We start from the raw sequence: 139,736 nt of genomic DNA, 5'->3' as shown, positions 1-139,736 counted from the left end.
AATCAAGTGACCATAGGTGTGTGGGTTCATTTCTCTCTCCAAGACTTTTAACACGAGTGGGGTTTTGGATTTTGTGATTGTCATGTGATTATTTCTTTCAGTTTCCTTATGTGGTGGATTGCGTTGCTAGATTTCATATATTGAACCACCCCTGAATCCCTGGAATGAAGCTTACTTGATCATAGTAGATGATGTTTTACATGTGTTCGGTTTGCAAGCGTTTTATTGAATATTTTTACATCAATATTCTTAGAGGAAATTGGTCTGAAATTCTCTTTGTTGAGTCTTTGTGTGGTTTAGGTATCAGGGTGACTGTGGCCTCATAGAATGAGTTTGGCAATGTGCCTTCTGGTTCTATTATGTGGAATAGTTTGAGGAATACTGGTATTAGCTCTTCTTTGAAAGTCTGGTAGAATTCTGCACTAAACCCATCTGGCCCTGGGCTTTCCTGGGCTTTTTTGGGTGGTGGGGGACTTTTAATGATTGCTTATATTTTCTTAGGGGTTTGGGGTCTATTTAAATAGTTTACCTGATAGTGATTTAACTTTGGTAAATGGTATCTGCCTATAAAATCATGCTCTTTGTTTAGCTTTTCCAATTTTGTGGAGTACAGGCTTTTGAAGTAAGACCCAAAGATTTTTTAATTTCCTTAGTGTCAGTTGTTATGTCTCCCTTTTCATTTCTGATTTTGTTAATTTGGATACTATTTCTCTGCCTTTTATTTAGTTTGGCTAAGGATTTGTCTAGCTTGTTGATTTAAAACACACACACACACACACACACACACACACAGACAAAAACCAGCTTTTGGCTTCATTGATTCTTTTTATCATTCTCTTTGTTTCTAATTTGTTGATTTCAGCCCAGAGTTTGATTATTTCCTGCTGTCTACTCCTCTTGGCTGTGTTTGCTTCTTTTTGTTCTAGACCTTTTGGATGTGCTGTTAAGTTGCTAATGTGAGGTCTCTCCAATTTCTTTATAAGTGCTGTGAATCTTCCCCTTAGCACTATTTTCATTGTGTCCCACAAGTCAGAATACTCAACAAAAAAGTTGTTCTATGAATTCTAAGATACATGATTTTTCCTTTTGTGAAATTACTTCTGAGTTTTCAGAAATTAAAGATATTTGTTCTTTTAAACACAAAAATTCACTGAATGTCTCAATGAGTCTCAATGAGTGATCGAAATTGTATAAAATGAACTTCTGTTGACCTTATTAAAACAATAGAACATATGAGATCTAGATCTTGGCTTCTGAACACAATTATGACCCAAAAGCAATTATAACTTTTTGGAAAACTAATTGATACAAAAAAATGAAAGAATTAACTCAGTATCTTATCAAGCTAGAATGCAAGAATATGCTAAGAATGACAGGAATATTTCACAGACATTCATTTGATGAATTTTCCTTGCAAATACAAATTTGGGGCATCAATTCTTTTTAATTTTTTAGTTTAATTTATTAATTTTTTAATTAATTTTTTGTTACTTATTCACTTTACATCTCACTCACTGCCCCCTCCCAGTCATGCCGTGCCACAATCCTTCCCCCATCCCTTCTCCCTTTCTCCTCTGGGCAGTTGGGGGCTCCCTGGGTTCCCCACCACCACCTTGGCACTAAATCTCTGTGGTTAGGCTCTTCCTCTACCACTAAAGTCAAACAAGATAGCCCAGCTAGAAGAACATATCCCACGTACAGGCAACAACAGCTTTTGGGATAGACCTGGCTCCAGTTGTTCAGGACCCACATGAAGAACAAGTTGCACACACGCTACATGTGACCAGAGAAGCCTAGGTCCAGCCAGTATATGTCCTTTGGTTGGTGGTTCAGACTCTGAGAGCCCCAAGGCTCCAGGTTAGTTGACTCTGTTGGTCTTCTTATGGGGTTCCTATCCGTTTAGAGATTCACAATCCTTCCTTCTATTCTGTAAGAATCCCCAAGCTCCACTTTATGGCTGTGAGTGTCTGTATCTGTCTGAGTCAGCTGCTGGATGGAGCCTCTCAGAGGACAACTTGTTCCTGTCTGCAGGCATAAAAGAGTATCATTAATAGTGACTGGTGCTTGCCCATGGGATGGGTCTCTAGTTGGGCCAGTTATTGGTTGGCCATTTCCTCAGCCTCTGATCCCTCCTCCATGCCTGCATTACTTGTAGACAGGATAATGTTTGAGTTGAAAATTTTGTGGGTGGGTTGGTGTGTCTATCACTCCACTGAGGTTCCTGTCTGGATAAAGAAGATGGCCTTTCAGGTTCCATATCCCCAATATAGTGAGTCACAACTGAGGCCACCTCCATTGATACCTAGATGTCTCCCTTGTCCCAGGTCATATCTCGTCCTGGATATACCACCTACCTCCTTACCCCTGTCAGTTGCAGATTTCCATTCATTTTTATGGCCATCTAGTCATCACCCCTGTCTTTCCTGAATCCCACATTCCCTTCCTCATTCTGCCTCTCTTTCAGTTCCCTCCCTCCAACTGCCTCTTATGACTATTTTATTCCCCCCTCTAATTGAGATTCAAGCTTCCTTGCTTGGGCCTTCCTTCTTTCTTTAGCTTCTTTGCGTCTGTGGAGTATAACATGGTACCTATATTTTATAGCTAATATCCACTTAGAAGTTAGTACATACAATGCATGCCCTTTTGGAACTAGGTAACCTCACTCAGGATGATATTCTCAAGTTCCACCCATTTGCCTGCAAAATCCATGATATCTTGGTTTTTAATACCTGAATAGTATCCCACTGTGTAAATGTATCACATTTTCTTTATCCATTCTTCAGTTGAGGGACATCTAGGTTGTTTCTAGTTTCTGGCTATTACAAATAAAGCTGCTATGAACAGAGTTGAGCAAGTGTCTTTATTAGATGTTGGAGCATCTTTTGGTATATGCCCAGAAGTTGAATAGCTGAGTCTTTTTTTTTTCTTTTCTTTTTTATTAACTTGAATATTTCTTGTTTACATTTCGAGTGTTATTCCCTTTCCGGTTTCCGGGCAAACATCCACTGCCCTCCTCTCCTTCCTTATGGATGTTCCCCAACCCACCCTACACCCATTGCCGCCCTCCCCGTGACAGTCTAGTTCACTGGGGGTTCAGTCTTAGCAGGACCCAGGGCTTCCCCCTTCCACTGGTGATCTTACTAGGATATTCACTGCTACCTATGAGATCAGAGTCCAGGGTCAGTCCATGTATAGTCTTTAGGTAGTGACTTAGTCCCTGGAAGCTCTGGTTGCTTGGCATTGTTGTTCATAAGGGGTCTCGAGCTCCTTCAAGCTCTTCTAGTTCTTTCTCTGATTCCTTCAGTATAGCTGAGTCTTAAGGTAGAACTATTCCCAGTTTTCTGAGAAAACACCAAGTTGACTTCCAGCAATTGCACTTCCATCAGTGTTTCCCCGTGCTCTACATCCTTGACAGCATGTGCTATGTATCTTAGCCATCCCGATGGCTGCAAGAAGAAGCCTCAGAGTCGTTTGGATTTGCATTTCCCTGATGACTAAGGACTTTGAACATTTTGTGTTTCTCAGTCATTCAAGGTTTCTCTGTTGAGAATTCTCTGTTTAATTTTGTGCCCTGCTTTTCAATTGGGTTATTTGGATTGTTGGTGTCTAACTTCTTGAGCTCTTTGTAAATTATGGTATTAGCTCTATGTCAGATGCAGTTGGTGAAGATCCTTTCCCAATCTGTGAGCTGCTGATTTGTCCTATTGATAGTATCCTTTGCCTTACAGAAGCTTTGCAGTTTCATGAAGTCCCATTTATCAATTGTTGATCTTAGAGCCTGAGCCATAGGTGTTGTTTAGGAAATTGTCTCCCATACCAATGCATTCAAGAGTATTTCCCACTTTCTTTTCTGTGAGATTTAGTGTATCTGGTTTTATGTTGAGGTCCTTATCTACTTGGACTTGAGTTTTGTGTAAGGTTATAAGTATGAATCTATTTTTATTCTTTTACATTTATACATCATTTATCCAGTACCATTTGCTGAAGATGCTTTCATTTTTCCATTGTATGGTTTTGTTTTCTTATCAAAAATCAAGTATCCATAGGTGTGTGGGCTTATTTCTGGGTTTTTGATTTGATTCCATTGATCACCATGTCTATTTCTGTACCAGTACCATGCAGTTTTTTTCACTATTGCTCTGTAGTACAGCTTGAGGTCAGGGATAGTGATTCCTCCTGAAATTCTTTTATTGTTCAGAATTGTTTTGGCTATCCTCAGTTTTTGTTTTTCCATGTGATTCCTTTGTTGAGAATTCTGTTTAGCTCTATACACCATTTTTTTTTCATGGCCATAAGTCACATGGTTTATTAAAGACTTCATGTAATTTACAATATTACTTCCTCATGGCCCCCATAGGTTCACAGGGAATGGCTCTATTAGGTGGTATGGACTCATTAGAGGAAGTGTGTCACTGGGAGGTATTGAGCTTTGGGATTTCAGAAGCTTAAGCCAAGTCCAGTGTCACTCTCTCTTCCTGTTGCCTGTCAGTCCAGATGTAGTACTCTCAGTTGCCTTTCCAGCACCATGTGTCCCTACATGACACCATGCTTAATGGCCCCAATTCAATGCTTTTCTTTTTTATATTGCCATAGTCATGGCATCTCTTCCCACCAATAAAACCCTAATCATGACACTTAGGTTTAACACATGATCCTTATTTTTTTTTTTTTATTAACTTGAGTATTTCTTATATACATTTCGAGTGTTATTCCCTTTCCCAGTTTCCGGGCAAACATCCCCCTTCCCCCTCCCCTTCCTTATGGGTGTTCCCCTCCCCATCCTCCCCCCCTTGCCGCCCTCCCCACAACAGTCTAGTTCACGGGGTTCAGTCTTAGCAGGACCCAGGGCTTCCCTTCCACTGGTGCTCTTACTAGGATATTCATTGCTACCTATGAGGTCAGAGTCCAGGGTCAGTCCATGTATAGTCTTTAGGTAGTGGCTTGTCCCTGGAAGCTCTGGTTTAGCTTGCATTGTTGTTCATATGGGGTCTCAAGCCCTTCAAGCTCTTCAGTTCTTTCTCTGATTCCTTCAACAGGGGTCCTATTCTCAGTTCAGTGGTTTGCTGCTGGCATTCGCCTCTGTATTTGCTGTATTCTGGCTGTGTCTCTCAGGAGCGATCTACATCCGGCTCCTGTCGGCCTGCACTTCTTTGCTTCATCCATCTTGTCTAATTGGGTGGCTGTATATGTATGGGCCACATGTGGGGCAGGCTCTGAATGGGTGTTCCTTCAGTCTCTGTTTTAATCTTTGCCTCTCTATTCCCTGCCAAGGGTATTCTTGTTCCCCTTTTAAAGAAGGGTGAAGCATTCACATTTTGATCATCCGTCTTGAGTTTCATTTGTTCTATGCATCTAGGGTAATTCAAGCATTTGGGCTAATAGCCACTTATCAATGTGTGTACACCATTTTTTTAATTGTGTTTTTTGTTCATTTGGTTGGTTGGTTGGTTGGTTGGTTAGTTGGGGTTTTTTTGTTTGTTTTGTTTTGTTTTTGCTTGTTTGGTTTGTTTTGCCTTTGGAGTCTAACTTCTTGAGTTGTTTGTGTATTTTTGATACTAGCCCTCTATCTGATGTGGGGTTAGTGAAGATCTTTTCTCAATCTAGAGTTTGCCATTTTTCCTATTGACAGTGTCCTTTGCCTTACAGAAGCTTTTCAGTTTCATGAGGTCCTATCTATCAGTTCTTGATCTTAGATCCTTGGAGTTCTGTTTAAGAAGTCTCCCCTCTCCCCTGCTGCCCATGCTACTTTCTCTTCTATTAGATTCAATATATCTTGTTTTATTTGAGGTCTTTGATCCACCTGGACTTGAGCTTTGTGCAAGGTGACAAATATGAATCTATTTTCATTTCTTTTACATACCAACTGCTAGTTAGACCAGCACCATTTATTGAAGATGCTTTCTTTTTCCACTGTGTATTTTTGGCTTCTTTGTCAAAAATCAAGAGTCCATACGTGTGTAGGTTTATTTCTGGGTCTTCAATTCTATTCCATTGATCAACCTGTCTCTGTACCAATACCATGCAGTTTTTATCATCACTGCTCAGTATTACAGCTTGAGGTCAGGAATGGTGATTCCCCTAGATGATCTTTTATTATTGAGTTTTATTTTGGCTATCTTGGGATTTTTGTTTGTCTATACGAAGTTGGGAATTGTTCTTCCCATGTCTGTGAAGAATTGTGTTGAAATTTTGATGGGGATCACATTAATCTGTAGATTGCTCTTGGTAGGATGGCCATTTTTACTACGTTAATCCTACCAATCTATGATCATGGGAGATCATGGGAGATTTTCTGAGGTCTCCTTCAATTTCTTTCCTCAGAGACTTGAAGTTCTTGTCATATAGATATTTCACTTGTTTGGTTAGAGTTAAGCCAAGATATTTATATTATTTGTGATACTGTGAAGGGTGTTGTTTCCCTTGAAATCTTCTCCTAAAGATCAGTGATCACATTTCTCCTATCAGAGGGCATTGAGTCAGTAAGAATTTTATGACAATTGACAATGAGACACAGTTTATACAGAAAATTAAAAATCAACTAAAATACTCTTGGATTTGGTTATAAACTACAATAAAATTTAAAGATACATGACTAGCAGATCTTAGGTTATTAATATGAGCTCTGTCATGCTTTTTTGTAGGCACTTGGTGATTTGAGTTCTTCTCTAAGAACTGCCTTCTTTACGGTTCATAGATTTTTTTTTTTTTTTTTGGTATCTGTGTTTTCATTTTCATTCAATTCTAAAAAGTTTTTGGGTTTGTTTGTTTTTTATTCCTGCCTTGACCCAATTTTCATTCAGTAGTGAGTAGCTCAGCTTCCATGAGTTTGTGTTTCTGTTGCTGACATCCAGCTTTAATCCATGGGCATCAGATAGGAATTTCCTGTATTTATTGAGACTTATTTTGTTTTGAAATATATGGTCAACTTTGGAGAAAGTTCTATAGATTACTGAGAAGAGAATGAATTCTTTATTTTCAGGTGGAATGTTCTGTAGATGGTAGGTACATTTGATTATTGTATTATTTAACTCCAGAGTTTATTTCATTTTTGTTTGAATGACTTGTCTATTTGTGATAGTAGGGTATCAAAGTCACTCATTATCACTGTTTAGGCTTGATGTATCATTTTGGATATTATCCTTCTTTTATGAAATTGGGCAACAATGTGTTTGATGCATAAATGTTTAGAATGTTTGATAAATTTTTAGAATGAGTATGTAGTGTCTTTGTCTAGTTCTTCTGATTAGTTTTGGCTTGAAGTCTACTTTTTCAGATACTAAAATTATTTTTGGATCTGTTTGCTTAGGATTACAAACACACATGTAGCTGTGTCTACTGCATGTTGTCCAAATTCAAATCTCTATACTTGCTCAACAACCACTTTATCCATTGATCCATCTCACCAGCAATTTCTATTCTAAGTCACTTACTAGATATGTAATTCTACAATATTTTCTGTTAGTGAGTGGTTGTTTTATGTTTTGACAGTGTCCTATGAAAACACATACAAAAGTGTTCATTTATAAAGTTAAAGTTCTACTTATATTTTAGTTTGTTACTTGAGTATCTGGTATCTAAGACATAATTTTTTTTTTTTGCCCAAATCAAGGTCATAATAATTTATGTCTACATTTTCTTTTTAGAAATGTAGTTTTCGGTTTTTTTTATAAAGATTTTATTTATTTATGTATTATGGGTACTTTGTCTGCATGCACATCAGAAGAGGGCATCAGACAGATGTGAGCTGCCATGTGGGGCCTGGGAACTGAACTCAGAAACTTTGGAAGAGCAGTGAGTACTTTTAACCACTGGGCCATCTCTCCAGCACACATAGTTTTAGTTTTTTTACATTATTTGTATTTAACACATTTTGGAATTTTTGTCTGATAGAAGGAAGAAGTCCAACACCATACATACATTTGTAGGTAGACATTCTGTGCCAGTATCATTTGTTTATTAAAAAAATAAAATAGGTGCTCTAATATGCTCAGGTTCAGAGATGAGGAAGCCACAACATTGGTCCCAACACCCGGAATAACTGGGATCTCCAGGATCCAGGGACACAGGAACCCCCACCCAGCCAGGGGAATGGGCCCCTTCCAGTCTGAACCAGTGCCCTGAGCAGACACTTTGCGCTGCCTCTCCACCCAGTCCTATAACAGCCAGAGAAAGCCCAACTCCCAAGTACTCTAACATACTCAGGATCAGAGGTGACACAACATCTGCCCCAACACCTGGAGTAATTGGGTCCCCAGGATCCAGGAATGCAGGAACCACCACCAGTCAGGGGCACAGGTCCCTTCCAGTCTGAACCAGTGCCCTGAGCAGACTTTGAATGCTGGCTCCCCACCCACTCCCACAACACACAGAGAAAACCCGAATCCCAGGTGCTTTAACATGCCCAGGATCAGAGGTGCTCTGAAACACCCAGGATCACAGGATCACAGAGGAAGTTCAACTCCCAAGAGATTGGACACAACTAGGATCTCAGGATCACAGAATCCCAGAATCATGGGATCTCAGAGACATCTGGACTCTGAGGAGTTTTGACACAACCAGAATCACAGGAGGGCAGGCTGCAGTCAGAGACAACAAGGGCAGGTAACACTAGAAGAAAACCAGATGGCAAGGCAAGAACATAAGTAAAAGAAACCAAGGCTACTTGGCATCATCGCTCTACAGCAAGTCATGGATACCCAATCACACTGGAAAAGCAAGGTTTGGATTTAAAAATCATATCTCATGATGATGATAGAGGATTTTAGTAAGGACATAAATGACTCCCTCAAATAAATACAAGAGAGCACAGGTAAACAGGTAGAAGCCCTTAAAGAGGAAACACAAAAATCCCTTAAAGAATTACAGGAAAATACACTGAATAGGTGAAGGGATTGAACAAAACCATCCAGGATCTAAAAAGGAAATAAAAAAAAAGTAAAGAAATCAAAAAGGGAGAAAACCTTGGAGATAACAAAAAATAACCTAGGAAAGAGAACATGAATCACAGATTCAAGCATCATCAACAGAAAAAAGGAGATAAAAAAAAGAATCTCAGGGGCAGAAGATACCATAGAAAACATTGAAACAACTGTCAACGAAAATGCAAAATGCATTTTCTAACCCAAAACATCCAGGAAATCCAGGACACAATGAGAAGACCAAACCTAAGGATAAAAGGTATAGAAGAGAGTGAAGATTCCCAACTTAAAGGACCAGTAAATATCTTCAACAAAATTATAGAAGGAAATTTCCCTAACCTAAAGAAAGAGATGCCCATGAACATACAAGAAGCCTACAGAACTCCAAATAAACTGGACCAGAAAAGAAACTCCTTCCATCACATAAAAATCAAAACACCAAATGCACAAAACAAAGAATATTAAAAGCAGTAAGGGAAAAAGGTCAAGTAACATATAAAGGTATATCTATCAGAATTACACCAGACTTCTCACCAGAGACTATGAAAGTCAGAAGATCCTGGGCAGATGTCATTCAGACCCTAAGAGAACACAAATGCCAGCCCAGGTTACTGTATCCTGCAAAACTCTCAATTAACATAGATGAAAAACCAAGATATCCCATGACAAAACCAAATTTACACAATATCTTTGCACAAATCCAGCCCTACAAAGGATAATAGATGGAAAACTCCAACACAAGGATGGAAACTACACCCCAGAAATATCAAGAAAGTAATCTTGCAACAAACCCAAAAGAAGATAGTCACACAAACATAATTCCACCTCTAACAACAAAAAAAATAACAGAAAGCAACAATCACTCTTCCTTAATATCTCTTAACATCAATAGATTCAACCCCCTCTCCCAAAAGGCATAGACTAAAAGATATAAACAGGACCCAGCATTTTGCTGCACACAGAAAACGCACCTCAGTAACAAAGACAAACTACCTCAGAGTAAAAAGCTGAAAAAAAAAATTCCAAGCAAATGGTCCCAAGAAACAAGCTGGATTGTCCATTTTAATATCGAGTAAAATCAAATTTCAACCAAAAGTTAACAAAAAAGAAAAGGAAGGACACTTCATATTCATCAAAGGAAAAATCTACCAAGATGAACTTTCGATTCTGAACATCTATGCTCCAAATGCAAGGGCACCCACATTCCTAAAAGAAACTTTACTAAAGCTCAAAGCACACATAGCACCTCACACAATAATAGTGGGAGACTTCAACACTCCACTTTGAGCAATGGACAGATCATGGAAACAGAAACAGAGAAACTAACAGAAGTTATGAACCAAATGGATTTAATAGATATCTATAAAACCTTTCATCCTAAAACAAAAGAGTATACCTTCCTCTCAGCATCTCATGGTAACCTTTCCCAAAATTGACCATATAATTGGTCACAAAATAGGCCTCAACAGATACAAGAAGATTGAAATAATCCCATGCATCCTATCAGATCATGACAGACTATGGCTGATCTTCAATAATAACAACAACAAAACCAAACAAACAAGCAAGCAAAAAAACTGACAGAACGCCCACATACACATGGAAGGTCAACAACCCTCTACTCAACGATAACTTGGTCAAAGAAGAGATAAAGAAATGAAAGGCATTTTAAAATATAATGAAAATGAAGGCACAACATACCAAAATATATGGGACACAATGAAAGAACTCCTAAAAGGAAAACTCATCACTCTGCCCGCCTCCAAAAAGAAACTAGAGAGAGCATACATCAGCAGCTTGACAGCACACCTGCAGTTTTTCATCTTGCATTTTCCTCTAGTTTTTTTTTTTTTAAAATCAGGGTAATTATTCTGGCCACATAAAAGGAGTTAGGAAGTACTCACTCTTATTTGTTTGGGAGGAAGTAGTTTTTAAGGTATTTGGTCAAATTTACCATTCAGGCATAATATTTTCTTTGTGAGTAGTTACGTTCCTAACTCAATTTATTTGCTGTAAGCATAACCAAAATTTTCTACATCTTGAGATTTGATTTTTGTGTCTTTCTGTAGTTATTCATAGCATTTCTTTACTTTTAATTTTCATTCCTATTTTAGCAATTAAGTTTTTTGTTTTATTTTGTTTTTGTCAGTCCAACTACAGGCTTGTCGATTACATTGACTTTTCAAAAGACAAATTTCAATTTCCATTTCTCATCTTTAATACCCCTGGGTTTTATCTTCTTGCACTCAGAACTTTACTTCTTCCTTTCTATTTCTTTTGGACTTATGTTGTTTTGTTTTTACTTTCCCCCTGGTATTTACATAAGAGAAAGACTGGAGCATCAACTGAGACTTGTACTTGATTTCTTCTTCGGTCCACCAACTATTTAACATGTGACATATTTAATTTCCACATTATCTTTTTCTAACCTCCCAAATTTGATTTGATTATTCAGCCACATTTTCCATTCACCAATTATAGAACATCTCTACAATTTTATCCTCTTAAATTAACTGCAGCTTGTTTTATAGACTGTGAATTCTGGACAGTTAGTCCCTACACCAAAACAAAAACATATAGTGTTTTCTGACACTATATGTCTCAGTTTTCTCTGAGAAACGCTCTAAATGTTTTTCATGATTTTTTTCTTCCCTTGTATTTTCTTACTCCAAAGGAATATTTCACTTCAAAACTCTATTTCTAAAATTACTGAAGAAAAATAATTCAATATCAAATTAGGAAAATTAATGTAGAAAAAAAAGTAACCCTAAATCAATCCAACATACAAGGATCAAAATAAGTAAGCAGGCAGAAGTTTCAGGTGTAAATAAATATCCTGGATTTTATACTTTAAACTACATTTGGAAACTAATTTTAAATCTTGAACTCTCAGTATTTTGTCAGATGCAACATTATCCACATTCTCTCCTTCACTTAAAACTACAGACCAGCTATAATTGTTGTAAGAATGTATAAATTAATCTTTTCCTTAAAAAAAAACACTTAGTTTTTAGTTAAATAAACCATTCAATAAATGGTACCTATATAAGAAATTCCTACACTTTTCCGCTCAATTTTTTTTGATGAACTTAAAAACACTCACAAAAAACTAATCTTTGTAAGAATGTTTTAAAGGAACTAGTGATGAAACAGATACACTTGTATACCTTGCCTTCTTCATTTTCTTCTACCAATTCTCTGAGGTCGGGCTCATGCTTTTTAAGGAACAGATATTTTAGGTTTGTGGACCTTATGATCTCTGTCATAATCCCACACAGCTCTGCATGGAAGCAGCAATAGACTAACTGTAAGCAAACTGACCCTGCTGCATTCCAGTGATACTTTATCTATAACGATAGGGAGCAGGCTGGACTTGTCCTGTGGGCCACAGTCACACCACAGTTGTAAGATGGAATCAATGTATAGACAATGAAACGAGTAAGATTCAAATTAGGGGAAAATTAAATTTCACTAATGAAGTAATCCGGAAGTGAAATGATTCTTTGCAATGAACATTTTCATAGAGTTTACTAGGTCATTAGGACTCTCTAGCATTCTACTTCATTTTTTTCTTTAAAATGAGATTTGAGGGAAAACTCATTTTATGTTAAATTTACATTAAAAAAATAATCCACCATCTTGTACACAAACAGTAGGTACTATTCAAAGATTGAGTTTCATAATAATATAGTTTTAATTATATAAAAATAAGCACCATAATATTTGGGATAAAAAATAAGACCTCAAGGCATATCAAGAACTCTAACTCCATTTAATGGCAACACAAACCCAAAGAAAACAAATGATTTTATTCCAATGGGGAGATTCTTTCTAATCAATCATTTCACAATTTTTCAGCCAACAATGACTACCTTTTTAGATGACATCACAAATCCATTTGTGTACCATTATATATTTAATAAAGGAAATATAATGCCTATAATTATCAAGACGTTAAACCTTTACCTTCCTCTCGATCATCTGATCTGTGCACTTGGGCAAGTTCACCATTTGTAATCCAGATATGTAACTGACACTCTAGTCCATTGGTCCATGTGTCTGCTTCAAGGCTAGCATATTATTTTTATCACTTCTTAGTATAATAAGAAAACAAGTATTGTGATATTTTTGGCCTTACTTATTTTGTTCAAGATTGCTTTGGCTATTTGAGGTGCTTTTGTTTCATGTTCGAACTAGTTCTGTGAAGAATTATATTCCCTTTGGTGATATGATCATTTTTTTTTATGTACTTAATTCTGTCAATCTATGAACATTGTTTTCTAGAGTCTTCAGTGTTATAGTTTTCATTGTAGAGGACTTTATATCCTTTCATTAGGTTTATTCTTAGATTCCTTTGTTCTTGGGTTTTGTTACTATTTTCCTGATTTCTTGCTCAGCATGCTCACTTTGGTATATAAGGAAAGCTATGCCGATCTGTGTACCAGGATACATTGCTGAAGATATTTATTAGCTGTAAGTCTTCAGGCTCTTCCAAGTAAAATCAAACTCAGAACAGAAAATAGGAATTGAACAAACAGCTCAGAGCAGGGATCTCAAAAGCAGCAGTTCCAGCGATGCCATTGGTTCTCTAGCCAGGAATCTCAGAAAGGAACAAAGGGTTCTTATCTCCTAAGTGAACACCCCAACCTGGAGGCTGTCCATAAGGAACTAAAACTCTAGTCTAGGCACTAAGTGCTTCTGGTGGGCAGCTTCAGGACTGGACATCTGAATTTTCTTGGTAAAAATAGGTTATATCAATCTCCCAATTTCAGCCCATTTCCTAATCAATGGAAAGCATTACTTCTAGCGAAAAGAACGGGAGCTCTGGCCTGAGTAGAGACTAACAGTCTAGTTAGGGCAGTCAATCATCTGCCCCAGGAAGGCAGCTTCACCTTAAACCACATTAAAAAGATAGAAGGAATAGTTACCCCTTTACTGAGATGTCCCTGTTCCTCCCAGGAAGTCCACCCTTAGTGCAGTTGCTTAGAGCCCTAGTCACATCTTCTTAAGTCTGGCCAACTTTCTGAATCAGATAAGTACCATTTTCCCATATTTTCCCCTAAGCATAAGTTTACTGACTCTTTGAACTTGACACTTTTTTTCTGAAATACTCCCTACCTCCTTTTGCATGTGACTACTTTTTGGCCTGGTTTGCCTAATCCCCATGTCTAACTCAAAAAGATAACACAACTTTGCCTTCTCTATTTTCCTCCTCTTGGAAGCACCCAATATTTACTTTGCCCATCCTGAGATCTTCCTCTTAAAACTCCATTAAAATTGTCCTGGACATTGAACTACCCGAGGATCCAGCTATACCTCTCTTGGGCATATACCAAAAAGATGCCCCAACATATAACAAAGTCACGTGCTCCATTATGTTCATCGCAGCCTTATTTATAATAGCCAGAAGCTGGAAAGAACCCAGATGCCCTTCAACAGAGGAATGGATACAGAAAATGTGGTACATCTACACAATGGAATATTACTCAGCTATGAAAAACAATGACTTTATGAAATTCGTAGGCAAATGGTTGGAACTGGAAAATATCATCCTGAGTGAGGTAACCCAATCATAGAAAATCACACATGGTATGCACTCATTGATAAGTGGCTATTAGCCCAAAGGCTTGAATTACCCTAGATGCATAGAACACATGAAACTCAAGACGGATGATCAAAATGTGAATGCTTCACTCCTTCTTTAAAAGGGGAACAAGAATACCCTTGGCAGGGAATAGAGAGGCAAAGATTAAAACAGGGACAGAAGAAACACCCATTCAGAGCCTGCCCCACATCGCTTCTCGGCCTTTTAGCTAAGATCAAGTGCAGAGCCTGCCCCACATGTGGCCCATACATATACAGCCACCCGATTAGACAAGATGGATGAAGCAAAGAAGTGCAGGCCGACAGGAGCCGGATGTAGATCTCTCCTGAGAGACATAGCCAGAATACAGCAAATACAGAGGTGAATGCCAGCAGCAAACCACTGAACTGAGAACAGGACCCCCATTGAAGGAATCAGAGAAAGAACTGGAAGAGCTTGAAGGAGCTCGAGATCCCATATGAACAACAATGCCAAGCAACCAGAGCTTCCAGGGACTAAGCCACTACCTAAAGACTATACATGGACTGACTCTGGACTCTGACCTCATAGGTAGCAATGAATATCCTAGTAAGATCACCAGTGGAAGGGGAAGCCCTTGGTCCTGCTAAGACTGAACCCCCAGTGAACGTGATTGTTGGGGGGGAGGTGGCAATGGGGGGAGGATGGGGAGGAACACCCATAAAGAAGGGGGGGGCAGGGGTTAGGGGGATGTTTGCCCAGAAACCGGGAAAGGGAATAACACTCGAAATGTAAATAAGAAACACTCAAGTTAATAAAAAAAAATTAATAAAAAAAATTGTCCTGGAACTTTTTATCTGAATTTGTTCTTAATTCTTTTATTAACAAGATTAAAATTCCTGAGAGGGCACTCAATTGTCAAAGGATTTCTTATTCACCTGAATTGTCCCCGAGGTATCTGCTAACCTAGGCCTAATTCTGGAAATTCCTAACATCTGCACAATCTTATCTGGGCTTAGAATGTTTTCAGCTTCTGAGACTTATGCTGAATAAGCTCACCTATTTTAGCTCTTTCTGAACTCTGGCTGGTTGGTTCAACTCAGCTGTTCTGTTCAAAACTCTTCATGCTGATTCAAACTGGCTTTCAGCTTCTGACTGAATTGTTCTGCTTGGCCTCATACTAATTTTGGCAGCATGTCCTAACCTGGCCCCTTCTCATTCTCTGGCTCATTCTGTCTTCACCTATGTCTAGCTTGTTTGTTCTCTCTGCAACCTGTCTCTATAACTGTCTTGGCAAAACTGCTTCTCTCCTCCTGTCTGCACTATTCCCTCTTAAGTAGTCTCTCTCTTCTGTTATTGTGAGAGTTGGGCATATGCTATTCTGTCAAATCTTCCTGATTCATCATTTTGTCTCTCAATTAGACATCACGTTCAAGCATGGGTATTTCCTTCTACACACTAACTTTACCCTCATTGTTTAGGATCGAGTGTATTTAGAGCATGTCTCCTATCTTAGCCAGAGTAGCCACGTTGCTGGATTAAAATTCCTCTACACTTAATTTCCCCAGAAATATCATCTACAAATAGAAATAATTTGATTTCTTCCAGTCTGGCTTGCTTCCCTTTATTTCCCCCTGCCTATGGCTGTGGCCAAAAATTCAAGTATTATATTTAGGTGGGGAAACACATTGTGCCATCTCTGATTTTTTTTTTTTTTTTTTTTTTTTTTTGGAGCTGGGGACTGAACCCCAACCCCGCCATCTCTGATTTTAGAGATGTTTTCTAAACATTCATTTCCTATTTTGTAAAATATTGGCTATACGACTTTTACATATACAGCCTTTATCATAGTAAGGTATTGGTCCTTGTATTCCTAGTTTCTTTGCGGCTTTTATCATATGGATTTCTGTCAAAGGTTTTTCATCTAGTGATGTGATTTATATACTTAATCTATTGTATGCTATATTCTATTTATTGATTTTCCTTTAACATGACACCTTTACTGAGGTGAAACCAACATTATTTTGGTATATGATCTTAATTCTGCTGTTGAATTTGATTTGTAGTATTAAGATTCTTTGCCTCAGGGTCGAAGGCAGATACAAAAGGACAAGGAGAGAAGTAGGACTGGGTACATGATGTGAAACTCACAAAGAATCAATATAAAGTTAAAATCTTTTGTGTAGGTATTAAGGAAATTGCCTATAGTTTTTGTTGTATTCATTACATATTGAATGCCAGATTTGTAGGATCAATAAAGAAATATGCTTTTCAATTTTTATGGAATAATTTTGAGTGTTGGCACAATTCAATTGTGAATCCATCTAGTCCTGAACCATTCTTTGTTGAGTAACTCTATTATTCTTCAATGTCACTGATTGTTGAACATTTTAACCCTACAGTTCAATTTTGGCAGGCCCTATGTACCTAAATGTATATTTATTTTCTCTAGATCTCCCCAATTCAAGTTTTCAAAATCAATGGTTCTCTGCTGGGCTTACCTTCCCTAGCTATAAATCCCCTGTGGTAGGCAGGCGGCTATGGAATCCTAGTAACCCACCACAGCAGTCTCATTTAACAGCAAACCATAAACACAGAGAAGGCAAGTCTGAGGCTAAACAATCCTTCAAGGCCTCTGCAGTAACCAACAGGTAGCCACAGAAGGCAGGACCACCACACCTTCCCAAAACTTAAAATCTGGCCCTCGGCACAGCTGCCTCTTACAACCTTTTCCCATGAAGACACTGTGGCAGGGTATCCTTAGGGTCCCTGAGATGCCGTTTCACATATCTCTAAGATTGCTCCATCTTTCAAATAGATTCCCTCTCAAGGTAAAGGTACCTGGCTATAAAGCAACCTGAGATGTACAGAAAAAGGAAATAGATTTCGTCTCTAGAGCTAGCCTAGCAGTGTAGGAGTCGCTGTCACACTGTATTTAAGACTTCTGAAGACTAGGGGCATCTCCTATAGGCTGCCAGTCTGTCATCAACAGGGCTGCCTGACTTACCTTCTAGTTGTACTTACATGGTCCCCTCCCAGGCAAGAAAGCCAGGGTTAGAGTCGTGAGCTGTTTCTTTTCTTCATCACATTCCAAATCTTCCATTCTTTTCATCTGTCTTTACTATTAGTTATCTCCTTTCCTCAGAATATCCTAGTTTCTCCTTTCTTATCAACTCTTATTAATAGTTATCTAGAAAAAACATTTCATCAACCATCTTACCCCCCAATCCCTAAACATACCATTTTAAAGGTAAAGAAACTGTTAAATAATTCCATAAACATCATTTGAAAGACTGGCTATTTCCATCCTTTCTCATCAATTCAAAGCCAGTATGACAAGACTACTAAAGGCATTTTAACGGCTCAAGCTGGTAAGCTTTTACCTGTGACTAATCAACATAATGCTTTAATCCTATCTTCTATACTGCAAGTATGTTTTCCTGTACCTAAGCATCACTGTCCACAATGATGTACATTCGCCGTGATCAACACAACTGCCTGCTGTCTCCACTTGCTCATGGAAAGTCACTTTTACCAGAAAATTGTATTATAAAACAATTTTCTTCCGAGATGTGGCAGCAGCGGCAGTTCATGATGTTTTGGAACTTAAGTACCCCAGACATTTAAGCCAGCAATTTTTATTAATTAGACATAGCTGAGAATAGTGGGGCTTCTTTCCTTCCTCAAGTGTAACAGTCAACGTGTTAGCAGTTAGATTACTTTCCTACAGAACTAGTAAAAACTAAAGCACTACATCAAAATGCCAGGTCATGCAACTTTTATTTACCATTTAATATCTTTGGGGAGTAAGTGAGGTTTTTTTTCTTTCAAATAAGTCTATTTCATGCTTAGGTAGCTAAGTACATATTGCAGAGGATCTATGAAGTTGCATATAAAATACAAAAATCTGTTACATATACATCCATTTAATGACAGATTGCACAGTTTCGTAAGTGCCAATGTCAAAATAACTCCCTGAACTTAACAAGCAGCATGAATATACTGTGACAGCAGCAGGTAGAAATGTTCCACAAGGGCAGGCAGTGCTCAGACAGCACAACTGCTGATAGGGCACCAACCAGTGAGGTCACATCTTTATTCTTTTCTTACTGTAAATACATGAGTTTAAAAAAAAAAAAAAAAGGAAGGGCAAAGCAATGGGGATTTGGTAAGTGGACTGTGTTATAGACAGATCCCCAAGAAAGTGTAAGCAGGACATGAACATTCAATGAAACAGCTACTCTTGACCACCAAACCATAGACCATTTTCATATTCAACCCAACTGCTACAATCCAGACATTTTTCACGTCTCAATAAAGATAGAGTTACTGAACTAATGGCAGGAATAAGGAACAAGTCTTCCAAACTAGTTATTTGTGTGACAAACAGAAATGAATATATAGAGAAAAATCAAGTCATTCAAGATAGCTTTGGCAAATAAAGACTGATGATATATGCATGTACAGGTACTTTACCACGTGTTCACCAGTACCAACATTCTACAATTACAGAGTCCTGATTAACCTTCTAAAATAAACATATATGTATACCAAGCATAAAGTATATTTGAAACACAGCATTACTAGCTGTGAAGATGATTTGCTGGCGAGCATGAAGGCATTAAGTATATAATTAGAAATGTGCTCAGGAAAGTAAAAGACATGTAAAGCAATAGCACTAAGGTTCAGGTGTCTTAGCACCATCTCAGCACCAAGGGAAATCCCCAATGTTAAATAACAAAAAAATTTAAAAAGCAGAAAATTGGATGAGGTTTCAACATTTGCTACAGACCAAGTACATTATTCTTGCCCTTACCCTCTCATCTTCAACAACATACCTGACCTGCATTGCATTCTTGCCAAGGCAGCGTCCTGGACACTACAAATGAAAGTCAGGTAGGTCCTTAATGCATTCAATGCTGATCCAAAAAGAAAACATCATATCCTGAGAGGCCACATCTTTCAAAAGAACATTTGAAACCATTTGTTTTTCTCTAGAGCAAAAGCCATTCTTAAATGCAATTCTACGACAGATTCTTTAGAACTCACAAGGTTCTACAAACTCACTACTGTAGTCTAGTATCAGCAAAGATGATACCAAATGAGCCATGAGCATTTCAGTAGAGAGCTTCAGTCAGAAACAGTTTCAAATACAGTAGAAGTTTAGGTGTTATCAGTGGCAGTATTGTTCAAACTTACATAGCAACCTAGTTTGTGAATCAGGAAATGAATTGAGTGAGTCTGAAGAACATTTACAACAGTGAGACACAAAGAGATTAAAGTGTATCAAACTTAGCAACTAAGTATTTCTTCATGAAATAGTTCAGTTAAAGGCTTTACATTCACATATACATACACCAACACTCACACACACACAGACACACACACATTCTGAATCAGATGTTAAGTTATTTTTATTGTGAGTCACAGTTAAAAATATTTGAAATACACTGGTCTGCAGACTACCAAACTAAACATGGAGTTTCGACCAAAAATACTGACCATGAAGATTCCAGGTGTTGATGTCATCAAAGAGATAGTACTGAATATATAAATCAATCTTGTGCTCCAAAAAGACAAGCTAGAGGTTTTAGCTTACCATAAACTTAACAACCCTGCACCCTTCAGCAGGTACAGGAGCAGCAGAAAGCAGAGGGAAGACCCTGGCAACAGCAGTTTACTTGAAGTGGTACCATGCTAATTTGAGAGAGGGCATTTAATTTCAGACAGTTAACTAAAAGGCTTCCCATCCTTCCTTCCAAGTCACACTGTATGCATGACAGTAGAAAGCGTTAAGTTACTGTTTCCAGGTTTTTAAGTGGTCTAAACCAAGGCAATCTCTAATTTTTACTGCTATTTTAGATTTTGGAAAAATACATGATCACAAATACAGACAGACTTGCTCTAATCTTACTCCAATCTACTTTTATTTTCCGGTAACATGACAGCAATCAGAATTTTATGAAGTTCGAATATTCTCAACCTATAAACAGGCTGAATAAACCATTCCCTGAAAAGTAACCACCTATGCACAGGAAATGCATAGCATGTGAGTTTCAGAGTCCAGTGATAAGAGTCAGTTTAGCTCTAGAATGAGAACTGTTGTATGACACTCTAAAATGTACCTCACTTTGGGAATTTCTAGGATAGGGGCAGGATAAACACTGGTTTGGTAAGAGGCTGAGAAAAATATCCAAGGCAGGATGTTAAACTTTGGGTCTGTGGCCTTGGCTCCTGGCCTCAAAGGCTTTGCCATCCCAATCCTATATCTTAGGGAGCGCAAGAAGTAAGGTTACATATCGAGTGACTTACAGGATCCCTTTCTACAGCGAGTTCAGCATGGATGTAGTGCTAAGATCTTAATCCTGCTTGCCCTGTATTTCATTTATAATAGTTTCAGTTCTTTCGGCAACAATGGTTGCCAGACATATTTACAACTACCTTTCAAAAACCCAAGTTAATAGTTCACTTAGCCCACATACTTTAAAGACAAGTAAAATAAAGCTAATAAGGAGCAAAATTTAAGGCTTTTTTTTTTTTTTTTTATTTCAGCCACGGAATGATGCATGCTACAGAGTAACCTTTACTTTCCCCCACTTGTTTTTTAAAAAATCACCACTATTTTCAATCCCGAAAGAACATGGCACTTGTTTGTTTTTCCCCTCCTCATTCATTCCAGACTTTCAAGTGTTTTCTTCAATACTGAGGCTTTCTCCTGCAGCTCTGGCCTGTTGTCTGTCTCCATAGTAGCTAAAGACTCAATCAAAAGTCTTCTGCATTCTGCTGTCAAACTTTCCCACTGTTTACCTTCTGAAGGGAAGGAAAACAAAGAAAATCATTATAGAATAAGAATAAAAATTTTCTATATCCTATTCCCCAAACAACCACACAGCAACTCTATAATTAAGAGCACAGTATATAACAATCACAGGTTGGTCAGGTGTCTCAAACCCAATTTCTGACAACAGCCTGAAAGCAGGTTGGGGAGTTCCACCCTTTCCCTAGTATGAGTGAGACTGAGACATTGGGGAGATAAACTACCAAAGCACAGAGGGAAGAATGACGTATCAAGGCACAGGAGCAAGATAGTCACTTCAACCATAACAGAATGCTATTTAGTAAGACTCATAAAAAGAAGCACCTTAAAAGGTTTTATAATTGTATAGTTAATACTTTATTACTCCTTTCTTACACAAAAGCCCTAAAGAACCAAATAAATACTACAAAGTTTTAAAAACAAGGAAGCACAGCAAATCTTAACTCCATTGATAATGCTGTTATTTTCTAGTGATGTGACTTCAAGCAAGTACTATAACTGTTAGCAGGGTTTCATGTAGTTCAAGTTGGCCTTGAACTCCTGATCTTCTACCTCTACCTCTCAAGGCCGGGATTACAGGCCTGTACCAACATGTCCAGCTTCAAGAAAGTTACCTGGAAAACTGAGAATTCAACCATATGGCCAAGTGCCTATGCCTTTTTATTTTAACAAGAAAAAAATAGATCATATGATATCTCTGAGACTAAAGGGCCCATTTTGTAGAAACCTATGACAGGTTCTGGCCGAAAGAGGAAAAAGTACAAACACCAATTCACAAGGGTGGGAAGTAAACTGTTTCATCATCTTCACTATTAGCTCATGGACCAGAATAGGAAAAAGAGAAGGCAGTGAGGGCAGAAGGGGCCCTCCCTGAAACCAGTAACAGATATTTAATACTGGGAGGGAAAAAAGCCATTTTTCTTCTACCATTGACACAACATAAAATTTATAAGGTTTCATAAAGAAGAAAAAGGAGAAAGAAAAGAAACAGGACTAAAAGTAAGCTGTTGTCAAATATGGTAACTCAAGTGGGTCTTTGATAAAATAACCTGGCCGTCTTCTTGCTGTGTCCTATTATTTACATGCAAACAAGTCTACTCTATCACTGCCAACCACTTCTTGTAATTAACCAAGAGTATGACAGAGCTCATGAAAGAAACAAAACTTTATTACTTTATGATAATATAGCTTAATAATTCATTAGAAATATATAAACGAAAAGAACAAGATTGAAATTAAAATTTAATGATTTTAGTTCTCTATAGTCTACTTGTATGTACAGATACATTAATACGCACTTTATACCATATATGCAAAACAGAAAAAATTTTATGAAGTGTTTCACAGGATGTACCTTGGATTTATGGTGCTCTAATCAAAGTTATGAAGAACTCACCTTCAAGTTTTTTAAGCAGTAATTCTATCACAGATAAAGCTTCTGTTCTCACAGATGAGTAGGTTTTATTTTCTAAGAAGAAAAATATGCAATTCAAGAGTATGTTGTAAAAAGAGAACTTCCAAAATTAAATTAATGTTACTGAAAGATAAAAAGTTAAAACTCTTATGGATTCATTCTTGAAGTAAAGGTCTATTCAATAACTATTATCAAATACTTAAATTATGCTGTATGTCCACACACACTGTTTTGAGGCGCTATAGATAGCCAGCCATTAATCCTAAGTGGTAATATTTAAAAGACCCATCTTAGATGTGAGATATTTAAAAGTATTATCCCAAATGCACAATCATCAGCACGTCACACCTAAGACAAATCTTGGATCTTCATGATCCTCCTCATTTCACTGAAGAATATCATCTAGGGATACCTTCAAACCTAAAAAGACAATTTTGTTAGCTTTCTATTCTATATCTAGAAATGCAAGCTATTTCCAAAAATTACCAATAAAACCAATTTTGTGTTGGTTCACACTGTTTTACAAAAGGCATCGAATTTTTTTGATCAACTGTCAAACAAAAACTAATATGCATCCTAGTCCACAGCAGGGAAGATGTATTATAAAAACCAATAGTGACCCATCAAAAGGACAGGGCATTCAGCTTTAAAAGACTTCCATTAACCATACCTGGGACACCTAAACAATTAACTAATTAATAAAAATAATCAGGGGCTGGAGAGAAGGTTCAGCATATAATCCTCTTGCAGAGGCCAAGAGTTCAAGTCTCAGCACTCACATTGGCAGCTCACAACTGCATGTAACTTCAGTTCTAGGAGGGCCTAACACCTCTGGCCTCTGTGGACATTAGTACTTATTTGTACATACACATAATTAAAAATAAATCCTAAAAAATAATTAATTACAAAGCATTAAGAGGTTAGGGGGTATGAATTAATACCAGTTAATGATGCATAAATAAAGAAAAAGAGAATAATCTTGTTCAAAATAAAATGCCAGCTACTAAATGGTTAATATTAAATTGGCTCATAGAAGAATCACAAATGTATGTAAAAATCTAAAGCAAACACCTTGGAGAGAAGTACATTTACATGGCCTTATTTTGTATTTTTATGGACTGTTTAACAGTTACAATTTCGAAGAGATTATTTGAATAATCTTAAAGTATGTTGTAGGGGTGGTTCTGATGCTAAGGTCCTGTTCCCCAATTGGTTCTTAATCTGTCAGTAAAGAAGCCATGGGCCAATTGCTGGATGGAAAGAATAGGCAGAACTTCCAGTTCAGGCAAAGAGACAGATGCGAGGAGAGAGGGGAAAAAGGGAACCAGCCATGTTATACCTCAGACTGTATGGCCACAGGCTGATCCTACAAGTGGGCAGTTGGGGATGTTTAGGTGGGATTAGATATAACTGAGCAGCTAAAGTTTGGGCAGGTGGAGAGGAGCTCAGAGTATTGATAAGGGCATGCTTTTCCAGGTGGGAGATAAGTAGCACCCAGCAATTGTGTCAAAGGCAAGTCGAAACTGAACAACTGTGTGTGTCTGTGTTTTTTATCCATGGGTTCAAAGGACTCTGGTAGTGCAGCCTGTTCCTGGAGGTAAGGCAGGTAGCAATAGCATGTTTTCAAGCACTACCTATTAGACATTAAAAAAAAAAAGTAAGAACAATACTATAGAGAAAAACCATGGTACCTTGAATTAGGTAAACAAAATTATCTTTGAAAATCAGAGCTGTGGACATGGCATGCCCCTTGATGTAAGAAAAATTGTTATCATTAGCATCAGAATTCATAAGCCAGATCCAAGCCTGAGGAAATGTCAGACAAAGAGCAAATGTATTATTTTTTTCCAAAAAGGAGAGAGGGAAAGACTTTATCCTGCAAAATCATGAGTGTAATATAAGAGAACAAGAAGCTGAAGAAGTGTACCTGATGAAGAGACTAAAAGATATAATATTTTATATGTGATCCTTGACTGTAATGTTTTAATGGGGAGTAATAAGGAATATGAGATCCTACAAAAAATTATTAAAGAAATTAAAGTATGAATGAGGGGAAAAACAATAAAACATTGCATCCATGCAAAACTGTATAAATCTGATACCATAATGATGTTATAAAAAGGAATATACACTGAAGAATTTAGTAATAAAGGGACAAGTTGTAAGTAATACACTTTTAAACATAAAAGGAAAAACATAAAGTATATATACGTACTAACTAACCTATTTTAACAACTATTTTATAAACTAGGAACTAGTGTTTAAAACTGACATAAAGTAAAGGTACAATCTAAAAGTCTACTGTAATTCTAGATAACATACCCTTGCTGGGGGACATGTGGCACATAAACAGAACAGTCAGTAGTTGTTCCAGAAGTCTAGATCCTGAGACTCAGCTCCTTAGTTTTAAAATCAGGGTTACTTAAGCCAAGTATTGGGGACACAAGCTATAATCCTAGTTACCTTGGTGACTGGGGCCATAAAGTGAATCTCAGCCCAGGTAACACAAAGAGACCTAACTCAGAATAAAAAAGGGGTGAGGATGCAGCTCACTGGTAGAGTGGCCTGCATGAGGGACTGTGCCTGATCATAAACACCAAAAACAAAATAAACAACAGCCACAACAACAACAAATCACTCAAGTTCTTGTTACTTACTCACCTAAAGAATACGTAATTGATTGACAAGTTTCAAGAAGAATCTCAGCCAGAGCTTCAGGATCTGCATGCTCTTCTTCCAGAAGCATTAACCTGTAAGTGTAAAAGTGATGTATAATGCGACTCTTAACCATTTAAAACCTGCCTAACATAACTTCTATCTGTACATGCCATCTTACCATGTTATCTTAGACACTCGTAATATCTAAACTGATTATAAGAATGTGTATATTTACACACTGGAGTCTTACTCAGCTGTTTAAAAAAATGACATCATGAAATTTGAAGGCAAATGGATGAAATTAGGAAATCATTCTGAATAAGGTAGCCTATATCCAAAAAGATAAATTTTATATATACTCACTTATAAGTGGATATTAACCATTAAGTAAATGATAACCAAGCTACAATCCATAGACTCAGAGAGGTTAGGTAAAGAGAAGAAGTCTGAGGAGATGCATGGATCTCCCTGGGAGGGGAAAATTGGATTTACAGGCAGATTGGGAGAGAATAAGGATGGGAGCAGGCAGGGAAAGGCAAGGTGTGGGGGAGATAGAGGGAAAATATGGGGAGAAATGGCTGAAAACGGTAGGCATTCATACAGTGATGTAGAAACCTAGCACAGTGGAAACCTGGAATTTATGAAGGTGATAGTAATGAGGACTCCTAGTAATGGGATAGAGTCTCAGCTGATCATCTCTTGTTGCCAGGCAAGGATCCCAGTAGCAGGACTGGGTTGTATTCAATTGAGCTGTTGGTCAAGGGGATCCCATGGAAATCCCCAAACTACCCAAGTTGCTGTTAAGAAAAAGGGTGGCTCTCTGCAAACTAAAATCGGGGCCCCAATGCAGAGGACAACATCCACACAACTCATTAAACATGGTGAAGATGAGCTGGTGCCTACATGTAGCCTTCACCCTTACGTTCTTGTCTCTTTGGTGTGGGAAGGTACACAGCAATCTACCAAAATAGAAATGTCAACAACCTAGCCATAAAACGTTTGATCTAAAATCTGTCCTCCCTGCAAAATATGCTAGGGCAATGGTGGCACAGAAATTGTGGGAGAATCCATCCAATGTCTGATTTGACTTATGTATCACTCCATAAGAAGGAACCCATATCCAACACTGCTTGGGTAACCAAGAACAAAGAGACTAGATAGCCCAGAGACCTAGCATAAAACCAAACACTACTGGTCTAAGAAGAAAATAAAAAGTATCAAAGTATCAATAGTATGACTCCTAATGATATTCTGTTATACTCATGGATCAGTGCCTTATCTAGTCATCAACAGAGAGGCTTCCACCAGAAGCAGATGGGAACAGATGCAGAGACCCACAGCCAGACAATGTGGGGAAAGAGTCTAAATGGGAGGTCTCCATCAAATCCCTCCCCTTAGAGCTCAGGAAATTCCTAGGAAACAGAGGTAGAAAAACTGTTAAGAGCAAGAAGGGAGGAGGACACCAACTTCAAGTAAGAGCCACATGAGCTCACGGAGACTGGAACACTAAGCACAGGGCTTTATGGCTCTACAGCTTGTCCACTGCGTATAGTTTACAGTTACTAGCTTAAAATTCTATGGGATTCCTGACTAGGACAGCGAGTGGCTCTCTGACTCTTGTGATGGCTCTTGGGACTCTTTTCTTCCCACTGGGTTGCTGTGATAGTTTTTGTTTCATCTTATTGTATTTTATTTTGTCATGTTTGGTTGTTATCTCTTAGAAGCCTAAAGAGAGCTTTATGGGAGACATAAACGGAGTGGATAAGAGGAGAGGGAAAGTGGGGAGAAACGGGGAGGAGTAGAAGGAGAATAAACTATAATTAGGATATACTGTATGAGAAAAGAATCTTTTCTGTTTTGAAAGAAGAATGTGTAAAGGTTAAGGAATCCATTCAATAGGGAGATAAAATAAAAACCTGAATCATGAAGCACATTACCCCTGAAAAAAGGCGTTCATTGACTGGAGGACACCTAGTTGCACTTTCCATGTGCTGAGTCTTAGCCGCTCACACATCAGTTTGCACATCTCCTGACGATAACAACCTGGGCAGATGACCAAGTGGGAAAGAGGAAGAAATATGTAAGATAACAAAGGATGGAGAAAAAAACAGAAAGTAGCATTAGACAAAGACTAAAGTGGAGTAAGGTGAGGGCAATTTAACTAAAGACATGGAATTTTCCCCAAGCCATTAACATTAACACACACACACACACACACACACACACACACACACACACACACACACACACACACGTATTCTAATGATTTGATCTTAAGGCATTAGAGACAATAAGGCAAATAGAGACAATAGCTTAGCTATACTCCCCTTCCCTTGTAAATTCCCTTAATAAAACCAAAAGGTCTGGAACCCTTAAGTACCCTTAAATACTCTTCCAACTGTGGGTTTATCAATGGTCAGTTGTCTTTTATCGTAAGCTAGTCTGATCACAATTGTCACCATCATTATACAATTAATATACTGATAGGAGAATAAACTCAACAAAAATAAAAAATAGAAGTTGATTTTAAATGCTTTGAACAGGGCTTTCCAAACTTCGGTCACTTCAACATGTCAGGCCACATTCATAGCTACCTGCTGGCACAAGGCCAAAGGGCAGGTCATAAATTGGATATCTACTATAAAATTTAATAAGGTTAAAATATAAAACATGAGAGGAAGAGGTAAAAATTCTACCCCTATCAGCTTGTAATGTGTTTCTCTATAAATTAGAGAAAAAAAGACAAAGACCAGGAATTACCGCTGACACTATGAAATGTGAGAGGCTCGTATGCAACACTGACATTCTTAGAGAGCATCCTTGGCTCTACTCAGTGTCTGGTTAACTAACGTACATCTTCCATGTCTTGTGTTAAAACTCTTTGCGTGGGATGCTACCTTTCCTATGTAATTCCCTTTTCAACTTTCTCTGGCTATTAAGCAACAGTCATTCATGCTAATGGTATCAAGCAATCCAACTTCTACTATAATCCATAATACTACTAACAAACTGATAGTTTCTTTAGGAAATTCTTCATATGTTAAACAAAGAATGATAGGCTCAAAGAAAATGTTATGCCTGAGTTTACAAATAATTAACACAAAGACTGTCAATGGGACAGAGTATAGTTCCCAGAACAAGACAAACTTAAATAGCACCTGTTTAAATGTAATGGCCTTGTCAATACGTTGTAACTACAACTTGAACTAATAATCATGACTTACTATTCAATTTTCTGTAAATATATGTTTAATTCTGAAAATCTCTGTCATGAGTTTCTCAATAAAACAGCTATCACTTGCTTACTGAAGACATGACGGCAAGGCAGGCGATTTTGAAAGGAAGGAACTCTTAATATTTATTGTGAGTTTATCAGAGAATAGCTACGAATTCAAAGTTAACAAAACTTTTACAGTCAAATTATCTACACAAAGTACTTTGTGGTTGTTATGCATCCAACTGTACAACCAACATTAGTGTGCTGTACTAGAAGATACACTTATTTAAAAGACTCATATGGAAGGAAACTAATCCAATCCCCTTACAAGAGATCAGGACACAGCAACACAGAGGGAGGCCATGTGAAGACAGGAAAGGCAAGCACTCAGAAGCTAAAGAGAGAAATCTCAGAAGACACCAACCCCACCAACAACTTGATCTTAGACTTCTACTCACCAGAATTGGGAGGTGGAGGGAAATTCTTGTTATTTAAAGCCATCCAGTTCTTGATATTTTTGTTTTAAAGATTTATTTTATTTTTATCTTATTTCTTTTGTGTATGAGTGTTTTGCCTGCATGTGTATCTGTGCATCACATGGGTGCCCTTGGATGACATATGTGGGTACTGGGAAATCAAACTTATCAGGTTCTCTGGAGAGAAGCCAATGAGTATGCCATCTCTCTTTCTTATTCTATCCCTAGTAATACAGTGATCCAGGTTCTTATTTGCTAATGAAAGAGTAAAAATTCTCACTGTTAATATTCAGACTACATAAGGGATATTACTATGCCACACAGAAAAAAAAACTATGTTCTACTAAGTGACTCCTGGTTACAGCACTTGTATAAATGTGTGTTCCAGTGCTTACGTTGGGTGTCTGGGTTCCTAGGCCATGCTTTCCCCAGGCTCTCGAAGGCGCCCAGCAGAGACTCCAGCTGCAGCTCTCTTTCCTTCTCATTTTCGTCTTCAGCTTTGGTTGTACGAACTCCCATGCTTTCAAGTGAGTTCTAAGATATATCAGAGGAGAGGAAAGAAGAGGGGAGTGGGGAGAGGGGAGTGGGGGAGAGGGGAGTGGGGGAGAGGGGAGTGGGGAGGAAAGGAGAGGAAGAAAGGAGGAGGGAGAAGAGGGGGAGGAGAAGAGAGGGAAGGAAATTCTAATGTTTCCTTCTTTAAAGTTACAGTTATACTATTAAAGCTACAGTTATACTATTAAAACAGAGTGTAGAACAGGAGATATTGACCAAGAACTAAATGCTGAGCTCTCTACCGGGAGTTCTCCATTTGCATTAAAATTATACATATCGAATAAATTTGAGAAATACTTTTAAACAATTTGTATATGAAAATACTATATATGTAGTATGTTGAGTATAACCTAAAAAGACCTGCATTTGGATCAGGAGAATTAAAGATGGAAAGAACTTGGCAATGTTTCAAACACACAAACTTGATAAACTGGTAAAAAGACCAGAAGTAATTCAATCAATTTATAGGCAATATAATCCACTTAAAATATGCCTCCAAGACCCACACATTATCAGAGAAATAACCAAGGCAGCCTTATTACTGAAAGAAAACAAATATATGAAATAGGGGCAACATAAGACATAAGAATATTTAAAATATTTCATGCTTTAAAAATAAATAGGCATGATGGCACATGTCTTAATCCCAGCATTTGGGATGCAGAGGCAGATGGATCTCTGTGCGTTTGAGGCCAGCCTGGTATACATAACCACATGGTGGGTTCCAGGACAGCCAGCACTACAGTAAAATAAATGAGTCTGTCTCAGAAAACCAAAACAAGTAAAGAAACCAATGACATCCTTCTTTCCTTATGATGCCCAATTTATTAAAAAAAAAAAATTTTTTTGAAACATTGGTTTCCAAATTAAGCAGGTCATCTTTTTCTAACCAAAAATTTCCCCAGGACAATGCAGAGGTAAACTATACAACACACAGTATTCCTTGTGTTTATACTGAATAACTACTTGGCATGTGCACACGCTAGCGAGGGAAAGGTAGAAGCTGCTCACTATATAGGTACTCTCATCCTCCTCCAACAGGCAGAGACTAGATGTTCACATGGAAAATTACCTTTCCCAACCTCAGCTGCTGCCAATGGGGGCTATGTGATGAAGTGCTGGCTGGTGGAACATGAATCAACATGATGTTTCCATTTACAAAACTTTTCTTGAGAGAAATTATGAGCTCACTATGACCGTACTTCATCTATTCTGTCATCTCCTGGGACCCAGATAAACCACAGAGCGTGAGAGTAATGTGTAAGAAGGGGATCCCTCAAGAATTTATGGGGCTTCCATCTAGCAAGTGAGAAACAAACTTCCATCTTGTTTGAAGCCTTAATACTTTGGGATTTTTCTGCTATTTTGCAGCTAACCTTGTCCCACCTAACAAAAACATACAGCCAGGATGGATGAAAAGCTGAGAGATGACATGGGCAGCCATTACCTTCTTGATGAGGGGCATGACAATGTCCGAAAACTCCTGGAACCTGTCTTCTTTGGTGGCTTTCAGAACATCAGCTGCACAGCTGATTGCAACAATCTTATATTTCAGATTCTCTTTGCAACACTCCTTCAGGACAGCCTGAAGAATTTCATTTGTGGTGGGTTGATTGGGCACAGACTTTTCCAACTCTGTACTATATATAGGATTCAATCAAAAACATCAGCGTAGTTAGGAAAGCTACAACTTTAAGTTTCATTTTAGGAAATGATAAGTTCATTAAAAGAAGATTTACCTGGAAGCCGTCACTACACAGGCAATGGCTTTCAATAGTTCTTCCTGATACGTTAAAGATGAAAGAAAACTATTAAACCCACACGTTACATTCTCAGAACAACAAAAGTAACATTTATCTCACCTTTAATGCACTGTGCACATGAATCTCTAATTCATAAAGGCCCAAGAACTAGTAATCAAGATTACAGGCTATTCAGTACTATGTCCACAATACTATGGTGGCCAATAGTGGCCTTTATGAAACAGAGTACATAAACTGCCCCATAGAATGTATGCCCCATAGAATGCTCACTATACACACTTCTCTATAGCCCTTGAGAGTTCCCAACTCTCAAAGATGTCAGGATCCAAAGCAGTTCAGTGCACTCAGTTTCACATACGACCAGTTCTGACTCTACTGAAGGTCAGTGGGCACAAAATGGTAACCGTTTAAGAGGTAACTTGGAAAGCTCAATATGTAAAAATAGATCAATCTCCAGTATTACTATGCTTTATTCAAGATCAAGAACATATGGGGCATACTTTGAAATAAAATTCCATAGATAATTAGGCAGTCTTCCTCTAGCTAGAAAATTTAGCTGCAAAAATAATCCAAAGTCACAGAAAATCAGATTCCTATTCTACAGGAAGATCCAGTCCCAATTCTTTAGCATGAATTCCTTTACCTTTCCTGCCCATGTTCTTCCAGCCAGGCCTTGTACCAATGCACTCAGTATCATCCCCAGATAAGGAGGTACAAGAGAGCTTGTTTGTTTTGCAATTGATGCCATAGCAATTGCACCCTGGGCTTTCATTTTCCAAGACTGTGATTGTAAAGCCTTCTGGGTAATAGTAATCAATTCCTGTAGGTACAATCGAATACCTCCAAAGGAACCTACATTTAAAAAGAAAAAGAAAGAGAAGTTGTAACACTTAAGTGACAAGAAAATTTTTAAAAGATAATTTTTAACTGTGAGTAAGTCAGTGTCATTCATTTAAAGCAGTGACTGTCAGCTGATAAAGCATACCACCTGCTAACTGGAGAGACAGTGGGTAGTATGGCTTCTTTAACAGTAGGAATTCATGAGCTTGGACACACTGCCAGGAATGTTACTCTAAAAGGTCATCATCACAATGTGTATCGAGGTTAAAACACAACTCTACAGTAACACCCTAAGGCAACACAAGATCACATTACACTCCGCTAACCTACACAAAGCTCTCCCTTGCTTTATACTGTTTATATTCTCTCTCACACAAAAAGTAGCAAGTCAAAGAGAAGAACTCTGAGTGGCACTTTGCAAACTTAGAAATAAATCAGGATGTGCTCAAAATGTGATATATGTTGCTGAACTTCTTGGGAGAGTTATGATCAGACAATGTGAGTCAAAAATTCCAGCTGTATTCATAGGAAACACGTTTATTTTGCAACCTCATTTACTAACCAGGTACATTTTCCTGCCACACTTCAGTCCACATATTACACTCTTCTTTTTCAGATTTCTCCTCATCAGCAATTTCATGCATGCCTAAAAATGCTAAGGGCAGAACTTCTTTAGCATGGTTCTTCAATACATCAGGGCTGTATCTTCCAATTGCATGAATTGTCAAAGCACAAGAGGTCTTATAGATAGGTTCTAAAGAAAAGAAACCAAAATTTTGCTATTTAACTATTTTTCAGGGTAAGTGAGCTAGATAAAGCAATTTAAATGTTTCCACCAAAACAGTATACAGCTTATTTGGCTAATATCTAGATTTAGAATGACTAACAAAAGTACCTTCCTTCTCCATGTACCAGGCAGTGAGCTTCTGTAGCAGTTTTTCAGTGCTGCTATCCCGTGAAGTCTGAAAACAAACACTTCTCATCACTTCTCTATAGAATTACCAGACTTGTGCTTAACTGAATGAAAGTCAACTCACCCGAACTAAATGGCCCATGGCAAATGCACAGGATTTCTGAATTACACTGTTCCGATCTGTCAGACCACTAAGCAAAGCACTCATAAGTTTACCTACAGAAATAATAAAAACAGTCAATTATGTGGTTGGCTAAATATTGTTAATCAGGTTTACTACATAGAAGTTTAGGTCTTTTAAATATTATGTGTACTACCTACTTTCTTAATCTCATTTGATTCAAAACTAAAAATTAACTTCTGTCCAGAATATCGTAAAAAAGGTACAAAAATGAGAGGTAGATATAGAATCTCACCTAGAAGCCTATCTAGACGAGGAAGAAAAAAAAGCACTCATGTAAAATTAGCTTTGAACGATTAAAACGTTCTGCAGAATGAAAGATACTTTTATATCCTTATGCTACTGACAAACTTAACTGTGAGACAATAAAAGTTTGCTTACAGAATGGTTGGGTCAGAGGTTAAGTGGATGCAAAGCACACAAACATGACCCAGTAATTTTCCTTTTAAAACTTTGAAATAGCCACGCAGTGGTAGTGCATGCCTTTTAATGCCAACATTCAGAAGGCAAAAGCAGACAGGTCTCTGAGATCAAAGCCAGCCTGGTCTACAGAGAGTTTGCAGGACAGTCAGAGCTACACAGAAAAACCATGTCTCAAAAAAAAAAAAACAACAAAAGCAAAATGAAACAAAGAAAAAACCCTCTGAAATAAACACAGTCATGAAGCAGTACCCCCTACATATGAAAAACTCACCTGAGTAAGGTGTCAGGTCCTGGGGACACTGTGTAGTTAAAGACACGATGACACTGGCACAGCCTCCCTTTAAGGTCACCAAAACAAAGGTCTAAGTTTGTTGTCTCTATGCACTATCAAACTACTTCCTTTAGGCACCAATAATTTAAAGGTAAAACATACACAGTCTAATAGCCCTCTGAGATTCAATATAGAAAAAGGAAAACATTTTAAAATCATTACACACATTATTATTTTAGGAGTAAGAACTTGGGGTTGGGGATTTAGCTCAGTGGTAGAGCACTTGCCTAGCAAGCCCAAGGCCCTGGGTTCGGTCCCCAGCTCCGAAAAAAAGAAAAGAAAAAAAAAAAGAGTAAGAACTTAAAGTGTGAATAAGAAGACAAGTATAACTTTGGAAATAACACGTGTTATTACAAACAACTGCATTAACAACTCCATGACCAGAAATCCCTAAGAAAACAGTTTTTATATGTACAAAGAGAAAAAAAGGTACTGTATTTAATAGCTCTTTAAATTCTGAAAAATCAGATGCTGCCTATTTGACTGAAATAAATGATGCACCGTTATAAACAGAGCATCGTGTACCCTCTAGAGAAGATAAAGCAGAAGACATGCATGCGGAAAACACACAGGAGGGAAACACTCAGAGACATGAACAGCCGTTTTCTCTGCAAGGTAAAAAGTGCTGGCATTTTTAACTTTCTCCTGATTTATATGTTAATTGGAACTCAAGTATTAATTTTTCAGATGAAGAAATGAGTTATCTATTTCATCTAAAAGGAGGCAAGGCTGAATCCCGTGACACGCACAATCCCAGCACTATGATGCAAGAAGGCAGTGTGGGGACACCATGAGATTTAGTCTAAAACAACAAAAAAAATTTAACAATAGGAAAAGTTAAACAGATAAAGGGAGTATCTGACCTTTTTAAGATTCTCAAACAAACAAACAAAAGGTATTTTTCTACCCAAACATCTATTAAACCTTTCATGAAAACTTCTAATTACTATCTAAAATGATTACTCCTCTAACAGATAAGTGAGCTTCTCCATTAACTGGTAATAACAGAAAATTCAAGAGCACTTACATGGTAACCATAAAAGACTATACTAAAAACAAGACAGAGTCTGAAACATGTAAGCACGACAGTATACAACATGATACTTGTAATCACTGCACTAGGAAAAATAGGCAGAAGTATCAAAGTTCAAAGCCATCCTCACTGCATAGTAAGCGTGAGACTACACTAAACTATAAGAGGCCTTATCTTAAATAAATACATACTTTCGAATCAGTTACACATTTTAAGTTACTCATGTAACCAGAGAAACAAAATACTTAATGTGGATTATGTTTTACAGAAACATTAATTTTTAAACACGATGGTCATTTTTTTGTTGTTTAAAACAATTATCACAAACACATATTTGCTCTTATAAAAATATACTTCTGTGACCTGGGAAGATGGCTCAGTAGGTGAAGAACCTACTATGAGGACCATGAGGACCTAAGATCACATTAGCATCAACATAAAAACCTGGGTTCACCTTGGCAGGGAAGAGAGAGGCAAAGATTAAAACAGAGACTGAAGGAACATCCATTCAGAGCCTGCCCCACATGTGGCCCATATATATACAGCCACCCAATTAGACAAGATGGATGAAGCAAAGAAGTGCAGAAGTGTAGATCGCTCCTGAGAGACACAGCCAGAATACAGCAAATACAGAGGCGAATGTCAGCAGCAAACCTCTGAACTGAGAATAGGACCCCCGTTGAAGGAATCAGAGAAAGAACTGGAAGAGCTTGAAGGGGCTCGAGACCCTATATGTACAACAATGCCAAGCCACCAGAGCTTCCAGGGACTAAGCCACTACCTAAAGACTATACATGGACTGACCCTGGACTCTGACCTCATTGGTAGCAATGAATATCCTAGTAAGAGCACCAGTGGAAGGGGAAGCCCTGGGTCCTGCTAAGAATGAACCCCAGTGAACTAAACTGTGGGGGAGGGCAGCAATGGGGGGAGGTGGGGAGGAACACCCATAAGGAAGGGGGGGAGGAAGGGATGTTTGCCCGAAACCGGGAAAGGGAATAACACTTTAAATGTATATAAAAATATTCAAGTTAATAAAAAATAAATAAATAAATAAATAAATTAAAAAAAAAAAAAAACCTGGGTTCATATCTGTAATGTTAAGAACTGTGAGGGCAGGGAGAGCTAGATCCACTGAGCTCACTGGCAGCCAGCCTAGGCAGTCAGTGAGCACCTGGTTCAGCGATAGACTCACTCTCAAAAGATAATGTGGAAAGCAATAGTGAAAGATACCCAAAAAGATAAAAATAAAGATACATTTGGCCTCCACGTGCATGTGCAAAACACACACATACCGCCAACACACACACACACACGCACACACACACGCACCCACACACACACACACACACACACACACACACACACACACATGCACACACAAATCTTACCTTTGTCCCAAGACCTACACCACTTCTGATCAGCTCACATAATCTAGGAACTAGCTCACCTAGCACCGAAACATCGAGATACTGCAGGCACTTTGAAAAGAGAGTAAATATAAAAGTAAGCCTAAGCAGATAATTAAGTCAGTACCATATCTTTACTTAAAAACTATGTCTGTCAAAATATGCACCTACTAGTTTTAATACTAAGTTGAAAAATCACTGGTTTGATTTTGCTCTGGAAAAATTAAACTACTACAGTACTACAAACAGAAAATTCACTAACTAATGGTTTGACATTAAATTAGAAACAACTATTAAATTGAAAAACAAAATAATGAAAAGCATGAATTTACTAAAAGGAAATAAATGATTACCTCTCTTCAATCCCTCTCTATCAATCTATATCAAATGTAAAATGCCTAGATTACAACTGACCTTCCATACTGGGGCTAGCCTACTAGACCCCAAATAAGTCAGATTCTTAGATGATTTATCATAGCTTGTTATATTTTTTAAAATACAAGCACACACTTCATTACTTATAAATATTTCCAAATAAATGATGTTTGCTAAATATTCCTCTCATTTGCTCCAATAATAAAACTAAACATAAGGTTCTTAGAATATTGGCGGCAGTCCCCAGTAGACACTAAAACCTGACTTTTGTCCCATTTATGATCTGCTTAGCAATCAATTTCTGGTAGCTTGCAAGCTCTTAATAATCACTACAGGAAATGCCCAGAAGGTGACTCTGCCAAGGCTCTCAGAGCCTCCCAGTGCCACGAACTCTTCACTCCACGTTTCTAACATTATCGCTCAGTTCCTGTCCACCTTCTATGCTGTCTATTTCATTAAAATGCCTCTCATCTTACACCTTTCTTTTCCAAAGAAATTTCTCCAACAGAGGTAGGCAAGAGAGCAATGACAACGACAATGATAATAATAAAAATAATTAATGATGATAAAAAAATAACACATCACTGAACCTGACTAAAATAAGTAGACCAAAAATAGATACAAGTTATAGATAGATCTCCTAATATGCAGTTTTCCATGTAACACGAAATTTGACAAATTTTGCTATTCAGACAATTTACTTTTATTAGTAGTTAAGAAAAATGTCTATAAATAAGCAAAATTTTTGTATGCTGGTCAAATCCTTAAGAATTTTGAAAGAAACAATTGCAGTCATAGTATTTTATCAATAAATCCCCTTAGGTTTGTGTCATGGTACACAGCATTAGGTCTTTGGAGAACCATATTTTCAGTTGTGTTTGGAACTCACCATGTTGATTGTCTCCATCATGGGGGAGGATTTGGCAGCACTGAGCCGAGCACTGTCCATTGCATCCTGAAGAGCAGAAACTCAAGATACTCAGGATATTCAACTAATTAGGAATTAACCATACAAACACTAAAGGGTCTTATTTCTAAAGGTCTTTAAGTAAACAATCAATATGGAAACCAGATGACAGACTAATTCTAATTTCTTCTGAGCTCACTTAACTGTAAAATTAGCATATCCCAATTCAGACAACAGTTAAAAATAAACGAAATCTGAGGGCTGGTAGTGCACCTCACTAGTAGCTTAACACGAACAAGGTGCCAGGATCAATCCCTTCTACTACCAGAAATTAAGTAATGATGTATTTATTAACAAAGATACCATGGCTCTAAGCAAGTCATTCAACCTTCATAAGTCTCAGGTTCTCTAGTCACTTAAAAAGATAATACACTGAATTACAACATAATGTTTAAAACACTGTCTAAAAAGAACCCACCAAAATAGTGTATATATTTGTATAATCCATTTAATTCTTTAATTTTATTATGTGGATTCATATTTACAATGCTATATTGATCAAAACTACACTAATGGAAAGGTTATTACTATCCAGAGAGTTAGGCATGTAAAAGTGATTTGCTGAGGTTTGCAAAAAGATATAGAATTTATGTTCCCTAATTTTTAATACTAGTAAATATTTTATAGGAGGTGGCAAATCTACTGAAACAGGAAAGAGTGCTCAATAAAGAATAAACAACGGGGTTGGGGATTTAGCTCAGTGGTAGAGCGCTTGCCTAGCAAGCGCAAGGCCCTGGGTTCGGTCCCCAGCTCCGTAAAAAAGAAAAGAAAAAAAAGAAGAAGAAACAACAAACATTATTAAGAGTAATCTATAAGAGAAGATTATGCAAATTAATAATCAAATAGTGAAATGAGAGAAAACACTGACACTACATGTTATATATATTATATATATAAAATATATATAAAATCATCCCAATAAACAAAACATAAATATAAAAAATAACTAGGTACAGAATAGAAACAAAATTCAGAGAAATATATAAATGGCTAACAAGAGTCATAAAGTATAAAGGTAAGGCATGTGCAAATAACTGTATGCTCACAAATGCCAGTTACAGAAAGGTATAAAATGTCTAATGTGAGTGCGAAGAATCGAACTCCAGGCCTCTATAAGAGTAGCTAATTGCTATGATATCTCTTTAGATCCAAGAGTTAGGAATTTAGCTCAGTAGATATGGTGTTCCAAACAAAAGGTCTCGGTTTGGGCAGGTGGGAGGGGATGAGCAGGCTAGAACTAAGAGAGTATAAAAAGATAATGGACAGCATATATAAAAGAGACATTCAAAATAAAACTGATGTTATTCAATTATATTCAATTCAATGCAATTATATTCAATTACTCACTATTATCAAAGATAGAGAAAAAAGGGGTTTATAGCCTTTACTTTTGTAAAACCTCCGTACAAAATGTAATCACCTGACTTTAGTATGAATGAATTAAAAAGAATGAAATAAAACATACATAGACTTTACACCCCAGTAAATTAAAAATGCAATTACAGAATAATCAAACTATTCTAACAAAATAGAAACAGAAGGACAACTACCTAATTCATTCTATGAGGCCATAGTTACTTTGATACCTAATCCACACAAAGACCTAATAAAGAAAGAGAACTTCAGACCAATTTCACTTATGAACAGCGATGCAAAAATACTCAATAAAATTCTCATAAACTAAATCCAAAAATACATCAAAAACACCATTCCACCACAATCAAGTAGGTTTCATCCCAGGGATGCAGGGATGGTTCAATATATGAAAATCCATCAGTGTAATCTACTATATAAATAAAAGAAAAAAAAAACCACATGATCATCTCATTAGGTGATCAAAAAGCTTTTGACAAAATCCAAACCCCTTCATGAGAAACGAGGAATTCAAGGCACATACCAAAACATAATAAAAGAAATGTACAGCAAACCAACAGCCAACAGCAAATTAAATGGAGAAAAACTTGAAGCAATCCTACTAAAATCACGGGTAAGTCAAGGCTGCCCACTTTCTCCCTGTGTATTTAATGTAGTACTCGAAGTTCTAGCCAGAACAATTAGACAACAAATGGAGAGCAAGAGGATACAAATTGGAAAGGAAGTCAAAATATCACTCTTTGCAGATGATATGATAGTATATATAAGCTACCCCCAAAATTCTACCAGAGAACTTCTACAACTGATAAACAACTTCAGTAAAGTGGCTGGATATAAATTAACTGAAAGAAATCAGTGGCCTTCTTTTATACATATGATAATCAGGCTGAGAAAGCAATTAGGAAAACAACACCCTTCACAATAGCCACAAATAATACAAAGCATCTGGTGTGACTCTAACCAAGCAAGTGAAAGATCTGTATGACAAGAACCTCAAGTCCCTGAAGAACAAAAATTATTGAAGAAGACCTCAGAAGATGGAGAGACCTCCCATGAACATTGGTCAGTAGGGTTAACATAATGAAAATGGTCATTTTACCAAAAGAAATCTACAGATTCAATGCAATTCCTATCAAAATTGCAACACAATTCTTCACAGACGTGGAAAGAGCAATTCTCAACTTCAGATGGAAAAAAACAAAAACCCAGAATTGTCAAAACAATTCTCGACAATAAAAAAACTTCTGGGGGAATCATCATCCCTGACCTCAAGCTGTACTACAGAAAAATAGTGATAAAAACAGACAGGTTGATCAATGGAATAGAATCAAAGATCCAGAAATAAACCCACATACCTATAAACACTTGATCTTTGACAGAGAAGCCAAAACCATACAATGGAAGAAAGAAAGCTTCTCTGACAAATGGTGCTGGTCTTCATGTAGAAGAATGCAATTTGATCCATGTTTATTACTCTGCACACAGCTCAAGTCCAAGTGGATCAAGGACCTCAACACAAAACCAAATACACTGAATCTAACAGAAGAGAGAGTGGGAAAGAGCCTTGAACACATTGGTACGGGAAAACTGCTTGAACGGAATACTAATGGCTCAGGTTCGAAGATCAACAATTGATAAACGGAACCTTGAAACTGAAAAGCTTCTGTAAGGAAAAGACTAATAGGACAAAATGGCAATCGACAGATTTTGAAAAGATCCTCAAGTCTGATTTTGCTTTTAAATTGGATTATCTGGGGCTTTTTTGACTTATAAGTATGAAAGAATTTTTAAAATCCCCCAGGAAACTGTTCATAGAGGAGACTATAGGGGATTGCTTCCTACCCTTCCAGGTTGATTTAATTTTTCCTCAATAAATGACTCTGATAGTTATTTTTCAAAGGTTGTATCAAAGACAAAGCAGAGCAACTTTAGATCAAAGTCTACAAATAAATTTTTACTTAGACATTTTGTAAATGGTTAGATATATATCCAGCCATAAAAAGTATAAAAATAATTTTTAGACTGTTAAAATTTTGTTAAGTTGTTGATTTTTATCTGATTAACAAATATATATGCTGAACAGGACCTTCCCCCTTTAAAAAAATCTAAAAAACAAAGAAAATCCACTGCATAGAGTATTTATTTATGGGCACTGAACAAATCTTAACAGTGATCATACCTTAGCAATACTTACAAATACACCTCCTGCTATCAACCTACCTTTTCTTGTTCCGTAGCCCGGAGACTCAAATAATTGAGAACTTGAGGCTCCAGCACACTTAAGGACTCTAGGAGTGCTGGTATGAGTTTGGGTGCGTGTGGTTTCAACATGGCTCCTGCACTTTTGCTTATCTTCACAAGAGTGTTAATGCTAGACACACAGAAAACATTGTCTGAATCCCTTCACAAATAAGAAGGCCTACAACCTAATCATGAGGATGATCTGCACTTGCATTCAGGTATACACTCATGGTTCAAAGCCTAATCCTGGCAACTGAAAAGTGGGGTTTCTGATTATGACTGGACCCAGGTTCTCTCATCTCTTGGCACTTAAAAAAATTACAGATTTATTTTGCAATGTTTTATTTGAGACAGGGTTTCTCTAAATAGCCTGTCCTGAAACTCGCTCTGTAGACTGGCTTCGAAGTCATAGAGATCTGGTTGCCTCTGCCTCGCAAGCACTGCGAATAAAGGCATGCACTACCACCATCTGGCAATTATGGATATTTTTAAGCAAGCACACATAACACATAGAGGAGTGAAAAAAAATGAGTTTGTTGGAATCCAAACTCAGAGTTCAAAGTCTATCCATTACCATTCTCAAACTAGCTTTCTCTCTCTCTCTCTCTCTCTCTCTCTCTCTCTCTCTCTCTCTCTCTCTCTCTTTCTCTTCCTCTCTCCCCCCCTCCCCCCCTTTTTTCTTCTTTTCTTTTTCCTCTTTTTTTTTTTTTTTTTCCTCTTTTTCTTTTTCTTTTTTTTTTTTTTTTTTTCAGACAAGGTTTCACTCTATTCAACATTGGCTAACCTGGAACCTGCTATCTAGACCAGGCTGGTTTTGAACTCACAGATATCTAAAAGCCTCTATGCACAAGTAGTGGAATTAAAGGCATGTGCCATCATACCCAGCTTGATTCTTGAAACTTTACCAGTCCAGATCTTTCTCTTGTTTTCTCATTTAACCTCACTTATTCCATTCAAATTGTGTTATTTAACATATCCCCTACACATATGTGTAGACTAAAACAAGTAAAGGTTCAATTATTTTAAAAATATGATGTATGAGGCCAGAGAATCACTAGTTTGAGACCAGGCTAGGCTACTATATGTATATATCTAATATAAGTGGACTCTGCCTCTGAAACCAGACAAGGCTCTTTCTTAAGCAAGACTGAATATATCCTATCCCACTACATCAGGATGCACATCTTCTTGAGACATTTTACCCTATTAGAGTCATGACTGGGCTCAAGTTTGGAAAGCCTGAACCATCACTAAGTTCCACATTTGCCTTTTAGCTGGTAGACTTAGAAGCCATTAACCATCACCATATAGACTAGTTTACCAAGGAGAGTAAGTTATGCTCAACAAGCAAGCCCCTCAAGACCTGTGGCATAACAGGAAGATATGTGCTTGCTAAGGAAAAGGGCCAATGCCAATAGAATATATGCAACTCAGAATAGTAGTCAAAATCAAGGTCCCCGGGAGGTACGGCTATAACAATACTCTGGCCCACATCTTTTCACAAAGGCTTAAGTTACCTCAATGGATTCTCTCCATCCATTTTCAAATTTTTAGTGATCTAACATTCAAGAAAACACATATTCTAAGACTGGCTAGAAGCTAAGTTAATTCCAGTACATTCACTTCAACCAAACCACACCTGAGGGCTCGGACTTCCGTCACAGGACTCATCATTCCTTTGTCCAGAAGGCAGGGCAGGAGGACAGCAATGGTTCTCTGGCCAGCTGCTCCTTTGGCAGGGTCACACATTTTCACACAAACCTCACATACAAAGAGCAGGGACATTAGTGAAGCTGGCCTCACAACTATTAAAGCATTTCTCTGACAAAGTGTTTTTTATGTCACTATTGAGAATAAAAACTGAGTCTACTTTCTATGCCACTGTGGGGGCTGTAGGGAAATAGAGGAATGACCAGTACTGAGTCCTAGAGGACTGCTCTATCTAAACAGAAAATCTGATAATATAGTCTATTCTTTAAGTTTTGACTTTCTAATTTGTATAGTGAGAAACAAAGGAGCTAAAAATATGATGAAAAATGTTTGAGAGAGCACTTTTTTAAAGTGCTTGTGTGTAACCATTTTCACCACTGCAGGTTGCAGGACAACATTGTGGTAAAGAACACAAGCCTAGACATGAAAGGCATCAGGATTTAAAATGTACTCTTTACTACTCAGTAATGTGATAGAGGATAAAGCTTAGGCAATTAGAGTGTAAATTACAAAATTAAGTCCAAGGGGCAGACTATTTAGTTTCAAAAAGCTTGTCACCCTCTTAATTTGGGAAAGGCTTCATTTAAGTGAGCCATGTGTTCTTCAGGGTCAAAGCAAACACACATCTCTCATGGAGTCCTGCAGATGTTCACCATTTAAAGAGCCAAAAGTAAAAGGCTTTCAAGGTACACTACATATATACACTAAACATAGTATATTGAGACCCCACTCTCTTATTCGCTATTAAAAGTAGTAAACTACACAAGAAGCCAATTACAAGGAAACACTACTTCATATGACAAAAAAAAAAAAAAAAAAAGCACTGTCCAGTCTATGGTGAACCGAACCCCACCCTCCTGTACCCCACCGTGAGATGAGTATTCTCACCTTGCTCAGAGTTTTCAGAGCTAGCTCTGCTGCCTTCCGTACAGACTCCTACAAAATGGAAAAAGCCTGCCATTATCCGTACTAGACAGCACTCATTCTCATCCATTCTCTAATTAGATCTGAATATGAAATAGCAAAGCATAATCTTCAATAACGGGTTTAGATATATGTTGTTCTGTTAGACTCTTAGCCCATTAAAGAACATATATATTTGATCTATTTTTGACCATGTAAAAAATATAGCTATTGGTCAAAAAATTTCCTGATGAATAAAGCAACAAGACAGACAAGCTTAGTCGTCTAACTAATTTTAAGCTATTGTCAAAATAGCTTCAAACTTAGTCCAGCTTTCGATCCTTTAGTATAGATCCAACTTTAGTTGCTTATCTTGAAAAGATAACAAGCTAGCGGCTGGGTCCCAGGAAAGGCACTACTACAGTCTTAGTAATAGGGGAAGAAAGTCTAGATCACTGAGAGCAAGCCTTTGAAGGGGATTACCAGGCCTCAGATTCTTCCTCCTTCTCTTTGTTCTTTATCTCAAGTAAATGTTTTCTTCTACCCAGAATCTGACCTTGACAGACTGCCTTGGTCATAGGACCGCGACAACAGCATCCATCTATGATAAAATAACAATCTCCAAAATAGCTAAGATATTTCCCTTTCAAAATAATCACCTAAACACTTTTACAGTGATCCCGGGAAGCAAGTGAGGTACCCTAGGAAACTGAGATACTTTGGCATTAATCACAGTATTTAGAAATGCCTAAACTTTGAAACTTTAGTCATTATGAATTACTTCATAATGGGGATTTGCTCCTAATCCAACATCATCGTGAAATTTCTATTGAAAAAGGCAGGCTGTAGCCATCACTTTAAGTCAGTTCAGTTTAGACCCAAATAAAGATAATCCAAACTTTTAACTTGACATATACATGAAAGCTGAAATTTAGAAATAAAACAGTGTCCCAAAATTATCTAGATAGGGAATTTTGAAATACATTTTAAAAAGCTATAGTATATTTTAATGATTCCACTTTAAAAATATGTATGAATATAATTAAACGTAGATTTATTTCTCTAATACCTTAATATCATCTTGTACTCTAAAAAGTGTTTCCCACATTTCTGGAAGTTTGTCAATGACGTCATCTAAAGGTCTTCCTCTCAATAAATCATTCAGAGCTAAACAGCTGAAAATAAAAACTTGATTTCAAATATATGATCAAGCAAGTCCAATATTTTACTATCAAACAGTCATACTGAACAATAACAGACTCCTACCTATACTTCTAGTCCTAACCTCTCACCCTAAGACAATCATGATTATTCTAGTATTACCTCAAATATATCAAATCTATCCGTTTAAATGATACACCAATACATCACTCTTAACTCACCTATGTGCTCTTAATGTCTGGGATATCACCAAGTACATAACAAGCATTTAATGTGTACAAACTGCATATAGAAATACATTCTAAAATATAAAGCCATGAAATTATACAACTTGATGTCTATCAATTTAACAAATGATTCACAAATTTTTAATTTCATACTTATATAAACTACTACTACTCAAGCAAATTGAGTAGAGTTTAATAGTTAAAGAACTCAACTAAAAATATGATGGTTTTAACTTAATTTTTGTTGCATCATATTAAAAAAAAATCCTTAGAAAGTTGAAGGGGAATTTTCCAGCTCTATCTGGCTAATCAAAGTTTCCGAGTGATACCTGGATTCTCGAACTCGCCACATGTTGCTGGTAAGGTTTTTAATCAAATCTTGAAGAATTTCCTTCAAATACTTATCCACCTAATAAAAGCAAAAGGATAAAATGAAAATTGTAAAATCTAACAATCCAATTATTTGCCTTCCAACAACATTGATCTTTTTTTTTTTTTAATTAAAAGTGACCCTAGATCTCTCAGTCTGAAAATCTCTCACTATTTTCCAATAACTTAAAAATGTAAAGAAAGATGATTCTTTTCCATGGTGCATGAGAATGAAGTCTAATTATTTGGGCTTTATACAACACAAAGCCCACTGTGACTCATCTTGTCACAAAAGTTTCTTATTAGTCTCAGTTCTGTTCCTTGGCACACATATAATACCTCTCATTTCTCTTCTACATGCAATCTTTGTCCACAGAGATTCGGAGTGACCACACTCAGAGAATGCTGGCCTACTGGCTCTCCCCTGCTCCTGCAGCACCCTCTTGAGGTAAACCCTATCCAACAACGCATTACTGCACTGCTCTACCACACAGGACTTCAGTGGCAAGATGGTATCTCACTGGTCTGCACTTGGTACAAAAATAAGTATTAGATAATGGCTCAGAAGGAAAGTGAGTTTGATCTAAGCTTTTGTGATAACAATTTAATGATAACAGTAGGCTGCAAGCTAAAAGTAATTGTGCACCCCTGTAACCTACGATATTCGAGAGGATGAGGCAAACACAAAGGTTCAGACCTAGCCAGAAACAGATCGAGATCTTGTATGAAAATAGGTGTTTTTAAGGGGAGTATTGTCAGTGGAAGAGCACTTGCCCAGCACATTTAAGAGCTTGGGCACAAACTCCAATACTGGGGGGAAACATGAACTGAAAAAATTCATTTAAGAATTTTAACCAAAATCCAATTTGTAATTTTAAAACACACTTTTACTGCTATGTGGATAATTAAACACAGGACAGAGAAGAAAAGGATGATGATGATCTACTCATCAGGAAGAAATCAGGGACTGGAGCAGATTCAAGGAACACTTGATAGAAGCAGAATCAACAGGAACTACTGCTAAATTTGATGTGGGATTCTGGGCATTATAAGACACAGACAAAAGGGGGTGACATCAAGCTGTCTGGCTTGGACAAATACATGAGCAGTGAGAACAAAGGAAAGGTGTCTTTTGTCTTTTCAGCTTTTGACTGGATCTGTTATATTTATAGTACATGTAAAGAACAGTCAAGTGAAGACATGAAGCAGGAAATTCGATTTGCAAACATGGATGGAGTACATGTCCTATCTAAGCCAGTACAGAACTGAGTAATACCATTACAGTAAATGGACTGTTTATATGCCCAGGGGCTAGTAAAAAGAAAGCTAAGAGGACAACAGTATTTAGAGGCTGTTCTCAAGAAACCTTCACATCTGAAAGGAGGATTGAATGTAATCAACAGCCAGATTATAGAACCAAGGGAATATGATACACACACACACACACACACACACACACACACACACACACACACACACACACACACACACGATATATATAATAATATATTTCCTTGGTTCTGTCGATTTCTTTTGTATGTCTCCCCCAACTAAAATAACTCTTTAAGCATAGGTTGAGACTCATTCTCCATGGCATCAGTGGTCCTTGTGAACATACAATACTCCATTTGTGTGAACATACTATGTTCTTTTAACTATCTGTCCAACCAGTGAACAGCATCACTGAAAGTAAAAAGCAAACAAGCAGTGAAAAGCAAAGAAATATAAAAGGGCCAGCAGGTGTTTGGTTTAAATCCTATGTGGTACCACAAGCAAGCTACCGTGTTTTCCTCGGCAAACAGGTTCACAGATACTTGCCATTGATTTGTCAGTGACCAATGCATTCCAAATGCTTGTCATAGCCTGTCGAATTCCCAGGTTGGGATCAAACTGGTAACGATAAAGTCGAGGAACTAGTTGAGGCAGAAAAGGAGCCAACTGTTCTCCAGCTCTGGTAGCAATTACGTTAAAACCAAAAGCAGCACCCTAAAAATAATAAAGGTTAATTTATACATGACTGCCATAATCAAATGTTTACATATTAAATACAAAAAGGCCTCAAATATTCTTTCCCAAATTTATCCCTAAATAGAACATTACTTAGTATTCCAGCTTTACCAAATAATGGCTAATGTGGTAATCTGGCTCTCAGACACAGATTTTCAAAATTAACTATACACAAACTCGCTCTACATGGCTAATGTAACAAGTTTGGTTTTGAAGTAAAAAACTAAAAACTCAGTAAGAGCTGGGGTATAAAGTTCAGTAGTAGAGCACTTGTCATATATACAATGACAGCTTGAGTTTGTTCTCCAGCAAAAAGTGAAGAAAGAAATGAAATAAAGTAACAACTTACTTTCCTGGAGTTCCACATTGCATGATGATTTGCCAGATTCATAAACTTATAAACTAGATCTGGCTGACTGAGATCACTCGCCAGAGAGCAAAGCTCCTTGTAAGTAGAGAGGCCCTGACTTAGAAACAAACAAAAAGAAATACACAATAAAATGTTTTTGTAGTTACTTTGGCCTGATGTAAATTTCAGCATCAATATTGCAGGGGCTCTTTTAAACTGTATTTCCCTCCGTTGCTAATACCACAATCCCTGAGGAGACTGAAAACTAGGTTGAGGAAAATATAAAAAGTCATACACCTCAGTTATCAAAAATTCCTGAATCTTCCTGCTGGTAAATACCTACTTATTGCAAATTAACTGGGAAATACCTCCCATAGGCTCAAGTGTTTGAATATTTGGCTCCCAGCTCAGGCTGCTCTTTTGGAAGGTAGCAGGATCTGTAAGAGGTGGATCTTTGTTGTATGGAGGAAGGAGGTTACTAAGAGGTGAGCTTTGAGATGGTACAGTCCAGTTCCAATTCCTGTCCAATCTCAATTTCTGTTTTGCTAAGGGATGAGGAGGCAGAGTCCTGCAACCACGCATTCCTTCCCTTCTATGATGGCCCTTACAGCCTCCGACTGTAAACCGGATTAATACTTGACAGTCACGAGCACGATACCTAAAATGTGCCTGCATGTTCCCCGGAAGTGAAGCTCTTGGTAGCTCTGGAGACACCTTGAAAGTTCATCATGTTGTATGCAATCTCTCATAACCATGAGTGATTAGAAAATATCACTATGTTAAATATCCTCTAGGTATATCATTTTATGAAAAATTAGCACTTTTTTAAAATTCATAAAGAAGTGGTTTGTACATCTGTAGTTGTACCAGAGGATTCAACTGAGCCAACTAGTTCAAGAACAACAAAGATAAGATAATGAGACCTCACCCACCCAAAAAATTGAGAGGAGGAAGAAGAAAACAAAGAGAAAAGCTCAGAAAAGATTTAGAAAAACAAGCAAATAAAAAGAACTTTGAATGTGAAAACAGTAAGATAAAGAATAGCATAGGACAGAGAAACCACCTGCAATGTTCTCATGTTCCAAATGTCACAGAAAGACAGCAATTATCTGACAATTCTTAGAGGAAACAAATGATAATATAACCACACTAAAATAATAATAATGAAAGAGGGACAACACCAAAGTTAATTTGAAATATTAAACTAGCAGACTAATCAAACACAAAAAGTATCTCCAGAAAAAAAAAAATTGAGATGAATTTAATGTAGTTCTACACTGTAGGATATCTACTCAGGACTCAGTTTCCTAGAAGCAGACAGTTCTAGACCTAGTATCAGTCTCTGAGAACTAACTTTAGTCTTTGAGCAGTCTGTCACAAATGATTACTCACTGAACAGGCATAAAGGCCTAAGAAGGAAGCTGAAAGACCAGGCTCTGTGGCTCAAAGCAGACAGCCATGAAGGTTCACGTGATCCTAGCTTGAAGATCCTCAAGAATCTAGTAAGGTTATGGCTTCAGGTCAACGTTCCCTCTGTCACCAGCAGTCTCCTGGCTCGCTGCTCCCAAAGACAATCCTAATGGTATTCTCCAATAAACTTGCAGCATATAAATCTCTATCTCAAAGCCTAGTAAAACCCAATCTAAGACAGTAGGGGTTTTTTCCAGGTCATTTTTATTTAATCCATCAGCAAACAACATTCCTATACTCCCTTAGTTGATCAATGTGTTTAGATTTAGCACACTTACCCATCAGGTGTTTTGCCAAGGCCACCCCCTTGAAATACCACTGTCTCTCCAGAAACTTCATGTTTCACTCTAAAACAAATCAGTAAGAATTTAAATTAGCTTCAAATTTTCCATACCAACAACAATGGGATACAATCCATTCACAAACTGATAAAACCTGTGTCTAGTATATAAAATATATAAAATTATTCTTTCATACCAGACTGCAAATTTTCTAAAATCAAATATAAACAAAAAATTTCACAAATTAATTACAGCCAATGTATCACACATAAAAACTACCCTTTCCTCAAGGAAGTCACAGAAAGCAGCAAGCAATTACAAAACCAATCTCCCTCCATGTAATCATCCACATCAGACTATGAATGACATTCAAGTTTCTTCATATCACATCTTAACTTTTTTTTACCGAAAGTATTAAAATGCTTTTCTAATCCAATGCTGTGTCATAAGACCATTCAATTTTGACATTTTCTGAAAGTTAACAGTATTCACCAGGATAATTAAATCGTTTGCAATCATTTATATGCAATGGCTTAGTAAGCAGAAGGTGGAATTCTTCTTCTTCCATATCATATTCTCAATGTCCAAAGCATTCATAGCTGAAATTTGAGGTGCACTGTACCTTTTGCCAGTCCTAAGTGTGTCTACAAGTGTAGACACCAACTCCTGTTGATCTTGCTCACTGCCCAGGTCATAAACCAACCCGAGCCCCTTTGAGGCGACATCTTGGCTGAGTTCTACAAAAAAGGTAGACAAAATTATACTATTCTAAAAGAAATTTGTCTACTGGCTACTTACTTTCTTTCAAGTATTCTCTTCACTCTAAAATTCTACAAAAGTAAAGATATAAAAAGTAGAAGTACTCTTATTTTCCTAAATCAAGTTAGTGGAAAAGGCATCATCAATAAATAAAGATGAGAATCATGACCAAAAACTAATAAAATGCCAATGAACTAGTGTCACTATAAAAGTCACAGTATCAGAATATCTACATATACTGTTTATATTAGAGATAATATACTCTCCTAGGATTTTAAGACATCCATATCCAATTTTAGAAAAATAGAGGCAATACTAGTCCATGTGTTTTAAATAAGATTTTTAAAATTATTATTTAAATTTCTAACATATAACATATTCTCCTGGCTTTAATCAAAAAGAAAAAGTAATCCAAAGTAGAATAACTTTAACACTAATGTTAAGGCCTCAGCTGCATTTAAAAAATGTAAAACTGTAGATGTTCTAACATGCGTAAAAGAATGAATGTCTATTTCCTGTACTTCAGAACTTTAGTGGGAAGATAGTACTGTGGTAGTTAATGTTGGCTTTCACCTTAATACAATTATCTTTATAATAAAAAATTATTTTTTAATTTTATTGCAGTTCTGTGGTAGAGACAGAGCCTTACTATATATAACTTGGGATGGTCTAGAACTCATGACCCTCCTGCCTTTTAGCTCCACATGCTGGAATTAAAGGCATTTGGCTAGTTTTGTTTTAGTCACATGGCTCAAGTTTTTGTGTTATAATTCATTCACTCACACTTTTAAAATTAAATATAAGTAAAATAAAGGTGACAAATCAAATATTTACCAACAACTTACCATCGTTTTCTGATAGAACTGAAACAAATGCACTCTGGATTTCTTTAAGATGGGACTGGAAGAAAAGAACAGGCATTAGAGCACTGAAATCCTACCTCTCCAAGAAAATAAGACTCTCACTGCTATTGTGCATTGAGGCCAGAGAGTCTAAGGATCATGGCAGTCATGACCCTTTCTATGCAGTCAACTTTCCAGGCATCCATATTGTCTTAGGTTGTACCACACACAGGTTGTCTAAGCACTCAGTCTAACCACTGTCCCAATATGAGTCTTTCATTCTTAGCCCTTCTGACTTGACATCTTTGCATTTAGATCATTTTCTTGCCAGTATTAATCAGATCACCATCCTTTAGTGCTTCACATGGTAATTATTTCAAAACTTCTGCTACTTTTCAATGATTCCAACTCTGATCTACTTTCTTCCTGCTTTTAATTCTTAAGTACGTCGGGATCCTTACAGAGTTCATCACGTATCCAATGAATTTTATGAAACTCACCTTCACTTCTACGTGAGTACTTAGCTTTCTCACAAGAGAAAGGAGCCAGATGCAGGCTGCTTGCCTCACATGTGGGTTGGGGCTGATAATATGTTTATTTAAAATAACATCTAAAACCCATGGGACAACATCATTCACTTTGGCACCTGAGGAATAAGCAAAGAAAGATTACAATTAAAATAACCAAATATAATTTTCTTTAAAAAAAAACATATTTAAATCAACAACCACACAATAATCCAATGTTAAAATCCAAATGACCCAGAATGTCCAGAAGCTAACATAAGCTAAATAATCTTCTTATATTACTCAAATTTTATTGGATAAAAACATTATCCTAGTCTCTTCAATCTCGGCAATTTTTCTTTATTAAATATTTCTAAATTTCCAGCTAAAAACTGAACAATATCATTGGGTTTCATTTTCTCCTCAAGTTGTGACACATTTGTCTCTCCCCATTATTGTTTTACTGTCTATGTATCCAAACAAAAGCCTCGGCCAGCTAGTTTGGCTTCTACCAGTCACAGTCATCCTGCCTAATACCACTGGTACCTACTACTACTATTACCTACTACTACTGGAAAAACTGTTTCCCCGTTTCCTTTACAGTCTCTCTATGACAGACACCAAACAAGAGATGAAGAAGACACTGCACTGTTAGATGTTAACTTCAGACTAAGTGCAGTAACTGTTTTCAATATGGATACAATCCACAATAGTACTGTTGCCATGAAAATATTCTTATTCAATTTTCCCAACTAAGAAGATAAAATACATATGCTTTCTGACTTTTCTTTTAGCTTTAAAGAGTAAAACCAAAAATCCTGGTCCAATAATAAAATGTATTTCAATTCTAAATTTAAATCAACTAAAATAATTATTTGAGTCTATGTTTCGGATTGTTTGTTTGTTTGTTTTGCTCTGTTGTTTCTCCTTTAATTGTTAACATTAGGCTTATTCACATTTCTGTGTACATGTACACATATGTGCACATACATGAGAGCACATGCCACAGCACACACGTGGAGGTCAGAGGTCAGCTTCGCCAAAGTTGTTTCTACACCATGTGGGTTCAGGGATAGAACTCAGGCCATGGCTTGGCAGCACTTGCTGAGTGCTTTGGTTTTCTTTTTTTCTTTTGTTGTTGGTTTTTGCTTTGTTTTGCTTTGTTTATGAGATAAAGTCTCACTGTGTTGCCCAGACTGGCTCTGATCTCATTATATATCCCATATGTCCTCTGCTTTAGCTTCCCAAGTGCTGGGATTACAAGCATACATCATTTTAGTTTGAGATCTTAGTATCTGTTAACATATGCTCAAAATTTTCTTTCAAATGATGCAGTAACTAAATTGTAGTATACTTCCAGGACTGGCAGAGGGCAGAGAAGTCTCCTTATGTAGTAAAGAATTAGATAAAAGAGTCTAAGAAAGTTCTAATTTTCATGTTCAATCTTTCCTTTTTTTCTCCCAAACAGAATCTCATTACATAGCTCTGGCTGGAACTTGTTACATGGACTAGGCGGGCCTTGAATTCACAGAGATCCTCCTGCCTCTGCCTCCTGAATGCTAGGATTAAAGGCGTACACCACCATGCCCAGCTATGCTCAATCTTCTTTAATCCTTCTTGACAGACCAAATTAGTAAGGCATGTATCAATATTTGGGGAAAACATTACTTTTGCAACTAACAGAGAAGAAACCACTCAGCAACTATAAATCAATTAGGTAAGTATTTGATACCAGCAGGAGGTATATATTCTTCTTCAGTCACCAGCCAGGCATCTCGGGCAGCCACAGAACTAGTTCCTATTGCAGCACTGGTAATGGCTTCACCAATAGTGAACTGAAGTTCAATCTGCTTGGCCTACAAGGAAGGAAAGTGAAACCCATTAAAATAAGAGAAATATCCATTTCGATAAAAGAGCTGCTTGATACCCTACTTCTCAGCTTTATTTTCATTCTTTTGCCACACTGAAACTAACTCAGTGACTCAGGCTAGTCCGTAGGCTCATATATTTGAATGTTTGGTTCCCAGTTGGTAGAACTGTTTGTGAAGGATTAAGAGGCATGGCCCTGTTGGAGGAAGTGTGTCACTGGGAGTAGGTTTTGGAGCTAGGCCATTCCAAGTCAGCTCTCTCTAACTTGGGACTTGTGGATCTGGACACGAGCTCTCAACCTACTACTCCAGTGCCATGCCTACCTGCCTGCCTGCTGCCATGAGAGTCATGAACTCACACTCTGAACTGTAAGCCACAAATAAACTTTCTTCTGCAAGTTACATTAGCTGTAGTGTTTTGTCACAGCAGTTGAAAAGTAACTAAGACATCAGGCATCTGATGATGATAATGATATTAGTATAACTCACTCTGAAAACATTACATGAGAATTGGGAAGCAGTTCAGCAGGGAAGTGTATGCTTAGTATGGGCAAGGCCCTGGATTTACTCTCCAACAGAGGAGAAACAAAAGACTCTAAGCCTGAACTTCAATACCAGTTCTCTTACTCAGTAATCTCAATCCTTACATCTTTTATCTTCAACTAACATTTATCCCCTTTCTCATCCTTCAGGGCTCAGCAGTAACTTCCCCTCCAAGCAGATTACACCAGACATCTTGGACACAATCGCACACTCCTTTTAGTGTTCTCCTGATTCTATGCAAATACATTCCCATTCACACTTCTACCAAGATTTATGAGAATCTACCTTTGCAACCACACTGTTAGATACTTGTGTAACGATAAGCAAAGCAGACCCTGCCTTCCGGGTACAGTCGGGTGTGATGATGCCATAATGAAAAGGTTTCCAAAAGAATCTAACAGTTTAAATGTCAGAAAAATTATTTCAAGGAGCATAACAATAATCTGAAATGGAAGTACAAGGTTTACAGAGGGTCAGAGCAAACAGGTGGGCATACAAAGTATGTATGAGGAAATCTGAAGGATCACCTTAATGTGGTAGAGAAAAGATTAGGTCATGCTAAGACACATTACAATTCACTACCTAGAGTTCTGTCCCCACATTAGGCATCAGCAACTCAAGAACAACTAGAGAACCAGTCCCCACTCCCCAAAGATTGCTAAGTGGTTTCTTCTACTTATACTACATCATGGTTCACTCAAAAACAATTAGGTCTTTCCCAGACATGCAATTTACAGAGCTATGTATGTCTAACACAGTAAAAAACCTAAAGCTAAAACTCAAAATTAAATATTTGATAAAGAAACAAATGTTTAAATTTTTTAAAAAAATCTCAAGAGTATGGGCTGGAGAGATGGTTCAGTGCTTAAGAGTACTGATTACTCTTCCTGAGAACCCAGGTTCAGTCACCAGCACCCACACTAACTAATGACCATCTGTAATTACAGTTTCAAGGGATCCAATTCCCATTTTTGGCCTCTATGAGCACTGCATGCGAGTGCTAACACAGACACATAGACACTAAATTAATAACCTCCTAATAAAACAAAATTCTAAAATCTCATAGTAAACAAAACAACTAAAATCACATTTTATTTGAATAACTAAAAATATAAATACCTCCACAGAATCCATCAGACCTTGTAAAAGGAGTTTCTGGTGGGGAAAATCCCCATCTCCAACGGGAAAGTAGCCCAATGTTTGGATTGCTCGTTCTTTCATCTGGAAGAGCACAGATTCTTGTTTTAAATTTAAACAAACAGAAACTTTACTTCAAAAAACAGTGCTCCCAAGATGGCAGCCTGTCTCAGGTACTGATGCCTACGTTGTCACAAAAGCACCCAGTTTTACAAGATTATATTAAAGACATTAAAAACAGAAAATTAAGCCCATTAAGGACCCATATCTTCAAAAATTAAAACTAAGAAGAAAGCCCTAGGCTTATCATGTAAACTGCCAAGATCGCAAATGTGGTTGACAAGCCCAGAGAACCCAGGAACCAATTGTCTCTACTACCTAGCATCCTTTAGGCAATTATATCAACTCTCTGAAAGTCGTGCTCTGCTATCTCACAGAAAAGACAACTATGTCTATTTCATGGTATCTTTTTAAAGTCTTAATTTTAATACATGAGAAACTTATAGCATATTCCATGGGCACATTGCAGTATTATTTATCAGTTGCTAATGATGACTGGTTAATGATAGTTAAAAAGAAAGCGACACATGTGACTGTTTTGGTTTTAAGTGACAGCTAAACCAAGAAAAAGATTACAATATTTTTTTAACTTATAGTAAACTGATATTTTCTACTCATTAAATCATTTTCTTTCAACATCAGGTACTTAATTATAAAGAATGTCTTAATGTCAAGAAAACAATTATCTCAACTTAAAAAAACTGCAACTGTACCCCGTAAAAACAACAATGCCAACCAACCAGAGCTTCCAGGGACTAAACCACTACCCAAAGACTATACATGGACTGACCCAGGGCTCCAACTGCATAGGTAGCAGAGGATAGCCTTGTTGGGGCAGCAGGGGAATGGGAAACCCTTGGTCCTGCCAAGGTTGGACCCCCAGTGAAGGGGAGGGAATATGGGGAGGGACAGTAAGGGGAATGTATCGGGGGGAATACCCGTATGGGGTAGAGGGAGGGGAGGGGATGGAGGCTTACAGACAGGAAACTGGGAAGGGAAATAACATTTGAAATGTAAGTAAAGAAATATATCTAATAAAAAATTAAAAACAAAAACAAAAAAAAAAACCCCTACAACTGTTCTTTTCCTCAGATTATTCATTCTGCTTCAAACAAAACTGGCTGTAGGAAAAATAAGATTTAGAACTGCCCTAAAATTATACAAATCATGAAACTAGTATTTTATTAACCAGCTTTTGTATAAAAAAAAATGGTTATTCGATGAATTTTTAACTTTACTGTAAGTCTAACTGTTAAAGGAGTTAAATTAGAATAACTAGGTCAAAAGATAACACAAAATAGTTTATACACATCTCCCTGATTCAAAAGCAAATGCTAAGTTTATCAAAGTTTCTTATTTATCATTTTTAACACATTAATAAAACCTTACTCTAGCTGCAGTGTGCATGGATGAATATAGGAAGATGACTATAATCATAATAACTCGGTCTTGTTAGATTATACAGCTATGAATAGAAACAGAATTATACAAGGGGAAGAAATGAAAAGGCTTGCCTTATTTGTTTCTTTACTGGAAGGAATTCTATTGAGTAAGCTTTCTACCAGGTGCAGCTTAGTAAATCCAGATCCTTCGCTGGGGATCGGGAGAGGACCATTTCTGCCAATTTCACCCAGGGCTGTACAGGCAGCAATTGCCAACAGAGGTGATGTACTATCTAAAAATGAACCTGTAAGCATATTTAGACACAAGAGAATAACATACTAATTATTCTTATGACTTAAACCAATTGGCTATGTACTAATTATTTAAGGTAGCAACAGAAAATCAAGGTCTATAACGTTTTCTGGTTGACCATTTGTTGACATTTATGCAACAGTAAGATACCATGGCAATAAGGCTTAGAGTCCTTGAATGTTAGTTTTTTCCCCATAAGTGGCACCGGAATATAAAAACGTTTAAACACACACACACACACACACACACACACACACACACACACACACACACACACTTTCATTTTTACTAAAAACAGAAATTATTTTATGGAAGAGCTTGTGCCTTTACAAGTGCTATAAGAAGAAACAAAAATACCATATTAAAATTTTAAAATAATTGAAAACCTGAAGCAGCCAAGCAAACCAGTTCACACACTGACCTATTGTTTCTGTAGCACTCCGAATGACCTCCTCTTGTTCAGGCAAGAGGTCATCATCTGTCTCCAGGTCATGCTGCTCTGCCATTCTCACTCTCTTCTTAGCCAAGTATCTTCCCACCGTGAATCCCAAGGCAAGCAAGGATCCATGTTGTACCTCAGGGCTCTGAATTTAACAATGTAACAGCACTGTTTCTTTTTCACACATGAAGAAATACACTGAAATAACTTGTTAGGATAATGTCCCTGATAAACCTATGACTAAAAAAGAAAATGATTACTCTGGCCTTTACTGGAAGCCAATGAATCAAAATTAGGCAATGGCAATTTTTAACAAGAGTTTCTAACAGAATTCTGAGAAATTAAGCTGGATCTTTACTGACATCTAGAATTAGGTACCTTAATCTCATAAAACCTCCAGCTGTGGGACATTTAAAATAAGCCTTTATGGTCCTTATACTTTCTTAGTTGTATTTTATGTGTATGAGTGTTTGCCTGAATGTATGCTTTTGTTCCATGCTCATGCAATGCCTCCAGAAACCAGAAGATGTCTACTCCCTGGAACTGGAGTTACATATGGTTTTTAGTCACCATGAGGGTGTTGGAAATTGAACCCAGGTTCTCTCAAAGAGCAGCCAGTGTCCTTACCCATTGAGCACCACTTCAATCCATGACACTTTCTTGTTTATATCACTATATAGCTAATTACTGTAATGTTCAAGGATAATTTCTCTTCTCTATACTGCCAACAAAATACAGTCCTTTTTCTAATTGCTAAAATCTTCAAATACAAGTAAGCACTATACTAATAAAGTTTGCTTTCTTGTAGGTACTGTGATTAAGTGGTAGCAGAGATGTGGCAGGAGAGCTAATAATTCTGGACACCAGGCAGTTCTAGGGATTCCCAATTACTTACCTACTACAATGTGCACAGTACCTTAAAAACAGTACTTTTCAGAAACAATTAAAAATCTGTTAAATGAAATGACTAAATCATCACAATCTCAATTATTACTTATGAAGGCAAAGAATTTGTAAGTTTACTTTACAAATGGAAACCTAAAAACTAGTACTATCAAATATTTTGTAAAACCCTATCGTCTACTGAAGAAGAATGGGGCCGAGATGTGGTGGAACATGCTAAGGTAGAAAGATTGCAAGTCTAGGGGCAGTTGGGGCTACACAGTGAGACCCAGGCTCAAAAAGATCTAACAAAATCAGGTAAATTCAACCTTATAAGTAAATTTCCTAATCTAGGAAGATGGTCCTGTGAGATTCACCTATTTCAGAACTGAAAGAAAGGGTATTAAAAAAAAAATGTCAAACTTTCAAATTTTTTCACTATCTTACAGGCTCAAAGCAGAAACTGATGCTTTCTAGCAAAGCAATTCCTAAGCTCTTGCCATAACAGTACTTAGCTCAAGTGTGATAAATCTGTTGGAAAAAAAAAATAAAAAAAAAAAAAAAAAAACAAAAAACTAAAAAACTTTGCCTTTATGATTAATAACAGTGCCTAAATTTCAGATGCAAGTTCCTGTGCTTTGTTAAAATACAAAGTTATTTAAATAACAAAGAAGATAAACTGATAACATACATGATTGTCTTTTGTGGCCTTTATCAGTTGTTCTACCATTGACTTTAACTCCTTTCCAGACACTGTTGACACAACCACAGAATAGAACAAAGCCGCCAATTCACGCATTTCTTCTTTACTGCTACTCATCAAGCTCTGAGCAAGAGAAAAAGAAATAGATAACCATCACAACCATCGTCCTGCTGACAGCTAACATGTACAAAAGTAAATGATAGATTTTAACACTCAATCTATTGGTATCCATGAAAAAATAATGCAAAAGCTATTTTTTAAAACAAAAAATACTCTGAAAGGCTTCAATGGACAGTTATAATACAAAGGTCACACACACGGTCAGTTAAATTAAATGTTTACGAAAAGCAAAAACAAAATCAAAAGTAATAAATATGGGAAAGAGGCTGGTGCTGGGATGGTAATATGGGTGAAAGGAAGATAAAGGAGAATGAGGGAGAGAACCATCAGAAAGAATTATGTATGCATATGAAATTATGAAAGAACAAGCTTAATATATTTGAACTGGATCTAACCTGAAATCCTTCTTCCTGCAATCTAGCTTCCACAGTACCAGAAAGCACTATGAAAGCTACAAAGGGAGGGAAACAATTAGCAGTCCTACTCAGCTGAGACACCTATTAATCACAATGACTGGCACGATAGATACGGCATCTATCCATAAAGGTGCAGGAGTAGCACTCCCCACACACCCATGCTAACCACTCAAAACCTATTCAACAGGAGGAAAATTATTCCTGGTACCAGAAAGTTAGCCAACTGCCCAGGACTAGTGAGGTCACAGATTAGCCAACTGCCCAGGACTAGTGAGGTCACAGACTTTAGAAGAGAATATACTATCACTACTGACACCAGGAAAATTTCTAACCACACTCTAAATCTTGTCCCTATCACTGTAAGTACAGCTATCATGTCTCATCAAAAAGGCTTCTCTCTAGAACAATGGAGACTGTTATAGAAAACCATAACTGAACATAGTGCAAATAAAATACCAATAGATTGTGGGGGAAAGCTCAGCATGAATGGATACATCTGCAGCATAGTTCCTGCCTCTTTAACTCACATAATAGCAAAAACAGTTGATGGGTAGAGATGTTGTAAGAGCCAGAATACCAAGACTGCCTCCCTTCAAAGTGACTGACTTAACAAGATGCAAACAGTGACAACATCAATAGACACGCTAACACACCAAGAGGGAAATAGTACCAGGTCCTACCCCTAGACAAAAAACTACAGGCAAGCAATGATTGCTGAGGGAGAATTAGCCACTCCCAGAGATGAGCTCCCTGACTGGTTATCTAATACAAAGTGGTCAGCCCTAAAATGACATACACATAAAAAACAAATATTAAATTGTATGAGTATATGTATGTATGTGTGCATATGTATACACATACACACACATATATACATGCACATATATATATGAAATAATAATAAAAGAAAAACAGGCTATCAATTTGAAAGGTTGGGAGGAACATGGGAAGGGCTACAAGGAGAAAATAGAAGGAGGAATGATAATTACATTTTAATTAAAAATAAATTAAATGAAAAAATTTTATGAGTTGAAATTATATATAAAAATCGTAGTTGCATTTTCATAAAGAGATACAAAACTTTGAAACAGATAAAATAAATACATTTGATTTCAAATAGAGATCAGCAAATCTTTTTGTGTGGAGGAGCAAACAGGCTAGATGGGCTACCTAGTCACTGCTGAGACTACCGCATTATGTCACTGCAGTTCACAGAAGCAGGCGCAGATAACACACAGCTAGGTTCCAAAAAAATGAGAACTACAGTTTGTATGTCATGAAATAATGTCCTTTGTTCTTTTTTTCAACTATTTAAAAATATAAAGGGACTATAATTGTAGATCAGGGAGAAAACACCTATCTACCATGTGTAAAGTCCTGTTTCCAAAATCCAGCATAAAATTTTTTTAATAAAGTGAAAAGCATTAATATCCTGTAGACCATAAAATGCAAGAGTCAAACTGTATTTTTTGTTCACGAGTCACAAAATAACAGGCACTGGAATCAAACTCATAGTCTAGTCTCTCTTCAGATCATAGAAAACTTTTACCTTCTACTAAGAAATCAATACTCACAAGATTAGTTTAAATTAAAAAAATTCACAAAGAATAAAAAGCCTTTTAAAAAAACAAGAAGCACTTTTAGGAGATGAAATTTTTTCTTGAGAAATACAAAAGTATTCTCTCTTGACAAACTATATCCCTTTTTTCACATTTAAAGATAAAATCCATAGACTTTACTATAACTCAAGCTACAGTTTCCAGAAAGAACTATATTACAAAGCACAACAGAGGTATATAACTGTATGGGCTATATTTTCACTAAAATGTCTAATCTAAGACTCAAATGTAACTTACATTCTTACTTGCTACACCTGATAACATTTGCAGTGCTACCCTGAACAAATAGCACTCCCACCTAGATGCCACATGACACAGTGCTGCCTGCATGAAGACTGGGCACTGTACACATCACAGACATCATGTCCTCTACCATCTGGGAAATATAAAAGTATACTTCTCACTACTACATCTCTTCCATGAAATACAATAAAACTCTTAGCTATAAAAAACAAGTGTGACATTTCCTTGTATGAAAAACAGAATTATATAGTAGTTAGTCATGAAAACATGAGTATCCTAAGTGGTCAGCAGCAGTGATCCAGAATTAACCATGCAATGGATAATGGTGAGGCTAAAATAAATGGGAGTTCTCTCCACAGCTATAAGATGAACTACAGGCTCTACTACCCATTAGATAGGTACAAACTGTGCAACAGTGCACTATCTTTTCTATAAAAGAAAGAAAATCATTTTAAATGCATTGTTTTATGTACATATGCATAAGTAAAACAGAAGGTTTCCCCATAAAACGATTAATGTACTTTGCATGTTTGTCAGAAACAAGAAAAGGGTAGAACATTGAAAAGATTTAAGGAGGCAGTATATAATTACAGAAAAGAGGTGTTTTACTGACAAATAAATTTATAAGTGTTTTCAAAATATGTATACCTATTATTATAAAATGTTATTTTTTGAAGAAGAAAAATAACTTTTTTAAATTGATGATTCTTAAATTCGTCTCCCAGCATCATTGAGATGGGTCATGAGCAATGTTAGCCTACATACTTTTCAGTAAGGATTTGCTTGTGGGAAACTTTTAAATGTCCTGAAGGTAGTGAAAGGCATAAGACTAGTAGGAAGACCAAAATGTTTCGATTAGTTTGAAATATCTGAATTCATAGAGAAAAACATAAGGAGATACCTTGATCCATTCTGTTTTGTCTACAAATTTGGTAGCCAATTTTTCTGGATACACCGACACAGCTTCCAATAGACAGTACATGACTGGTAAACCTAAGTAAGAATTTAGAACCATTTGAACTTTCATGAAAAGAGAATGCACTTTCTATACAGAAACCCCTAAATTTCTCTCAAATATAATGCTACTGCTGAAACACAAATTCTGGCCTAAAAATCGAAAAATTACACTCTACATATTAAAGACAAAATCTGTATCTACATCAACATTTTCTTTCTGAAATGAAAAATATATCAAGGATCAAGCAGGTAGGTTTAGGAAGTAAACAAAGGTCAGTGTTTAGTTACAGAAGTCAAGAAGGTTGGAATAGTTCTGCTGTAAATTGTTACCAAATTTTCTTTGATAATTTCATCTATTTATATAGTATATTCTGATTAGTGTAACCCTCAACCCTCCATTATTTCTCTCATCCCTATCATCACACACATACACATATATAACTATCTCCTCCCTACAAGTATCTCTCCCAAATTACTGTCTTTTTATTTTATTTTGAGGCCCACAGAGTTTAACCAGGGTCACCTGTGAGACCATGAGTTTGAAACCTATCCATTAAGGCAGATGGGCAAATACTGAAGAGAAAGTAAAATTAACTTTTTGCTTACTTGCTTTAGTATTTTTCTTAGTATGATTAGTTTCCTACCTCCAACACCTGCTAATAGCTGTTGAAGCAGGCCAATGTAGATCTGAACAGGGTTGGTTTCTCCACTCTTGTTAGAAGATGAAGCTGTGGCCTGGCTGCTTGACATTAGAGTCCGTATGTATCGTCCAATGGCTGGAGCATGATCTTGCATATCGGCCAAACTCTGAGAGGTGGGCACCACCCCTGCACTATGAGCCAGGCACATGCGCAGGTACAGAACTATCTAAAACAAGAAGGATGAGAAATACCAGCTTCTTTTTTAAAATTTATTTGATTTGATTTGATTCGCATTGGTGTGAGGGTGTCAGATCCCTTGGAAATGGAGTTACAGACAGTTGCCATGTGGGTCCTGGGAATTAAATAAGCTGCATGTAGGTCCTGGGAATTAAACCCAGCTCTTCTGCAGCCCCAAAGTACCAGCTTCTTAAAAAATCAGTATTGGGGCATAATCGTCAAAGTGATAATTTTCAGTTTTTACATCCCCACCCTTATTCACAAAACTTTACAAAATCTTAATGGAAGCCAGGAAGCAAGATTCAATGATAACTAAATTATTATAATTTAACAAAAGGTATTACAAGATTTCACAAATCCAGATATGTTTTTTAATGAAAGTAAAAAGCTTGACTTTTTTTTCTTCTTCATGCTAAGATTGAAGTCATATTCTTTCAGATGCTAAGTATACAGTCTACCAAGGAATTCCGCCCCACCCATCTTCTTACTTTAAACAAGAATATTTGCTATTTAATAGTTTAAATAATTTAAAACATAAAATTCACCTTAATGGATGTGGTAACTTAATCCTCCCAAAATATGTGATAAATCCTATTTTGCTCTCTAACTTGGAAAACTCTAGCAACTTCAATAGTACGTTGGCTTTAGGAGTTAAATCCGACTTACTACAAAGTAACCAAATGTTCTGTCATAAAAACAAGTAAAACTCTTCCTGGGGCTGGGAACCTAGGACTGACTCAGCAGTAGAGTACTTTCCTGGCATGTCTAAGGCCTCACATTTGATTCCCAGTATAGGGGCTGGGTATGGGTAGAGAACCTCGAGTTAATTATAAACTAAAACAAAACTAGTTACCAAATGCTGGGTCTTGTTTTTCAAAATAAACACCCTACCAGTACAATGCAACCATAGTACAAGTTTACCTATAAAGCAACAAGGTCAGACACAACAGCTCAGGTACGGTGTTAGCTTTCACAGTCATCACAGAAAGATGCTCAAGCCCTACCTCTCCAAATGCTGCTGGATTAAATGGAAGGACAGTTGTTCCGGTCATGTATTTGACTGGAGTTTTCATTCGATGGGAAGCCTAATAAAAATAATCCCAAAACAAATTAAATTTTTGAAAATTAACTGTTCTTATTCAGCTGAAAATAACTTTACAGCTAACTCTATCTCTGATCATTTGCATTTATCTTTGATTTTTGTTTTGTTTCATATATGCATTTGTATGTTTGTATGTGTGTGCATATGTACATATATATGTATGTATAGGTGTTTGGCTGAATGTGTGTGTGCACCGAGGCCAGGAAGGGCATCATATCCATGTCCTCTGCAATTGGGAGTTATAGAAGAATGTGAGCCACCATGCAGATGCTGGGAATCAAACGCAAGTCTTCCGGAAGAGCTGCTTACGCTCCAAACCCCTGAGCCATCTCTCGGTACCTTTCATTTGCCTTTTTAAAGAGTTTTTCTTTTTTAGAAAAATTAATTATTCTTGTTTTATTTATATACATGTTTTCTCTGAACATATCTAAGTGTACCATATGCATGCACAGCTCTTGGAGGCAAGAGGGTGTTAGATCCCCTGGAGCTGGAGTTAGAAATAACTGTGAGGCGTCATGTGGACACAGGAACCCAAACTCAGATCCTGTGCAAGGTAGCAAATGCTCTTCACTGTTCCTGGCTGCTCAGCCTTCTCTCCACTCCTGAAGACTTATTTATCATTTTAAGTTATCTGGATGTGGGTATGCACATGTGAGTGCGGGTGCCCACAGAGGACAGATGCACTGGATCCTCTGGAGCAATAGCCACAGGCAGGAGTACACAGGTCCTGGAAATCAAATTCACGTCTACTACAAAAGCCACACGTGCACTTAGCTAACCCTCCAGTGTGAACAAAACACTTTCCCAGGGCGTGTCCTGTCCCTCTCACAAAAATGTAATTACGCTCTAATGAAATCAAAGTGACACCAGGTTAAAAAGTCAGCACTGAAGACCACTGCTCCGATTCAGCTGCAGAAACACTGTACAAAGTGAAGATTTACAACAAAATATGGAATAAAAATCATGGAAAATCTCAACTGCTCTCTAAAGCACCCTTAAATTTATAACACCTGGTATCCATAAGAACAACAAGAAAATTTAATTTTTTTAAAGATTTGTTTTTACCTTTGTCTTACCGAAGGAAAATTTTTTTCAACATACTCAAAATGTTAACAAGCATTAAAGGAATTACAAGTCATTCATATTTTGAAGAAACAAATTAACTGCATGTAAAAATTATACTTGTCTCCTTACCTTGCGGTTTCCTCTTACTGTAAATACTGTAATTCCTAGGAACTTTACTATTTAATTATTGCAACTGTACTTCTAAAATGCTGATTTTGATTTTCAATATTTATTATATGTTTCAAACTAATTGCCTATAGTTAAAATCCCTACCTTTTCTTGAATGTAATACACCATTTCTGGAAAAGACGGCATCTGCTTAGAAGCACTCTCCTTTTTGTTTCTACCAGGAAGACACCGTAATACACGCTGTGCTTCACCATGAACTTCTTCTCGCCTTTGAGATGGACAAATAAGAGTAAAACATAAATTTTACCAGCTGGAAGGTCATCACTTGAAAAATGGAAACAAATTTTATTTGATAGCTAGGGTTCTAACAAAATGTCTTGGGTATATTTTTGGCTATATTGCTTAAATATAAAAAAAATTATATCCTTTTCATAATTTAATGTAATCTACAGAGTCACTTGGCATGCACTGCTAACAAGACAAATTAATTACAACTCATTATGTAAAACAAGCTCTATTTGCATGCTTTACTTTTATTAAAACTAAGTCACAAACAACTATAACGTTCATTAGAAATAGTAGAGCATCCTGTATTCTGTATTCCCACCTCAATTCTCACACATCTCGGTAGTTAGCCTACAAATCTACAAAACCTGGTAAATGAATGGCATTAGTAATACAATATAAAATCTATTTCAAGACACCAAGAAAATGACCTCACAGCTTTGCTTCTATACCACAGAAGTTTTTTGAATATTCCTTAACTACCTCTGGGCTGGTCCTGAATTCCTGACAGCACCTAATTAACAGCAGACAGGAAGGAATGACCAGGCTGAGTCTCACACTGTCGGGAGCTCTCACTTGAACAGAACAATTTTTATTAAACTAAAAAGGAAAAATACTGAGTCATGTTTTATTTTGTTTTGTGTGTGGTATAAATAAACACCAGCTAAAGTCTGTCTAAGTTCCTGATTGAAATTTTGTTCTAATCTTACATTAGCTCAAAAACCCTAAGCAATCTGGCATGTAGTCAGAAAGCTTAAGGTAGAAAAGGGGGTTAAAAAAAAAAAAAAGTCAACAAAATCAAGATTAACAATCCAAGCCAGTGGTGCCAAACTGAAATGCAAATAAAAAAGGAAAAAAAATCAAGATCAGAAATCAGAAGTAGAGGATCTGTAAAATATCAAACAAAAAAGATCATATATGTGTGTGTGTGTGTGTGTGTGTGTGTGTGTGTGTGTGTGTGTACAAAATCATATATATATGTATACAAATTTTGGTATAAAATTTATACCAAAAGTGGATATTAAAGGCATAAAACTGAACTAGTTAAAATTTTTAAACAGTTATCAAGTAACTTCTTGTTATTTTTTAAAAATACCACAGAGTATATATAGAATGGATATGCAAGTGATAAAAGGAAGCTTAATTTTATTTAGTGCTTCATCATAAATGTGGCTTTAAAATGATGATCTAATTTAAAAAGAATAAGAACATATTATGGCAGATATTAGAGTACTTCACACATCTTAAGATGTGTTGGTGATATGGCTCAGCGGTAAAGAGCACTGGCTGCACTTCCAAAGTTCCTGAGTTCAATTCCCAGCAAACCCAACATAAATATATAGCTACATGACTGCAAGTTACTTGAAGGGGTATACTTTGAATTCCTTAATAAATTACTTCTAAATTCATAAGCCAACACAACAACCAACATAAATTTTAGTAATTTTAAATATACTCAAAGGTAACCCAAATTCAAATTGACAGCTTGTTAAACTTACGGGTCTCCGGCAGCCAGTAGGAGCAAGTATCTGGAAGGTATATGATCTGAGGGAAACACCGTGCTGGCAAATTTCACTGCAACTTGCCGAACTTGAACTTCAGGCTATTGAACACACACACACAAAGACATCCACCCACAAACACCCCAAAAAAAGAATTCAATTATCAGCATCTCCATCCAGCCATAAGTCAAGCTAATTGTATGCCACTCAAATTTAACATATCAATAAATATATGTCTAAACAAATAAAAATCATTTGTTCAAGAACTCTCTTTTGAGGGGATAGGAAATGCTGGATATTAACCCCAGATCTCACAATTATTATATACAAGCTCTACTACTTAGCCCTTTTGAAGACCTTGAATCATGCTGCTTAGAAGTATTTAACATTTTGTAATGAGCGCTTTTATGACTTACAAAAATCCTGCAAATAGACCAAAGGTCTACAAAGATCCTAGCTACAAAGAATCTCTACACACACATCTCCAGTGCAAACGTGGAGGCGGGTCATTGTGAGGTTTTTCATTACTAGCCTCATCTCCCCAGCTGTAGACTCTTAATCAAGAGAAAGTGAAATTCGGATGTTTTACAAGGAACAGAATCTGACCTTATTTACTATAATTTTGCAACAAAAAATATTTCTACCTTTCTCAGATTTGTTCTGGTTAACAATTGATTTCAAAGCTGAAACTCAATTATGCAAATATATTCACATAACTTAGATTAAAAATGTATGAAACTGGCCAGTTTAATTTACTGATGCTAAAGGCTTACTTCTATGTACCTTCCCTCAACATATTCCTCCAGCCACAAAGCTAAGTGAAGTATGTGGAAAAAAAAAATCAAGAAATATATGCCTTATTCTTCTGAAATTCATACTATCTACATTCCCTGGGCTACAAAAAGAAGAATGATGTTAAAGACTAGTTTAAATTAAACAATTTAACCTACAGTTTTGGTTACTTTAAAAGCAGTCTATGAAAAAAAGAAGCTTATTTTTGTCTTGGTTACACTGCTACTTAATTTTATTTAAGTGAGCAGAAGCATTATCTGCAAGCATTATAGCAAGCATCACTCCTACTCATAAGATTTTCTGGAAAATGTTTAAGTGTTCTAATGAGCGTCCAGATATGTCTAAGACTTTGCTATGATATAAGACCATGAAGCACACAAACAACACACCAAGAGCTCATCAGAACAATACATATACATATATACATATATATATATATACACACACACACACACAGAGCAAGCTTCTAAACACATATAATTTGCTCTTCATATTTCAGTAGACATCAGATGCTTTTCTGACCCTCTTAAGAATTCCATCGCATGCTTAAATCTATCATGGTAGTCTAATTTAAAAAAATATTCACGGGGCTAGACAGATGGCTCAGTGGTTAAGAGCACTGACTGCTCTTCCAGAGGTCCTGAGTTCAAATCCCAGCAACCACATGGTGGCTCGCAACCATCTCTAATGGGATCTGATGCCCTCTTCTGGTGTGTCTGAAGACAGCTACAGTGTACTTGTATAGAATAAATAAATCTTTAAAAAAAAAAATTCATGTTAATCTCATCCATATATTCTATTAATTACCTTTCTCAATTTCCTCTATCTCTTAAAATAAAAGAAAAAGAACTAATTAAGGCAAACATTCGATAATGTTTTATTATTTATTACAGGTTATATATACATATAACATATATATGTTACATATAACACACATATACATATAACCTATAATATATACCTGTTACGAATACACATAGCCTGTAATAATCTATATTTTATATACTACACATACTATAGACATTCCAAAATACCTACAAATATTCCCTTCAACCCAAAACCTCATTTCCATTATGAAGAATTAAAACCAATCATAAGTCATAAATACAACCAATATACCTCTTAATAATCAAAATTTTACAGAGAAAAACAATCAAATTTCCTTCTAAACACTATACAATATGGCAATAAGCTCAGTAGAAGTGTATTTGCATAGTATTTGTAATTGAGCAAGAACCTGGGTTGAATCCTCAGAATTATAAAACAATTTAAAAAGTAGTACTGTCAAATGCAGCAACACGAATGAACTAGAAAACAGGTTAACTAGGCAGAGAAAAACAAATGCCTCGCTATCTCACTCCATACCTCTAAGAGTCCTGTCAGTCTTCCTAAGACAACTTTCTAAGAAAGTCGCTCTCATGGAAACTGAGAATAGCCAGTTTACAGATAAAGAAGAGGACGGAGGGGGGGGTGGGGGATTTAGCTCAGTGGTAGAGTGCTGCCCTGGGTTTAATCCTCAGCCCGGGGGAAGGACAGGGAAAGATCAGGAAAGGTAGGTAACAAGGAAGTTAGATACAAAAAAGTAAGTTCTGGTGCCCCAGTATATAAAAGGATGACTAGAGATACTAAAGTATATTGCATATTTAAAAAGAAAACCAGAAAGAGGATTTTTCATTTATCCTGTTTGGAATAGTATGTAATTCTACACACTTACTGAAAATGATATGGACAATTTACACAAAAAAGTTAATCTAAAATACACACACACACACACACACACACACACACACACACACCTGGCCATTGTCATTCATATAGGTGGGCCTACCTTTATTAAATATGAAGCTACAAGTGCCTCCATTAAAGTTCTCTGTGCTCCTTCTAAGGTACTATAAGCTCCAACCATCATAGACAATGCTTCCTGAATAGCGAGTCGAGTCTCAGGTTCTTCCTGTAAAGGCAGTAAAAACGGTGGTTCTCTCCTGCTGACTTTCAGGAAAGTATCCATGAAGAAGTATATACTTAACAATGTTTCCCTACCTTACACAGGGCTTCAAAAAGCTGTTGTACAAGAGCTATATCCTTAGTGAATAAATGAGGCATTCGACTGTAAGAGAATGTATGAATATCATTATCATAAATTTCCATGGAATGAAAGGAGAGAAAAAGAAGCTATATATAGAAACATTCCTCAACTCACACTTTCACAACACTGAATGTCGGTGTCATTAGCTTACTTTCTCCAGGACCAAATATTTTTTAAAGTGATTATTTAACTTTTCAATTATATAATCCTCCACTAACATATATGTTTTCCAGATATTCCTTCTATAATATTCCATATACTCAGGTAATCTTCTTGATTTTAATGTGACGAGATAAAAAATTACAAGTTAAATGAAAATCTGTCATAGTAGGAGGTTTTCCTACTTTTTGCTGATAGACATAAAGACAAAGTCTGTGACAATCCCATGCTGTAAAATGACCTTGGGTGACTTTCTTCTGAATCCTATTTTCCCTTTATATCAAAGAAGAGCCATACACAGCCAGTGTGTGGAGGCACAGTAGCATATGGAGCCACTGGAAACATTTCATCTGTTTCCCCCCAGTGTGAGTGAAGAAAGATGACACCAGAAGGAACTGAAGTGAGGAGATCGTATGGAGCAGATGGAAATAGACACATCTTTGAAAACAGGACATTCATGTTCATAATACAAGTGCTATCAGAGGGCATTAAAAGATTTAGTGATAAGAAGCAACAAGAACACTTAAGGTTAACTGAATGTCTATTGTAATCCATTATGCAAGCATAATAGTAACCTATTTTGACGCAATTACGTTTAAAACTTAATTAGAAAACTAAATTTAAGATTATATTATATTTTTCAAACTTAAATGACTCATATCTTTTCTAAAAAGACATTAGTTTATTGCTATAAAATACATTTCCTGTTGGAATCATAGCAAATTATTCTCCATCCATTAATACCAGATAAATTTTTCTCATTTTCCAACAGATTATCTCTCACAGAAAAAAGCAAAAATGAAAGAAAAAACATTACTCACCTAGAGAGTTTTCCAACAGCTGAATACGCCATTGACAATAGTTTAGGGTCCTTGAAATTATAAAAAAGCAACAAAAAAAATGCAATAAACGGCAAGCCCTTTTGCCACAATCACATGTATTATTTTACTTCTCAGTCAGTGTCCTACATAAAAATACCATCCAAACCACAAAAAAATCCTAACCCAGAACACAAGAAAATACAAACAAAATCTTGCATCCAAATACACTGGTCACACATGAAAGACTTCTCTTATCTGGCACTATTTTCATCGTATTTTCAATACCATGTATTCTGCCAACACCAAATTAATTTCCAATACACTTGACTTATTGGGAAATTTATCCCTTATCTTCCCTCCCCCAACAAAACTGTAATACACATAAGTACAATTTTCTAAACACCTACAATAAAATAAATGGCTTCTTTTCATTTCTTATACCATAGCAAATTAATGAGATCTGAGTCATTTGAAAGTAAGTAGCGTCCACCTAAGATATAGACAGAGCTTTACAGCGTCGCAAAAACTGAGAATCAGCATTACTCAGAACACAGTAAAACTGCTATAAGATAAACACTGTCCATTTGACCTAGAATTCAGCGTCCAATGGCTGAACACCAACTTATTGACTTATTGACATCTCTTGGGAAAGTTTGTAAATGCTACTGGGAAGTAAGATTCGGTTCTGTGTTTTGTCTGGACTGGGTCAGGAATGTCCAACTTGCTAACATGATTGTCACCTAATCTGCAACTGAGTTACAAAAGGAGGGAAGAGGAAAGACGGACAGAGCGAGGGAGGGAGGTATAGAGGAAGGGAGGGAAGGAGGGATGGAGGGAACACACACACACATACACACACACACACACACACGTATGTTTTACGTCAGTTTATAATTTTGGGTTACCCTACATGCATACCTATCATAAACCACAAGGTTGAACCCACCCGAAACTTATTTTGCAATATGGTTTCTCTCTAAAAGTTTCAAAGCATTTTTATTTCTACCAGCCACTCTAAAGCACCTGATTATACCATAATCTATGCCATAAAACAATGTTAAAATGTATTAGACCCTGAAGGGAAAAAATGGCCAAGTGTCCCGGGATGGTACACGCCTTTAATCCCAGCACTGGGAAGCTGAGGCAGGCAGAACTCTTGAGTTCAAGGACAGCCAGATCTACAAGCAAGTTCCAGGACAGTCAGGGTTCAAAAAGCAACGCAAAAAAATTTACTTTAACTTCTAATGCTTTTAAAAAAAAAAAAAGGTACGCATTATCCAATGGAAGAAAAAAGCTTGATCCCAAATTGTATAAACAAATCAACAGTTCCATCTGTAATATCTAAATAACGTGTCCTGCCTATGCTAAACAACTTTGCTAACACATTTCATTTTCAGAATACTATAAACAAGAGTCCAAACAACTTGAGTAGCTCATCAAAGAACAGACCTAGGATGCAAATACAACTCTAGCTTTAGATACTGATCTCAAGTACTGCAAAGATGGACTCATGTTTAACTAAGCCTGAGAAATTCAATGTTACCTGGACTTAATTCTTTATCTATTTAGCATATTCAAGATATATAAGAGAGAATGGAAGAAACATAGCAAAGAAAATCACATATTGAAACTCTACACTCCAAGAAATCCTACCACTTATTTAAAGAACCAAAAGTGTACTGAATATATATATATTTTGATAAAATTATAAATTAGTAAAATATGAGCCCCTTAATAATTAACACTATTTAAGTCAACTGTAAATAGTTCTATATAGAAATAAAGCATAAAATTAATTTAACTTCAATTTTATATAGGACATACATGTATCATAAAATATATTCGCTTCCATTCATGGCTTAAAGTGATGATCCTTTAAGTGATCCTTAAAGATATTATCAGTTTTAACAACTATTTTTTTTTTAAACTTTATAATCTTGTTTCATTTCTTTTTGTTTAGATTTATTTATTTTATCTATATGTGTACACTGCCGCTGTCTTCAGACACACCAGAAGACAGCATCAGATCCCATTACAGATGGTTGTGAGCCACCATGTGGTTGCTGGAATTTGAACTCAGGACCTCTGGAAGAGCAGCCAGTGCTCTTAACCACTGAGCCATCTCTCCAGCCCCACAACTATTCTTTAAAAGGCAAAAAAATGGCAATAGTATATAAAATTGTCACTTCAAATAAAAATGTTAAGAAACAAAGGTCAATGCCAAACTAACTATATCAATGGATGGGCCTAGAAGATTTATTACATTAAATACTTTATGAAATGCTAAAATTTAAGACAAGTCACTTACCTCTTTATATTCATTTATTAGCTTAGTGAGACCATTCAAAAGCATAGGACCAAGTGGTTTAATCTTGATTTCTGGGCAACTTGAAAAAAAAAAAAATCAAGATATCCTTTCAGAAGATCATTTAAAATATTAGCAATAAAAGAAACTAAACTTTATTTAAGAACTGAATCTTTCTAGAGATTTGATACATAACTCAACAGTAAACGCTTGTACTGCTGGCTTCCACAGAACCCAAGTGTTATTCTCAGCACTGCCATTGGGCAATTTACAAACTATTCACAAGCTGCCACTCCAGCTCCAGGAGATTCAACAATTTCTTCTGGACTCTGCAGGAACCATCACATACATGCACATGCCCACACAGACATATCCAGTACAACTAATTTTAAAGTGATAAAAATAAATCTAAAAAAAAAAAGAAAGAAAGAAAGGAGGGGTTGGGGATTTAGCTCAGTGGTAGAGCTCTTGCCTAGCAAGTGCAAGGCCCTGAGTTCGATCCTCAGCTCTAGAGGGAGGTGGGGAGGAAGCCCTCTAATATAAACAAAAATTGCTTGTTAGGAAAGATGGAAGAAAAATATCTGAAACTTGATTACTCTAAAAAAAAGTGAATAGTTAATTAGTTTCTAAAATAAAATAAAACTTACGTTATGCAAATGTGATGTACAAACTGCAGGGACAATGTTCTTAACTTTGAGTTTGTATTTGTGCCAAAAAGTCCATCATATACCACCTATGTAAAATGAACAAAGTCAAAGACACCCATTAACAAATAACAATCTGGCATTTTCAAATGGCAGTCAAGATTCAACAAGATTCAAACCTCTGCACTACACCACACTCCTCAAAACTAGTATAGTTTCTATACTGAACAACACTAGCTGACCAATTTTAAAAGGTAAAATATTATTTATATATCCAAAAATGATAATATAAGTTAAGAATTTACCAAGTGTTTTTCAGTTTCAAAATACAAACTCAGCTGGGATTACTTGTAGAATGGACCTTCATTTACTACCACTAAAAGAAAATCAAGCCATGGCAGAGAGAGAAAAATCCCCTGTGCTAACAGACAGAAAAGCACATAATTGGAGTCAGTTTTTATTCTCTTATGTGGGTTCCAAGGATCAAACTCAGGTTTCTTGGGTGTGATAGCAAGCTCCTTTACCTGATAAACCATGTCACTGGTCCTATCTTTTACTTTGTTGTTTTTAACAAATTTTATGGTCCTGAGTTCATATCCCAGCAACCACATGGTGGTTCACAACCATCTGTAATGAGATCCAATGCCCTCTTCTGGTGTGTCTGAAGACAGCTACAGTGTACTCATATATAATAAATAAATCTTTAAGAAAAAAAAAGGAAAGCAGCATGGCTGGAATCGGGCAGAAGAGGAACTGACTTTTCCCTTTCCCAGGGTCAGCGTCATTCGGGTTATAGAGTCCGAGCAGCAACCAGCCTTTTGTCTGCCCCCCTTTCATTCAATTGACTGGAACGGTCAGGTGATGCTGGAGTTTTCTCTAGAACCACAGTGAAATCAAAGATGTAGAAGCATTTGACTGTGTTCCAGGAAGGAAACACACGTATGTCGTGTTTCAGAGAAGGGGATGGTAAAGACAGAGTTTGTGGATATATTCATGTCACCTGGATCCCTTGGACTTTATGATGTAGTCTTCTTTATATGGTTATATACAGAGCTTCTGTTCATGTATACTTTGTTGACTGTAGGAGGTAAATTTAAACTCCAATGAACACATTGGGGTCCATGTTAACATTGGAAGAAGACTGAATGGGAGGGCCTTTGGGACATGGGTAAAGGCCCTGGGTATACTTTTCAATCCTGTGTAATGTTTAATTTGTGAAAATGAATCAAAAGCAGCATTAAATTATAGCAACATTTGCACTTCGGGAATGAGTGTGCAACGGTATGATCCCACTCTGCAAACGCCACTTTTAAGGCTGTTAGGTAGGATTGGCATGTTTTCTTTGACCAGGTTGTCTCATATTTAAATTTTTACACCCATCATCACTACAAATAAAATTCAGAGGTAAGAAAGAAAAAAAAAAAAGATAAGTACCTCACTATCACATCACAAAAGCAGCTCTTCCTTCCCAAGAATCAAGGCTTGGGAGACTATGAAGAAGAGGAGGTGGAAAGATTATAAAGCAGAGATGATAAAGACATAGCGATATTGATGTACTGATAAACTGACAGAAACTGTAGCAGCACTCACAAGATCCACACAGGTACAAGCCAGACAGGGTCTCAGCACAGAGATGGGGAAATGGACATCAAGTCCCACCCCTAACCAAGAAGCTATTTGCTTCTGGTACCTACTGGCAGAAGGAAGATCAGTGTATCAGTGTTTGGCAGTGGAGCGGCACTGGATACATCAACCACATTCCCAATACCAGGCCAACACCAAACAAACTCATGGAGGGTTTTTTTTTCTTTCTTATTAGTGTTTTGCCTGTTTGCTTTGATTTTTGTTTGGAGGTTACTATAGTGTGTATGGAGGAATGTTCTTTGATTTGCTGTTATTTTGTTGAGAGCTGAGATAAAGAACCAACATTGGATTGGGTAGGTGGGGAGACTCTAGAATGACTTGAAGGAGGGGAAAAATGTGATTGAAATACACTGAATAAAAAAAAATTTTTTAAGAGTCATGGCGGGCTGGTGAAGAAGACTACTGGTCTGGTGGGATTGGCCACATGCAGCCTTCTGAAGCAGCAGCCTACAGAAAATACACAGAACAGATCACCAGTGAGAAGCTGGATATGGTCAAATTGGAACCAGATGTTAAAAAATTAGAAAACTTGCTTCAGGGTGGTGAAGTAGAAGAGGTGATTCTTCAGGCTGAAAAAGAACTAAGTCTGGCAAGAAAAATGTTGCAATGGAAGCCAGGGGAGCCACTGGTGGAGGACCCCCTGCTGACCAGTGGAAGTGACCAATATAATCCCAGTGTCTGATGATGGATGTGAATTTAATGTGCAATTAAATGTTCTGTGATTCTTAAAAAAAATTAAAAACCATAAAACAACAACAACAAAAAAACAAATTTTATTAACACCTACCTCATACCAATATTCCAAAGACTAAAATAATGGGTGAAGCTTAGAGAACAGAAGCTGGTAATCTCATTTTGTTCTTAGTAAGTGGTGAACAGTTAGGAATTTTCCCCTTCTGGTCCCACATCTTGTATGTGAACAAAAGCTCCTCAAATACAGTTTTCATGGTTAGGTCTCTCTCATGCTGCTGCTTTTACCCATATCCAGCACAGATTCCCTCTCCTGTAATAAACACGTCCACATGTCCTGCTATTCACTAAAGCATGCCACTGTACCTACAATGTTCCAGGGCACACCTCTTTTCCCACTGAACACACTCTTTCTTGTATTGGTGGGCACTGGCTTCTACCACAGTACCTCACCAGTCTATGGCTTGGTGTTTATGTGTCCATTTCATCCTTCTCGGTGATAAAGGCCTCAGTCTCCCACATCTAGAATGGATTCCTTAACATTGCAATGATTGCAGATCTGTCTTGTTTCCATAAGCAGGAAAAATCGCCATGGACCAACTTAGATACCAGTCTCCAAGCACCATTTCCTAGGTAGTGTTCTGATCATTCTGATTCAGAAGATGGTACGTAATATACATGAGCATCTCCCAGAAGTTTTGGATCAAATATTCATGTATCTCATAGGGTTTAAATAACATTTCTAGTAATTTTGTGTTTTGAAAATAAGTCCAGTTTTGAGTGTTTTCAAAACTTATTGCCCAGCTTCCGTAAGATTCTATTTTTCCTTGTATTCGCATTTCTAATGACAGGATCACCATTCTACTTAACAGTTGATTCTGCCTCTCTTCCCCCGTCAGTCACATAGTCCTTCAAGCTGCTATGCAGATGAGCCTCTTCTTCCCTGGTACACCTTTGACAGCATATGATATTCCACCTCTGTTACAAACAGGGAAAACACCTAACAGTTGTATATCATATGTGAATCATAAATCTTTTTCTTCTATAAAACATCAGCATTCCAATTAATCCTTTTATCATCTTGCCAAATTATAAAATGAATGATTTTTAAAACACCAGGTCCAAAAATAGTCTAATACTGGATTATATTTTTGTCATTTCATTTTTTATTGTTTTATATTTCTTTATTGGTGGTGGGGGCATTTCATGGCATGCGTGTGGAAGATCAGAGGGCAATGTGAAAGAGTCAGATCTCTCCATCCACAATGTGGGTTCCAGAGATTGAGCTCAGGACTGTCAGGCTTGGCAGCAAACACCTTTAAACAGTTAACACCTTAATGTGAAGAACTTCTATAATAAATCCAATAAAATTATGACTATCTTATCTGCTACCAAAACTTAAAAAATCTCTCTTGCAGAAGCAGCATAATAGCAACTGTAGAAGCAGATGCTCACTGCTAACTGGCAAACCCAAAGTCGTTGTTAAGCACTGACAGTAGCTGAGGAACAGCATAAACATGGTTAGGTGTAAGAACAATCTAACAGGCATTTCATACATAATATAGAATATATATGTGAGCGTAGGGGTTCCCAGTATCACACTCCAGGTCACAACTGAAGTTCTGCAGCAACCAGTTTGGGCTCAGTGCATAGATGAGACATGACACAACTGGGCACAGCTTGGTGAGGGAGGAAGGGCCTTCTCCTGCCCTCACTGTCAACCCTGCAGTCACCATGGAGGATCTCCAACAGTCCAAACCCAAGCCCAAGACAAAATGCTGCCCTGCCATAAAAAGGAGTCTACAAGCTACACACATGAACTCGCTGTGGTTATGACAGCATGCACACACCCTGTGCTAGCCAAAATGAGACCAAATCCCAGCAGAGAGGGGAGTAGGGCACACAATTCTACTAGGAATTGTGCTAGGAAATTCTTAAGTCTAAGCAAGGAAGCAAGCAGCTCCCATCTGAAAAACAAAATTGAAAGGGAGAGTTGGAGTGGGGGAGAAAAGGGCAAAGGGGGGGGAGAGGGGAGGGAGGGAGGGAGGGGGAGGGAGGGGAGAGAGAGAGAAAACAGTAAAAAGCACACTACAAAGAAACATGGCATCATATCTACTAGGGAGGCTATCATTTCCCTGTGAATTCCCTTTGAAAACTAAATGTTACTAAGATATGGAGAAAGGGTGAATCATATACAGCCAACAACAAACACGGTATGGCAACTCTTCAAAACCTGAAAATTACCATATAATCGAACAACTTAGAAGTAGAATCTATTCATAAAAGAACTGAGAACAACGTTCCAAAGAGATCCCTGAACATTCGTGTTCATGGCAGCATTATATAAAAACTGAAATGTAAAGTATGCCAGGATGCTACAGCAGATAGACCTCAATGACATTGTACTCAAACAAGCTAGTCACAAGCAAATACTATTAAATTTCACATATGAGACATTCATAGAGAACTGAAATTCAGAGACAAAAGTCAGAATAATGATTGGCAGGGGGTAAAGAACAATGATAATGTTCTATAAACAGTTTCAGTTTTACAGGATGAAAATAATTGTAGCAATGGATTTTTCTAAAGCCAGTGTAACTGTATTAAATGACTAAGACAGCAAATGTCAAGTGCATTATATCATAATTTTAAACATGAACTAATATAAATACATTAGATTACCAAAAATTTGCCTTGAGGGTTGAGGCAGATGTAACTTGGTTAAAAATAAGACCTTTTGAAGGATCTAGTACCCTTTACCCACCCAATACCCGCCCATCCACACCGTCAATAATTTCCCACTACAAAGATAGTTTGTAGAAGACAGACTCAATGGGGCTAGGAGACAAGGGGAAAGACTTCTGCAGTCATTACATCAAGAAGCACAGTGAGGGCTGGAGAGATGGCTCAGAGGTTAAGAGCATGGACTGCTCTTCCAGAGGTCCTGAGTTCAATTCCCAGCAACCACATGGTGGCTCACGACCATCTGTAATGGGATCTGATGCCCTCTTCTGGTATATCTGAAGACACCTACAGTGTACTTGTATATGATAAATAAATAAATCTTAAAAAAAAAAAAAAAAAAAAAAAAAAAAAAGAAAACAGTGAGCTAGTATCATCTACAAGCACAGAAGGTGAGGATGTTGAGAAGGCAAAGTCAGAACTGCCCACTGCCTCTTATTTACAGAACTATGATAATATTTTTGAAGATACACACACTAGTTTGTTTGGTTCTTTTATTTGCTTTGTTCTACTCTGTTGTTGCTTGTTTTGGTTTGGTTTTTGGTTTTGTTTGCTTTATACAGCCCTAGCTGTCCTGGAAGTCACTCTTTAGACCAGGCTGGCCTCAAACTCACAGAAATCTGCCTGCCTCTGCCTCCCAAGTGCTGGGATTAAAGGTGTGCACCACCATCCTCCAGCCTAGTTTTGTTTCCTATGAGACTAGAAAACTGGTCTGGATGAAGTTACCATCATATATTTTTATATAATAATTTACACAGCTAAAATTAAGAAATAAAATTATTAGTCATGAGATATATATATATCAGCCTACTTCCTGAATATTCACTGATTCCATTTCGGGGGTAAGTAAAGCTATTTGTTGAAACCACTTTTTCCCTCCAGACAATAGAGATTACCTGAATGTTAGCTGGGAACGTTTCAGCAGCTTGTCTAGAACGCAGGAGATGAGGAACGATCTTTAACTTCACTCTGGTACTGACTGGGTCTCTTTTTAGCTCTGGCTTTAGAACTGCTCCCTGAGAAAAACATGTTTGTTATAACAGCTTTTTAAAATTATTTTTGTCTTTTTACTCTTTAAAGGTACTTAAGAGTCCTAGGTCCTGGAGAGAAAGCCTAGGAGTTTAAAAGCACCTGTTACTCTTGCAGAGGAACTAACTTGATTCCCAGGGCCCAAATGGTGGGTTACAAACAGTCATAACTACTGTTTCAGGGAATTCAGTACCTTCCTCTAGCCTCTATGGGAAACAGACACCCATATGGTACACACAATACAGACAGGCAAAAATACTCACAAACATAAAACAAATGTTTTTTTTTTCTGAAATTGCTTTAATTACTGAAGATTCCAAAAGCTCTCACTTACCAGTATCACCAACCAGCAATTGTTACATTAGATATTAAAACCGAGAAATCTGAGACATCAATAAATTAATGTCTTAATAAGCAATAGTTTTCTTTTAAAAGGCAAACTTTTAAAAAACTGCACTGAAGAAGAGAATCATTTTATTTTTGGAAGCATCTAGAACAGAGCTGGGTTTTTTTCATACTCTGTTTTCAAACTGCTGTGGTAGCTGTTTTGCTTGATGGGCTAAATCCCAGCTTGCATGGACACATGGTGAGAAAATAGAGATGATTTTTGTCCTTTTTAAAAGTAATTGTAGATCTTTGATTCTAAACCAAAGCTTAATAAATAATAGTTTCTGAAAGCCTAATTATAATTTAGAGTTTAAGCCAAATTGGTGAGCTCCTGCAGATGCTGTTAAATAAAGTCCCCCTGTCTGTCTTACAGTGTGGATGGAGTCCTTAGGTTGCATGCTTCTGTAATTATCACCAATTATCTGGAAAATAACTGTCTTACTTAGTTAAACAAACAGCAACATAAAATATCCCAATACATATTTTTTAAATATTTCTTGCAACATCAATCTCTTCAGGAAGTATATTGCTAAGTTATTAAATCAATGAGTTCAAATTTCCTACAATTCTAATATTTCCTTATAAGTTCAATTTTTACCATTCCAATAAGGAGAGGTTAAAAAAAAGTCACTTCAGTTTTCATTAATATGTTCTTTTTTCTTTTGAGAGAAAAGGTCTGTCAAAATACCAGTCATAATACATATAGCTTATGTACCTATTCAAGTAAAATAATTTCTAATGCTTCATGAAGATATTCTTAAGAAAAAGCACAATTGGGTTGGGGATTTAGCTAAGTGGTAGAGCGCTTGCCTAGCAAACACAAGGCCCTGGGTTCAGTCCCCAACTCTGAAAAATAGAAAAAGAAAAAGAAAAAAAAAAAAAGAAAAAAAAGCACAATTACTCTGCCCCCTCTCCCTCCTTCTGGGGACTCTCCTTCTGACTCTCCCCCCCCCATCCCTTTGTGTCCTGCTCTCCCTCTCCCTTCCTCTCCTTCCATAAGCACAAGGCACAGCTTTGCTTTGGTCTGTGGCACCACCATCACTTCTATGATATCAGTGCAAATATCAACTTTAAAAAACAACTGACAATCTCTAAAAATGTGTGACTCCGAAGAGGTCAATAGACTGTACTCTATCCAATTCTTTCATTTTCTACACAAAGAATATGAGACAGAGAGGAGTTGAATGATTAGCCAAATCTCTCTTCCTAACACATTTGTGTATAGGCACGCAAAGCTACAATCCAAGGGTCTCAATTCATTCTTCTTTCTGCTAAACTAATTTAATCTAGCTAGAATTATTAGCTCCTACTTATGATCTTAAAAGAAAGCAACCAAATACACAAATCACACTGTGTGTTTGGACTGGCACAGTGAGAAGACCTTATTAAGCAATGATCTTACTTGGAGGCTGCAGAAACAATCTTTTGTTCTAGATTCAAAGCCAGGAAGTAGTAAAATATAGTTCATAAATCACATATGGCCCATCATTTATTTCAAGAACTGAGACTTCTAAAAATTGCTTTTATATTTTTAAGTGGAAAAAAATAAAAGAAATAATATTTGTAGCCCATGAAATTATATGACATTCAAGTATCAGTCATATCATTTCTACCGAAATATAACCATATCCGTTCATTTATATACTGCCTATTGCTTCTTTCATGTTATAGAAATTGAGTAGTTACAGGCTCAGAGACTGTGGAAAGTTTGCAGATCCCTCATCTAGATTATTTATGCATCTTCACTGAAAACACCAAATCTATGAAACTCGCCTTTCAGGAGTTTAATTCATACAGACAAACAGGGCTTAAAACTAGTAATTCAAAAACCATGGATTCAGCTTACAAACTAGGGGAAAAATACAGCTCATATCAACAAAATGCTTTTATGCTAATTTGAGACTAAATCAAAACAGCTTACCTCTTTTGTTTTCAGTGGTATATCCCCAAGGTATACCTTGTACATCTTATTAATGATGGCAGGATTATTCCAGTCAATTAAGCTATGAAAGATTTCAATAGAAATAGTTAAAATTATTTTTGTTCCCATTTCAATGATTAAAAAAATAATCCTAATAGTTATCATCAAAGAAAAATGTCAGAAACACACAAATTGAATTGACAACTGATACTGTGGAAGAGAAGAAATAAAAGTGACTACTGCCAAACTTAGCTTTAAAAACTACAGATCCAGGGTTGGGGATTTAGCTCAGTGGTAGAGCACTTGCCTAGCAAGCGCAAGGCCCTGGGTTCGGTCCCCAGCTCCGGGAAAAAAAAAAAAAAAGAAAGAAAACTACAGATCCAGTTCTTCCTTCTTGACTCAACTGATGACTGCAGCAATGGCCCTTCTCGGCATCACAGGTGGGGAGAAAACTGGACAAAGTTCCCACACAGGTGGTCAGAGTCAACAACACCATGGAGTGACTCTGAAAAGCAGACATGTACTGCCCTTGTTCCAAAAGCCCCTAGGTCAGTGGTTGATGCTTCTTTTTAACCATTTAGAATTTTAAAATGATAAACAAAATGGTTTTATGCCTCAAATCTCACACCCTAGGAACTTGGAACCTATTGTCTTTCTCCAATTTTGTTATTTGGTTCCTGGCACCATCCAATCCTTCAACTAGCCTAATAGCCTCAATATCTAAATCTGAGAAGTGACAAAGCCATCTGTCACAGAGAGGCATCCCTATCTGAGCTCTATAAAGAGAAGGGGAGTAGTGACCATCACCACCAGTGGGCCTCATTCATTCATTTACAAGCCTCATAATAGCAACATCTTTCACTTCGTTTGACTGCTGAAGGCCTCCTATGCTGTCTTCTCTCTGACTCTCAGCATTTGTTCTGCTTTAGCTTATGCTGTATTTGTGTGAAAAGTGTTAGGCTGCTCCACTGCTTGTCTGCTCCACCTCCTTCATCACCCACTGAGGAGAAATTTCACTGTTCCTCTTATTTTGCTTTACCATTCTTTTTTTAAGGTTTACTTTTCTGACTATGTTTTTTGCAGTTAATCTTTTATTTGCTTGTTTTTCAGAAGGAGTCTCTCTGTGGGACTCTGGCTATCCTAGACTCACTTTCTAGACCAGACTGGCCATGAACTTCCAAAGAACTGCCTGCCTCTGCCTCTGCCTCTTGGGTGCTGGGATTAAAGGCCTGTGCTACCACCACCTGGTGCTACGTCTTTTCACTGTGACAACCACTGACTGTGGTGATACCTTTTTCCAGGTTCTAACAGCATGACAGTACAGCAAGGAGTAGAAAAAGAACAGCACAAACAAAGCCTGGAAAGATACTCTGAGGGTTTTTTTTTCTTCATAAAATGTGTTCTCCCCCACAGAATTTTACAATCTTAATGTACTTTTATGGTATATACATTTTTTATCCTAAAAGTAAAATTAATATATTTTTATACATTTAGGCTTCCAACAACAAAATCTACAATATGGTATAAAGATGAAGCCAAAATGATGCCAGTTCAAACTTAAAATTTTGAAGGAAGAATTTTTTTAACACTCCAAAATTTGTTCCCTCAAATGGATACCAGAAATACTCTAAATTATAAGCACTAAGAAAAAAATTGAGACCTGAAAGAATGTTAGGGAAAATAATGTACTTCAATTCTCTTCATCTAGTCTAGCAGGTTAGGCTTGGCTCTCAAATTCAATCAATAAAAGCCATGAGCAAAATTAAGATTTGCCCCTCTCCTTAACTGTGGGTCAAGACTTCCATGTAGGTATCACATTACTAAATATGGGGTCATTACAAATTTTGAGTAGTAAAATTTCTAAAAATGGAAAAACCAGAAGTTTACTGAAAATCAAATGTAATGAATCCAGTGTCCTGGCAGTGCTAACCTGCAGCCTTAGTCTGAATCCTACATCGAGACTCTGCACTGAACTTGGTATCAGTCCACACTACACATGCATGACTGAAACCTATTAAAGACCAGCACGTTATACATTTCACTCCATCTCTTATAGAAACTGGGTTAAACACAGAAAATAAAACTTGTATATTTTCCTACTTTCATTCCTCAGTATGCAAATATCAAATGAGTCTATCTTTGAATTGTATCATGTTAGAATACTTGATTAAAACTTGCTGAGTTGCTGACTTTAGTTTAACTTTAAAAAAAAAATCATTGCAAGGGATTTGGCATAGGACTAGGACAGAATCTCCAATAATTTCTAGATGCTTTACCATTCCTTCTGCAATTCTGTACTGAGTAGGTAAAGCAAGAGTTCTTAGCGGTAACCATTATAAAACCAAAATAGCAACCAACCCCAAAGCATGTTAGCGATATTCTGTCTTAAATACCAATATCCAGCCAAGAGTTAATTCTGTGTGTAAAACTGAACAAGCCTATCTACCTTATTAATAAAAAAAACTGATTTCCTTATAAATAAAAGGAAAAATTGTATGTATAGCAAAAATTTTTACATGAGTTTATGATTTATCACCAGCAAATGTTTGCTCTCTAAATCTATTTCATACAATATATATCCAAAGTTACATAAAAAATTCTCAAACAAAAAGGATCACAAACAAAAGAATCACTTAAAAAAGTTTACGGAGCCCTGCACCTCATGTGCTCTTTAGTGGAAGTTATTCCCAGCCACTACCCAAACACTGCAATAGAACAAACTAAGATTCATTAAGTTAATTTCCTTATTTTATTATACTTCCTTGTACTGTCTTCTTAGAGGAAGCAAAGTAAAATACATACAGCATTTATAAAGTTTTATGGCATTTTCACTATTTCTCTGTCTTGTAAAATGAAACATAAATGGATTTACCAACATATACCAACAGCTATATTTAACATAGGTACAAGATACTCATTTCCTGTTGATTTTTATTCATACAGAATATTTCTCTAAGTCTATCTCTTTTTGTATCTTTTTTCAATGTAAATGTAAGTTTTACTCAGCAATTCTTTCAATAAACCTGGTTTTTACTATAACAACTATAACACATATACATTCATTATTAAAAGTGATCTTAACTGGTTTGAGACAGAAGAAAAATCAGAAGTTGATTATTTCTTGGGTCTATCATTGTCAACATTAACTTTCGCTTTATCTACCTATCAGTGAGTGTTACTTCCTAGGATGACATCCCTAACCTATCTCGGCTCTGAAATGCATTTGCGCTTTGTCCTAGTGTCCTAAGCTGAATACATCACTTCATAAAGCCCTGCAAAAGGTTAAGAGCGCTGGCCCTTTGATTTCAAAAGCTTAACAAGGAAGTAATTACCTCTGCTTGCTTTTCAACTCCAGGTCTGCCGCGGTTGCCACACTATGGCGTGTGTCACTAGAAGCAATCACCAGGTGGAGAACAGCTTCAAGTTCAGGCACCTGTTCAGCTTCTATAAATTTCACTATACCCAATTTGCACTGTAGATAGGTGAAGGGAAGGAGAAAGGAAGGTCAGGAAAACAAAGAGCACTCACTAAAACTACTGTTTAACATATCAACATGGTCGCAGCCACGGATTAACAGACAGTAGAGCTCCTCCTTAGGTTTATAATCTGCCAGACACTACACTAAATATCATAACCATCACAATTTCATTTAACCCTCACAACCTATGAGGTAGATATTGTTACAGACACTTTTAGATGAAGGAACTGAGGCAAGTCTTAAGATATTAACCACACAACAAATGATGAAAATAGGCTTCAAAGACAAGTCTACGGCAACAAAAATGAAAAGAGTCTCCGAACTAGGGCACACAACCTTCCTAGACTGAGGAGGACTTAACATCTCTGTCTGCATCCTGAGAAAGCTGACTCATTACAGACAGTGTTTGATGGATGCTTGTGAGAAAAAAAGTTGAACAACTCACATTTCAGTTTTACTCTACTGCTAACATCCTTGTCCTCTATTTTAAGACTAAAAATAAAGACTATGATTTCAAACCCACGCTAGTTAATCCAATGCGACTCAATCCAAAGAGTAGTATTTAATCTAACTTGCTCAATGAAGCACAATAGATCCTAAGAATTTCCTGAAATGTGAAAAAACTATGAACTTCACTACCAATAATTCTGGGACAAATACACCTGAAAAGTAAAACTTTATCCTCACTTTAAAAACCAGTTACATAATAATTCTCAGATGTATGAATTAGGAATAATAAAATATTCAATTATTAAATGAGAAATTTTTAAAAATTAAATGAAAAAGAATGCCAATAAAAAAATGTAGCTGATGACAAAAAAGGTCTACTCAGGAGAACTTAATTATAAGATATACAGTTTCACTAACATAAACTGCAAAGGGGATGGTTATAAAAGTCAAATACACAATATGTAATGAAAATAAATATACTAAAAACTAAAAATGACAAGAGTCTCGTCAATAAAAGACAAGTTAAAACATAATTTACATAATTAAATTTTATACAATCAGTAAAAAGGACAAATTTTTCTTTAATCTTCAAAGACTATGTAGTAAAAAGACTAAACTATTATGTAGCAAATAAAAATGTATTATATAAAATGGTTCACACACACAGAAAGAAACTATTATGTGGCAAATATAAATGTATTATATAAAACTGTTTTCACACAGAGAGAAAGACAGAGACAGACAGACAGACAAGAGGCAGAACTAGAGGCGGATTGTTACATCATTTCCTTGTAGGGCTGTGGATTGAACTCAGGACCCTACACCCGCCTGCTAGGCACTCTATCACTGAGCATTCTTTTGGGAGGTTTTGCTGTTTGGGGGGTTTCTTTTCTTTTTTATGAATCAGGGTCTCAAATGAACCAAGAATGATTGTGATCACTTTGAATGTCCTTGCCTTCACCTGAGTGCTGGATTTTAAACATACACCACCATGTTTTAGTCATGGAGTGCCAGGCCTCAACCACAGCTTTATGCTCTCTTATTAACTAAGCTACATATCCCGCACCCTTTAATTCTATTCCTGACTACTTAAGCCTTTACCTTTAGAATCAGAAAAAAATAAAAATATTTTTAATATTTTTAAAAAAGAATGGATAATATTTAGTCAGGTGTGGTAGCACATGCCTTTAAGCCCAACACTCAAAGGAGGCAGTGGAAGGTGGATCTCTGGGTTTGAGGCCAGTCTGGTCTACAGAGACAGTCCAGGACAGCCAGGGCTACAAAGGGAAACCCTGTCTTGAAAAACCAAGAGAGAGAGAGGAAGGGAGGAAGGGAGGAAGGGAGGAAAGGAGGAAGAGAGGAAGGGAGAGGAGAGGGAGAGAGAAAGAAAGTTGATTTGAGAAAAACAGTGTTCAAAATTAAGAAGTTTTTGTTTTTAAAGCTAAACTATTCGTTTCGGCACCAGATTATGAAATAGACAAAACATATACAGAAACCTTTAAACTCAGCAGGCAATGACCAACTCAAGACCATAAATGAACACTAGCAGTAACTAGTACTCTCCAGTATAACCAGCTTTAAGCCTCACAGAGGACTAGGTTCAGAATGTGGTAACACAAAGGAGACCCTGGTGAATCTCACAACTTCCGTACCTTTTAGAAGAGGAGCTTAATTTCTCTACCTCATTAGTTGCTGTGAGGATTAAATGAGACAGTGTTCTCAAAGTACCCAGTATAGTGCCTGCCATAGGTCACACTCGTTAGAGTGGTCTCCAGACTCACACTATGGCTTAGGGGGAATAAGAGGTGTATAAGCATGAGGTAGATCTAATCAGTCATAGCCCTCACTGAATACAACACTACCAGTTCTGAGTGGCAAGAATGCCACTTGCTTCTTTCCCCTCCTGAAAGCACTTTTGTCAATGATCACTCACATTCCCAAAAGAAAAGGACCACACCACTGAGACTGCTATGGAGAAGTAAAGGAAGGAGTGGAAGACTAACCCATGTTGCTTGAATTCCAAAATAATTACATACTGATCTCTGTTCTTCCCTGAGGTGCCTGGTGACAGACACAGGGAGGCACCTTCTCTGTAGAGCACCAGTCATTTTTAAAAGCTGCTCAGAGAACATCTGTGTCCTGTTTAAATCCAGAATAAAATTCTTAATGCCAATTTTAAAACCCCAAGAAGAAATATAAAAGGGAGTCATGCTTTTCCCCACATTGTCACTTGTGAAGTATAGAGGTTCCTCACTTTACACAAAATGTACAGCCCTAAAAAATTGAATAATGGAAGATAGACTGTATTTTAATTGCATCAAAGGAGCTACATAATTAAGACCTATAGTTATAAATTAAAATGACAGAAAGCTAAATTTGCTCAATATAAAATGGGTTGTGCATAGTACTTGAAAGATGTGAACAATGTTAGAAAAACCTAAGATCATTTCCCACTCCCCCCTATCCCTAGGGCTTAACAAATAAATGACAGGAGAAAAGAACATTTTGCATAGTTTGCTCCTTCCCAACATATTCTTTAGAGAACCTGAATATACAGGAATTACACTGCACATGCTTCCATGAACCTCATAGGGGCAAGCGTTCAGGGCCAATAACTCCTATAGAGAACAAACTGTGTGATACCTGTTCCAACTGTTCAGGTGTCCACGGGTTGTCACCAATAACTCGTTTAGCTGCATAAAAGCTCATTCCTGGGGGAGGCTGCGGAATTCCAGAACTTCCCCCACTGTTTGAAGAAGAACCCTGTGATGAAGATGAATTCTGGCGACTCTGGGATTCATTTAACACATATCTGAAAAGGAAATAAAACTTTAACTCTCTATTAAAAACATGCATTTGTGCATATGCACATATATACATAAAACACTCACTGTCCGTGTACAGTATTATGCTAGAGCTGAGGTTTTTAACCTTTGGGTCACGCTCCCTTTGGGAGTAAAATGACTATCTCAGGGTCGCCTAAGACTATCAGAAAATACAGCTATTTACATTACAATTCATAACACTAGCAAAATTGCAGTTATGAAATAGCAACAAAGGTAACATCATAGTTGGGGTCATCACAACATGTATAACTCTAAAGAGTCACTTCTAGCATCACTGTGCCAGAAGAACAACTAAAATAAAATTTTCCACATAAGAATCACTTTTGTTATTATTTTGGTTTTGTAGCCCAAGATGGCCTCAAACTCAGAGATCCACCTGCCTCTGCGAGGATTAAAGGCTGCCTGGCAGCATAAAAATCACAAAGGTATCTATATCTTCAGCAAATTAATCAGAAGAACCAATCACTCGAGGCAGTTATAAATGAAATCCAAAATGTTTATGCCATTTCCAAGTACATATTATTGTCTGATAAATTAGTACAGACTCACTGCCTTTTGATTTTTTTAATGACAAATACAGACATAAGCCTGTTGACTCCACAAGGCTTATGAGTTAGTATTGTTCTAGGCTCCAAACAAAGCTTTTACAGTTATTTTCCTTACTTTGTAATTCACATTAGAAAACTCATTGAAGGGGTTGGGGATTTAGCTCAGTGGTAGAGCGCTTGCCTAGCAAGCGCAAGGCCCCGGGTTCGGTCCCCAGCTCCAAAAAAAGAACCCCCCCCCCAAAAAAAAAAGAAAGAAAAGAAAACTCACTGAAGCCTCTCACAAATGCTACAAGCACATAACATTCTAAAAGTTAAAACCAAAGTAAAAGGCATTAAAGAGAAAAAGGCAGGGCTTGGCAAGATGGCTCAATGGTTAAAGGCATTTGCCACACAAGCCTGACAACCTGAGTTTAATTCCTGAAATCCATTAAAGGTAAGAGACCCAACTCTGTAAAACTATACTTTGACCTCCACTCATACTCTGTACAGATATAAATAATAATAACAAAGTTTTAAAAGTAGGAAAATTTGAAAAAAATTAAGAATTTTTTCATTATATATTCAAAGCTCTTTGTATGTATTTCCTTGTTATTGTTATCTTATATACTTTTTAGCTTGTAGAGTAGAAATAAGAACTCTAATGAGTTCATTTTTTATCCAATTAAAACTATTATTCCTCATAATCATATTTGGTATAAACAGTTGAAATCCCTTTAACTCTATACTGATATAATTCTATACTGATAATAATAGATACTAAAATTCTCATTATAAGTAAAGAATTGAAAGCTTGGAAGCTGTGGTGGTTTGAATGAGCTCCCAATTGCTGGTGCTTCTGGGGAAGATTACATCCCATAGGGTGGAATTCTGCTGGAGGAAGTGAAGTCACTGAAGGTGAGATATGGGAGTTTTTATAGCCTCACCCCACTTCCAGTTCACCATCTCAGCTTCCTGCCTGCAGTGAAGGCCCTGAAAAGTCAAGCTATTAAACTAGAGGAGCAGCAGGAGGGTAAACTGGAAGAGAAAGATCATACAGCCTGAACCTCTCGTCTCTGCTGCGTGTGCATGCTTCTCTATGTGCACATACACTCAAGATCAGGGAAAAAATGGGATAAAAGTAGCCGTTTAGAAAACTATCTCTAACAACAAGACCAAATCATGTGGCTAATGGCAGAACACAATCTGGAATCTAGGCCAGATTCAAAAGTGTGCTAAAACACTTCAAACTATTCAGAAAGAGGAATGTCCACAATGTGATAAAAACACAAAGTACTACACAGGTGGTTCGTGGCAGTTGTGAGGGACACAGAAAGTAGAGCAAATATGTCTACACAGGAGGAGAAATGTCTGTCAGACACCGAGTTGACATCAAGCTAGTAAGAGATATTTTCCAAAGTGACTTTGCTCTTTTCACTGTAGAGAAACATCGTAAAGTGAGAACTAACTGCATTAACTTGAAGAATAAGGTGGAAAGTACTTGGAGGGGAGGATGAACCACTAAATACATGTACTATTAAGAAGATGGTTCTAAGATGTGCTACAAGATCTGTGCTAAGAATCAGGCACCTCTACAGGGCTGTTTGAAGACATGAGAGGGGTAAGCAAGGTCTGATGATATGCACATAAGTACAATATACATCTCATTTTGTACACTAACTAAAGAAAGTGAGTCAGAAAATGAAGCTATGAGAACAAAATTGTAGTAAGAGCCAAACAGATCCACAACTAAATAGTAGCAGTGCAAAAGAGATTTCAGGACATCAAGGAAAAAAGAAAAAGAAAAGCCGGATAGGATTTCCTACAGATACATGGAACTAGGAGCTCAGCATTTACTTCAGCTGGGAACTGGTGAAGTCTAAACTCACAACAGCATTACTTCATCTATACAGCCAGTATGGAGAGCTGGACTTCAGCATTTACGACTGATGCAAATACTCAGAGCTATGTCACAAGTAAGCAGAATCATTTAAAACAGTACATAATCCCCACAGAGCACACTCTCAGAATCACACTGCTTGGCTTTGTCACTCTGACTCACCCGTAAGGCATCAGAAGGACGTCCAGCATAAAGTCCAGGAGCAGCTGCACAGTCTTTGGTTTCTCAGCAAGATTAAATGGAGAAGCTGATTTGGATGATTCAGCCGGGTATTTCATGTGAAAAAGAGTTGGTATTAAAAGATGCATTAAGCTGAAAGAAAAATTGTATTTATTGCAGCTACTTTATAAATCAATTTTTATACATGCAAATAAAAAAACATGACAAAGAACACTTAATACAAATTGGCAATTATATGAGGAGCTATTCGTCTTTGGTACCAATTAAGAACAAATCTTAATTTAGGGAATAGTCTTGACTTCCTAATACCCAGCATTCAGGAGACAGAAGCAGGTAGATTTCTGTGACTTTGAAGCTAGCCTGGATCTACAGGGTTGGTTCCAGGATAGCCAGGGCTACACAAAGAAACCCTGCCTCAAAAAACATACAGATATAAATAAAAATAAAAGGCTCAAGTATTAAGCTGGGCATGGGGGCAGTACATGCCTTTAATCCCAGCACTCAGGAATCTGAGATCAGGCTGGCTAAGAGAGCAAGTTCCACAACACAGAGAACTACAGAGAGAAACCCTGTCTCAAAACCACAAAAAACAAAAAAAAAACAAAAACAAAACAAAAAAAGCAACAAATGAACAAAGATCTCAAAGTATTGGTGATAACTGGCATTTAGCCAACATGGTTCATCACTTTAAAAATCTAGAAAAATGTGTATAAAGTAGATTTGACTTTACCAGAAGGTACTTCATATTACATTTAAGATAAAAGTAAAGTTCAACATATTCTTTCAATAAAAATTTGCTTCAGACACACCAAGGCATGTTTAGCTGTTTAAGAGTCAACATGTAAAGATGGACCGACAGAAATACTGGGGCCAAGAAAACCAAAATGGGTGGAATAACAGACACTTTACATACTTCTGGGATCCAATAAGTGTGAAGGAGGGCAACAGCTAATTTGCTATGAAAACATTATTCTTCAATAAATAGAAAGATTGGCAAAAAAAAAAATTTGCTTCAATTATTAATCTGATTGTAAACAGCTGTAGTCTTTTGCTCAAGGCTTGTGAGGCCCTGCGTTTGATCCCCAAGACCATTATCAAATAACTGATTGACTGACAAGTAAACCAGAACAGGAAACTTTGTCATTGACAGGTCTGAGATTAAGATGTCTTCACTAAGCCCACATACAAATGATGTCATGTAAGGCCTTCATTTTTTCCAGTGCCTATATTAATGAGACTCTATTGCTTCTCAAACTTGCTAAGAAATGTTTTATCCATCAATACAGAAATGTTAAGGGAAAATGTTCTTTTGAGTTACTTAATGCATACATGAGTATTTCACACACATGCAAGTATGTACACTACAAAGATAGCCTAGTGTCCAGAGCCAGAAAAGGACACTGGATGCCCTGGAACTGGAGTTAACAAGTAGTTGCAAGAACTATGTGAGTGATAGGAATTGAACTTGGATCATCTGAAAGAGCAGACGGCACTCTTAACTACCAAGCCATCTCTCCAGATGAAAAGAAAAACAAATCAAAGAAAAAGATTTTTAACCTCACATAAACTTTAAAAAAGACAACAAAAGTTTGAAGCAGTTAAATTTAGAAAAATGTCATCAGTCTTACACATTTTTTTATTCATATGAAGAACTTTATAATGCTACTAATAAAACAGTAACTAAAATATCACAGAAAAGTCAACTATCCTTCAGGTAACTAATCCCAAGTCTTTCCATTTGCCAAGTAAAACCAAATGTGACCAGTATACAAAAGGCACAAGTTGATGACTCTTACAGATGGGAAGCAAATAAGTGAGGGAGCCATACCTGTCCTGCTGTGGCTGAGGTTTCCCTTCCATGGCAGTAAGAAGCGTAGGGGCCAGCTCACATTGTTTTTCCACTGGCAGGCGAGGATAGCCCATCTTAACATAAATTATAGTAAAATTCTAATGCAGTAAGAGAAAGCAAGTGAGTATGGAAGAAAAGTCTGATTACAGAAAGTTACAGCTGTAACAAAAGCATCACAAGAATCATCTTCTGTTTATTACAGCTTATCCAACTGACTCATCTCAGGGGAAGAACTTCAGCACAACTTCTTCAAACGGTTTGTTTTAAAGTCAGCTTTTTATGTAAGAAAGGTAACTTAACCAAAAGCAGTCACATGTGCAATCACTATTGCTAGGAAGAAAAACCATTTAGCCTATCTAAACATGAATAGCAAACATTATCATCAGATCTCCCAGTTTGCTGTTTTAATCCAAGATCACACGCTAATAAATCTCAAGCTTCCATTTCACAGGTCAGTTACTAAAACCATCTTTAGAAACTGCAGCACTCTGTGTTTTCCTCAATCCAGTAACAACTCAGCAATGGATGACAGGTAAGCCAGGGAAGCTGGGCGCTGCACATGTGGTCAGTAGCTCTATAACCCATGCAAAATTTACAGCTGAATAAAACTCATGAGTATAAATCCACACTTACAAATAGGATAGTTGCTAATCTGAAGGACTCTTCACAAAAGTGAACAAGCCTCATAAGGCCTCCTGTTTGGCATAGCTACTGACTTCAATGTTTGTATTTGCTTAAAGGAAAGATACTGTCTTATAATGGAACTTATATGTCAAAAACAAACACAGCACCTCCCAAAAGTTTTGTGACTCCTGATAAAACAATTTGGGAATTTTTGCCCCACTGTGAAAACCTACAAGAGCCAGGAAAAAACACTATCTGTCATCATATAACACCAACATTTTTTAAACTTTGTTTTCATGAACTGAAGAGGAATACTTGCCAGTCTCAGGTTTACTGCACTACAAAAGAGGGTATCTTTTGAGTACACACATCAGAAAGAGTATTGCTATACTGTGCCTATATTCTATAACCCTTCTCTCTTTCCAGATTTGCCTCATAAACTAAGAACCAAATCACTCTTATTTACATAAAAACAAAAATTATATGTACTGGGCTGAGATATAGCTCAGTTAGAATGCTTACCTTACATACAAAAGTCCCTTGACTTAATCTCCCGTACTGCAATTTTTTTTAAAAAGTATACACATTATAGAGTACCATGTGACACTTAAATTTATGTATACATTTTATACTGCCTCCATTAGGTTAAACATACCCTTAAATATTAATCATTTCATTAAGGCGAAACCTTGAAAGCCTTTTTTTATAGCTTTCTGTGAGTTACTTTTGCTGTTCAAGAAGAGCATTCCATAACTTGTTCCGGCTGTTCCTAAACTTCTGAGCTCAAGCGAAAAAACCGAACAAGTCAAAGGAACTACAAGTCCCATCACCGCCCTGGGCACCTCTGTGTAAAGTATTGATTACCTACAGTCAATCTAACTGAGCAACAACAGAAGTTCCTGTTCTCTAACCTTAGTACCTAGCAATTAATTTTTCCCCAACTTCTGATAACCGCTATTCTACTCTTAATTTCTTTGAGACCAACCTGTTCAGATTCTACGTAAGTAAAGTCATTCTTCTTTTATATTAAATACCTTACAGTCATTCACCAACATTTCTTTGCCCAATAAATGGCCATTCATTATCATGTTCCTCTAACTTCTTTGAAGCAGTAGTACCTGTGAATCAGTACTCCATGAGAAAATAACACACCTTTTTTTTTTTTTTGAAAGAACTGTTTCAGTTAGGTATGGTCTAAGAATGAAACTTTAAGTTTGCCAATATACATTGATGGCATCAATTAAACATTGAGAAGATTGACTTAAGCCAAAAAACAAAAAAAAAACAAAAACAAAAACATTTCAAAAGAACTCTCACCGTGACAAAGGAAACTGCAGCAGGGTCCTGGTACTGAACCAATAGTGTTTCTACTGGAAGTTGTATTTTGGGACGGCTTTTTATGCGTTTATTCAGATGGACCAGCAGTTCCATTACCTAAAGCAAAGACAAAACTGGAATTATCAATCATATCTTAAAAATAAATTAATTTCTTAGATATTACTTATTTTAGTGAGAAGTAGCTACTTCATTCTTTCAAGAAACAAAGTTTATTGGTAGAGCTGCTTGCCTAGCAAGCGCAAGGCCCTGGGTTCAGTCCCCAGCTCCAAAAAAAAAAAAAAAAAAAAAAAGAAAAAAAAAAAAAAAAGAAAGAAACAAAGTTTATATCTCAGAATGGGATGTATCAGAATCAGAAATACAGTATCTACATTTTGCAATATACCAAGATTATTACAATGTAAAATATAAGATTTTATTGTTTCTAGATATACTTGGTTTGCCAAATCAAGGAGTACTTCTGAGAAAATGTAGTAGGAACACTGAGTTCTAAGGAATAAACTTCAAGGAGAAAATTGGTTTTAAAAAGAATCAGGGTCTAAAAAAATATAGCAAATTATATCTTTCTGAAATCCAGAGTAAATCCAGAGTAAATAAGAGTAGGCTCTGGATTATAATAGAATTTAGCAAAACACTGAAGTATGTTTACTTTATCCTTAAAAATCACCTAACACCACTAAAGAATAAGTAAAAAAAAATAAATAAATAACCAATAACAACTAGGGCTAAGAACTGAGAAAATAGTTCAATCAATAAAATGCTAGCTACATAGGCCTGAGTCCAACCTCTCAGAATTCATTTTTTTCCAGAATCCATATTTTAAAAAAGAAAAAAGCTGGACATGATGCCACATGTGACTGTACTGGGGAAATGAAGCCAGCAGGTTCCCTGGGGCTCACTAGCCAGCCAGTCTAGCCAAATCAGAGAGGTCCAGGTGTAGTAAGAGATCAGGCCTCCTTCAAAGCATAAGAAAGGAATGGGAAGATGGTATGGGAGCTATAAGCTGTTCTTTTAGATGACCCAGATTCAATTCCCAAAACCCACTTAGTGGCTCACAACCATCTGTAACTCCAGTTCTAGGGGATCTGATGCCCTCTTCTAGCCTCAGTGGGCACCAGGCATCCACATGGCACATAGACATTCATTCATGCAGGTAAAACATCCTTGCAAACAAAATGAAAATTTAAAAATCTTTAAACATATTTAAAAAGTGGTATACAACTAGGAGAGACACCCAACATCAATCTCTAGCCATTACATGTGTGTGATCACATGCACATACAAGCATGTAATCACATGCACATACAAGCATGTAAACACATACACACAAACACACACACACATAAACATGCATACATACATACAAAAAGAAACCTAAGAACAAGAATAAAAGTCTCCATTTGAAAAGATAATAGGATAAATAGTACAACAGAATTGAACGGTATATAACCAAAAATTAGTAATGACTAGGAATAGATGATTTTCTACCCTAAAAAAAAGATCAAATACAAAGAAATAAAAATATCTTATATAAACAAGTTTTGAGTTTTTAGGGGTTTTTTGTTTGTTTGTTTGTTTTACAATCTACTAAAAATACTCAGCCTAAACAATGGTTCTCTGGCTACTTCCTCTGGGCTTCCACTCTATCTCCAGCAGCCAAGTAAAGATATCGCTAACACCCTTTCAATCAGTGCCCTAGAATCCTGTCTCCTCCTATCCCTCATTCTGTCATCCACTGTGGCCTCTTTAGTTCCAAGGGAATCACATTCGGTCCACCATTTCTTGATCTGGAGGATCTCCTTGTCAACCAAGAACCCTCCATCTACCATAACCACCGCCTCCTGTTCTTTCATCTTCTCCTTCCTTCTTCCCTCTCAGCAAAAGTAAAATGTCCTCCCATGAGCCCATATATTTTATTCCTTGGTACCCAGGTGATGATGCTATTTTGAAAAATAAAACCATTTGAGGAGAGGACATCTCACTAAGAGAAGCTGGTCACTGTGGAGCAGATCTTCTGGCTTTATACACAGGCCGCACTTCCCACTCTCTTCTTACTGAGTAGATATAATATGAGCATTTGCCTTCACATTCTTCATATTCTTGCTACTATGTCTTCTAATCATCCTTTCTTAAACTCTGAGCCGAAATAAGTTCTTCCTTCCTTAACTAGCTTTTGTTATGTATTTTGTCTCAGCAAGAGGAAAGCAAATATAGCATGTACCATAAATCCTAATTCAGTAAATAACCAGACTATAACCAGACTTATAACAATAAGTAAACATCAATTTGTAAAAGGCCTTTGATACCCTGAAAGCAAGAAAAATCCACCGAAGGGCTTTAAATAGGAAAATGGCATGACCAATCAATCACACTCTACCTCAGCAAATAAGGATTAACAGCAAATAAAAATAACAAGTATATGGCAAGACTGTCCATCCTTTCCTGCAACAACGACATTCTGGGAGATACTCTTCCCATTGAAAGCAAATCAGAGTCTCTTAGGGTAGACATTCAAGTCAATGTCAACCAATTATAGTATCCCAAGGGAAGAAACCTGATGACAGCTGCAAGACCAGAAGGTCTGTCACAAATATACTGGAAAAGAAATAATAAACTATGTTACAAACTGAAGGGGAAAGTGCTCCAAACAGAATAATTTAAAAATAAAATAGTGATATTATAATTATATAGCTTTTTGAAACAGTATTTTGAAGATGTAAAGTCAAAAAGCTTATTTGGTTATCTTTACCTTTATTTAAGGATATATTCACCATCAACTAATGATTAAAGAATATTTCCCCTTTCTAAACTGGCTTTCATATTCAGTTTTTGATCAGTCCAGATAATTATCCTGATTAAATTACCTGACACTAGTAACAAGCGCAGTAAGTAGTGAAGGCAGCTGTACTAAGTAGGCATTTAAGCTCTTTCATTATGAAAGCTAATTCTTGGACTTACCATACATTTGGAAAGCTTTAATTAGGATCATGAACCTACATTCCAACATGAAAATAAAAAACTCACTTCATGATATATATATATTCACTTATTCATCATTTATTCCCTAAAGGGTCCCCAACATGCTTACTTTTTTCCGTACTCCTTCTTGGGTGCTGGACAGTTTGAGCAAAACAGGAGGAAGGAATTTAGATATAATATTTTGTAACTGTTCATCTGTTTCAGCATGGCCAAGTCGTAAAAAGACCCGTTCGAGCTGATCTATAATATAAAAGAAAACAAGAAAATTTGGCAAACCAAACATAAACAAGCCTATTTTTATAGCTTCATTCTTTTTTCTGTACTGCAGATCCTTCAGTCAAAAATTTCAAGCAGACTAGCCCCACAGACATATGATTGTGACTATACTGCTAAAAAAAAGGGTCTATTAGCTAACCATGTACAACTGTTTTTAGACATTTAATCTCTAGAAAGGAGAATAATCCAGAGTAATTCAGTTAGTCTTTCTGAAGGAGTCAGTTACTAAGAAAAAAGTGTTTTGTTTTGTTTTGTTTTTTAAGTAATCTTATAAACCTAGCTAGAACACAACAGAGGAACTTTGACCAGATTCAGGGACTAACTGATGAAGTTTCTCCAAAGACAAAACCAATGACCACTGCTATGGTGGGACTGAACTAGAAAATCAGAGACAAGTATCCCACAGGAAAGCCATAGTGAGAACCATGTTAGACAAGACCATGGGGGTATGTTCAACAGAATGTAGATAGTAATTATTAAACAAGCCACCATGTATCTTTGACCTATGTACTATATAGGACAGAGGGGAAGGTGATGAAGAAGAGAATTCACACAAATGCCAAATACCTGATTGCAGATTACTGTTAATTTTTTAAATACTAGGCATTTATGAGGTCATAGGTTTGAACCTCAGCACTGAAAAAAAAAAGTACCGTAATGAGATATTTATTTCTCAAAGGCTCTTATAAAAACTGTAAGAAGCACTGAGCACAGTGGTGCTTGACTGTAATGTAACTCAGCATTTGAAAGGCTGAGGCGGGAGGATCACTCTACATTTAAGGTCAGGCTTATCTGTATAACAAGATAACTGTCTGAAAAAGAGATAGGGATGTCTCAGCAAGTAAAAGCTCTTGGATGAAGATATGAGTTCAAACCACCAGGCAAAAACCTGGGTATAGTCACATGCACACCTATAACCCTATAAGTGAACAAGCAGACACAAAAGGATTACTGGGGCTTGCTGATAAGCAATCTTATCTCGAGTGAATAAGTATGGAGTTAATAGAGCTGGGCTCCCTGTGCATGAGGGTACATAACTACAAAAATACACGTGGGCAAATACTACACCACACAATACCCACACACAAAGACATACACACACCACAAATCAGTGTGTAAAAAAAAATTATCAGTAGGAATGAGCTGAAAAAATGTTATCTCTTGATCAGTGCATCATGCCAACTATACCTCAATTTTAAAATTTATTTTTGAAAATTTTTACTACTTATTGATAAAAATGAAAAAATATTCAGATGAGCTAATACAGTTACTGAAACTTACTTCAAATAATGTTAGCCAAAAGACAGGCATCAGGAATCATATAAATGAAACTCAGACTACCCACTGACTGATAACTAGCTAAGTTTTATAACAGATACTAAAAATTACTTTTTTATTTTATATGTATTGGTATTTTACATGTTTGTATGTCTGTGTGAGGGTATAGGTCCCCTGGAACTGGAGTTACAGACAGTTGTAAGCTGCCATATAGGTGCTAGGAAGAACAGTGCTCTTAACTACAAAACCTTCTCTCCAGTCCCAAGAATTACTTTTTTGTTTGCCTCAAATATTCTATCTGTGAAAGAAAGTAGATAGATCAGTGAGCCCTGAAAGAACAGCAGCAGCAACATACACAGAGAAACATACAAGCCCTGTATCCAACATGAATCTTATTTTAAATATAATTCAATAATAGAAGGAGATAGACTTCTTGGGAAAATAATTCTAGAGCTTAGGACAGGAAAAAAAGACTTAAAAAGAAGCCTGGAACATCTTATAGTACTAGAGATGAAAATGTCAAAAAGGTACTGAAATCTACCTGAAAGAACTCCTGCTAGCCAATACTGGATCAACTAACAGAAAACAATAAATTGTATAGGGCTGGGTTAAAAAGCCAAATTAGAAAACCCACATAGGTCTTTATTGATGTCAACAAACTAAAGAAAAAAGGTAAATCTTTCTTATGGAAGAACTCAAAATAATATATTCCTAAAAGAAGTATACTTCATTCCTGTCCTCTTTCTCTTTTCAGGGTACCCTGGATTTAGTTTCTACTTAGAACAGAAGGAAATATATTAACTTTACAATGGAAAAATACTCTCGCCCAAGAAAAGCCATTTTTCTCAGCAGTCATATCATATAATGTGTGCAGGATGGGATGTAACGAGACAGACATTTTAGCACTCTTGTATTCATTCAACAACCCACCATCCAAGTCTATTTGCTGGTAAAACATCAGAAAATCCAAACTGGAAGACACTCTATAGGGTACCTGATCAGTACTCCTCAATACTGCCAAGATCGTGAAAAGGTAGGGGGTTGGGGGAGGCAAACTAAGATACTGCCCCAGAGAGGCTAGGGTTAACTATTAAATGCAGTCTTGAACAGGATACTGGGAAACAAAAGACATTCAATAATAATAATAATATTAGAATTGCCCAACCCAAAATCTATACCATCTGAGAATGGTTGGGACTGGTGAAAGGCCCAGTCTTGCTGTTCCAAAGCTCAGGATCTCCATGACACAGGGCAACAACAGTATAACCAGGAGGAGTCTCAATGAGGATCCAATATTGATGCTGACACAGAAGCCAGAGACCCTGACCAGACCAATGACTCATTGCAAAAGATATTTACAATGTGTGGACACAGGCATGTACAGTGGGCCACACTGTGACATACTACAGCTTCCACCAAGAGATGTTTTCTGCGCTTTGGGGTTTCGGTGGTGGTGGTGATGGTGGTGGTGGTGGAGGAATGTGAGCACACGTGCATGTGAACACAACTAAGTATGTGTTTTATTTTTGGGGTTTGGGGGAGTTTTGCAAGGGTGAAGGGCAGATATGAGGGGATAAGAAGATGAGCAGGATGGGGCACATGATATGAAACTCACAAATAATCTATAAAATGTTTTAAAAAACCTAATAAAATCCCAAGTAAAGTTCAAGTTTAGTTTAAGAAAGGAAACTAGAACAAAGAAAGTGAAGCAGGTAAACTCTGGGAATACTAGACCAGATGATTCTACTTAATAAACACTGAATGTTATTGTAAAAAAGAAATTTTTGGGTTTTTTTTTTTTTTTTTTTTTTTTCAAGACAGGATTTCTCTGTGTAGCCTTGGCTGTCCTAGAACTTGCTCCTTAGAAATGGTGAATTCAGCCACTACATCTGTGAAAGGTCCAAGTAAAAGCATATTCTTCAGTGTACTACAGCTCCTAGGCAGGAAAAAACTGTTTACAGACAAGACAAAAAGTTAGATTTTCTTAAAATTAACCTAGAAAAATCTATGACAAAGTTAAAAAGGGACATATATTGTAGTTATTTTTCAACAAATACTCATTTGTAATGCAATGTGATAATACAAAAATTACCAAACATCATACAAGGGTATTTATTACTTCTCAAGCAGGCAGTTAAATGTTCCACATTCAATTGAGAAAGGATCAATGTATAACTAATCAGGTCATCTTTTAGAAACAATGTTCTTTTAAGTACAAGCTAACCAAGCTGGGTGTGGTTAACCTAGTCCTGCAATCCTAGCATGATGAAGGCTGAGTCAGGATGCTAAGAAGTTCAAGGCTGCCCTACTCATACCAAGAGTCTATCTTAAAGAGGAGAGCAGGGTACAGAGAGATGGCTCCAAGGGTAAGGTACTTGCTGCCAAGCCTGTACCTGAGCTGATTCCCAGGATCACAAAGTGGAAGGAGAGAATTCCTGCAAGTTGTCTTCTGACCTCCATATATGTGATTATGTGGTATAAGTGCATCCCTAAACACACACGCACACGCACGAACATACACGCACATGCACACACCTAGGATCCACACATGAGGATCCACATATGAGGACATACAGGTATTTTTCTTCCTAAGATTGTGACCCTCTTGTACTTTTATTCTTCCACATGGTATGACATAAAAAAAAAAAGCAAGAAAATGAAAGGCATTTCATTATAAATTATCTAAAGTATTCTGTTATAGCAACAAAAGGACATTTTCAAAATTAGGAAGAGATAGAACCATATGTTCTGAAGATTCAAAGGGAATCTAAAACTCACATCTATCTTTCTTTCATAAGCTGTTAGTGCTAAGTGATATTCTCCTAATTATCACAGTAGATTCTAACAGATGATAAACAGAATGTGAAACAGGAGAAAGCTCCATCTTTTCATATTTTTCTACTCAAACTCCCACTGTTTTGCTTATCAAAAAGTTGGAGACACTATTATTTCCCTTTAAACATTAATATTTCCCTTTAAACAATCAGCTAAATGTGGAGGGATAGGAGGGGGAAGAGAGTTAGTGAGAATGTGAAAGAAAAAGAGATAATACTGTCTACTTGACAAAATCTAGAATCACCTAAGAGACAAAAGTCTGAATGCATCAATAAAAAACTTCTAAATTCAGTTGCATGGATGAGAAGACCCATCCTTAATGCAGGCAATACCATTCCATGGACTGAGATCCTGAGTTGAAATAGGAGAAAGTGAATTAAATATGGCCACTCACTTCTACTTCCCAACTGTAGGTACAATGTGGCCAGCTAGCTGAAATTCCTGTGTGCCTGTGTGCTTTCTTCCTTCATCAAGTTGCTTTTGTTACAAATTTTATTATAGCAACAGGAAAAGTAATTGATTCAATGGGGGGTGGGGGGGTTGTATCCATGTGCAGACCCACTGTATGATGAAGTCAGAGGTCAATAACAGTTCTCTTCCTCCACTACTCTCCATTTCATTTTTTGAGACAAAAATCTCTCACTGAATCTAAAACTTATCAATTCAGTGAACTGAGCTGATCAGTAAGCCCCAGAAGTGACCCAGCACTTTGATTACAACTACATGCCACCCTCTGGCTTTTGTGAGGATGCTGGAGGATCTCTACCAAGTCTTCCTGCTTGTACAGCAAGCATTTCACTGAAGGAAGCTCATATGTCCCCAGTTCAAATACAGGAAACATTTTTGACAGCTATTTTTATTCATATATTAATATTACATAATCTCATAACTAGAACATAACATTAATTTATACTTTGCCTTTCCCTTGTTATTGTTTTGAGACAGGCTCTCTTTTGTTTTGTTTAGAGACAGAGTCTCTACAGAGCCCTGACCATCCTGGATCTCTGCAGGCCAGGCAGGACTTGAACCCACAAATAACTGCCTATCTCTGCCTTCTAAGAGCTGGGACTAAAGGCGTATGCTACCAAACCTGGCCTCCCTTTCCTCTTTTAATTTACATAAATTTTTATCTTAGGCCTTTAGAATGATAAATCTCTTTTCAGATTTTACACATAGCATATAAGATATGTATTTCAAAATTTACGATATGCCTTAAGCAAGCAATGAAATTGTGATCCTCCAGTCTCAGCTTCTTACATATGGGGAGTATAGATATACAAACCCACTGCTCAGTTTACTGATTATTTATAAAAGGTTTTTAATTGTATTTGCTATCACTACTGTGTGTGAGAGAGTAAGGGGTGGAAGAGAAGACAGGAGGGAGGGAAGAAGAGGTAAAGATAGGGAGGAAAAGCTGTGCCAAAGTGCATATGTGGAGTCAGTTTTCTCCTTCTACCTTTTTGATCTAGGGATCAAAATGCTATTAGCAAGCTTGAACAGCAAGCAAGTTTATCCACTAAGCCATCTTGCTGGCCTTTATAAGAGCTTTTTACATATTTACCAAGTAAAATTTAACACTTTTTCCCCATATAGTAAACCACTTTTTAGTTTCCCCTCTGACCCTTTATAAAACTTTTTTTCTTTTCCAGATGTCTTTTTTCTTTTCTCAGTGTCTAAATACAGTTCAATTTACCATTACTTTGCTTTATGGCTATATTTAGTTTCTTCTAGCCATGCCTAAAATTCTGTTTATCATGCCAAGATCATTGTTTTAAAAATTACAATGTATAGAGAAAAGCACAGTAGAACTGACATCTGGAAACATGGACAAGAGCATTCTCACCATTCAGGTAAGAATGGCTCACCATTGTCTGAAGTGTTTATACAAACAATATACTTTATGCTAAACACTATTTTACTTCTTGGAGAATCCTGTTACATCGGGCAAAGAGTGTCAATGTGACCAGCTCCAAATGACAAGAATGACACTGAGTCTGTGATGACTATCCCTAGTAGACACCATTTCACTCATGTCACAGCTCATCAACTCAATGGGAGAGGAATTAGGCATTAAAGCCTGTTTTGTGTGACTGCCAGCAAAGGAGTCTTGGAAGCTTGCACATGGTTTCCTCCAGACTCACTTCATACATTTTTCCCTTTGGGGGTTTCACTGTAATAAATCTAAGAGTACAAATATCTGTTCAGTGTACTGAGTCCTCCTAGACTCTGAAGTACTGAACCTAGTAGTAGCCTTGGAGAGACCTAAGATATATATTTTTCTATATTTTCGTATGCCTTATGATTTTGCTTTCTGTATTCAAGTCTTTAAAATCTATCCAAAATGCTCCTTTAGCATATGGAGAAATGTAGGAAATTAAATTGTTTCTGGAGTCTTTAAGATTTATTCATTGTGAAATAAAACATAAAATATGTAAAGCACAAGCACATAATTATTAGAAACTCTCACAGAGCTACCATCCAAGCCCAGGAGGGGAAAATGTTGTTTTGAAATGTGATTAAAAACAGATGTGGGCCAAGCAAGATAGAGCATAGAACTTCAGCACTCAAAGGGCTGGCTGAGGTAAAAGAAGAAACAGTCCAAGGCTAACCTGAAATACACAATTAGACCCTGTTTAAAGAAAGGAGGATGGATGGATGGATGGGAAGAGATGAAGAAAAGAGGCTGACAGAGAGGGGAAAGATTTAGAGGGCTGCAGGTTTAGTCTAGGGCACAGTATATACTTACTATGTACAAAAACCTAGGTTCAAACTCCAGCATCAAAAAAAGAAAGAAAAGAAAAGGGGAAAAAAAAAAAAAACCTTACTATATTCACAGAGTTGAAAAGGACTTTTTTTTTCTCATTGCTATGATTTAATAAATGACAAAAATTAACTTGGAAAGGAAAAGTTTATTTTGGATCTCAGTATAGGAACACAATCTATCAGCACAGGAAAGACATGGTATTAAGAATACAATGAAACTGGTCAGATTGAATTCTTATTCAGGAAACAAAGACTAATGAAAGCTGGTACTCGGCTCACTTTCTCCTTTAAAAACAATACTTTTATGTTTTTACATTTTGTGTGTACATGCATGCACATGCCCACACATATAGTATGATTGACTATAGAGGCCAGAAGAGGGTATCAGATCCCAGAGCTGGTGGTTGTGAGTCTGCCATGATGGGTGCTAGGATTCAAATTCAGTTCTCTGCTTAACTACTGAGCCATTTCTCCAGACCTCTCTCGTTTTTATTCAGCTCAGGACCCTAGTTCATGAAATGGTGCTATCTGAACTTAGGATCTGTCTTCTTCTCACTTTAACCTAATCTAGAAACTCCTTCATAGCTACATCCAGAGATTTGTCTCCCCGGTAATGGATTATAAATTCTATCAAGCTGACAATATTAACCATTACAGAATATTATCTAACATAAAACAATCACATCTAATAACTAACATAGTGTCACATACCTGTAATTCCAGCACTACATGAGCTCTAAGAAAGAAGGCAAGAAAGAAAAAAGGAAGGGGAGCAGAAGGGAAAAGAAGAGGGAAGGGGGAAGGAGAAGAAAGAGAGGGAAGAAGTGAGGTGGGAAGAGGAAGGGGGAAAGAGGAAGAAACAGAGACAAAGGCAAAGACAGAGACAGACACTAAATTTTACGGGAGCCAAAAGTTGCAACCCAGGGGGTAGTTGTACATAGAAGGGAAGCCTCAGACTGGCCCAATGAAACTGTCAGAGCAAACTTGTACACAGATTCTAGTTCCACCAATCACAAGCTTTAAATGTGCACAGATTCCTGCCTAGCAGTTTTTGTTAAAGCACAAGGAAAAATGACCTCACTCATGTTCTGAGTGGGGATAGCAGCAACACAGGTAGGATCATCTAAAAATCACCAAGTACTGTCATGGCCCAAAAAGAAGTACTCCACAGTGAGTGCAAACTGTTTGAAGAGGTTGTGACTAGAGCAAGATGTCCTAAAACCAAAGTCATTGCTTCAACAGCAACTCTGGTTACAGTGTTAATAATATAAATAAGAAACTTACCCACATTTTTAGTTTCAGAACACGTTTCAGCTAAGATTAAATGTAGAATCTCACAGGCAATAGGAGTCCTACACTGGATGTTAACACCTCCATTCATCACCACCAAAAGAAAACTAAGGCCGGCCTGAGAGTTAAAATCCCATGTGCCAACAGACAAAAGAGTACATTTATTGGAAGTCCAAAGGCAAGTTGCTAGAATTGGTTTTCTCTTCCTACCATGTGTGCTCAGGGATCAAACTGTCAAATCCAAGCTTGTCAAGCCTGGCAGTACCTTTACCTACTGAGTAATCTCTCCCAGACTAAGAAATAACATGTACTATATAAAATCATAATCATATAATTAATACATATTATGTGTATATATAATAAAGTGTAGGTTACTTGAACACAAAGGCAAGTAAAAATTGTAAGTCAAATAGCAAAGCAAAGACATGTTACATAAAAATAATAATACATCGTGTGCTAAAGGAGGGCTTATTTCAAAAATGTTTGAAAAGTTAGTTTAACATTTAAAATCAGTTTAACATTTAAAATGTTAAAATTTAACATTTAAGTATATTTTAAATGTATTTAATCATACTAGCAGGATTTAAAAAAGTTAAATCTGTAATATTTCAATATATTTTTAAAAGGTACCCAGGTTAATAAGACAGGAATAAATTATCCATGTTGAATACGGTTAAAAAGAGAACTTCTTTAATCTGATAAGAATTTTATTTTTTTATTTACAGTTGTGTATTTAATGATAAAATACTAACTATGTTCTCCATTATTTGGGGAACAACACAGAAAAAGGTTCACTAGTATGAATTCCATTCAGAGACTGAAGAGATGACTCAGTGGTTAAAACTACTCGCTGGTCTTGCAGAGGACCTGGGTTTAGTTTATCACCAGCATGGAGACTCACAGCCATTTGTAACTGGAGTTCCAAGGGATCCAACATCTTCTTCTGCCCTCTAAGAGCATCCGGAATGCCATGGTGTGTACATGTATATGCAGAAAAGCACTCACACATAAAACTCACACATATAATTATATGGGGTATATATAGAGCCCCATGTTGAGGGATGGGACTAACCACCCATCTCAAAAATATTGACATAGTGTTGTTTGTTCATATCTAAAGGAAATGCAGGGAAAAAGAGTAGAGCAGAGACTAAAAGAAAGGCCATCCAGAGACTGCCCCACCTAGGGATCCATCCCATCTGCAGACACCAAACCCAGACACTACTGCTGATGTCAAGAAGTACATGCTGACAGGAGCCAGGTATGGCTGTCCCTGAGATGCTCTGCCAGAGCCTTACCAATACAGATGTGGATGCTCATGGCCAACCATCAGACTGAACATTGGGACCCCAATGAAGGAGTTAGGGGAAGGACTGAAGGAGCTGAAGGGGTTTGCAACCCCATAAGGAGAACAATAATATCAACCAACCAGACCCCCAGAGCTCCCAGGGACTAAACCACCAACCAAAGAGTAAATATACATGGAAAGACCCATGGCTCCAGCTGCTTACATAGCAGAGGATTGCCTTATCTGGCATCAATAGAAAGGTAGGTCCTGTGGAGACCAATATAGGGGAATGCTAGGGCGGTAAGGCGGGAGTAGGTGGGTGGGTGGGGGAGTTCCCTCATCGAAGCAGGGGGTAGAGGGATTGGGATAAAGGGTTTACAAGGGAAATGGGGACGGGAGATAACATTTGAAATGTAAATAAATAAAATAACCAATAAAAAATGAAAAAACGGAAGAATTTTATTCAAGGACTAAGAATGTAAGTCAGTAGTAAAGCACTTGTCTATCACTTGCAAGGCCCCAAATTCAATCTCTAGCACTGCAAATAAATAAATAAATAAATAAATAAATAAATAAATAAATCTACTAAAATATTTGCTGCAAATTTTTTTCAAAATAATAAGACAAAAATAATAAAATGCAAATTGGAAAGAATATTTTCAGAACAACAAAATTAATTTATAGATAAATTACTAGAATAATAATATACAAGTTAATTGTCTATATACTAATAACAAATCATTAAAAATAGAATTTGTGATTCAGGCACATAGCACAACTAGTAATTGCAGCACACAGGAGGCTAAGGCAATAGGAACATGTATTCAAGGCCAGGTTGAGCTATACGGCAAGACTGTGTCAATCAATTTATCTAATTTGAAAAAATCTTTTTCAGTGACACATAAAAACATATATATGTATATATACATATACATGTGTTTATACATATATATACATATATGTGTATGTATATATACATATATATGTGTATATATATATATATATATATAGAGAGAGAGAGAGAGAGAGAGAGAGAGAGAGAGAGATATTAAGGGGAAATTATGTAAGACCTCTAAGCAGAAAACCAAAATGTACTGTGCTGTAAAAAATTGAAGAAAATTCAAAGAGTACCCAATAATCATGGATCACATAAAACAGATCTCTTCATCCAATAATTTAAAATCTGATATCCACAATCCAAGACTACTACTGATGCTACACTTGAACTAACATAGATCACAGTCAAAATGCAAGTATATTAAGCCTATTATATAAGTAAATGGAAGACATAAGGAAATTTTCTGGTTAGACTTGGGTCTCATCCATAAGCTACCAAGTTATAAATACATAAAGCTTCTTAATCTAAAAACAAAAATCAAATATTCTGTTTCAGAGCCTTTCAGGTAAGAGTTACAATTTATACTAACAACATGTTATCCCCAAACGGATCTGTAGAAAACATTATCCAATATCAATGCAAAAGTATTTTAAAGAGTACTAAATAAAAGCCTGACTCTACCATTTCTACAAAGCACTAAGATTTACAAAGGATAACCTGGATGATTAAAAAAGAAAAAAGAAAAAAAGTCAGAGGAAAAAAACACCAGTATTTATCAAACTAATTGATGCTGAAGAGGAAAAACAGCTTATATGACAAGATATCAAAAGTTGCCAAAAACTACAATAATTAAAAGTACAAAACAAAAACAGACCAGTTGAAAAATACAAAAAAAATCCTTAAAAGATAAACATATACAAGTCACCTGTTTTAAAACAAAGTTATGAATGAAATGAGTAAGTAAATATTGTTATTTCAGTAAACTGCACTAACAGTTGCATTGTATTATGGGAAAACAAAATGTAACTCCTACCTCATCACATCAAACATGAAAGAAGATAAATTTCTGATGAATCATAAATCTAAATATGAAAAGCTAAAAGACAGGCAGTGATGGAGTATGGGCATAAACAAGCCCCTGTGTTCCATCCTTAGCACCAAAATATGAAAGATAAAACAATACAATTTCTAGAAGGAAGAAAGAATATTCTTACTGAGGCAAGAAAGGGGGAGGCTTAAAACAGGAAGCTAATTGGTAGAGGAGTCTGGAAAATACAGAAACCCAGTATCACTGAGCAGAGCTGGTAAATGTAGATTTGAAAACAACCAGCCTAGAAAGAAATTACCACTCTGACAAAATATATCTCTATAAAATCTACAGCAAATATGATATTACGTACAAAACCCAGACAACACAGAAAGCACACATTATTACTACTTCTAAGCAAACTGAACTAAAGGTTCATGAGAATGCAGTATAAAGAATACACTGCCAGTGTCTCATAGCTTGTATAATAGCTATGAGAAGAGTACATGGAACAAGAAGTTCATGCTGCATACAGGATCAGGGTAAAGAAGACAACTGAGATACATGAGAACAGACTCAAAAAAGGAAGTATTAAAATGTGTGCAACACGTCAAAGTTCTTATAGGGAAAAATGGTACTCTGAATTATAACAATTCTAATGGCTAGAATAAGGAGATTAGAAATATTCAGATTTCTGTATCAGATGAAACAGGTTGGTGGATTCTATGATTAAAATGCCTAAGTCCCCACAATTTAAAGAAACTGACACTAACCTTCCAAAATACTCATCATCCAAAGCTCAGTAGGAAGGCTCTGCTCAGCAACCACCTGACAAGGCCAACTCCAGCTGAAACTCTGCTGCCTGCCTTCATAACCTCAAGCCTTCTGCTCTACAAAGAGGTTAAACTAATAATCTCAACGCCTTATACACACGCCATGCTACGTCCCTAGCCAAAAGTCCACCATGACTTTATTTTGTACCAGAAGAGTCAAAAATATTTGGAAAACAGTAAAAATATCTACAAATAAACCCATCATTATAAAAATAGTAGAATATGTTCTATAGAAAAGAATTCATGAAAGTTGAAAAGATAAAAACCAGGTGGAATGTGAATAAAAATAAGATGGAATATCAAAGATAACCAATAATTCCCACAAAGTTAGTCACTCTACTACATTTTAAGACTTATTTTAAAGTTACAGTAATTAAGAGTATATATAACAAAAGTATTTAAGAAGAACAAATCAACAAACTGAAATAGAGAATACAGAAGACAACCAGAAATAAATATCATAAAAAATACTTTCAAGTAAATTAATAATATTGATTAAAAACTAAGGTATTTTAAGCTTTGAATGAAAATCTGGAAATGAAAAATTCAAACATACTCTCAAGCACAAAGCATAAAATACCAACAAGATATTTTTTTAAAAACTAGTTCTATAAAGTAAAAAGGGAAAGGAATACATTATAAATATCTTGTATGTTTTTAACTTAAAAAAAAAAACTGAATACAAATACTTTAGAGAACCAAGCTAGATACAGTGACTCACACATATAGGACTCCAGAGAGCTGCCACAAATTTGAAGCCAGTGTAGTGAGTTCCAAATATGCTGTCCCAAAATCCAAAGAAAATCAAGGAAGGAAAGAGAAAGAAAAGATAGGCAGGCAGGCCAGCCATTGGGTATAGCACTTGGTATAGCACGCATGATCCTGGGGGTGGAAGGAACAAATCTTCTAAGAAGAGCTAAGGACATATGCATAAAACCATTCATAGTCACAGGGTCAATAGCAAGGGTGAAAACTGAAAGCAACCAAAAATCAGTCAACAGGAGAGTGGATTAAATGTAGCGGGTCACAAGTGATAAAAACAAGAGTCATATTTACATGAACAATAGTACTATGTTGGAAAAAAATCTTAAGATCATAGCAAGAAAACAAGTCAGAAAGATAGGCGTGTACAAGGCACTTGTACTTACAGAAAGTTTCTAAATGCAGAATGTATACTGTTCATGATATAAACACCACAGGAATAAATGACCATGTCTAGGAGAGGAGGGAGAAGAAATATACAAAGGGGGAAAGAAAGAGCAATAGCAGAGAACTTGAATGATCTCTACAATTTTTTTAAAAGAAAGGATCTGAAGCTAGTAGAAAAAGTCTCAAAACTTATGAGAGATAGAATACGCATGAGTCAATTAAGTAGGGGTAAAGGATGGTAATAGAGCATTTGCTTAACATGTTCTCGGGGTTCTATCCCTGACAACACAACTCAAACAAACTCAAGTCTTCACCATAGTTCTCCACAATTTCTTCTTAATATTCTTGGTTTTACTTGAAACATTTGTTTTAAAGATATTATATATACACAAAAATTTTGTTTATGTTTACATGTATAAAAGAGGGAAGAAAATGTATCATCGACGTTTCTTTGTATTTTTAAATTTCGATAACAATAAATTTATTTAAAAAGTACAAAACAATTAAAATAATTTCTATTTCAAGAACAAGGAAAGAATCTTAATCACAGAACCTTTAAAGAATCTTAAATGTAAAAGAATAAAATAAGAGTATTTGGTCTAAGGAAAAGTACCAAAACCTTTAGAACTACTTTAAAGCGTAACCCCCCCCCAAAAAAAAACAGTTTCTAGTTCAGCAATGCCAACTATTATATCCATGTAAGGAAAAAGATATAAAGATATATTTCTAAGTCATACCATTACTTGTGGGGAAAACACAAAAAGAATGGGAAAGGGAGACCTTTTCAGGACAACCTGCTGTCACAACACTCCTCATAGATTATGCAAAGAAAAAAAGCATACCGCCTGACATTTGTTTAATTATTAATTACTTCAAGAGCATAAAAGAAAACAGCTATTTCTGAGTGATAAGTCTGTTTGTTTTTATATAATTTTCTAATGAAGACATCAAGTTTTATGAATATGAGAGTAAATGTCAGAATATAAATGAGGGGCTCTGGAATGTAGCTTAGTGGTAGAACACCTGCCTAGCATGTGTAAAACCTGAGTTCAATACCCAGCACAGAAAAATAAAAGTTAAAACAAATATTAGAGGTCTTAAGTAGAAGCTGAGCTTGGAAAAGAAGCTGAGAAATACCTAGACCATGTCCCAGCATATAGCAAACCAATTACCACCTAAAGCTGCAGCATATTTTTAATTATCTGGTTAATTACCACAAAAATATCCTAGACTATAATAAAATAATTTATGAACATCTTCTCAACAGTAGTTACTTTTTTTAAATTTTTGTATGTAAAATGACCATGGGGTCTTTTGGGTCTCAGAAAAACATGATATAATATAGATATTTGTATTTATAGATGAAAATAAAAACTGGAACTCATGACCTAACACGCTTGCCAAAGATAACTAAACGAGACACAGAAGTATCTCTCCCACAAACCACTATTCAAGTAGGTAAAAGTCACTCCACTTTATATGAGATGAAAGGACCTACAAATCTATGTTGACCAAGATTACAAAGCTATTACCTGGCAGCTATCTCTGATCACAATGTTCCTTCCAGTGTGCTAAAATATAGCTTGGTTTCAGCAGAGTAAGAAGACAGAGAAGATACTAAATCCTGAGACAACTGTATACAGCATAAATTTGACCTTGACCACAGCCAGTATCAAATATATCAATCAGGACAGATCTCTGATGCAACTTTCTTCAGGTATTCAGAATTGGGATTCAAAAAAAAGTCAAGCCTCCTCTGACTGGCTGAATCTAGAATCATAAACTACAAATATGATAGATATCTCAGGCCCATCCTATCGATCACAAAATCAGAGAAAGTTGAACTGAAGAAAGAATGGCATGAAGGCTTGGAAAAGCTGAAAGAAGATCTGAACAATTTCTAGCTGAAATTCCAAGGCTCTCCGGAAGGTCCCTCTTCGTTCCGTAAGTATTTTGAGTCACTGCAAGTACCATCTTGGTTAAAGCCAGCGATCAACTTGATCCAAATATAAATAAAGACCTTGTAGAAGAAAAGGAAAACACGTCCATGAAGTACATTTAAAAAACAAAATGCTACCGATGCATTGTAATTAATATCAGAAAGGGAATCTTTCCTGGGAGTAGGCTGTCTAGCCTAGACAAACATTCTCACCTATGTATGCTATCACTCCCCAAAGCCATCCAAATCCCTGTTTCTTATATATGCCATAAATTCTCCCAGCCCAAATGTTTTGAGACATCCTTGCTCTAGCTCACTGTCCTCAAATTCCAGATCTCTTCCTTCCACTTCCCAAGTACTAGAATCGAAATGTGTGCCACCACATCCAGTTTATCCCAGTCCAGTTCTTTTGACCAAGCAAGTCACTCAACATAGTGCACTCTCCCAAATGCACTAGACCGCTCTTCTGTCTACACATATCTAAATCTATCCCACTTGCGGCCCAACTCATAAGCTACTCACTACACTATGCACACACACCATTTTCATCCTGGTCCTATGGGCTCACTCTAGTCCTTTTCTGGGTAGGATACAAAGTACAGAGGCTTAAAAAAATTCAGGAGGGAAGAGAAGAAATCTATAACCCAAGGTTGACTTCTACTGGGTGTAATCCTACACAACACATGCACATTAGAAACCATCCTATGGCCACATTTAAGTCTCTTAACAACCCTATTAGATGTAACTTCAGAACCCACCAAAATCATCTAAATAATTATTAGAGAGACAAGTAATTGCAACTCTCTGTTGAGTAACCCACACCCACACTTTTGTCTGTGTTATATTTTCACTGAGCACCCCTCTTTCTAACGATTCCCATGCTCTCTTCTTAATGAACTCCAATTCTGTTCATAATGACTCCAAAAATTCTCTCCTGTGGGCAATTCAAATCTCCCAGCTTCTGCTGAATTCGGCTACAGGAGGCATCCTGGAGCTATATCTCAGCTCAACACCCTCCCAACACCTGCCCCATCACTTACATTTTCTATACTTCTGATGATCACCATCTTTTGCTACATATTCTGTAACTGCTCAATCTTCCCTTTTCTAGACCAATTTGATCAGACTCTATCCCACTGCATACTTATGCCTCCATCTTCTTCCAGCTTACGTTCAGAACCTATGACCGAGTCTCTTTTAACCAAATACTCAACTCAGCTCCTTTAAGAAAGTAAATGCTCAAATACTGGTTGAATGCAGAGAATAGTAATTCTTTATGCAATATGAAAGCTATTTAGAAGTTTATGCATCTAACAACTGTAATAAGAAAAGAAACTGGTGATTACTTATAATTAGGATGAAAATGAGACATGTTTTAATGCCATGACAAGAAAGTAAGATTCCCCGTTGTGTGCCAAAGCTGTACTCATCCAAATCAGGGGAGATACAGCAAGCTGTTTCTACAGCAAAAGGAAAAAAGAAAAAGAGGAAAATGACAAGGGGACCAATTGAAGCATAGAAAATCAAGTGCTCTAAACACAAGGCTGCCCTGTAACTTACCTCAGCTTCAATAAATAATAATAAATATTTCTTAGAAATATTTAAGAGTAAAGAAAACAGTGAGTGTATGACAGACACTCACTGTTGTGAGTTGATTCTTGTGTCAACCTGAAATAAGCGGAACCCAAGCAGTGTTTTCAAAAATGGGAACCTACAGGCTAAGAAAAATTGAACTAAATTATACAATTGGAAGTGATGATCAAGACATGTAAAGAAGAGACTGGGAATCTTCAAACATTGAAAACCATTTTTAATTATTTTGAGGCTAAAACTGAAAAATAAGAAAGACCTGACTGATATGATTATTCTCTTATAAATCTAACTAGTACTAGTCCTGAAAGTCCACTCCATCTGTTGATTCCTAAATACCACTTTAAGTCATTAACTGTCACTCTGTAACACCTGCAGGACCCAAATAAGGACAGCAGGGTTTTTCTTCATAAAATAATACCAGAAATCAGAATTCCCATCTTCATTCCTAAGATTTTTTTAAAATAGAAGTTTGCCCCTACTCCAGCCTTTTTAAAAGGAACTCAATTAAATGCAAATATACTTTTTAAAAAACATATGCCAAGTGCTCCTGTAGTAAGCACAAATACAACAGTATGTTGGGAATAAGGAATAACTGAATCCCAGAATGAAACAATCTGTCAGTTTCTGCAAAAGCTGCCTACCTCTAGCTAGGACAGTCTGAGGGGACCGGCATGGCCCTCCTTACCTGTGAAGCACTTCTAGTACTCCTGCCCCGCAGAACTAAGGCTGGCAAAGCATGTTTGTCTCTCTGTCCTCAGGGCCAAGACAAATGCCCAATTAAAAATGCCCTTTATAGTTATTTTCTCCAAATTGAAACATTCCCTCATAGAGAGGGGGAAAGGATCTTAAGACTTTGGAAGCTAATGAAACTTTAGAGGCTCAAGAGCCCAAAATGTTATGCTATTCCTTCCCCAGTCACATAAGCAGTAAACAACTGCAGAGAAAAGAGGAGTCATCCACACAGCTCTTTGCTCAATTTTCGTGACAATTGACATTCTTTGCAATGAGCTCTCCTTTAAGTCGCCCCTTACCCAGGCTCCAGTAGGAAGCCCAGATAAACTCCTTGTTTCCGCTAAGCTCGACTTGGGTAGAATTTCTTTAGTTTGCCACTGGTACATGTTAGGGGTGGATAGACATTATTTCATCCCCAGAAGTCATGGGCCTTTTTATCTACAAAACTAGTAGCAAACTCCTTAAGCAAGGCAAAGTTACAAATCTATTTCCTGGTATGTATGAAATCCTTGCCTTCTGTATAAGATGCCAGACTACTTTAAACTCCCTACCAACTCAATAAGATCCATAAAAAGGCGTCCCTCTTCTTGCTCACCTCAACTCCCTACAAGTTTATTTCCTTACTGCCTTCAACTTCTCACCTCTTCACACATACACATAGGAAAGCAAAGAAATCATGAAGGCAGTATGACAGCTGGACAAGATGATTTGACAAGAGTCCTCATCAATTTATGAGATGCAGTGAGTTAAGTACCAGAGTCCTAATAAATACTCGTAAGTTTACAAATACTCCTACCTCTAAAAAGGCCTTCCTCCTCAGAGCAAGCAACTGGCAGGAACCAGGTAGAAATTAATTTTAATAAGGTAGTGAGCAGAAAGATCACTTTGGCTTACAAAAGCAAGTTTGAGGAAGATACTACATAAGAATTCAGGTTGCATAATAGTCCAATGCAAAAGAGTTAATATCCATCAAAAGCAGTTAATTACTTGGAAGAAGAATGCTCATTTGGATGTGAAAATTTCTGAATTTTTTTGTTTGTTTCTTTGTTTGAGTTTTGTTCATTAAGGCAGTATCTCACACTATAACCCCAACTGCCCTGGAACTCACTATGTAGTCCAGGACGGCCTCAAAGTTGTGGTAATCCTCCTGTGTCTGCTTCCTCCATACAGGGATTACCACACAGGCATGTACCACCATTCCTGCCTAAAAAGTCACAATTTAAATCCTAGCACTTGTGTTTTGGACTGCTTGTCTTCAGTAATCATAAAAGTATTATACATTTCTCATGGGTTCCAAAACAAAGAATCTAGGATGGAATAAGCAATGTGCTCATTGTTCTACTAAACAAGTCTCCAACCTCCCAATTTTTATTCCTCCACATACCACAGAAAAAGATGAGAAACAGCAAAAATAAACCAAAATTTATTCTGAAGTTGAAATCTGATTTATAAAACATTCCGGCCCTCAAAATTCCACTTAAATGAATTAGCCATTATATACTGTACTTAGCAGTATACATACTAAAGTCATAAAATAGTTAAATTAGTCTAAGAATTATAGAAGATAGGCACACAATAGACTTTTGGACTGAAGTTACTAAACCGCAAGTAGTCACTAGTATTGAATTCATGGAGTTTCAAAGAACTATCCAGTATTATCGAAAAGCAAAACTTTGTAACACTAACAGAATAAAACAGCTCTTAAAAAAAAAAAATCACAGTACATATTAAAGTAGCAGAATCAGGAATACCCAAGTACCATAAAGATGCCTCCTACAGTACCTCTTTGCCGAAGTTAAAATAATTGATTCCATAACAATGTTCCTGAAACTGTAAAATGTTTTTTGTATAGCAGATCACATTAGTTATAAACTGTCATTCATTGTTTCTGCCTGTGCACATTGCTAACTAATAACTTCAAGTTTTAGATTTTTTTTCTTCTTTTTTTGCTCATTCTTTTATATTTATCACCACAGAGAATAAAAGTATCAGACACATACAAACTAATATGAACTTCACTGGTTGTCTCAGGTTACTAGGAAAGGAAAAAGGAAAAATGGGGGGGAAAGTGAAGATCTTAGTGGAAAATTGCTACCTAATAACCTATGCATTTTTAAATCTGCTATAAAAATGCACATATCCTCAGGAACTAAATCTACTAACCTCTACAATCAATGTGATACATGGTTTATCCAATCTTGACAAAAGTCCTCTGGATCACCAATGGTATGTTCATCCACTCGTACATATGCAATTGTATAAAGAATCTATTATTTAGAACACCAAAAAAAATACAATTAAGACTTGTACACAGAGCTACCATTTTAAGAAAAATAAGCACTTTTCATTTCTTGCTAACATCTTTGATGCCCTCCTTTGCAAATAGAATAAGGAAAAATACAGTGATTATCAAATTTGGTGAAGAAGGGTATTGCATAAACAGAATTTGAGCCTACTTAAAGCTTCAAAAAATATACTGATAATAACTGACTAAAGATTTTAAAACTCCAGTACTAATTCAACATGTAATTATCATATAAATATGTGCATATCATAAGTATATTAAAACCTTACATTAAAATCGAAGGAAGTATCTGAGTTACACAGTGGTTTTGGAAGAAGAGGGTTAGTTAGCCGGTACACATGTTACCAGAATGTAACTGAGAAATATAAATGCTTAAGTACTTAGGAAGCCGAAACAGAAGGATCAAGAGTTTGAAGTCAGCATGGGCTATATAGTGTGACTTTGTCTCAAAACTCAGGAGAAAACAAAAGTTAATAACAATAACTCTAGTAACCCAGGACTTCTCCCAGGACTTAGCTCCTTGAATATTGTCAACTCAACCCTCCCTACATATTCACAGGCTCCAAAGAGCTGTCTTCAGAACAAGCCATCCACTCCTATGAGCCCATCATCCCCACCTCTTCAAAGCTTTAGAATCAAATTTCCCACATGGACCCATGTGCAACTCATGTGCCAAATACTACCAAGTTTTTAACATGCATCATGCATCAATTCTTCCCATTCTTAGAACCCTATAAGCTTGTTTTGTTATAACCCTATTTTACAAACGGGAATACCAAGGCCCAAAGGTAGGCAGTTTTGTGTTCAAGGACACATTAACCAAAAGTGATAAATGGATAAATTTGAAACCAGCTTTGACTGTAATTTCAGAGTTACCATCCAAACCGTTCTTCTTAAACTATTCAATAAAGATTTCTCCAGCATTCATTCATTTGTTGAATACAATCTTATTTTTGTTTCTTCTCCATTTCCAATTCTCTAAGTCTGCCTAAAAGCTACTTTCTGCCCCATTTCCCTATCCTACAGTCTCCAGTTAGATTGTACCTAATTCGTCCCTCTCTTTAATAACCCTCACCTATACAATAACAACCCAATCATTTCTACAAACTTTAGGACTTCAATTAGTATTATCTCCTTGCCAAATCCATTTCCACTGTCTCAATTCAGACCCTGCATTTCTTTACCCGTTTTGATCCCCTCCTTGTAATCTTGTGCTTTTGATCTGTGGATTCTTGCAATTAATTATTTCACCACCATCATCTGTTATCCTTATAAAGCAGACCTTCTCCTGTTGTGTAACAGCCCTTTCAGAACTCTGTTGGTTCTCTACTGTCTACAGAACTAAGTTCAAACTCTTTACATTGGTTGGCATTTCTATACCTTGGCCCCATCCTAACTTTCTAGTGTTTTCTGTTCTTGCCTTTCCCCATACCGAAATGCTAGTAAATTTAGATTCCCGAACTGTTTATACAGAGCACTTGCACATATAACTATCTTAACACCACCATGAGTATTTCTTGCCATCACTCCATTTTATGAGAAAGGAAGGAATATTCAGAAAAGTAATTTGTTCTAGATCCCAAAAAATGAAGGCACTATTTACCAAATCTCAGACTACCAAGTTTATTTCTTTTCCTAGCTCTTCATACAGCCACAGAAAACACATCTTTATTCCCCTCATATGACTTATTTAGCCTTTTCTTAAAATGCATGATTATCGCTCTTCTTCCATGTTTCAATTTAAGCTATTATTCCTTAGACCCTAGAATACTATACTCATTCATTGAAGTTTCCAAAGACCCATATTAAACATTTTTCATATCATGCTTCATATTAGCTATTTATACTGACAATATAAATCAGTGTCTAATTAACTATAAGCACTCTAAAGACAAAACCAAAAATTATTCACTCGATCTTAAAAGTCTGCTTACTGAATTGGGAAATATGTAGATAAAACATGTAATACAAGATAGCAGTCATCAAAGCAGAGTCTTGGTCAGGACTGAAAGGAGAAATCAACAACTAGATCAAACCATCTGAGCACACTAGCACTGCCTACAGTTTTAACACCTATCTTCTGAACAAGACCAGTATCTCCATGCCAACTGTTGTCATTGGCCTTTATTAAAATTATTGTTTACCTGAAGCATAATTCAAAAAGAATAGAGTAGTAATAAACTGTAGGATAAGAGAGAGTGAGAGAAAGAGAAATCCTGTAGTCATTTTCCATTTTAACTTAACTTCCTATTTGCTTAAGTAACCAAAATTCAATGATATGAGCTTGACAGCCTTTCTACAAAGTTCAACTCAATAGTCTATATCTGTGATTACAATGATTAGCTTTGAAGCACTATTTCTGTATGACCAAATAATTATTCAACTACCCAACTACATACCAGCTTGCCACATACCCTCTAAAAAAAACCACTCTGAAGATTGCTGGAAATGTTGATTATATGATACCACTAAGATTTCACATGGCTGTGCCTAAGATCAAATTGATCTTAAGATTATATGTTGCTTCTTAAAGAGTTGTCTATAACCCAACAAAGATCAGGTTTGAATGACGCCTAACAGTTATAAGCCAAGGCCATGAAACTACTAAGCAGTTGTCCAATCAAAAACTCTTGAGTCCTTTCTTCCTATATCAGGAGCACTTCTCCCAGCTACTCAATCAGTTACAGTGCTGGTTTTTCCATAAACTAATAAAGGATAATGTTAGAATAAAATCTAGCTATCTGCCCTCTATTGAATTCACTCCAATTGCAAATATGAGCCTAAATACAAAGAAAACCAGGCATAAGTAATTACAAAGTAGATTTTAAAAATACTTTTAATATGAACTAATTAATCTCTCTTTCCACATACTATCCAAAAGTACATTCTGTTCATCAAACATAGAACACTGGCACAATAGAAGCTTTCTCCAGCATACTCACCCTGATTCTGATCCTTACACAAGAAACTAAAAGAAAAAAATTGAAAAATATAACTACTTCTTTACAGTATAACTGTAAGGAAATTAACCTCTGACAGAGCAGAACTGACATAATTTTTTAAATCAAAGAACCTAAGTTCAAGCCCTAACTATGCTCGAAGATAATAGTACCATTTGGTTGACAGCACCAAACTCAGTTACTCAGGAATCAGTAAGTAGGTACAAACTGGAGGGCCTCTCTAGAGTACAAGAGAGTAGTTACTCTCAAAAAAACATTAGTTTTACTATTATTCTGTTATAACCATATGATTTGAAGAAAAATATATGATTTAAATATTTTTTTAAAAAGAACATAAAATCTAACAAAACTGAAGACTATCTCGTCTTCCTACCTTTTAGTCACTTCCAAGTTCAAAGGTCTATATCATTCAATCAACCAAAGGCTGGGCATGGTATTGCATGCCTGTAAAAGAGCCAATAGTTTGAGGCTAGCCTGGACAATATACTCACACCCTGTTTCAAGGGGGATGAGGGGAAAGAAAGAAGGGATAACAGAAGGAAGAATGTAGTGAATGTCAGTTTTGCTACTCAGGAGCTCCTACAGTGTACTATGGCAATATAATTAAAAGTGGCTGTGTATATGAAAGATAGAGGACTTAATGTAACTGAACATTATGCCACCAGGTGGGGTGTGTGTGTGTGTGTGTGTGTGTGTGTGTGTGTGTGTGTGTATTCACTTTCAGTTTCTCTGAGTGTTGCGTTCCATAATAAACTAGTAGGATAAAAACCGATGCTGCCACCCAGAGGAATGCTATTATCATGTATTATACAGAAAGCCAGACACAGTAGTAACAGCCTGTGGTTAGTACTAGTCCTAGCATTCTGGAGGCTGAGGCAGGAAGATTACTGGACCCAAAGAGTTGGAGACTAGCATGTGCAACATAACAAGCCCAATCTCAAAAACAGTAAAATACCACCAGATGCCTTTTTCTTTGAGTCCTCAAGGCACCTTTACTATTCATCTCCTCTTAATACTGCCATTCTTACTGAAAATAAAAAATTGCTTCTGTGGACCGGAGGGGGGAGGGCCGAGGGCTCTTACTATTTACTCACTCTGGCTTCAGCTTTATAAGTGCTTGGGATTGCCAGAAATGTTGCCATCCTCATTTGATATGTCTTAACCTGTGTACATGTATATGATCTCCTTATTCTATGGTACCAAATATCAAGTCTTTAATCTCTCCAGAATAAAAACAGAGGCTAAAGCAACACACTTCTTTGGTAATCTGACCAAAGAAAACAGAACAGCTAGAATTGGACTATGTGTTCCTAACTTAACATTTGCTGCTAATGTCAATAAATCCCTTAACCAGAAATACTATCAGCATTTTAACAGGTACCTGATATACAGGTACAGACTGTAGATACAGAAACACGTGAGCCACTCCAAATTGTTAATTCTTTCTCATTTTCTTTCCCATCTCTACCAGTAACTGAAATGTTAATTTAGTGTTACAACAGAAACCCAAACACCATGAGATATATCAATTTTAAAATACATATTTTTTATTCCTGATTGATATCAGATGACCTGATGTCTGCTAAAATGGTACTAGTGAGAATACAGAAAACAATAATTATTGGCAATGCTATGGAGCAGTGAAAGCCTTTATGCAATGATGGTGGGAGTGGGAGTGGTTACAGTCACTGGGAAAACAAATGGCAGGCTGGGAGTGAGGGTAACTCGTGGTAGGGCACTCGCCTAGTAAGTGAACATTCCTGTCTTCGATCCCCAGAGCCACAAACGACAAACCAAAAAATGGCAGTTCCTCAAAAGTTAAGGGTATATTCCCAGAAGAACTGAAGGAAGGACCAGAGCAGCATTATGTATGACAACTAAAATTTGAAAGCAACTTGTCCATAGAGAGATGAATGGGTAAGAAATGTATTACATGCCAGGGTGCGTTATTCAATCTTACAAAAGAAAGTCATGGCAGATGTTACAGCAAGGACAAACTTTGAAGGCATTATACTAAATAAAATAAAACAACCACACTCCAAAACAAGCACAGTGAACAGTTAGCTAGGGAAGTTCAGAGACAAAAGCAGAAAAGTAGCTGCCAGGGGATGCAAGGAAGAGGAGGGAAAGGAGAGTTGTTTAACAAGTACAGAATTTCAGTCTTGCAAGATGAGGAATTCTGAAGATGGATGAAGGTGGTGATCGAACAACAGAGCATATGTACACAAAGACCCTGAACTACACACTTAAAACATGGTTAGATGATAAGTTTTGTAATGTGTATCTTACCACAATAAAAATACTGAGAAGTAAAATTGAGAAATTGGTCTCTTCAAAGGTCAAGTGGTGATTCCACTGGGACTGACAGGCAAACACTCAACGTTGTGGCTACCCTACATCTACCTTTCCTCACCCTGAGACCTCATCTTGCTCTCCTCAGATTCTTCTTTCTTCCCAGAGTCATACCAAACGTTTACTTCAGCAACTAGTACTCCTGCTCCACCAGTTCAAAGCAGCAAGGAACTTAATCCCTCTAAACGTTTATGCCTCCTCTTTAAACCAAGGATAATTCCTACCTACCTGTCACACAAGGTTGTTATGAGGGCAAAAGTGAGATCACATTCATAAAAGTAGCTTTCAACTGCCAAGCACCAAAGAAACATGAATTAAGTTTAACTACTTTCACATGGCGATTGAGACGCTTTAATAACATAAGCTTCACAAACATAAGCTTACAACACCTCACCCATCCCGGCATTTAAAATATACATCATTCCCAAATAGCACCTTTCTTCTTTAGTCTTTACTGAAGGGCAACATGGGGGGGAGGGTGCTCTTAAATACCCTAAAGCGTTTGAATTAACCACCCAAAACGAAATAAATTATTCTACATATTCCATGAAAATTGAATATTTATGACCCCAGAATAGGCCGACAACATCCTAGAACTACACTTCCCACAAAGCATAGAGTGGAACACTGGCAGCAGGCTGGGCGGCCTGGCACTAAGAGTGACCACTGCTCCCAGAGAGCTTGGATCGTCATCCCATGGAAAATTGCAACGCTTGGCATGGAGTGGGATTGTCTCTCCTTTCTGACAGCTCAGTCACCCCGCGTTTTGGGTCCTTTTTTTCTACCATTAATAGCGGCCTTATTGGTCTTTACTGCTTCAACCTGAAAGTCATCTCCTATCTGTGACCTTTCTGCTGATTCCTTGGACGTGAGGGGGAAAAGGCACCCTCTCCCCTTCCCAAAAGCTCCATTTCCAGAAGTCGCCCGTCAGTCAGAATCTGGGGACATGCGGGGGTCAGACGGGACGGACGGGTGGACACTGTCCGACCTAGGGCGACAGGCCGCACGCCAGCTCCGGTAGCAAGTCAGGAGACCGGGATCCCCCAGAGCCCGGGCCGAAGCAGATTTCGAGCAGGGCTAGCTATGCCCAGAGCTCTGGTTTCAATTTCACGACGTGACAGTGCAAACCTGAGGCCTACAAGCGCCCGCGGCGGCGGCTCGCCCGTTCGCCCGCCCTCCAGCCAGGCCCAAGTGCCCGAGCCCCCTGCACGCCGAGACCACCGCACGCCCTCTTGCCCGGGCCCCGCGTCCCACCAGCCTCCAGTGTCCGGCCGAGCCCGGCCCTGCGTGGAGCTGAGTCCGGCTCACGGCCGCAGGCTCTGCGCCGCACTTACTCAGCTCGTCCTGGGAGGCGGAGGCGGCAGCCGCAGCCATGTTGCGCCCGGGAGCGAGCGAGGGAGGGGCGGACGGCCGGCGAGGGGGGCTCGCGGCCGTCGCTGTGCCGTGTCGCAGGGGCCCGGGGCCGCCTTGAGTCTCTCACGCGGGTCGCGCTGCGCCCTCGAGGCCCGCCCGCCGCCTGCGTCCTCCGCGTTGCGAGCGTCGCTCTCGCCGCGCCTCGCGAGCTCACGACTCGGGAGCTCCCCTCAGCCTCGCGCCTCTGAGGAGCCGCCGCCACTGCCACCCGTGCGGCCAAGAGACCGCGCGGCGGCTCTTCGGCTCGGCGCCCGGCTTGCTCGCCTCTCGCCGGCTCTTATATTTAGAAAGAGCTGAGCCATCCTCCCCCTCCCCCCGCGCGCCCGCCCTCGCTCGCTCGCGCCTCGTCCTGCCCACCTGCCGCCGCCAAGCTTCCCCAGCGCGGAGCGGAGACGCGGCGGGCCAACCCCACCTCAGCCTCTTCCCTCAGCCGCACGCACGCGGCCTCTGACCTGAGTCGGAGCCGGTCTCCATAGCTCGGGATGCTGCGGCGACCAGCGAGGTGTAGGATGGGCCGGGCCTGAGGAGACCCGCGGCCGCTCCTGAAGAGCCTGTGGGCGGCCGAGCTGAGCCAGAGAGCTTCCCCGAGGCGTGCGGCCCCAGGCTCTGGCGTTGAAGGTCTGCGGCTGTCACGTCCGCCTGGCCTCCGCCTGGCCGGAGCTGAAGGAACACGCGCCCGGACGGAGGAAGAGACGCGGACTCGGAAAAGTAGAGCGGGGCTCGAGTCGGAGGAGGAAGCCCCGCCCTGCACCTCGCGCCCAACTTCTCGGCCGCCGCGCTGACTCAGGCCGAGCCTCCGAGCAACCCCGAAGTTAGAGCACAGAGGGACCTGCACCGAGAGATCGCACTGAGGGATGCCCATCTAACAATGTTAGCCTCCCGAGCGAGCTGCGAGCCGGGAACCACTATATTTGAGCTACCAAGACGTGGTTTAGATTCCTTCCTCTTAACCCGAGTTTAGTGGAAATCCCGACTTTTAACTTTAAGCCTCTAGTTTATCCACGAGGTCTTATGGTCGTGTACAGCTGCAAAATGGAATTCAAATCAAGGGATTATATGAATACGAAGAAATTAGGTCCAGATCAAATGCTTTTTTTTTAGAGAAAAAAATAATAGAGACCCTAAAAATGAATTGAAATTGCATATATTCCCCCAAAATGGAATCCCCAGGGCTCTAGCAATGCCTTGAAATTTGAATGCATGCGTTTCCGAATATAACACAGACAAGTGCGAAATAGCAACAAACACCAACGATATTACTTCCTGTAGTAATTTTACACTTACAAAGAAATTAACATCTTACTTCCTGTAGTAATTTTACATTTACAAAGAAATTTACATTATCTTTATAATTATCATAAAAAATAAGAATCCTTTCTCTTGTTCAGATACCTCATCCATCTCATACCCAAGAGAAAAATTATGAAATGTAAGATTTGTTGATGTTTCAAGATCTAAGGTACAGCACCAGGTACAGTTTGGTTCATAGTGATAAAACATGGATATGGTCACACGCAGACGCTCCTTCTCTAATGCTTGTTTTGCCAGATGCTGGACTTTGGGACAATAATTGGATCCTGAGAGTCTAGCCTAATCAGAGGTTAATGATGATTGCACAGTTTCATTGCCCATGGAAAAGCAAGAGGTGGGGCTAATTGAAGGAAATATGTCACTGGAGGTGTGTCCTTAGGGTCTGTGTTGCAATGGTCTCTTCCTGTCATTGCTGTCTGCTTCCTGTTTGCCATGAGAGGAGCTGCTTTATTTCACTACACACACCCTGCCAGGTGTCCAGCCTCACCTCAAGTCACCTCACAGCAATGGAACAAAGTGACCATGTACCAAACCTCTAAACCTGTGAGCCAAATATATTTTTACTTGTTTTAAATGGTCATTTTTCACAGTGACAGAAAAACAAACACAGGTGGGGATCAAGGTTCTAGGTAAATGTTTTCAACCCCCACAAACATTTTTCAATGTTAATTCAAAGAACTACATTACCATCATGTTTATTAATGATTGGAGAGTATATTTACCTTCTCCCCACCCTTACTCCCATATTCCCCAATCTGATGCTACTCTCCAGACCAGCTCCATGATTCCTCTCCCTCCTGGGGACTTGAAACTGACTATAGATTTACATACTTCTCTGAACCTCAGTCCCTTTTTAGTGGACATTCTTGCTCTTTGGTTCGGTATTTCTTCCAAAATAAGTGTGCAGTGGTCATTAATGCATAATACTGAAGTATAGGAATATGTCTCTACCCCTCCCAGTACCATTATCCCCTGTGTTTACTCCTAAGAAATAATTCAAAACTTGTCAGCAGTTTGATGCATACACACTCTCCTAGTTATGTACTATAGGAAAGCAGGCCAAATGTCGTGAAAGGCTGGCCAAGGGTCTTTTTGATTCACTTAGATGTTCAGAGACGGCAAAAATAGATGCTAGAGACAGCTCAGCCTAAAAGCATGGTTGCCCTCCAAGGGGACCCTTGTTCACTTTCCAGGGTCCACATGGCAGTTAACAACCATCTATAACTCAAGTTTCACAAGATCTGACTGATACCTTCTAACCTCTGTGGGCACTGCATGCATGTGGTGAACAAACATACGTGTGCAGACAGAACACCCATACACATAAAATAAAATCTCAAAGTGTCAAGAGTAGCTTCCTTAGTGTTAGCCTTCCTGAGCTCTTGAGCATTAGAAGCTTACTGACTCAGAGGCATATAGTCCAGCCTGAGACCCAGAGGTGTATGACTGTAAGTTTTAAAAGCCAGAGGCTTATACTATACATGTAGGTGCTCAGGTCAAAGCAAGCCTTAGTCAGGGGTCTTTTGCTTCAAAATTGCTCAGCCAGAGACTTGGAACCTTAGGAACTCAGATCAGAGGCTATCACTCTAGGCACAGAACCCAGCAGCTGGTGTTACAGCAGCAAATTTCAATTATCAGGATGCTTGGCTCTGAACCCTGGTCAGCTCTCTCTACAAGTCTTCCATGGAAGGGGCTTTCAGCCTCACTGACTCAGCTCTTCATGGTTCCTTACCTTCGGGCTCTTCTCTCTACAGTTTCCTGCCATGAGCTGCTCTCTGAAGCTCTCCAGTTACTTTCTCACTCCCGCTGCTGCCTCCACCTCTTCTGTTTAGTACCCCTGCTCGGGCTGAACACCACCCCAGTACTGTCTTCTCTCTATGCAACAAGTTCAGCCTGCTCTACCTGTAGTAAAGACTGTGTGTGGGCCAATGAAGGGCCACTCTAGAGAGATTTTATAGGAGCCTAATATAATACAGAAATAATACATGGAAAAGAAGCCTTCAAAACTGACCCCATGAGACTAAGAAGCAGGCTGCTTTTAGAGCCAGAAAGAGGGTGGAGCATGTTTAAAAGCAGCTTCTAGCCCCACCAGTCAAAGCTTTGTGTTTAGCAATCATGACCTAGTTTGTGTGTGTCAATTAAGAGCTTTTTGCTGAGTCACCAGGGAACGTGTTCCCCTTGGCCTAAGCAGACATAGCCCAAGATAGGTAGCCCCATCAAAATGTCACTGAGACTTACCCTGTTGAAAGTGATGTCTCCAAGAGCTAGTGCAAGCTGACTAGGACGGACAAGCCTAAAATGAGACCTTTAGAGCATATATCGTCATAATGCTCAAAACTACAGCTGAATGTCCTCGGTTTCAATGCAGTGTCCAAAGCTGCCAGGCCACCATGAGAGCTGTCCTGCCATAATCCCCTGAAAGGGACCGCTTGACTGACATTTCCTAGTCAAAGCAGTCCAATACCTGGGAAGAACCTTAACAGTTGTCTGTCAAATGGCGAGAGGCTCAGTCACGACAGCTCTGACCATTTAAAAGGAGAAGATATGAAAGAGTATTTACATTAAAGGCCCTTTGCGAACCAGCACCTACCTCACAGCGTTTAATGTTACTCAACCTCTAGTAAAAGGAGGCTCAAAGAGATGTGAGTGCCTTGTATCTGTCTCACAATGACTGGTTAGGGAAAGTGTCTTTCCTTAATTTCAGGTGGATCCTTTCATAGCCATGTTGAATAAAAACCAAGTAAAAGATGGTCACTATCTTAGTCGGTGTTTCTATTCCTGCACAAACATCATGACCAAGAAGCAAGTTGGGGAGGAAAGGGTTTATTCAGCTTACACTTCCACGTTGCATTTCATCACCAAAGGAAGTCAGTACTGGAACTCAAGCAGGTCAGGAAGCAGGAGCTGATGCAGAGGCCATAGAGGGATGTTTCTTACTGGCTTGCTTCCCCTGGCTTGCTCAGCTTGCCAAGACCACCAGCGCAGGGACGGTATCTCATGGTACTGGCATCTCCAATATGCTGGGGTCCTCTGCTGCAACTAGGCTTCACCAATAGCCTCTCACAGGCTCTCTTCATGGTGCCAGGCCTCAACTCCTTTGCATGACCCCTTCAGACCTGGGCCATCAACTGCAACTGAGGCTGCACCTTCACCAATGGTCTTCCATGGCCTCTCACAGTGTCCAGCCTCAACTGCTCTTCATGACCCCTTCATGCTTCAAAACCAGTACCACCTGGGTGACGCTTACACATTACCAAGTTCAGTCACAGCACAAGGTACAACCTTGGCTATCTCTGGAACACAGCCTCTTTGTATTCTCAAACACTTCCCAGAAGATTTCACCTCAATGATGCTGTTCTCTTCTTAATCACCGCTAATTTCTTAGCTCCAGCTGACAAGTATCAATAGTTCCAGTACTGCAAAGGTTTGCTTTAGTAGTTCTGGTATCTTGTTAATCACAGCTGATTCTTCAGCCCCAGCTAACCAAAACCACAGAATCTTCACAATCAAAACAACATAGCCCTGACAAGAGTCTTTAATCTTCCCTATGAAATTTCAGAAGCCAGGCCTCCATCTTCTGCACTGTTCTTAACATTATCTTCAAAGCTCCTAACATCCCTATAGCTCTTCTAGCTCTAAGTTCCAAAGTTCTTCCACAGTCCTCCCCAAAACCTGGTCAGGTTGTCACAGGAATACCTCACTATGCTGGTACCAATTTGTCTTAGTCAGGGTTTCTATTCCTGCACAAACATCATGATCAAGAAGCAAGTTGGGGAGGAAAGGGTTTTCTCAGCTTACACTTCCACATTCCTGTTCATCACCAAAGGAAGTCAGGACTGGAACTCAAGCAGGTCAGGAAGCAGGAGCTGATGCAGAGGTCATAGAGGGATGTTTCTTACTGGCTTGCTTCCCCTGGCTTGCTCAGCTTGCCAAGAACACCAGCCCAGGAACGGTACCACCCACAATGGGCTGGGTCCTCCCACCTTGACCACTAGTTGAGAAAATGCCCTACAGCTGGGTCTCCTGAAGGCCTTTCCACAACTGAGGCTCCTTTTCTGTGATAACTCCAGCTTGTGTCAAGTTGACACACAAAACCAGCCAGTACAGTCGCTGAGGCAATGTTAGCCTTTAGACAAGAATAATTAGCAACTTATCATATATGGAAATTCCAGGCTCCACATGTGCAAATCACCGGCGTGTGTGTACACTGAGATTTTTAACCAAAGCAGTGGAATCTTGTTGTACATATTATTGTGTGTTATCATCGTACCAATTAAAACCTCACAAGTACCCTTTCCATATCACTGATAATAATCGTGGTTAATAAAGTGTTAATTCTTCCTGGTACAAAATGAAGTATTGGACTCAAATACTCCTCTCAACAGGTTTATGAAGTGGGATCTTTGTGGCACAGAGTGATTCAGGGACACAGCCACAGCACCACAAACTAGAAAGTAAATGAGGAGTGGAGGCTTGAGTCTAGACAGTGGATTGGAGTGGTTTGGTTTCGTCTGGCTGTGTTGTATTCCGTTGTACCTGTATTATAGCATGTTGTGCTGTGTTGGAATGGCCCCCAATGCCTGGTACATACTAAACAGGCTTCTACCACTGAACTATGCTGTCAGTACTCTGAATACATTTGTTTTCTTACTTGATTCAGTCTGACTAGTTAGGCAGCCCTAGAGGAGCACTCTGTCACAGGGATACAAACTGAGCTCTACCATATTGCTTTCACTCTTATTCCGAGGGAACCTTGTCTAAACCAGGAACTCACTGTTTAGACCAGGCTGGCCTCCACAATTTTCTAACTCAGAGTCCCCAGAGCTGGGATTACATGTGCCACCACACCTGCTCACACCTGTAGTCTTACCCACTATAACCACAAAGTACAGAACTATTCATTCTTTTAAACATCTAGATGGTAAATATATAACAAAATATATGTTTAAATTGTCCTTAGGGGCTGGCTTTTAAATTGTGCTTTCAGGGCTCGGGGAATGACTGAGTCAGAAAAGTGCTTGTTGTACAACCATGAGAATCTGAGTTCCATCCCCAGCAACTACATAAAAAGCCAGAAGCACGGGATGGGTATATAATTTCCGTTACTGGATAGGCAGAAAGAGGAAGTTCCCGGGTTTGCTGGCCAGCTAATCTACTAAACCAAGAACTCTAGGTTCAGTGAGAGACCCTATCTCAAAAACAGTACGGTGGAGAGTGACTGAGAAAGACATCTGCCATTGAACTCTGGCCTGAAAACTGACACATGTGCACACACACCTTCACACACAGATATGCATACACACAGATAAGCATGCACTTAGGTTCTTAATGTTTACTATCGTGAGCAATGCCATCAAAAAGTATTCTTATGCAATTATGTATGTCTATACTGGAGAAATACCTTCTAATGGGAATGGTAGGACCTTTTGTACATTTACATAGGCATGTACCTTATCACCACTACCTGTGTGCACGTGCGTGCAGGCACACACACATAACTGTAGTCCTCTCTTTGCCAGCGCCAGTTCTGAATAATGACACAAAGACCTACTATATTTATAATAATAAACATAGTTATAAGATATTTATAATAGCTTCGGCACTATAGCCGGGCAGATTATTAGCTACTCTAGCCCGACAATACTGCCCTGGCCAGTATTGTCCTGGCCAAGTACTGTCCCATGTTTCATTATCTCTCAATCTTGGTCCTGGTTCCTGCCTGCTCCTCTGCCTCCCTGCCCATGTTTCTTTCTTTCCTGGTCTCCCTGTCTCTGCAGGAACTCCTGCCTCCTCCTCTTGCCTCAGCTCTTGGCCTTTCCATTCTTTTTTTAACCAATCGGGTGAGGGAGGGAGTGTTTATGAAGCACTGAGACAGATAAGACTCAACAATAGCAAAGTCTGGCCTGTAATCAGATCTTTGCTGAATCAGGAATCAGCATTTATATAATACATAGACAATCTTTGCACTCTGCATAAAAACATCACCCCAACGTCTCTCCTTCCGGTCCAATAAAAGGCTCTTCCTAAAATATCAATAAACTATATACAGCAAGAACAGGTATGAAAATTATCAGGTAAGAATTATATTGACAATGTCCAGTCCATTTGCATGGCAACTGTAGTGGTTTGAATAAGCTTGGCTCATAGGGAGTGGCACTATTAGGAGGTGTGGCCTTATTGGCCTTGTTAGAAAATGTCTATCAATGTGGAGGTGGGGTTTTGAAGTCTCATATACATGCTCAAGTCTGGCCAATGTGACCCAGAGGCTCCTACTGACTGCCTTCAGATCAAGATGTAGAACTCTCAGCTCCTTCTGTAGCACCATGTCTGTCTGCACACTGCCATGCTTCCCACCATGATGACAATGGACTGAACTTCTGAACCTGTAATCTATCCCCAATTAAATATTGGCCTTTATAAGAGCCTTGGTCAGTGTCTTCACAGCAAGGAAACCCTAAGTAAGACAGCAACCCTGGAGAAAGCATTCTAATAAGACCTATCCTATCTTGGTGAGTCCAAGGTTCTATACCTAAATCATTTTCTATCATAACTTACATTTATCAGCCTATAAATACATTTTTAGACCTTAAAACATGTTCTTAAATCCTAAACAATTTAAGCTTAATTGTGAGACTATAACTATCTAGTCCTCAACCCTGTCAGAGACCTGAGATGGATAAATATTATCTGAGTAGACAGGAAGTGCAGAGCAAGCAGCTTCCAAAACTGCAGAAATGACAGAGGTTGATAGCTACCTGTACAGTCAGCCAAGGTTCCTCTGTAATGTTAGAGCATTCATTTTTCAGTCTTCCTTCAGTATATCTGACAGACTTACCTGTGAAGCAGGAACATGGAAGGACTTGCCTACTTAGCAAGCTGTGGCAGTCAGCTTCCTTGTCCTGCTTGTCCAGAGCTTGGACAGCATGCTGTCAGGAGTTGAGGTAAGGGAAGGGTACTTTCTTGCCCAGTGGCTAGTTTTGCCACATTTGAAGTACACTCCATAGGGGGGTTCTCTGGTGCCCATTATCTTCTTTGAAGGAGAATGGGGGTGCTGCCAGGAGCACCTGTCAAGAAAAGCCTTGTTAATAACAAAATCTTTAGATGCCACAGTCCGTAGATTTCTGAAGTATTTGAAGAGCGTTTGTCTATCTACAGTGCATCTGAATAGGCAAACATTGCTTCTTTCTAACTATTTACTATCTGTTTAACTTTGAAAACTTGTACAGGAGACTAAAAATGGTTATATCTGTAGTTATCTAAACTAATACAGAACATGAACACAAGTTTGACTGGTGTAACTAATTTTTTCAAACCTGATTTTTAATGATGGTTCTTAAATGCTTTAACCTCCCTTGTAGCCCACCACTCACCAGAGGTAGTGGGAAAGGAAAGCTACAGGGAGTGGAGCTGTTTAGAAAGGTTCTTTGGAGCAGCTCCCATCTGTGTTGACTGGAAATCGGCCGTTCAATTCACAGGTTGGCACCTGCAGCTCCATCCACTCGCAAACACCTCACAGATACACCAGCAGTCAAGACTGGTAGAGTGTAGATAGCAAACATGAATCAGCAGTGGTGCCATGACCTAGCAGAGACAGCTAGGCCTCAGCCTCTGCACAGTTGTGCCTCTCACGGTGAAGCAAAGTTCAGCAAAGACACGAGACCCACAAGCATTGCACAGCTAGCTCTATAAGCAAGCCTAGCTCAGCCTTGTCACTGTCCATCAAGTTGTATTTATACTCTCTTCAAACATCACATGCTCTCCACGTGTCTTGCCTCAGCACATACATCTGTCCCAGCTGATATCACTCTTCCTATCAACCCAAGTCTGAGGAAGTGGCCAGAAAACTGCAGTACACCACCAGAAGTTTTTTGGTGTATTTCTCTCTATGGAGTCCCAACTAATGGAGCTCAACTACACAACGTAAGGCAGACCAAGACATGCACGTCCTTGGCAAAAAAATCCTTCAACTCGTGTTCTTCCACATGCTTGCTTTAGCAGAACATCCTTTCTCTTGTGTCTGTGTCATGGTTTGAATATGCTTGGCCCAGGGAGTGGTACTATCTGGAGTTGTGGTCCTGTTGGAGTAGGTGTGTCACTCTGGGCATGGTCTTTTTTTTTTTTTTTTTTTTTTTAAATATTGATAATATCATTTTTTTTTTATTAACTTGTGTATTTCTTATATACATTTCGAGTGTTATTCCCTTTCCCGGTTTCCGGGCAAACATCCCCCTCCCCCCTCCCCTTCCTTATGGGTGTTCCCCTCCCAACCCTCCCCCCGTTGCCGCCCTCCCACCAACAGTCTAGTTCACTGGGGGTTCAGTCTTAGCAGGACCCAGGGCTTCCCCTTCCACTGGTGCTCTTACTAGGATATTCATTGCTACCTACGAGGTCAGAGTCCAGGGTCAGTCCATGTATAGTCTTTAGGTAGTGGCTTAGTCCCTGGAAGCTCTGGTTGCTTGGCATTGTTGTACATATGGGGTCTCAAGCCCCTTCAAGCTCTTCCAGTTCATTCTCTGATTCCTTCAACGGGGTCCCATTCTCAGTTCAGTGGTTTGCTGCTGGCATTCGCCTCTGTATTTGCTGTATTCTGGCTGTGTCTCTCAGGATCGATCTACATCCGGCTCCTGTCGGTCTGCACTTCTTTGCTTCATCCATCTTGTCTAATTGGGTGGCTCTATATGTATGGGCCACATGTGGGGCAGGCTCTGAATGGGTGTTCCTTCAGTCTCTGTTTTAATCTTTGCCTCTCTCTTCCCTGCCAAAGGGTATTCTTGTTCCCCTTTTAAAGAAGGAGTGAAGCCTTCACATTTTGATCATCCGTCTTGAGTTTCATTTGTTCTAGGCAACTAGGGTAATTCAAGCATTTGGGCTAATAGCCACTTATCAGTGAGTGCATACCATATATGTCTTTCTGTGATTGGGTTAGCTCACTCAGGATGATATTTTCCAGGTCCAACCATTTGCCTACTCAATTTCATAAAGTCGTTGTTTTTTTGATAGCTGAGTAATATTCCATTGTGTAGATGTACCACATTTTCTGTATCCATTCCTCTGTTGAAGGGCATCTGGGTTCTTTCCAGCTTCTGGCTATTATAAATAAGGCTGCGATGAACATAGTGGAGCACGTGTCTTTTTTTTGTATGTTGGGGCATCTTTTGGGTATATGCCCAAGAGAGGTATAGCTGGATCCTCAGGCAGTTCAATGTCCAATTTTCTGAGAAACCTCCAGACTGATTTCCAGAATGGTTGTACCAGTCTGCAACCCCACCAACAATGGAGGAGTGTTCCCCTTTCTCCGCATCCTCGCCAGCATTTTCTGTCACCTGAGTTTTTGATCTTAGCCATTCTCACTGGTGTGAGGTGAAATCTCAGGGTTGTTTTGATTTGCATTTCCCTGATGACTAAAGATGTTGAACATTTCTTTAGGTGTTTCTCAGCCATTCGGCATTCCTCAGCTGTGAATTCTTTGTTTAGCTCTGAACCCCATTTTTTAATAGGGTTATTTGTCTCCCTCTTGGTCTAACTTTTGAGTTCTTTGTATATTTTGGATATAAGGCCTCTATCTGTTGTAGGATTGGTAAAGATCTTTTCCCAATCTGTTGGTTGCCAATTTGTCCTGACCACAGTGTCCTTTGCCTTACAGAAGCTTTGTAGTTTTATGAGATCCCATTTGTCGATTCTTGATCTTAGAGCATAAGCCATTGGTGTTTTGTTCAGGAAATTTTTTCCAGTGCCCATGTGTTCCAGATGCTTCCCTAGTTTTTCTTCTATTAGTTTGAGTGTGTCTGGTTTGATGTGGAGGTCCTTGATCCACTTGGACTTAAGCTTTGTACAGGGTGATAAGCATGGATCGATCTGCATTCTTCTACATGTTGACCTCCAGTTGAACCAGCACCATTTGCTGAAAATGCTATCTTTTTTCCATTGGATGGTTTGGGCTCCTTTGTCAAAAATCAAGTGACCATAGGTGTGTGGGTTCATTTCTGGGTCTTCAATTCTATTCCATTGGTCTATCTGTCTGTCTCTGTACCAATACCATGCAGTTTTTATCACTATTGCTCTGTAATACTGCTTGAGTTCAGGGATAGCGATTCCCCCTGAAGTCCTTTTATTGTTGAGGATAGTTTTAGCTATCCTGGGTTTTTTGTTATTCCAGATGAATTTGCAAATTGTTCTGTCTAACTCTTTGAAGAATTGGATTGGTATTTTGATGGGGATTGCATTGAATCTGTAGATCGATTTTGGTAAAATGGCCATTTTTACTATATTAATCCTGCCAATCCATGAGCATGGGAGATCTTTCCATCTTCTGAGGTCTTCTTCAATTTCTTTCTTCAGAGTCTTGAAGTTCTTGTTGTACAAATCTTTTACTTGCTTGGTTAAAGTCACACCGAGGTACTTTATATTATTTGGGTCTATTATGAAGGGTGTCGTTTCCCTAATTTCTTTCTCTGCTTGTTTCTCTTTTGTGTAGAGGAAGGCTACTGATTTATTTGAGTTAATTTTATACCCAGCCACTTTGCTGAAGTTGTTTATCAGCTTTAGTAGTTCTCTGGTGGAACTTTTTGGGATCACTTAAATATACTATCATATCATCTGCAAATAGTGATATTTTGACTTCTTCTTTTCCGATCTGTATCCCTTGACCTCCTTTTTGTTGTCTGATTGCTCTGGCTAGAACTTCAAGAACTATATTGAATAAGTAGGGAGAGAGTGGGCAGCCTTGTCTAGTCCCTGATTTTAGTGGGATTGCTTCAAGTTTCTCTCCATTTAGTTTAATGTTAGCCACTGGTTTGCTGTATATGGCTTTTACTATGTTTAGGTATGGGCCTTGGATTCCTATTCTTTCCAGGACTTTTATCATGAAGGGGTGTTGAATTTTGTCAAATGCTTTCTCAGCATCTAATGAAATGATCATGTGGTTTTGTTCTTTCAGTTTGTTTATATAATGGATCACGTTGATGGTTTTCCGATATTAAACCATCCCTGCATGCCTGGGATGAAGCCTACTTGATCATGGTGGATGATTGTTTTGATGTGCTCTTGGATTCGGTTTGCCAGAATTTTGTTGAGTATTTTTAAATGCGATGTTCATAAGGGAAATTGGTCTGAAGTTCTCTTTCTTTGTTGGGTCTTTGTGTGGTTTAGGTATAAGAGTAATGTGGCTTCATAGAAGGAGTTCGGTAGTGCTCCATCTGTTTCAATTTTGTGGAATAGTTTGAATAATATTGGTGCGAGGTCTTCTATGAAGGTCTGATAGAATTCTGCACTAAACCCGTCTGGACCTGGGCTCTTTTTGGTTGGGAGACCTTTAATGACTGCTTCTATTTCCTTAGGAGTTATGGGGTTGTTTAACTGGTTTATCTGTTCCTGATTTAACTTCGGTACCTGGTATCTGTCTAGGAAATTGTCCATTTCCTGCAGATTTTCAAGTTTTGTTGAGTATAGGCTTTTATAGTAAGATCTGATGATTTTTTGAATTTCCTCTGAATCTGTAGTTATGTCTCCCTTTTCATTTCTGATTTTGTTAATTTGGACACGCTCTCTGTGTCCTCTCGTTAGTCTGGCTAAGGGTTTATCTATCTTGTTGATTTTCTCAAAGAACCAACTTTTGGTTCTGTTGATTCTTTCTATGGTCCTTTTTGTTTCTACTTGGTTGATTTCAGCTCTGAGTTTGATTATTTCCTGCCTTCTACTCCTCCTGGGTGTATTTGCTTCTTTTTGTTCTAGAGCTTTTAGGTGTGCTGTCAAGCTGCTGACATATGCTCTTTCCTGTTTCTTTCTGCAGGCACTCAGCGCTATGAGTTTTCCTCTTAGCACAGCTTTCATTGTGTCCCATAAGTTTGGGTATGTTGTACCTTCATTTTCATTAAATTCTAAAAAGTTTTTAATTTCTTTCTTTATTTCTTCCTTGACCAGGTTATCATTGAGTAGAGCATTGTTCAATTTCCACGTATATGTGGGCATTTTTCCTTTATTGTTATTGAAGACCAGCTTTAGGCTGTGGTGGTCCGATAGCACGCATGGGATTATTTCTATCTTTCTGTACCTGTTGAGGCCCGTTTTTTGACCAATTATATGGTCAATTTTGGAGAAAGTACCATGAGGAGCTGAGAAGAAGGTATATCCTTTTGCATTAGGGTAGAACGTTCTATAAATATCCGTTAAGTCCATTTGGCTCATGACTTCTCTTAGTCTGTCTACGTCTCTGTTTAATTTCTGTTTCCATGATCTGTCCATTGATGAGAGTGGGGTGTTGATGTCTCCTACTATTATTGTGTGAGGTGCAATATGTGTTTTGAGCTTTAGTAAGGTTTCTTTTACGTATGTAGGTGCCCTTGTATTTGGGGCATAGATATTTAGGATTGAGAGTTCATCTTGGTGGATTTTTCCTTTGATAAATATAAAGTGTCCTTCCTTATCTTTTTTGATGACTTTTAGTTGAAAATTGACTTTATTTGATATAAGAATGGCTAC

The 139,736-nt window shown here is 37.6% G+C and overlaps 1 protein-coding gene and 1 pseudogene across 1 annotated transcript; one reads left to right on the top strand and one right to left on the bottom strand.

The window, feature by feature from the left end:
• Positions 1–18,242: 18,242 nt before the first annotated feature.
• On the bottom strand, positions 18,243–126,165 carry Ecpas (Ecm29 proteasome adaptor and scaffold). The gene is made up of 49 exons (XM_032903622.1): positions 125,870–126,165; positions 99,187–99,317; positions 96,081–96,197; positions 94,119–94,237; positions 92,273–92,422; positions 89,484–89,652; positions 86,245–86,384; positions 82,913–82,994; positions 80,472–80,591; positions 74,503–74,588; positions 73,859–73,937; positions 71,551–71,600; positions 70,525–70,591; positions 70,313–70,435; positions 67,690–67,793; positions 66,050–66,173; positions 64,614–64,694; positions 63,376–63,598; positions 62,676–62,767; positions 59,365–59,499; positions 57,774–57,936; positions 57,172–57,344; positions 55,580–55,681; positions 53,782–53,905; positions 52,044–52,189; positions 51,547–51,601; positions 50,565–50,679; positions 49,940–50,008; positions 48,192–48,309; positions 47,654–47,821; positions 45,796–45,875; positions 45,148–45,253; positions 44,064–44,111; positions 43,105–43,226; positions 41,445–41,595; positions 37,773–37,838; positions 36,491–36,580; positions 34,007–34,073; positions 33,256–33,347; positions 33,114–33,180; positions 32,781–32,972; positions 32,022–32,230; positions 31,355–31,398; positions 31,063–31,255; positions 29,459–29,597; positions 27,308–27,413; positions 25,374–25,462; positions 22,695–22,766; positions 18,243–21,291 (listed from the first exon to the last, which is right to left on the bottom strand). Exons 1-49 carry the CDS (start codon positions 125,907–125,909, stop codon positions 21,152–21,154), a joined length of 5,538 nt encoding a protein of 1,845 aa, XP_032759513.1. The 5' UTR covers positions 125,910–126,165; the 3' UTR covers positions 18,243–21,151.
• LOC116885475 lies at positions 75,767–76,812 on the top strand (annotated as a pseudogene).
• Positions 126,166–139,736: the final 13,571 nt, after the last annotated feature.

The sequence above is a fragment of the Rattus rattus genome, chromosome 1 (assembly GCF_011064425.1).
Source record: "Rattus rattus isolate New Zealand chromosome 1, Rrattus_CSIRO_v1, whole genome shotgun sequence".
Taxonomy (NCBI): domain Eukaryota; kingdom Metazoa; phylum Chordata; class Mammalia; order Rodentia; family Muridae; genus Rattus; species Rattus rattus.
This window is presented reverse-complemented; position numbering and strand designations above follow the sequence as displayed.

Coding starts and splice junctions, on each gene's coding strand:
- Ecpas (XM_032903622.1), bottom strand. CDS start 125,909: ATGGCTGCGGCTGCCGCCTCCGCCTCCCAGGACGAGCTGA. Junction 44,112..45,147: donor GAGTACAAGATGATATTAAG/GTATTAGAGAAA, acceptor TCCATTTTGTAG/GAGTCTGTACGGAAGGCAGC. Junction 33,181..33,255: donor CCATGGGCCATTTAGTTCGG/GTGAGTTGACTT, acceptor GTTTGTTTTCAG/ACTTCACGGGATAGCAGCAC.